Consider the following 143,254-nt stretch of genomic DNA (forward strand, 5'->3'; position numbering starts at 1 on the left):
GCTGCCGCCCACCGTTTGTGGGTCCCTAAGGACCGGATTCTGAAACAACCGGAGTCGTAGCCCTAAGCGACTCTGACCCCTTTAAAGATGTCCCAAAAAGAGTGTATCGAATGTACCAATAAATATTCTTTTTTTCTTCACCGCTTGCATTTGGAAAGAATAGCTATAAAAATACTTGAAAATATTTCCTGCAGAGCTGCTTATTAACCTGAGATTAAACTTAATTAAAATATGTACCCATTGGCCTCTTTGTTTTGTAACATATTAGCTACAAGATTAATAAGCAAGGTTGCATCACGCATTTTCAGCCCAGATGAATTGTTTCCGTTGTGAACAGAAGCGCCTGCTGCATGGGGTCCTCCACTACAGTACATAACCGGTTTGTTCTGTTACTCAAAGAGGATAATAACCCGGACTCTGTGTCGCCACAGCAAACCGCAGAAGAATAAATTACATAAAAGCAAAGATATTACACGGCTGTTTCCTACTTCTTTGGTTCCTCAGGGTTTTCTGATTTTTCTTAATAATGGGAGGTGCCTGCCCCTTGATAGTAAGCGTAGATTTATCTGTCTGTATTGATTGCATGGAATAGGCCTGTTCGAGCCAAGAAGTAATTAAGACGGGTATCAAACCACGACACACTCTTGGGACTGCAGTTTCTGGAAATGTGGTTCCGGAGAATCCTAGTGTGCGTTTATTGTGCAGACTAATCATGCAGGCTGTTTCATCCTCTCAGAATTGCAGGCTCCAAAAAGATCTGCCGGTGTGGCTCGCCCATCTAGTTGATAGTGCCTCATCAATTTTTATGTAAGGGTTATCATTTTATGGGATCAGTAGTGCCGTCTGGGCAAATATGTGCTTAATATGTGACAAAAGCGCAATTGGTTATAACACATTTGAGGTGCCTTTGTATGCAGAAGAGAAGCCAGTCAACTCGCCAGCTGAGAAGACCGTTAATAATAACAATAACATAACGATATTTTTATTAACAGAGGCTTTTGGAAAGTAATAAATTCTCCGCTGTTGCCTTTATACCAGCCCTGGCGGTGGATTTAAGAAGAAAAAAAAAATTCTAAAAAATGTTACGGAAACATTAATAGGGGTGTCTGCCGAAAGGAAGCGCATATTGGAGAGGTTTCGAGGTCCCCTAATGGGTGGGATCGACATTTCTGGGTTTAAGCTGAAGGGAATCAATACAACTGTAGAAGCGAGCTGAACCAGATGGGCAGTCGCAGCTACTCCTAGATGCGAAGTGTTTTAAAGTGGCATTTATACCCGTCTCCTGGATCGAGAGGCTTAGTCAGCCACTCAGATATACATTTTATCCAGGCAGGCAGCTGCAGTGTTTCTATAACACTCCCCAATTAGGTGGTAAGTCAAATACAGACCTCAGCCTGCGCGTCCATTACTGAGTCGGTGGCCTATTTGTTGACCAGCGGTGCAAACAGAGTTTTTCTTTTCTTGAAAAGGTCATGTGGCACCTTAAATTCACCCAGATGAAGCACATATGCTTCAACCCAGGTATTTCAGGAAAAGGGAAGACTTGTCTTTTTCTATTACGTTTTGGTTTAAAAATGTTTTCGTGCACTGTTCTGGCAGTATTTTCTCTTAGGAAATATTCAGTGCACATGTACTGCCTCCATAATCACAGCCATGCGTTGCCTTGTAGTGCGTCTGCGGTATGTGCCTGTTTTTGCCAGTTAGGTAATCAGTTGGCAAGAGCTCTGCTTGTGCCACGCAGATGATACAATGGAGAGGGGCAGCTTCAGTGGGCTCTGTAGCGCACAAATGCCCCAGAAAAGGCAAGGGGCAGAAACGAGCATACATCGACATTCAGAGGAGCACAAGACTATGTCATTGAAGGGCCGCTGTTCTTACGGCTGAGTAAACATTCTGGAATTGAGACTAACCTTGGCATTTTGGATGATGTTAGAGTCAGGGCAGCATGGTAAGGGGTCGGTTTGGCATTATTAGGTGTGGTCACACTAGCGTAAAAAAATCATGTTGTTTTAGCAACGTCGAGCGAAAGTGGACGTGGTACAGGATGCGATGCTATATTTCAGGACAGTATTGGTGCAATGATGTTAATAAGAAATGTTGTTAATAAGGAGTAAGTCACACATATTTCACCTTTAAAATTTATATTTGAAAACTACATATTTTTTTTCCTTGTATCTTGCCAGTCAGTTTTGGTGGCACATAGTGGGATAAATGCATATTGTAATATCAGCCTTCTAGTCGGTAATCTAGGTATGACGCGTATTAATTAGCAGTGTTAAATGCACTGTAATATGCCTTCTGCCTACGAGGCCTGTATGAATGCTCTCTGTCGCTAGTACAACTTTTATCCTGTTTACTCATTTATATTCTGACAGTTAGAATGAATTGGTTGCTCCACAGCAGGTGAAGCTGAAAGGTCAACCCCCGCCCACACCGTACCTGATTGGCTTAGCAACGTGAATTCACAGGTCAAAGTTCAATTAAGAAAATTACTGCTTTTTTTGTGCTAGTATGACCACACCTTTAGGGATAACCCTAAACTTAGCTCTAACCCTAATACCAATCCTAACTCTAACTTTATGATAAGTGCTACTAACCTAAACCATAACCCTAGACCTACACTTAAAGACAGCCCTAACCCTAATGCTGGCCCTAACTCTAACTCAGACACTAAGCCTAATTTTAATCATGGCCCTAATGCCATGCCATTTTATGGGCTAACCTAAGATTAGCATTAAGGTATGAGTTTAGGACGTTTGAATATAAATCGTGGGTTTTCTTTGGCAAAGCTTGTTTTTCTGTTTTTACCTGGCAGTTGGTGACCAGGATTCCTCACGTTCCTCATCACTCAGAGCCCCTGCTTCATTATCACACATTATATGATTTTAGATTGATGTTCAAAAATCCCATTTTAAATTCTTAGATGAGATTGTTCTGCATGAAACGTCTTGTCATGGTGGCTCGGTGGATAATTCCAGTGTAGTCGGTTCAGTCCTTGTCTTGGGTCTTGGTTGTATATTGAGGTTGTACATTCTCCTGGTCTTAAGATCTCCTTTCATGGCGCAGAGTAGCATCTCCAAGTTTTCTTGTGCTTGTGTGTGTGTGTGTGTGTGTTAGTGTGTGTGTGTGTGTGTGTGATGGAGTAGTGTCTAGTCCAAGGTGTACTCTATTATTTGAGACTGGTTCAAGTTTTGCTGTAACCCAGTGTTTGATACATTGCTTAGGACAAACAGATGGTGAATCACATATTGTGTTATTGTATCATCTAGTATACATATTTATTTTTTTGTTTGTTTGTTTGTTTGGTTGGTTGGAAAGAAACCAAAGGTAATTTTTTGGAGTCTGTCTAGAATGGTCTTGCTTTTGATTTATTTTTTTTTTTAATCGTTGCTGGAGTATTTAGGCAGTACAATGCTGCCACCTTCTGGAAATATAACATTTTGCATTTTTCTTCCAGATAGTGTATGTGCTCAATATTTTTGAACAAGGGAGTGGATTTGGGTACGCTTGTGAGAAGTGTGTTAGGGGGGGCACTGGGCTGATCTACTCCCCACCAGTCTTGAAACCAGACCTACCCCCTTGTTTGTATAAGCCACTCCGTACAGGTGCTTTAAAAACACATGAGGAATCTGTAGAAATTAGACACACTTTCTCTTTACCTTAATATTTATGTATCCATCTTCTAAGCAGCGATGGTGGAGCACACCCGTTGCCAGGATGCCAGTCCTTCTGAAGTCACATGTGCACACAGTCATGCACCACGGCCGGTCTGAAGAGGCCAGATATCTATATGGGAAACACCAGGAGAAGAAGCCACACACCATTAAACCATGGCAGTAAACAATAATGCCTACATTTTTAAGCATTTTGCTTGTTTTAAAAACATTTAGGAAATAATGAAAAGATAAACACAGAAAGGACTTACTATCACTATTCACCTTTTTTGCCTAAATGTATTTCTAGAATTATACCATTAGAATAAAGAAATTCAGTTAATTTTATAAGTACAAATATCATTTGTCAGCATCCTGCTGTGACAGTGACTTCAGCTGCACCATTAAAGTGGCCAAACTCAATGCATTTTGTCTAAAAAAGAAAAAGAAAATACTGGTTGCAATAATATTTATTTTATTTTTTTCCCCACATTCACTTGTCAACTAAGTCATTTTCAAATCCCAGAGAGCAGATTCGGTTTTTGTCTACCTATATCTTTTCACAACTTTTATTTCTTTAAATGACTTTTTATTCTCAGGAAAATGTCAGGAAATGTTTAGCGGAAGGGGTGGATTATTTTCTTTTATTAAAAAGAGCTTTTAGTTGTGGAAGTTCTACGGAAGCTGTACACCCTGATAACTTATTAACTCACCCTGAGGGCAGTGAAGTACAAGAAGGAAAGTATATTGAGGAAATGCATTTTTAAAAGTTTTCCAGGCCCAGGTGGGAGGAATTAGGACCTGAATATACATAATGTGTGTGTGTGTGTGTGTGTGTGTGGGGGGGGGGGGGGTTGCATAGATTAAATGTCTCCAAATGCGGTAAAACCTGAACCTTCCTTACTTTTTGGGACACTTCCTCAGCTCCCCATTTGGATAACCTCAGTTTTATAAAAATCTGTGAATGTAATCAAAAAAGTAAAAATACCAAAAGTCCTATATTTTGGTTGGTTACTTATGGTTAAGGTTAGGGCTGGGTGGGGGTTAAGGGTGTCGTGTTTGGGATCAGGGTTTTTCCCATAGAAATGAATGGACGGTCCCCATTCAGGTAGGAAGACCAACTTGTGTGTGTGTGTGTGTGTGTGTGTTTATTTATCTATTTTTTATTTGTCTGTTTATATATTGATGCTCTAGATGGTAAAAGGGCAATACATGCACATTGCGAAACTGCTGCTGTTGCTCATGCTGAATCAGCTCTCGTCTCTTTGATATTTCCATTCCTTGCCAGAGGTCTTCCACCAAGAACCAGGGAGCTGCTGAAATAACCCTCATTGCTTTCACATTAATATGCCCCCCACAATTAATCTTTTATCTTGTTTTTGCAGGGCTCCGCCGCTTTCATCAGCGTTATCAATCACAAAGCACTGATTTCCGTTCCGCTAAACAGTGTCGCTGCCTGGTGTGATGAACAGAGGCTCCACGTTGGCACATCCTACCTTGTGGCGAGGAGCTGCCTGCAGCACTAAACGCAACAGCGGCGAAACGCCGGTCCGCAAGGCATGCTGAGAGGATGCCGACGGCCCTCTGGCAGGCTGATGCTGCATTTGCTGAAGTAGTTCAACTTTGGGGAAGTTACACCGAATGGTTTAACCCAGCAAGAACCGAGAAAAGCACTCAGTGGAAAGCAGATTAATCCGAAGTGTGACTGACAGAGTTCACTAATCCCTATTGGTTATAATGCTTCGTTTCTCTTGGCATTATTTTATAAGACTACAGATGACCCTGGATGGAAAGAGTGGGGGTGTTATTACTGTTAATAGGGGCGGGGTTACTAGAGTTGGGGGTGGGGTTAATTGCTTTGGAGGTGGGGTCTGTTTGTCCACATGTGGGGCATATTGTGCTTACTAGACAAGACATACAGCAGTAAAGGTATAAAGAAATGTGGTGTAATTATGAAATTGTACGGTTCATTATGAGCCTTGGAGAAGGGAGGACATGCTGGCTGCAACACATAGCTGCTGCACATCCGGACTGAACCCCCAGCCTCCCACTCGAACAAACATCAATACCAGAGGCTCAGCTTGGTGGGGGAGATGTGCGACCTAAAAATGTCACGGAGAGACGGGGATCCTGGAAACAGGCTGTACTCCCAAGACCGACCAGAGTCTTTGTTCAGCCTCACATCTGCAGGTGGGATTCTCTTGTCGTGTTTTCATTCCCGCCGCAAAAAACTGTCACAACATTTAAATCCCAAAGCCCAGTCCTGTTCAAATTTGCATGTGCCTGAAACGCAGAACCTTCTGCTCTGGGTTTCCTGTTGAATATTTATTAGCTGATATCATATTTATTAGCAGTTTATTAGTCCCAACACAAAGACATTCCCTGGGGAACATAGAGGACTTACCAGGGAGGGGGTGGGGATTAAACCCCGGTCTCCAGAAATGTGCAGTGACCACACTAGCCATGTGCAGTGCAGTGCAGTGACCACACTAGCCATGTGCAGTGCAGTGCAGTGACCACACTAGCCATGTGCAGTGCAGTGCAGTGACCACTGTGCCCCCTGAATTGTCATTATACTGTTCAGGCAAGAGGACCAAGATAGGGCTGATAGATGCAAAAAAATATATATATTTTTGTAAATCACAGAAGACATCAAAGAGTAGGGCGATGGGGGACACAGAGGAAAGTGAACAACAAAGGAAGCTGTCAGGGTTTACAGGTAACTGGGCGACACTATTGGCAACGATGATGTCAGTGTTGGAGCAGACAGACACTGGGGTCTTCTCTGCCCCCCCCCCCCCCCCCATCTGACTGCATGCTTCACAACATCGCTGTAACACATGTCTCTTCTGGGGATTTCCCGCACAGTCATAAACCTGAAACACAGCACAGTAGGCACCGTTTTCCTCAATAAAATAGACAGTCAGCTCTAGAGAGTCACAGTACACAGTACAAATGATTTAATGAATTGTTAAATTATTCGATACAAGCAAATGAAAAACATTCTATGATTTTTAAGATCGGGGCATAAGAGGGGCCATAATCCATACAGGGGCCAACTTTTCAATAGCCAATGATATGTTTTGAATGGGTGAGTGACAGGGGAGGGGCCACTTCTGGAGCCAATAATCTTTTAGCTGTGGCCCCGCCCATGTATACACCCCTGGGAACAATTAAAAATTATCATGTTTTCGATTTCATTTCAAAGTGAAATATTGCTTGTTTCCGGTTTCCATTCCATAAAGCACACCGGTGCCTCACAGGTACGTAATTATGTCTTTCGAGGTGCAGACCGATCACTCCTGTGCCACAGGCTGTCTCACGTCCAGGCGCCAATTTCAGCATTTCAGGTGCACAGCAGTGTATGTGAATATCCATTTAATTACCAGCTATTTCAGCAGCTCGGAATTTTACACATTATTCGCAACGTTAATGTGCTGAAGCAGTTCGGGGGATGTACCTCTTCAGGGTACACATGCCACAAACATCCCATATTTTGGTGACAGATCTATGTCCTGCACTATAGTAGCCAAACTCCACATGTGTAGGATGGGGGAGGGGGAACCAAACCCCAGGTTTCCATTGTACCACCCCCTTCCATCTCTTATATTTTCCTGAATTATATTGACTTAATAATGATATTAAGTACCCTGTGATGGTTGGCCCCCCATCCTGGGCTGTTCCCTGCCCTGCGCCCGTAGCCTCTGGGATGGGCTCCGGACCCCCTGCAACCCTGAATAGGACAGGAGGTTTTACAAAATGGATGGATGGATGGATGGTGGTATTAAGGGCATATTAAAGTCACATGGAGGCTGTAGTCTTGCCAAGAAGGATGAGAGCCCCTCCATGTGATCCTTTTCGTTTTTGCAGCCATTTCTATGGCTGGGAGACCAACTGGGTTAATGATACAAGTGCTATAGAAAATTGAGATTCATTCTGTCATTTATGAGGATCTGGAGATGGCTCTGGAGTTCAAAGCAAAAAAATAAATGAGAATGAAAAGGTCATAGCGAAGATTGCAGTTTCTATGAGGGAATCTGCGGAAAGTCACACGCGTTTAAGGTGGCCGCCTTTGAGTTGCCGGGCTCATTTGAAGTAAAGCTTCGCTTTATGAAACGTTTGCCAGCCTTTTGAAGACCAAAAATAACTGTTTGGTACAAAGTGTACATATAAGCATGTATTTTTATAATTTTCTTTCTCTATCCTTGCATGAGGGAGTAACTTCTTACCTCTGTCATCTGCACATTAAACTCTTGGATGTTACACAGAGGGAGGGATTATTTGTTTGAAAGCTGGCGGACTTTGATGTAACAGATGTGTACAATTCATGACTGAGATTGCTAGCTACATGCTCACTTCTATGTGTGCGGTACTGCAAAGCACTCTGGGACATCACTTGGTGTAGAAGATTAATAATGGTGAGTTGTGCTCAGCAGCTGTATATACGTAAGAATCCTAGTGGCTACTGTTTATAATCCCAGCATAGGCCCTGTTGCTGCGCCTTCAGGCAGAGACAGAGAGTTCAATCACGGAATTATTTCGGTTAAAAGAAAAAACACAAATTTAATCGCATAAAATGATATCTGCCCTGAAACTGGTATCTGTCTATGGCAGCAAAAGAATAGTAAAAGACTTATAAATTAAAATTTGGGTGGTTTATTGCAATGGACTTGAAAACAAAGCTGAAAAACCTCCTCCTACACACCCTACTTATCTGAAACAATGAGTGTTGTGAACATCATCCATCCGCAGGGCACTGAAGTTTGTTTCCCACACATAAATGGCCAAGGTTTTAATCTTGTTGAAGGTAAGTTTGTTTAATACTCAGCCTGCCGTGACGCCCCTGCAGTGAAAATCCCTGAGCTCTTCCCTCCCAGCGATTCCTGTTTATTTCCTGGCAACCACAGCGTCTGGCGAAGGCTTTGAATCTCGATCACGCATCGCTCAAAGCTTCTTATCGCTCACTCGGGCCACTGCCTCTCACTAGCAAATTTTGTAAGGTGAGGACTTCCACTAGAAATTCTTGAACTTTCTTTTTCCCTGCTAATTCCCCCCCCACACACACACACACCAGAGGTAGTCATTTCAACCAACCAATTGAGTGACTTTGATTCTTTGTGCTGGACTGGTTGGTTCAAAGAAAATTTTGGTCTGGATTTTTACTTTCTGGACCCGAAATATCCATCCCTGCCCCCACCCACCCATAAAATCCAACAGCTAAGCCATGCACCCATTCTCAATCACAGGGCAGCCGTCTGTCCACCTGCAAGCTTTCGGCAACTGCTACTCGCTGATTTCCAGGTGTCTTGTGCACAAGCTGTGAACACAGTTTGGGAGTCTTTGGAAAATCATGCAGATGAGGGGACGTGACGGAGCTGAGGTAGGGTTGGGGTGCTGCTCTATGGTAATACTGACAAGGAAGTTTGATTAACTGATCACATCCAAACACGTTGAAACACATACCTGCAGACAAGCAATGCAGACACATTCTAACAAATACACCTTACCTGTTTATTAACATGTCATGTGTACTCCCTACCAGCAGAGGGAGCATTTGCCTTACACTGCTCCATTGTCAAGGCATTCACGGGGCAGTCTCGTGCCTTGCGTACAATGTGACACAGGATCACCAATAGCTGCCCTTCATTCTGAAAGTAAGCTAGTGCTTTCAGCCCCAGTTTCACAATGGTGGCAGGATCTAAAGTACCCAGCATGCCCTGGGGGCCCAACAGGGAACACCTGGCATGGGCTGTATGTCAGCACCACACTACCATCATCAGCAGACGACTGGTGGACGCCACACAAAATATAAGCTGGCTGGCCTGGTGATCCTCCAGCCTAAATCCATCTCGCTCCATATCTCAACACCCTCCCACAGACCACGCCATTCATATACACACTTAAAACACACATACTGCCAAGGAAACAGAAATGCTCATATATAAACACGCACACACTCTCATACATACCAATTCACATAAACATCTGCCCATGGAGGACGCTCACTAAAGGGAACGTAGATAAACATCTCATTCTCGTTCCGATTCAACTTGCAGAAGCCCGGGCGTATGCGGTGATGCTCTGCCATGCCATCATGGAGAATCCTTACATCTGGGCCTTCATATCGTTCATACCGTCCGTACGCTATTTGGAACCCGGATTCCTGGGGCCACGATGTCCCACGATGTCACCGGCCGCAGATCAGAGTCGTGCCGCGCGGACATTGTTTCCCAGTGAGGCAAGCGGAGAGTGTAACTGTATCAGAGGGTCTGCTGGGGCCGGCGTGGCCTGACGGCCGTCTAATCCCGGCTAAGGGCTCCCTAATACCACAATCATCACTTGACTCCTCTATTTGTGCCTATTTTTTCCTGCCAGTAAAAACAAAATGACAGCAACTGCTTTCCTGTGCCTAACTTTAAAAAGAAGACCTTAATTCTAACCTCTAAATATCTAAAAAAAACACACATCTCTGGGTCTGACAGCTGTTATTACATATTACATAAATAAAGGATGGTGTTAGGCAGCATTGGAATCTCTTCTGTTCATCGGTCTTCCACGTCAGCTAATCCGGTACCCTGGAGCGTATCCCAGGACAGGGACCCCAGGATGGGATGCCAGGTCACTGGAGATAGGAATTTTATATATATATATATATATATATATATATATAAGTGAAGGGCAGGGTGTTCTCATTAAAGTAAATGCAGGTCCAAGTTTGATCCCTGCTAGGGTAACATTACAAATCTATTACCAGAGGTATTATAAAATGATAACCTGTTTCATCATGATAGCAGGAAGCAGGATTTGCCTCCTGGTCATTAATATAAAGCAGTGATTCCCAATCCCGTCCTTGGAAACCCGCAAACAGTCCACATTGTTGCCAGACAGTCTTCATTTTTGCTCGAGCAAAAATGTGAGCTGTCTGGCAGGGAGCTGGGAGGGAGCAAAAATGTGAACTGTCTGGCAACAATAATGTGGACCGTCTGGAGGTCCCCAAGGAGTGGACTGGGAAGCATTGATATAGGTGTGGGACAGATACGCAGCAGAGGAGTTGTCAGCAGTGAGGGAGAGACCTGCAAGAATAGTGTAATCGGCCAATGAGGACTCTGGGAAAGATTCAAGGAGATTCACCTTCAGCTAATGAGACTCTGAGAAAATGAAGGGGATTCACTTCCAGCTAATGAGGACTCTGGGAAAATGAAGGGGATTCACCTTCAGCTAATGAGACTCTGAGAAAATGAAGGGGAGTCACTTCCAGCTAATGAGACTCTGAGAAAATGAAGGGGATTCACCTTCAGCTAATGAGACTCTGAGAAAATGAAGGGGATTCACCTTCAGCTAATGAGACTCTGAGAAAATGAAGGGGATTCACCTTCAGCTAATGAGACTCTGAGAAAATTAAGGGGATTCACCTTCAGCTAATGAGACTCTGAGAAAATTAAGGGGATTCACTTCCAGCTAATGAGACTCTGAGAAAATGAAGGGGATTCACCTTCAGCTAATGAGACTCTGAGAAAATGAAGGGGATTCACCTCCAGCACAGAAGGAGTCCAAGGCTGGACGTCGTCTGGAATCTCCTGCGATGAGCAGCCCTGGTCAGATCCCCTTGGGCTCTTCCTGGGCTGGAGAGACGTGCCCCTACCTGCAAAGTGCCTGCTTGTCCAGGCAGCCACCCCCTTCCTCAGTAAATCCAGACATGGACTTGGGACGTCCTCTCTTCCATCTGCCAGGTGTGTTTTTAAGTGTCTCGGGGGCTGACAGCTCCATTATATGGTAGAGAAGAAGCACGACAGGATCTGGACGTACTGCTCCGACAAGGGGGAGCCTTCCAGCGCCCTCAGGCATGTGCAGCACTCAGAGACAGATCCTCTGTCATTTTACCGATTTCTGTTCCTCTGGCTCTATCATGAGTACCATCATTTCATACTTTTCCAGTGTCTTTTCCTCAGCTTGCAGTATTTACTCAGAAGACTGGAGGTTCTTAGAGGGAGAAAGCTGGTCCACAAACCGAGCACACACAGACGTGCCCCCCCCCCCCCCCGACACGGTGCGGCGAGCCCCAGCGTGACCCATTGACTGACATTAATACAAAGAACACCTATTCACACGAGGGCCAGAGACCCCCAGGATGTAGATGAGCTCAGGGGTCAAGGGGTCGGGTGGGGGGTTGAAAGCCCTCCCATAGGGGGATGCATTCCACTCCACAATGCCCAGCATTCCAGAGTGTCAGACGGAACTCCGGCTGGCGGTGATGTCATCGTCATCAGACCCTCAGGAGCCTTATTTTTATGCTGTCTTGGGATGAGATTCCGGATCACCCCCCACGCAATCGCCACGGGACGTCATCAGTATCCTGCGGGGTCTGGCAGCGTTGGCGGGAGGGTTATCTGTGGGCCTGACGGCGTGCCACATTACCTGGCTAACGAGGAATCGCGCGGTGCAATGCTTAAATTGGACGCCGCGCGTCTTTGTTACGAAGGCAGGCACGGGACGCGAGCCGAGCACCGGGGACACATGCTGCTCGTCACAGTCGCGCTCCTGGCCGCGGTGCAGACACTCGCGCGTATCCTGGGCGGGTTTCCAGGACCCCATCCTCATACTTGCTTATTTGTTTGCCTTCTGGTAGTCAGCATGGGAAAACGTTGTCTGTGGGTTTTAATTCTTTTCCTCGCTTCACGTAGGCTCTCCAAATAACAGGCTGGGGGGAAAGTGGAATTGGCATGTTTCAGGGAAAATTTCAGGGGCAGAGTGTCAGACCAGTTGTGCCACAGTGGGAAAAAAGTAAAGCACTTTGTTGCTGGGAGGATGAACAGGTGAGGACAGCGCGAGCCCCTTCTGGCCTTCCTCCCGCATAATTACAGAGCCTTGCTGATGCCTCTGAATCAGCTGCTCTGATGGTTAAGGTTGGGGGTTGAGTCCTTGAACTGTAATACTGGGATCAGCAGATGAAACAGATGTTGGTCTGCAGGCTACAGCCCGTTTCATGGGTCCCAAGATAATAGAAACAAAAAGCAGAATCATTTTATATCTACTGGTACAACAGGTACAACTGTAAATTTAGTTCGGGGCCTGGTGCCCAGACAGCAGCAGGTTCCAGTCCCATGAAGGTACGGCTGTTGAACCCTTGACCAGTGGTACATAGGCTTCAGGCAATAACCACAAGCCAGCTGTGAAAGACACAGCAATGGGAAACACAGTGTCTAGTTCCGGGTACCAGTGGAAAAAATGTAAGTAAATACCTTCTAAAGCTGTAACCGGAACAGGAACATTCCACTGTACATTCATCCGGAATTATATTATAATAGCAATGGTATATTATTACCATTATTATTGTTATTATTACCAAAAGTCCATGTGGCCCCCGAGGCAACCTTCACTGACGGCACCCGCCCCCAGTAAAATTTGCCGACTTGGGGGGAGGGGGGTGGTGATGCTTAAAATTGTCAGTCGGGGGTGTGGAGGTGGTTTGGCGCCTGTGGTTTGTTAATGTTAAGTTGCCGTGTATTGCATTATTATTACTATTATTATTATTATTATTATTGGGGTGGCATGGTGGTGCAGTGGTTAGCACTGTTGCCTCACACCTCTGGGACCCAGGTTCGAGTCTCCGCCTGGATCACATGTGTGTGGAGTTTGCATGTTCTCCCCATGTCGTCGTGGGGTTTCCTCCGGGTGCTCCGGTTTCCCCCCACAGTCCAACAACATGCTGAGGCTAATTGGAGTTGCAAAATTGCCCATAGGTGTGTATGTGTGAGTGAATGGTGTGTGAGTGTGCCCTGCGATGGGCTGGCCCCCCATCCTGGGTTGTTCCCAGCCTCGTGCCCATTGCTTCCGGGATAGGCTCCGGACCCCCCGCGACCCAATAGGATAAGCGGTTTGGAAAATGGATGGATGGATGGATTATTATTATTATTATTATTATTAGTAGTAGTAGTAGTAGTAGTAGTATTCTAAATATCTGTGGGCTAAGATGAACCAGTACTGTATGGTAGGTAGTATCTGCCACTCTCTCAGTCCCCTTCTCTGCTTCCCATTCCTGTCTCTCTGCCTCTCTCTCAGTCCCCTTCTCTGCTTCCCATTCCTGTCTCTCTGCCTCTCTCTCAGTCCTCTTCTCTGCTTCCCATTCCTGTCTCTCTGCCTCTCTCTCAGTCCCCTTCTCTGCTTCCCATTCCTGTCTCTCTGCCTCTCTCTCAGTCCCCTTCTCTGCTTCCCATTCCTGTCTCTCTGCCTCTCTCTCAGTCCCCTTCTCTGCTTCCCATTCCTGTCTCCCTGCCACTCTCTCAGTCCCCTTCTCTGCTTCCCATTCCTGTCTCCCTGCCACTCTCTCAGTCCCCTTCTCTGCTTCCCATTCCTGTCTCTCTGCCTCTCTCTCAGTCCCCTTCTCTGCTTCCCATTCCTGTCTCTCTGCCTCTCTCTCAGTCCCCTTCTCTGCTTCCCATTCCTGTCTCTCTGCCTCTCTCTCAGTCCCCTTCTCTGCTTCCCATTCCTGTCTCTCTGCCTCTCTCTCAGTCCCCTTCTCTGCTTCCCATTCCTGTCTCTCTGCCACTCTCTCAGTCCCCTTCTCTGCTTCCCATTCCTGTCTCTCTGCCACTCTCTCAGTCCCCTTCTCTGCTTCCCATTCCTGTCTCTCTGCCTCTCTCTCAGTCCCCTTCTCTGCTTCCCATTCCTGTCTCTCTGCCTCTCTCTCAGTCCCCTTCTCTGCTTCCCATTCCTGTCTCTCTGCCTCTCTCTCAGTCCCCTTCTCTGCTTCCCATTCCTGTCTCTCTGCCACTCTCTCAGTCCCCTTCTCTGCTTCCCATTCCTGTCTCTCTGCCTCTCTCTCAGTCCCCTTCTCTGCTTCCCATTCCTGTCTCTCTGCCTCTCTCTCAGTCCCCTTCTCTGCTTCCCATTCCTGTCTCTCTGCCTCTCTCTCAGTCCCCTTCTCTGCTTCCCATTCCTGTCTCTCTGCCACTCTCTCAGTCCCCTTCTCTGCTTCCCATTCCTGTCTCTCTGCCTCTCTCTCCCTGCCACTCTCTCGGTCTCCTTCTCTGCTTCCCATTCCTGTCTCTCTGCCTCTCTCCTGTCTCTCACTACAAAGGCTTCTTTCACAAAAGGTATTCTTAAGACCTGAACGGCCTTTGGACTCTCATTGAGCCTCAGAATGTGGTTCCGTGGTTCATTTGACGTGGTTGCAAGCGGGATCAGTCGATATGCTGACTCGAGGAACGCTGGGGAAGGGAGAGTCAGCGGCACTGGTGGTGTTAGGCTGAGGATTCACCTGAGCTAAGATTACCGATGGATCATTCGCTAGTAGATTTTCACACGGCCCTCCGTAAAATTAAAAACAAAAGGGCAATTGGCCATGCCATTCCTGCTTAAGACTGCCTACAGACTCCTTGTCAGTTTGTATTCCAAATTCCCACACTAACCCTCAACAAGGGAGGGACGTGCAGAATGTAGGCTCCTCTGCCAGGAATGACCCTGACGGAGCAAACATGAGCAGGCCGGATTCACAGCCACAATCAGCTTCCAGGATTCCAGTCAATCCCACAGCAATACACCAGAGTCTGCTTCATGCATAACCACCTGTTTGTTCAGGTCAGGTCCTTTGTAGACAACCACTATCATTATCTGTGCTGTTCACAGGGGATTGTGTGTAACTCAGCAGGTTATAAATCTGTGCCACTGGCCAGGAGGTTGTGTGTTTAAATCCTGTAGCCGGTATAGTAATCATGTCACTTTTTATTCAACTACTTCAGAGTTCCGGATTGACCCTGCTCTTAAATCCCAAAACTTGCTCTCATGTGTATATCATCGCTGTCCAAAGAAACCCACGTATTTCTGTCTATTATTTCAGGAGTGTGAAATAATAAAATGCATTTCCTCAAAAACTGCTTTACAAAATAAAAGTAAAACGATGCAATAAGCAGCCTTTACACCACAGATAGAAACGTATCTTTACACAGACATCAGTCAACCAATATGTCAGTGTCAGTAAGATACAAACTAATCGCTCTTTCCATTCACAGTTAACAATGATGTTAATTAGCTAGCTATCTAACTACTGACGTTAAGTTGTTAAAGTTAGATATAAAGTAATACATAGACTGTGTATGGAAATGTTAACCACCACAAACATAGTACTAGTTAAAAAGATGATATTACTAAACATGTTTTCATTGGTCAATTAGACGTCAAACACTGTCAATAGACAGAGGAGAATGGGCGTGTCCCATCTATATTAAAAAGTCATAATTGTGATTTGCGTAAGTGATTTTCATTTGACGACATGTATGTGTCTGTGTCTCTCATGGGGAGCAAGATGGGATATAAGTCTCCGGTACTCTACTCTATTAGGAGGGCAGTCACCTTTCCATATTCACAGTACTGGAAAAGATACATTTCTTGTGGGTCAAGGCAATTAGTTTCAGTGCATTCATCCTCTGACGGCATTAAAAATCTCTTTATTTGAAAAAGCCAGGCGAGAACCTTGTGGACTCTTTCAATAATGAAGGGGTACAATCATTCCTTTGGTGAAATCTATTCCTATTTTCTCTCCCTTCTTTTCTCTCTTTCCGTCTCACCGCTGCTCCCACACACCGAGCAGAGCCCAGACATGTCCGTCAACACCCCTCACCCCCCCCGCCCACACTGTCTGTTTCCGCTTTTGTCCACAATAAACCAGCAACCTAGCCAGTCAAAAGGAAGAAGTCACATATATAAAAATCACAATGGTGACACATAGTGAGAACGCATGGCTGGCATTAAAATACATGTAAATTATTCTCACAAGTGTATGAATATTTAACAACGCCAATAACAGGGGCATGTAAATGTAAGTACCTCCATTTCCTCGGTCTAAGCACATCTGAACACAATGCCTCGCCCAATACTACATCCACAATACATTTTTTGAATGCACATACATTCATTTTATGAATTCACTAATCCATTAATGCTGCCTATTTACATTCCAGGATCAATTGCCCGATTTAAAATACGCCCAAATGCATTCGTCGCAGTATGAATTTCTTTGTAAGTACGCACAATGATTTTTTCCCTCAGGAGAAACCCCCCCCTTCTGACCCTCCAACCTCCTGATTGTTTTTTCCCCTGCCCTTCCATGTGCAGATGCCCCCCAGCTGTCAGACGACTGGTTTCAGGACCGGGCGTGCTGTTGGCATGAAAGGCCCCCGCTAGCTTTAGTGGACGGTCTGACAGCTGTATCTGCTGATGAAATAACAGGCATGAAACATCCCTGTAATAGGAGCAGTTAGCACCTCTGGAAGGGAACAGTAAAACACAGACATCGAGCCACGGGCTGTCAGCACACTTAAAGCAGATGAAAGGTTCTGTCGATACACGGAGGCATGCAATTTACATTTCGCCCGAATGCCATTCACCCGGCAGCATGAACCCAACATGCTCCTGCTATATTGTTTCCTTTGTGCCAAGGCTTCGCCACAGCCACAAGTCAACCTGACGGGTGGCAGACCAGACCAAAGGTGCCGCTCTGCCAGGCTCTGCACCCGATTCCCGCAGTACATCTGTCAGACACGCTGTTCTGTGGTACTTAGCACAGAGACCACGTGAGCTGCGCAGACAGCGAGAGGGACCACAGATCCCTGTACGTCCCCAAGATCTATACCCACCCCAAACTGACAGTGGGTAAAACCATAAGCTGCCTGGTCTAGAGTCATCTACTAAAGTAGATGTGCAACACTACCAGCCCCCTGTTGTACCTGTCTGCCAAAACCTTATTTTATTGGCTGCCATTACATTTTCGGCAGCAGAACCTCTCACATAAAACAAATTCCTTTCTGGCATCAATGTCCAAGACACCCAATAAATTCTAAACATAGTTTACTCTCCATCTACCCCACGTTACTCTCGACAGGCAGGATTAGGTAAAACCACATAGAGGACATGCCTCATACTTTCCGATAATGGACACCCATCCCTAAGGCTGTCACTGATTCTTTTGGTCTGCTTGCGTTCTTTTCAGAAGTGGTCATTTCAATGTTTCCGGCAAGCTGAGCTATTACTTAAAGACAGACTTCAAATATAGGGACCTAATTGATAGAGGTTAATCGTACGTTTTTGTTTAATATTGAGGATTTGATATAGTATCTCTGCCCAAATCTCCTTTATCGGCTTATTTTGCCCTTGCTTTTTATTCACATATTCCTTTTACGATGCCTCAGTGGATTTCTTTTGCTTGGCATGTTTTATTATTGACTTAGAGAGGGTTGAAATGGCAGAGATGTGCACTTTCACTGTGTGAGAGATGGTTTTCACTGCCCATTTATAAGCACTTGGGTTACTGCCAGCTTAAAACTAGTGCATTTATTTATAATCTCTTTGTAGTTTCCGGAAAAAAACATTGTGTGCAACTGCTCAAAACTCAATCAGCCACACCGAAGGCTGCAGACCACACTGCACTACAGACAGGTGGCATCATGGATTAGGGGGATTTATACCATGGAACATGTAGCTGTCATTTATACTTTTGTTAAAAGCTTTGCAAATGTAATTGTGCTTGAACCACAAAAAAACACATCACATGAGAAGATGGTGGTAGGATTTGTCTGATAGAATGTACCACTCTCTGCTATTTCTCGGTAAAAACTGATGGAAATTAAATTCCTTCCTTACTAACTTTGTGTCAGATAAACAATGGCAAGTATTATATAAGTATCATGTTCGGAATTTTTCTGGTACTAATTATGTGGCATATCAGGCAGACTATTTAAATCTACATGTGTATATTCAGCCTAATGTTCGCAGCAGGGCTGTAGCCGAGATCTTCAAATACAGAGGTCAAAGGTGTTAGCCCGTCCTAGTTATGCCCCATAATGGCCTGTAGTTATTGGAGTTACAGATAAAATACTGAGGACTTGACCTTGGTGTCCTCAATGATAGGTATACGGACATGGTTTTTGAGTATTATGCTGAATAAACCAAGCCAGAGGTCAGGCCTTGAGTGTTGAGGTATTTTTGCTCGAGGGCTCTGGAAACACAGGTATATTTGGTGCTGTTGCCCCCCCCGTGTTTCCTCTCTGCTGCAACGTTTGAGACGGACCTTTAAATTTTGCATTCTGCACCTCAAGTTCATTAACAATTTCACAGCACAATACGCATCGTCAACAATCCCTCGTTAGCGAGTTTTATGCAGTCGAGAGTAACAGGAACTAGAGAATCATCCATCGCGGGCCTTTTAATTGCACTTTGCGGCGTCGCTTCTGCCACATTCCTGCGGAGCGCGTTTCGGCGTCCCGGCAGGCCGCTAATGATTCGCTTCTCTTAATGCATATACTGTATTCGTAGAGAATGCGCCCGACAGTTATAAAGCATGTTGTCTGACACTGTGCATTTCATTTAACTAAACGAACAAACAAAACAAATTTGAATACTGCTGTAAAATCTGGATTCTTCCTTACCCACCACCGGAGTAGGCGCGTTTTTACTATGGTATATAAGTAAAAAAAAGTGAAATCTTATACCACTCTATGGCAAAACCCTGGTTAAATGTCACAGCTGATATATGTGTTAATTACATTTAAACGCTTGTGTAACACATGGTAATGTAATTGTTTAAGTATTGATAACATCTTAGCGGAACCTGTGTACGTCTTAATTAACTGCAGTGCAATGAAGAAAGCAAGAAGAGGCTGTAATAGATCTGATCGCTAGAGGGAGCCATATCTGTACAATCGTGTGAACTGCACTTGTTATCTATCATTTATTTGAGGCGGGTACCCAGATCAGAAACTAAACTTAATTTAAAATACTCATTCATGGATTGCTCAAGTAACGTCGGCCCCTGTGAATTATTCGGCATTTTATTACTGTCAATGCATATTAATGTTTAACCTCTACGAAACAAATTCAAAGCAAGTAACCTGAATATCTGTGATCTAAATTTATTTCGTGTTATTTCACTTGTATGCCGTTTTGTGTTTAGAAAGTTAAACACGGTCCAGTTCATTTTAAAAGATAAATGCAAATATATATAAGCTTACACCGATACTATAAATATACTATAGTTTAATGCTGAGTATAACAGAGCTGCTTTTTAAAATGAGTAGGACAGTCGTCTTTCATTATCACCCTCATCAAAAAGTTAAGCATTCCTAACTTGCCTGAAACGCACCGTCGACACTATTCCCGCCTCCGACATGAGATTGACATGCACAGCAGCCAATTACAACGGAATAAACGCGTTCCGTCGTAAACCCAGGCCAATCGGCAGTGGCAAAGGGCGTGGCCACCGCCACCACAGGTTCCCAAGTGCCTGGAGTTTATAACGCCGAAAGCACGGCCGAGCTGGGAGAATGCGGCGTGTTGGCGTGGAGGTGCGCGCGTCTCGCTTCAACTCCCAGGGCATATTCCTTTAACTTGTCCTCCTCCTCCTCCCTGTCCGGATTATTGTCAAGCGCGACGAAGTGGGAAACACGCAGTGACGCCTGGCTCCAGATGGCTAGAAACCCGGGTCTGAGTAGGGGCAGGGCTGCCCGCACGCCCCCGTCGCTCGTTTGCGGACTGCTCTTGCTCTCCGTGACCGTGACAGGTAGCGCGAGCGCACAGCGCGTCGGCGGTACCGGCCTGTCATATGCGCTCCGATCTGAACTTTCTGAGGATACCATACTGGTTGCCAACAACGGGATACGCGTGCCTTTCGGGAGATCCGCTTTCATTGACCCTATCAACGATTTAGTTACTCAAGTCCAGCCGGGAGACAAATGCAGCATAACTGTCCTGGATAACGACCCGCTGTCACAAAGACCCGGACACTTGTCTCCGAAAAAGTTTTCGTGCGAATTTGGTCCCAATGACGTGAAGTACACGCACTTCGGCTCCAGGAGCCCTTCGAAAGACAGAGTCCGGTTACAGCTCAGGTATGACACTCAGACCGATACCATTATTATACCATTCATGATGGAAGTAGAGGTTGTTTTCTCCCAGCTGGAAGTGTTAACCAGAAACATGCCGCTCACTGTAGAAAAACTGTTCGGTGTCAGTAACCCCATTGACCGAAAAATTTTGGAGTTTACTTTTGATAGAAACTCTCAGCAGTGCAAAGTGTCGTCTTTATCCAGTACCAGTGTATTACCCAGTTATGGGAAACTTGTTGATGGGGGCAAACTGGGGAAAATGATGGACTGTGATGAATTACTTAAGTCAGATGTACGCTATCGGCACACGTCACAGCAAAAATCCCCTAACAGAGATTATATTCCAATGATGGTGGAATTACAAGACAAGGAGGGAAATCTTATCAAACAGGAGTTTTTCCAAATCCTGGTGCGCGTACGTGAGGGAGAGGAAAACACTCCACCAAAGCCCAGCTTTGTGGCAATGATGATGATGGAGGTGGACCAGTTTGTAATGACAGCAATAACATTGGACATGTTGGCTGCAGAAGACACAGAATCTGATCCGGACAGCCTGATTTTCAACATCACCTCTCCGTTGTCCTTGGAGGAGGGCTGCATCGTCAGTACAGATGATCGGAATTTACCAATCACATCTTTCTATCAAGGGGACGTTAATGATCTAAAAATAGCATACAAGCCACCCTCTATAGATTCGGAGACCGAGAGAATATTCCAGATTGAATTTGAGGTGGTGGACTCAGAGGGAGCCGTTTCTGACCCATTTGCCTTCATGATTGTAGTTAAGCCCATGAACACTCTAGCTCCAGTGGTGACCAGGAACACTGGGCAGCTTTTGTATGAAGGCCAGTCTAGGCCATTGTTCAGTGCTGGCAACCTGGAAATCAGTGATGAGGACAACCTCGACGAAGTCAGAATCAATGTCATTGATGGGTTGCGGCACGGACAGCTGACTGTTTTGGGCTCCAGTGCGATGTTCTTCACACCAGCCGACCTCGACAACGGGGTTGTCGTTTACCAACACGATGGCAGTGATACGTACAGCGACAACATCATTTTCAGAATGACAGACGGCAAACACGAGGTGGAGTTTCTCTTTCCGATCACAGTCGTGCCAACTGACGATGAACCTCCAATTGTCAACGCTAACACAGGCCTGGTGCTGTTCAAGAACCAGATGATACCTATATCAGCACTGATGCTAAGTGGCACAGACATCGACTCCGAGGATTCAACTATAAAGTTCACCATTAAACCGCCCTTCTCTGCCGTCGGAGAAGTGTTACTGCGCCAGGCCGAGGCTCCGGAAGACCCGTCGTCGTGGAAGTTTAACGCAGCTGACGAAGTTTATGAAAAAGTGGTGACAGAATGGCTGCAGCGAGACCTTACCGATGGAAAGGTGTTTTACAGACACGTGGGGCCCCACAACACTGACATCGTGATGGATCAGTTCAAGTTCCATGTTCAGGATGACAACGACCCGCCCAACCAGTCTGAGGAGAGCGCATTTGTCATCAAGGTCCTTCCCATCGACGACGTCCCTCCTGAATTGTACCCTGGCACAGTTCTGCAAATGACGGTGCATGAGTACCAGCTGACTCATTTTACCAAAAAGGTTCTGCGTTACACCGACCTCGACTCAGAGGACCGGGATCTGAAATACACGATCATCCAGCCACCCACAGACACGGATGAGAATAACCGAGTTGTTCTAGGATCTATTGTTCTGATGGAGAATCCTGACACTGAAGTGACTGAATTCACGCAGGCACAAATTAATCATCACAAAATTGCCTACAAACCCCCCGACCTTGAGCTGGGGATCACTCCCCACATCTTGCAGTTCCATTATACTGTTGAAGACACTGCTGGTAACACTGTTTACGGGACATTCACTATATTTTTGCAGCCCGTTGACAACAAGCCCCCTCAGATTACCAACACTGGCTTCACTGTCTTTGAGCGGGGCATGCACATCCTCACACATGCTGAACTGGACACTAAAGACGCCGACACAGATGGCAGTCAGATAACATTTACGCTTATCCAACCTCCACTACACGGTGAGGTCAAATATATATTGATGGACTTGACCAAAGGTGACTCCTTTAAACTGGAGGACATTTCTAATGGAAGGATCTCCTATGTCCACAATGGGGATGAATTCACAAGGGATTTGTTCCAACTGGATGTCAGTGATGGCATCCACATTGTCACGATCACGGTCAAGGTGGCAGTGAAGCCTGTCGATGATGAGACGCCAATAATTAGCCTGCCCGCGGGCACCATCGGCTCCCACATGGACGTTCTGGAGGACGGTGCCACAGAGATTACAACTAATGTCATCCAAGGGAAAGATGAAGACACAGATGATCTCAGGCTGACATTTATTGTGGAAGATGCCCCTATTTTTGGGCAGATTTTTGTCAGTGGGGTTCCTTCTACGCAGTTTACCCAGGCTGACATAATCAATGGACATGTAGTGTACGCTCACACGAGTGGGGAGATTGGCCTGACCACAAAGAATGACTACTTCAACCTAACACTAACTGACATGTCAGATGAATGGACGGTAGGGGGCAATAGGGTGAATGGGGTCCGTGTTGAAGTCACCATCCTACCAGTGGACAACCGTTCCCCTGAGGTCACCGTGGGCCCTTTATTCAGTGTGGTGGAAGGAGAAAAGAATGTCATAGAAGGACATCAGATAAGTGCCGAAGATGTTGACACGCTCATCGGTGACGTTCTCTGCACAGTCATTGTCCAGCCCATCTCTGGATACTTGGAGAACATCTCACCTGCTCCTGGCTCAGAGAAGTCAAGAACTGGTACAGCCATCAGTGCTTTTACTATTAAGGACATCAGACAAGGCCACATTTATTATGTGCAGAGCATTCATAGGGGTATGGAGCCAGCTGAGGACAGATTCACATTCAGCTGTTCAGATGGCATTAACTTGTCAGAGCGCCATTTTTTCCCCATCGCCATCATTCCTGCCAACGATGAAATGCCTAAAATTTACACTAGAGAGTTTGTTGTGATGGAAGGTATGAATATTGTTATTGACACCCCCATCCTTAATGGCGCTGATGGTGATATTCCGCGCGATAAATTAACATTCGTCATCACCAGACCACCCAAGCACGGCTACATTCTCAACCAGTTAACCACCAGCTCAGTCCCAGTCACTAACTTTACCCTTGACCAAATCGCAGAGGGTTCAACTATTGTTTATGAACATGATGATTCGGAGACTACTGAGGACAGCTTTGATATCAGCCTCACAGATGGTAAGTTCACTGTAGAGAAAACGGTCATTGTCATGATAATCCCAGTGGATGATGAAACACCCAGGATGTCTGTCAACGATGGCCTGGAAGTAGAGATTGGGGAAACTAAAATAATCAACCAGAAAGTGTTGAAGGCCACAGATCTCGACTCTGATGACAGCAGTCTGACATACATCATTCGTCTTGGACCGGGACAGGGGTTCCTGCAAAGGAAAACTCCTTCTGGGTTACTGGAGAACATTACAGTTGGCATGAACTTCACACAGAGACAAGTGGACCTGGATCTCATGGTGTACATTCACAATGGACAGGAGGGCATCCGTGACCTCATCAAGTTTGACGTCACAGATGGCTTCAACAGTCTCATAGACAGATACTTTTACATAACCATTGGCAGTATTGACATGGTGTTTCCTGATGTGGTGAGTAAAGGCGTGTCTCTCAAAGAAGGTGGTAGGGTGACCCTCACCACAGACCTCCTGAGCACCAGTGACCTGAACAGTCCAGATGAAAACCTGGTTTTTACTATCACCCGGGCACCTGTCCGTGGACATCTGGAGTGCACAGACACGCCTGGCATGCCCATCGTGTCCTTCACACAGCTCCAGCTCGCAGGGAGCAAGATCTACTACATCCATACGTCAGACGATGAGGTCAAGATGGACAGCTTCGAGTTTGAGGTCACGGACGGCTACAATCCTGTGTTCCGCACGTTCCGCGTGTCCATCGTGGATGTAGACAACAAGAAACCTGTCCTCACAGTGCACAGCCTGACGGTAATGGAGGGCGAGAGCAAACTGATCACGCCCTTCGAGTTGACTGCGGAGGACCAGGACACGGCGGACCACCTGCTGAGGTTCACAGTCACGCAAGTGCCCGTACACGGCAGGCTGCTCTTCAATAACACCCACCCCGTTACCTCGTTCACCAAACATGACCTTGAGGAGAATATGATCAGCTACCGGCATGATGGCACCGAATCATCGACGGACAGCTTCTCATTCACCGTCACCGACGGGACGCACTCCGACTTCTACGTCTTCCCCGACACTGTGTTCGAGACCCGGAAGCCACAGATGATGAAGATCACCATTCTGTCCATTGACAACGGGGTGCCGCAGATCGTAGTGAATAAGGGCGCTTCCACGCTGAAGGTCCTGTCAATAGGACAGCTGGGGTTTATGATCACCAATAAAATCCTGAAAGCTGAAGACAAAGACAGTGTCCGACACTCCCTGATTTTCCACGTTACTGCTGGTCCTGAGCATGGCCACCTTCTGAACCTGGCAAAGGGCAACGCCTCCCTCACCACATTCACCCAAGGTAACATAAAACCCTCCATAAGTTGTTTTGACCCACAGATCACTTAGTATAAAATCATTACTTCGTTCCTTATTAGGAATACTCTTCTATACTCTTCTGTGTTTAATACACAGCCTCATAATTAGTATTATATTCTTTGGGGAGTTGCTCCACTTTATTCCTTGGAGCAAATTATTCTCTTATTTATTTGCTTGGTGAGTGAAAGAGGTTTCAATTAATTTTTATGGTTTGGAGTTTATTCATGTTAACAGCTTTGTTTACAGCCTTGTGAAGTTTCACATTTAATTAAGGCAAACCGGGATAAGTGGGTAGGTAGTTCAGTGGGTCAGCTACTTGTAACCTGCCGAGATTTTTCCCCTTTTGATTAACCAGTTTGGCTCCTTAGCTGCTCATCCGCCTACTTTCCTGGGTGACTAAACCGTGGATTAGAGAGTTAGGCTGCAACGCTTTAATCTTTCCCAGAGAAGCAGCTGCTAAATAAGTATCAGTGCCAAGCGGAGACACCAGAAGCTGCGGTCAAGGTTCACCTGTTTTTCTCAGTTAATAAGCACCTAGTCGTAGGCCAGCTTCAGGGAAGACCCAGAAGAGTGTTTGCAAAATATGCTGAAAGGTGACCGGTTATATTTTTCTGTTCCATCTGCTGTTCACAGCTATTAAGGAGGTTACAGGTTCATACCTCTGCCCTGACTACCTCTATCCAGTTTTAGCCATCAATTATAGCCACATAGTTTTTAAGAGACAGGATGACTCTCCGCTATAACTTTCTTTGTGCTTGTTCTAATAAGTGCGTTCTGAACTCAGCTTAAAACTGTGCTGTTTAATAATTGCTCTGCCTGGATAATTCCTAGGTGATTATGCCCCGGAAAGTCACCTAGAGTGCTGAAGGTTTAGAATGCAGAGGAGAAGGTTGGAGGGACCTGGGGTGTGAGGGATGGTGGAGAAGCGGAGGGCAGAAAGGTTTATGGAAACAAAGTCTGAGGTACAGGAAGGGAATGAGTTTTAATTGCCACTGCTCTGGTTGTGTGTCCTATACACGGTCTGTCCGATTCAACACCCTGAGGTGTTTGGGAAGTGTGAGTGAAGTTGACCGTAAATGCTGGTCCAGGGCTCCTGGAAATGAAGTAAGATTAAAGGAAAATGGTCTAGCTGGGGAAGGGGGGTGGGGTGGGGGGTGTCCGACACACATCAGCTGTGCTTTGACTGACAGTCTGGCTGAGAGTCAGCAGCTTGTTTTGGGGAGCAGAAAGAGGAGAGAGATTCTTGGCACACTGTGCTTTTCCACTGCGGCTGCCGACCAGCGGGGGAGACTGTTGACTCGTTATATTTACAGAATGCATTTGTTGCCTCGCTGCCTCCCGTCTCTAGCTGGGCGCCCGCTAGAGATTTCAGGGTGGAGGGGGTGGTACCTGGGTCAACAGAGAGAGTGGGAAGGTGGGGGAAATTTTACATTTGCAATAATGTTTCTGACTGTCCATATAAAGAGGTAGCTGGGGGGGGATTCGGACATTTCTGTGCTGGTTGAATTACCAAAATGTGGAAGAATGTGACATTTTTTTCTGTCAGTCCCTGAGCTGAGGGAGGTTGTCAAACCACAGGGTCCTGCTTATCAACATGGCGTCTCCTGCCGTGAGCTTTTAACTGGCATGGTTTTCCCACTCTGCTGGTATATTTATCACGTCCCACTGCTTCATACATCAGCTCAGCTCACCATCAGTCCGTGTGCTAGGCGATTCTGCAAAAAAGCACCCAGATGTCTTTAATCAGACAAAAAAGAAACACGTAAACACCTGAGGTAAACGTGACAGACGTGTCACTGTGATCTGGGGTGTTACTGCCCTCGTTTGGCTAAATATATCTATGAAAGGGAGTAAGGAAGCATGTGAAGGCACAGAACATGTGAAGGCACAGAACATGTGAAGACAGAGACCATGTGAATGCAGAGAATGTGTGAAGGCAGTGAGCATGTGGAGGCACAGAGAGTGTGAAGGCAGAGAACATGTGGAGACAAAGTGTGCCACAGTTTTCAGTAACTCGATTATTGATAATTTACAAATCAGCAAGGTTACAATTCCGCTCCTGTGTGAAGTCTCATCGGTGTCGATGTTTTTCCATCTCTCAGCTGACTTGGACGACCTGAAGATCTGCTACATTCTGAGTGACCACAAGAATGCCACCTCTGACATATTCCATTTCTCTGTCTCGGACAGCGGTAAGTCAGCTCCTGCTACAACCTTGTCCTTTGAGTTGTGGGCGTCCTCCCCTCCGTCCATTCCCTTAACCGAATGCTGGACCCATTTCCCCCCACTGGGGGGCAGGTGTCTTTGATGTATGCTGAGGTTATCATAGTCAACCAGTACAGAACAATAGCTCTGAGATCCCCATCAGCGCTAATGTAAGACGTTGTTTGACGAGAGCCCGCATGTATACGAGGAGAGATATGACTGAAAATGATTTGCTTTGTCTGGCGCTTCCTCCCGACGACGTTCTGTATTTATAGCAAGTGCAAGAGGCACAATAGATAGACCTAGAATAGATGACTGACACTGATAATCAAAGCAGCTTTAGCAAAACAAATTCCATGGGAATCCAGATGGGTTCTAAGCAGAGAGAGGAGAGCGTCTATCTTGGAAAGATCTTCACCGACGCTTGCTTGTTCCAGCCTGATACTTTCAAGACCACGTTACCTAGAGAATGGTTTTCCCCAGTACATAATGCTCACTTTGTTAAGTTTCAAAGGCAAATCAATACGTTTTCCCGCAGCTACTTTTGGGAGCATTTATTTCTCTGTGCCTAATCGTTTCTCTCGGCAGGTGACAGTGAGGCTGACAGTAATTTGCGCCCAGAGTTTGATTCGTTTGCATGTTTTTTGCTGCCATTACTAAACTTCCCTTTTTCAAGCTTCTATGCATGCATGCATGTCTGTGTTAGTAAACAATAATTCTGGTACCACTTTACCTGAGGGAGTACTCTTACGTAATGCATTAAATAACCTGAAACTAAGTGCTAGTTACATACTGATCTCCTGTTCGATCATCTTTAATGAGTCATACAGGTTCATATGCTTCATGCAGTTACTATGTTTGTTCCTGATTTGTACTTGAGTAATAACTGAGTTACTAAGTTGAATTAAGGTGTTAGCAAAAAATCTTGCAGCCAATAAATTGAAGTTCCTCCATGCATTTTTTTGCTCGGCAGAGCCAGGTAATTGTTCAACTGTCTTTCTTTAAGTTCTGTAAGTCAGAAAATTGGCTGAGTCTGAGAGAGGTTGGAGGACCTTCTCACTACAAAGAGATGTTTGATATTTAAGACCAGAGGCAAAAAAGCAAATAATTAGAGCCTCTGGCCCAGTCTAGTGGATTCCCCTCTAGGCTAGACTTGTAATTAAGTGGAATTTTAGAAGCTTCTTTTTAATGGACAGAAAAGAACAAAACTGGTAAAACAGCTGTCGTCGGCTTCACTCTAGTTAGTTTGTCCCCCAGTTGTTTCCTCTGTGTAATCTTTTGGGCGGCCATCATATCAGAGACGATGAATTGCATTATGGGAAACTGGCTGGCAGGCAGTGATTGATGTTTATATAGATTCATTCGGTTCCTGGTGCAGGAGCGAAATCTCGGTGGGCGACTGTGAAAAACTATCAGCGGTGTCATGAAGTGGATTGGGAGGGGGGTTCGGATTGAGGACGCTACTGAGGACAACGAGGCCTGGGGGGTATAAAAGACAGCTGTTTTGTTTTACGGTTAGCTGCTATGACTATCAGACATCAGAGCGCCGTGGGTCTATGACTCTCCTCTGCAGCGTCCTGCTAATTCTTCCTGCTGTCATTTTTTCCCCACTTTTTATTTTTTACATAGTTTTTATGCTTGTGCTAACGATACTGCTGGTATTTACCCCCTCCCTCACCGCCCCCCATCATCTGACCCGCTTTACTCGTTTTTCATGGAGGAAATCAAACACAAAAGCCCCCCCTCCCAACTCCCCTTTATCCTTCTACATCTAGAGGTACCACACAGTGCGCTCTTAAGAGTCCATCGTCACCCGCCCCCCCGCCGTGCCCCTGTGCTATTGTCCCCCATTTTAGCACCGGGGCATAAAGGTTACAAGTGACCGGTTGGCCTTTGAAGGCTGAATCGGTGGAGCTAATTATGGAGTTTGAGAAGGCCGCGACTCACCGCCGCCCCTCTGCGGCAGGAGGTACCGCTCACCCGAGCTGTACGGTGCTGCTGTTCAGGCGTCGGACGCGGTGCTGTGTGAAGGATAGGGCTGTTTGCTTTTGTAAGGTTTTAGAATGGGCCTTGTCATAGTGGGCGTGGCTGTTGTGGGTTGGGTGATAATAGTGAGATCATGGTGTGTGATCATATTGAGATTTTGGCAAACGTTTACATGCTCTTGATTTTGAAAGTCTTCAAGGCTGTGAAAGTTGGGTAGAAGATAGTGTTTATATAAAATTGTATAACTGTATTGCGGTGTAAAATGTCCCCACAGACAGCAGAGGGAGTCTGTTGTGTAAGCCACAGTGAACCTGGCACCCAGAAACTAGGGGTTTTGATGGCGGGTTGCACTGCTGCCTCACAACATCAGGATAATGCCGAGTTTGAAGTATCCCAGGGCCAGAAGGGAGGGGCTCACGTTTAATTTCTTTTGTCTTTATTGTATGACATCACTACATTACTCCATTTCTTTTTTCTCATTTTCAAACTCAAGGCTTTTTGCCATCCAGCCATCCGGTCTGGTGCAGTGTGCCGCTCAGTGGGCTAAACCTCTGGGCTTGTGACCAGAAGGTTGCTGGTTCAAATCTTATTATTGTCGTTGATGTTATTTCTATTTTCACCATGAAATAAAGATACATGCTTACATTTCTGCGTTCAGCCTTAGCAGGTAAGAATTTGCTGCTCTCTCCTGCTCTCTGTGCAAAAAGATATAACTTAACAAAAGACAAAAGACACAATAAAACAGGTACTTAAGAAACCTGTGCACATTATCGCTTAACAGAAAACACTGGTTTTAATTAATGCGATGATGACTGTGATTGATTAAAGAAGTGAAACACAAGCCCCTCCCTTGCTGACCCAGGGGCACATCGAACTCGGCAAGATCAGAATGCGTGGAGTTCTGCCCAGGGGCAGATGTAGTATTTGCCCGTTAAGAGGGGGCTCAGTGCAATTATGAAGAAATGGGGACCACCCCCCCCACAGGGTCCCAGATGATAAAAATTCGTAGACAAAAACTTGTGTGCAAAAGTACAGGACAAACTGCTAAATGGATTTCGAAAAATTATTTTTCCGGGGGGTAAGACAAAATATAGGGTTGGTGAAGCCCCTCCTCGGAAGGTTTTAGACTTGCCCCTGCTCTCTGTCTGTTCTCTCCATTCCATGTGGGTTTCCTCTGGGTCCTCCTCTGTCTTCCCACAGTTGAAAAACATCCAATCAGATGAAGAGCCCATAGTATGTGTACACCCTTTCATGCTTTCCGGAGCCTGTACTCACTGCGAGCCTGTACTCACTGCGAGCCTGTACTCACTGCGAGCCTGTACTCCATAAGCAGGTTAGAGGGCATGGCGCTCTGCAGACTGAGCTCACCCAGCCTTGACCGTCATGCGCCGAATCCCTCACCCAAAAACAGGACGGCCCAGTGCTAACTCTTGGCATCAAGCTTGCATCAGTTTCACTTCCGGACCTCCAGTGCAGAGCTCAAGTTTAATGATTCCTGGGAGCTGTTGGTTTCCAGGTCATGCGTGGGGAATCTCCGGAAATCAATAAATGAAACCAGCAGAGAAAGTCAGCACTTCTGAGCTTGACAACAGAAGTCCCAATTATCAGCTCAGGCTAGAGACTAATTTTGCTCAAAGCTGGTCTCTGACAGCTCAGTAAAAACCCGCTGAATAAGGGTATACCGTTCCTAACAAACACTACATATTTGGATCTCAATAAAGCAGGATGAAAACGTTGCATCATAAATGAGCTGAGATTTACATATCGGACGCTGTGTGTAATTTTCGGATTTCGCTGCATGACGCTTTTAGCTCTAATAATCATAACGACTCTGTTCCCACCTTCCGGCAGAGCTGTTTCTCTTGGGGGAGGGGGGCATTGTTTGCTGCCGTCAGTATCACACTCCTCACATTTAGAGCATCTAGGAATGGCGGATCTCCACCGGTGCCAGGGCAGTGTGGGATTGCTGTCAACCTCCCCAGGGAACAAAATGGAGGGGGTCAAAGGTCTGATCCACTGGGGTGGTGGGTCGACACGTGTGAGGGTTTGATTGACGGGCACGTCTAACTTGAAATCGGTGAATTAAGTGATAGTACTGTAGCTTAACAAGTTCAGTATTGTAATAACAATGCAAAGGTCATGAGTTCAAATCCCCGGGTGAGTTCAAATCCCCGGCAATGGGGGAAAAAAATGTAGCCTTTCCCTTTATTGTAAGTGTTTCTGGATAGACGTGGCAGGTAAATGAGAGAAATGTGAAAATCCAGTGAAGAAAAGGGGTAGGTGACCTTTTTCCTCAGGAACTTCATCCGACTCTCCCCCCATAACTAAACTGGTGTCTTCTCTCCTTGGCCACTCTGTCTTCACACCTGTGTCAGTTGCTGATTGCAATACCCCCCCCCCCCTCCATTGGCCGCCGGCCTGTATTTACCTTCCTGCCATCACTCTGTCGTTCTCTCTTGTCCTCCCTTCCTTTTCAAAGTTGGTCTCTCCCTCCATAATAGAGGCTGAAGGGTTTTTCTGCTCTCTGTTTTCCCTGTGATGAATCCTGGCATGTGTCTCGGGAAACTGACTGATGGGTGATAACACTCCTTAGGAGGTGGGGGCTAGTGGGCGGACTGGGTAGGGGGGGGTCCAGGTTTTTTTTTTTTTTACATGTTCTTTGTGTCTTTGTTGTGTGCCAGTGTTCCTGTGTTCTGTGATTTATTTTCTTTTGTTCATGTAGTGCAACAGGCAGAAAGTCTCGTATTTTGTTTGGTTGCTTATGGTTAAGGTTAGGGCTGGGTGGGGGTTAAGGTTGTCATTGGTGGGATTAGGTGGTTTGGTGGATGTTTCAGGGTTTAGGAAAATGTGGAAATAGACCACGTGAGCCATTTTTTTTAAGTGGGACAGTTGTTGAATATGCTAAACGGTCTACGTTTTTAAAATCAGCTTTCACGTGTTTGGTTGGCGATTGTTCACACGTTCTTCACACATTCACTTTGTCTTTGTGCATGAATTTGCGTGTCTGTGCGTCTGTATGTGCGGATGTGTTTGTGTTTATTCAGAGGCCAGTGATGAGGTTTGTGTGACTCCCCAGATATAGTGACCACTAGTGATCATGCATTTCTCGTGAGCCCGTACCCCTCGCGCCAGCCCTAGTGATCCAATCCATATTTCAAGGTGTGTGTGGGCGGGGTGTGTGTAAGAGAGGCCATAATTCCCACAGAGCGGCCAACTTTATCATTAGCCAATGATATGTTTTGAAGCGGTGAGTGACAGGGGAGGGGCACTCCGGGGGCCAATCAGCTTTTCGTATATATTCCTGTTGTAGTCCGTATTTCTTTAACTGGAGACATGGCGGTAATTCCGGACTCAATGTCCAGCCAACAGCTCTGGGTTGTTGTCTTTTCGGGAGGCAATGGCTCTCATTCACCTGCAAGGGCCGACCGCCATCATTTATCCCCCCCCCCCCATGACGCACATCACTCTCTGCTGCACTCGTTAACGTGGCACATGGCAGCTGTCCCCACAAACAGGCATTGCTGCTCAAAACCCACGTTGCGAACCAGGCAAACTTCACCACCGACGCCCCCTAGCTCACATCGTCCAAGGCAAAGTGGAATTGGCTTGCGAATTCAGCGCCCCCACAGAAGATGGCGCCGTAGCTACCTCTGGGTTAAGTGGCGTTGAGAGCAGGTTGTGCAGGGGGTTACAGGGAAATTCAGACACACACATAGGCATGTACACTCAGCCTTATGCACAAACACAGAGGTAAGGAATACACACATACACTCAGCCTCATGCACAAACACAGAGGTAAGGAATACACACATACACTCAGCCTCATGTACAAACACAGAGGTAAGGAATACACACATACACTCAGCCTCATGCACAAACACAGAGGTAAGGAATACACACATACACTCAGCCTCATGTACAAACACAGAGGTAAGGAATACACACATACACTCAGCCTCATGTACAAACACAGAGGTAAGGAATACACACATACACTCAGCCTCATGTACAAACACAGAGGTAAGGAATACACACATACACTCAGCCTCATGTACAAACACAGAGGTAAGGAATACACACATACACTCAGCCTCATGTACAAACACAGAGGTAAGGAATACACACATACACTCAGCCTCATGTACAAACACAGAGGTAAGGAATACACACATACACTCAGCCTCATGCACAAACACAGAGGTAAGGAATACACACATACACTTCAGCCGAATCTGAGCTGTTCTTCACTTATTGATTTTTTTTTGCCATCAAGCTGTAGGGATGCTTTTCTTTTGAGTTATTTACTTTTGAGTTCTTTTCTCCGGGGGCTGATGCTTTACTTTAAAATCCGTTTCCAACACGCGATAAATAAATAAACCCTGAGCCATGGATTTGTTGCTGTGCACATTTACTGGAAAGTCGGCGTTCACCTTAAACGGACTACAGGGGAGCTGGCGGACAAACTCACCTCTACCTGCCAAATAAATAAAAATCCAAATTGTGTATTGTGTGTGTGTGTGTGTGTGTGTGTGTGTGGTTTATGTTTGTATTACATTGTGGGGACCAAATGTACACCACAATGTCATAAAAACCATTTTCAGGTCCCTACAAAGATCTGAGAATGTAATCCGAAAACTAAAAATTCCAAAAGTCTTTTATTTCTTGTAAGTCTTGTATTTTGTTTGTTTGCTTATTGTTAAGGTCAGGGCTGGGGGGGGGGGTTAAGGTCGTCATAGTTGTGATTAGGGTTGTGCCCATAGAAATGAATGGATGGTCCCCACAAAGATATGAGTAAAAACTGGCAAAAATAATGAATGGATGAATGGATGGATGGATGGATGGATGGATGGATAAAAAACTTTTTGCATCATGAGCTGGGAAAACTCCAGAACTCTTAAAAGGCCGTGGGGGGTGCAGGGTTGAAAATATTGTCCCAGTGATCCGAGGACAGATTCGTGGGCATGATGACACCCCAACTGATGATCGTGTAAATTAGCTGTTTTACAGACGCTCTCATCCATCCATCCGTTTTCCAAACCGCTTATCCTACTGGGTCGCGGGGGGTCCGGAGCTTATCCTGGAAGCAATGGGCACGAGGCAGGGAACAACCCAGGAAGGGGGGCCAGCCCATCGCAGGGCACACTCACACACCATTCACTCACACATGCACACCTACGAGCAATTCAGCAACTCCAGTTAGACTCAGCATGTTTTTGGACTGTGGGGGGAACCCGGAGTACCCGGAGGAAACCCCACGACAACATGGGGAGAACATGCAAACTCCACACACATGTGACCCAGGCGGAGACTCGAACCCAGGTCCCTGAGGTGTGAGGCAACAGTGCTAACCACTGCACCAGAATGCTGCCCCAGACTCTCATTTCCAGCTGTTATACCTGTTTTACGCCAAATGCATTCAGACACCTGAAGACCCATTGTGTGGCCCCCTGTCTGTCATACAGGCCTTTATCGGGTGGTTTTATTGGCTGCTTTCTGCTCCTTGTTACCATCTCGCATGCCTGCCTTTCACGTGCTGGACTCCTCACGCCGGTCGGCCTTAACTATTGCTGGATGTGGCACCTCACTATAAAAACAAGACGGTCCCCTTTCCCTGCCCATCAGCCTCACATTCGTCAGCCACGTCTCAGTGACACAAACAGCTTCTGCAGAGCCGGCAATGGGCTGTGACTTATTTCCTGTCCCGCCTGATGTCGATATTATGAATCTTCTGCTCGGAACGTATCCGAATTTAATCCTCCATAAATGATTAATCCTCACCTAAATAGCCTGATTTGGATCTCCTGTGTATTCTGAGATAGCAGGTAAGGCCGTCGCCGAAAGATGATGAAGTGGCCCACGGAAGATTATTAAATTGCTGACCGCATAGTTTTTTTTCCATGGACTACCCCCCTCCCTCCCCCCAAGCATCTTGCCGTTATTTTTTAGCTGGGAGGGGTTTGTCTAAGGGAGGTAGTGGAGAGGGAAAAATGTGATGCTGGGGGCTGACAGTCATCAGCACCCCCCCCCCCCCCCAAAGAACAAAAAAATCAAGAAGCTAATTGAAGAAGTAGCTTCCCTAACAACTCAGCCGTGTGTTTCTGTGTGTGTTTGTGTTTTTATGTGTATCTTTATGTGTGTGTGTGTATTTCTGTATGCATGTGTATTTCTGAGTGTGTGTGTGTGTGCGCGTGTGTGTGTGTTTGTGTGTGTGTGTTTGTGTGAGTGTGTGGGGGGAACTTGGATTCAGAAGAAGGGCGTAGCAGATTAAAAGCTTTAGAGGTCTAAGGTCATCCAGAGAGTGCGTGAACGAGGAGGCACTCAGAAAGCTGTGCTTTCAGCTGAGGGGAAGAGAAGCAAATGCTGTGTTGTTCCGAGAGAGAGCAAACCGGACAGTCCATTAAAAAATTCACTAAGATGACGAGTGGGGCGGGGGGGGAGGCGGTGCTCAGAAGGTGCTTTGGGTACTGAATAATGACCTTTAGGGTGAAAGGGCAAATAGAGGTCATCACTGCCATGTGTACTCAGCAAGTCGTGGAGAGGAGGGCATCTCCCATAGCTAAGGATTAACAATGACTGTTTGTGTTTGATGCTTGAGAGGTTTGAGGGAAAAGGTTTAAGCTTGGGAGTCAACCAGGAACGTGGGCGGCCAGGTAATTTCCTTAATGCTTAACACAGACGAGGGCTGGTGGTGCCAGGAAGGCTGGGGAACTCTGTAGAATGTACCGGAAGCCTTTGTTTTCTGTCCAAGGAGTTCTTTTATTGTTGTTCTGTTATTATGTGGAAAATCTTATTTTTTGGACGTATTTGAAAGTGCTTCTCATGTTAGACTGTCTGTGGATGGTAGGCTGTCATGTCTGGAGAACTATGGAGAGTTGAAACAAAGAGACCATGTGACGATGGAGAGAGACAGACATGCCGAGTGCTTCAGAAGTGACTGTGTTGGCAGCACTCTGCATGGCTTCAGGATTCTTGTTCCTGATCATGTAGCAAGGGGTTTGAAGGACCTTGGTCAGTCCTAACAGGACACAAGAAAGTTCTCTCTCAGTCCATGATCAGAAAGGAGGTATTATTTCTAATGTCTCCACAATGAAAATAACAGAGGCGGAGATTTCAGGTGCAGTTGAGTATAAAGAGTCACAGTGACAGAGTACTCAACTGGTTGGTTGAAACAAAATATTGGTCTGGATTTGTACCTTTTGGGCCTGAAATCGCCACCTCTGGAAAATAGCTACGAGATGAGATCATCTTAGCTTGACAAGGCTACTATATGTTATTTTACATTAAAGAGGCGTTGAATTCAGTTCTCCGCAGTTTTTTTTCTGTTTTCTTGTTTAAGTGAATGATTAGGGACATTATGGATTAAGGTTCATGGCATCTTTCCCCAGAGAATGGAGGGATTATGGGAAGGGGCCCTAAATTAGGGGAGGGCTCATTTTCATCTGCAGCAGAGTGCTGCCTACCTGATTGACTAAGTGGAAGACTAAGTTGTGCTAAAAGCCACAGGGTTAAGCTGATCCTGCAAGCATCCTTTCAGAGGTAAATATGGGGGGAGGGGCTGGGACGGAGTTATTATTGCTATTACAAGCTGTTAAGTCCATGTCAACTCCTGGCAACCATATAGAGAACATTCCTAAGAGTTTTGTACCTTTTGTCCAGATGTTCAGGTCTCCCAGAGGCATATTCGTTGTTGTGATGATTGAGTCCATCCATTCTGCTGCTTGTTTCTCTCCTTCTTCTACCTTCTGTGCACTGGGTCGTAATTTATCTATCAGTCTATCTGCCTGTCTGTCTGTTTGACCGTTTATGTCCCTAAAGACCACTTGGGTCTGGCCATTTGTGCTTCAAGCCAAAGTTTGGGCCTCATAGAGAATCCGCTTGATTATTGGTCCATGGGTTTAAAGAATTCAGCAGTTAAAAGGCATTGATACTTTTCCCTGTTTTTCCTGCTTCACAACCAAGGGACTAACCTTTTTACCAAGGGACCAACTTTTTTAACAAGGGACCAACTTGGACGTGGGTCCAAGCAATTAGAGGAGATGGAACCAACCAATTTGATGTCTTAGTCTTTCATTCTCTAGTTGCTTGGACCCACCTTCTCTACAATCTGATTGGTTATCTCTCCGAACCATTTTCCATTCTACCCTCAGAACATTTTTGTGTAAGTAAAATTTCCACAAGCGTTTTGTGAGACAGAGCATAGCGATTTTAAGTGCCTTGTAACTCTACTGCTGGGAAAACCCCGGTATTAATTGCATCTGTTTTGTGTGTCTTTAGTTGAGATACTGTTTGTGTTGTAAATAAGCTTTCTGTAAACTGCTACTGGGGGCGGCATGGTGGTGCAGTGGTTAGCACTGTCACCTCGCACCTCTGGGACCCGGGTTCGAGTCTCCGCCTGGGTCACATATGTGCGGAGTTTGCATGTTCTCCCCATGTCGTCGTGGGGTTTCCTCCGGGTACTCCGGTTTCCCCCCACAGTCCAAAAAACATGCTGAGGCTAATTGGAGTTGCTGAATTGCCCATAGGTGTGCATGTGTGAGTGAATGGTGTGTGAGTGTGCCCTGCGATGGGCTGGCCCCCCATCCTGGGTTGTTCCCAGCCTCGTGCCCATTGCTTCCGGGATAGGCTCCGGACCACCCGCGACCCAGTAGGATAAGCGGTTTGGAAAATGGATGGATGGATAAACTGCTACTGTGCTGTTGTAAATGGTGAGACCTAAGAAGGGCCTCAAATGTAGCCAGTTGAGGCTCATCATTGGACACTAAGGTCACCCAGATGACGTCAAGGAGACACCTTATATTAGCAACAGCTAAGTTATTGTTTTAAAGGAAGTTTACCAAGTGAGAGGTATATGATAGTCCCAACTCTTTTTCCTTTGTGAAAAGTGCTTAAATTGAGCTGATTAGTATGATGTATATAACCCATTTTATAAACAAAGTGGGTCAGAGGACCAGCCCGGCACCATTTGTGAGAAGATTGATCTCGGGCACAATAGCTGCCTCACCTGTGACAGCTACCAAATGAGGACTGATACATTTTTGGAACTTCTGGCCGGGTCCACAGCTCAATCTGCTGGCTTAACTGTTGATGTTAGCTTCATCTCCTCCAAAGACCTTCAATGCCCGGACCAGAAAGAGATCCTGGTGAAGACAAGTTCGGTGGCGAGGGAGGAGATAGGGGGAAGTCCCAGAGCTGAAGACAGACAGCGGAATCTCGTCAGAGCCAATACTACTGGGAAAAGCTAAGAGGATTACAGCTGAAATTACGCAATTTATTTTCCCGGGGGAATTCGTTCTCATTTGGAAAACTAACCGCAGTACAGATCGTTCAACTAGAAATGGATTTTTAAAAATGATCTAAGAAATGACATATGAAGCATAGATTTGTGTTTTTTCAGCCTTTTGCTGATGCATTTAGGTGAAATGCTCAGAAGTAGCTGACTGAAACTCTGTAAAGATGGGGTTGTGGACCCCAGTGTGGTTAGAGAGATTTAAAAGTCCCTCTCACAAGACTTTCTCTCTTTTGATTCCTGTTAGCTTAGTCTGACAGTTTAAGGTATCCTCCCCCCTGTGGTTCTGCATGTACCTCTGGCTTGGACTGCTCCCATATGACAACATTGACTTATTTTGACACTAAGCCCTGCCCCCTGCAGGCCAGACCCTGCTACTGCGGGTCCCAACGCCTCACATCTGTGTTCCTCCGTCCACTTTGCCCACAGGATTCAGGCCACAGATAAACGGGGGCAGTGCTGGATTTCACGCTACCTCTCCCCTCCTGCTTTTGTGTCCCCACCCCCCCTGAAAATGGCGTCTTTTTTGACCCCTTCCACAACAACCTTATAATCGTGATCACCAATCAGAAGGCGAGGCTGAAAGGGAGAAAGCGGTAGTTTTGGGAGGCCCAAGGCTTGTGGGTACGTGGATACACCAGTGAGGTTAAACTCACATCCGTTATCAGAGACATATAGGACTATCGGGCCAGTTGTTTTTTTCCAGGAACAAATCTGGCACATAAGGATGGGATTATGTGAAAGAAGCCATGTCATGTCAGAACTTTCATGACACGGGCTTCAGAGAGACGATGACAGCTGGCATGGGTCTGGGTGGCAGCGTAGAAATTCCCGATTTGATCCTGTCATGAACACCAGCATGAAAACTTCCTGACTACCCCCCCCCCCCCACACACACACACACACACACAAAACAAAGGCCAATCTTCAAAGCTATGGGGTAGTTCATTCCCAGAGTCCTGTGTGTCACCTCTGCACAGAAAGGACCTTGGTGACCTTTGTTTACATCACGGCAGAGTTATAGATCATGACAGCAAACAGTTCCGAAAGCTTCCAGCACTCGCGTTGGGGTCTGACTCTTTGCTACTGTCTTTGGAAATCTGAAAACACAATGGTGAGCCGTAAGACAGTGCAAACACGGTGACGCTCACTCGTGCAAAACAGTGAGACATCAAGCTGCAGTCTCTAGAAATCTCAACAGCATTGATTGATTTTCATAAGTGCTTATCTGATTGAGGGTCAGTGCAAAACCAGAGGCTGTACTGGGAAGCCCAGAGCTGAGGCTGGCAATATCCTAACAGTACCAGTAAGGTACTGGGATGGGAACTGATCTTCACACAACCTGCTCACCCAGGTCTCTCAGACCCTCTACCCCTTACATTCTTGCCCACTTGGCAGCTAACATCTTTGACAACAGATAGGAACAAATAATGCACAAAAACTCCACACATTCTTAATATGCAAAATGATTTAAAAGGTTTTGTAATTGCCAGTATTCGCTTTGGGACAGGCATAAACGGCAATGTCATGCTTTCAGATGCTGATCTCTTAATTTCAGGGGAAACTCAGGTATATAAAAATCTGTGACTGCAATCAAAAAACTAAAAATGCCAAAAGTCTTGTATTTTGTTTGGCTGCTCATGGTGAAGCTCAGGGCTGGGTGGGGGTTAAGCTCGTCATTTTGGGATTAGAGTTTTTCACATAGAAATGAATGGACGGAAGCCACAAAAATATGAATACAAACGTCTGTCTGTCTGTCTGACTGACTGTCTGTCTGTTCATCTGTGTGGTTGTATGTCTGTCTGTCTGTCTGTCCATTCATCCGTCTTTGTGCCTGCATGTCTGTCTGTGTGTCTGACTGTCTGTCTGTCCATCTGTCCATCCGTGTTCCTGCTTGTCTGTCTGTCCATCCATCCATCTGTGTGCCTGCATGTCTGTCTGTCCATCCGTCCATCTGTGTGCTTGTATGTCTGTCTGTCCATCTGTGTGCCTGCATGTCTGTCTGTCTGTCCATCCATCCATCTGTGTGCTTGCATGTCTGTCTGTCCATCCGTCCATCTGTGTGCCTGCTTGTCTGTCTGTCCATCCGTCCATCTGTGTGCTTGTATGTCTGTCTGTCCATCTGTGTGCCTGCATGTCTGTCTGTCCATCCGTCCATCTGTGTGCCTGCATGTTTGAGCACCAGTGACTGCACACATGGCAGCTTTAATTCAGTATTCTGAAGAGCCCCCAAATAACGGCCTTTTTCTGCACAGAATAAGAGCCCCCTGCTGCACCATGCTCTGCCCCCCCCCCTCCCCAGAATACAGAAAAGAACAGAGTGATGGGATTCATTAAACAGTCCCCTCCCTGAGACAGCTGAAATACCCTCCTCTCTCTTGTTGTCTCTGTTCTCCTGGCCTGGTTTCAAAAGCCTGGTCAGTCAAAGTACAGAACAGAAGTATTTAAAGCACAGAGTCATAAGAAAAGAAATTCACTGTAACGGAAAGGGTTTCTCAGTATTGACTGTACAGACAAAAATGTTTTGAATGTTTAAAGGTTTTACGCAAATATCTTTATGCATACCGATGTTATATAATGAAGTAATTTGTTTTAATTTGGGTGGCGCAAGCTGAAATTAAGAGATCAACATTTGAAAGCATGATATTGCAGTTTTTGGCTGTCCCAAAGTGAATACTGGCAATTTTAAGTGGGGGCCTTTTAAATCATTTTGCATGTTAAAAATGTGTTGCGTATGTGTTTTTGCACATGCCTGTTGTCTTTCTGTGGTTTCTATGGCGATCAAACAGGCAAATTCATACTGTAGGTTCCTAGAAACGGGACAGCTGGTAAGGCAACGTAATTTCAAACAAAAGAACTGCTAATACGTCTTCTAATGCGTCTTCTAATGCCAAGCATCCCCCAAGGAAGGTGGATGCGTTTACATTTTATTTATTTTGCAGACGCTTAAAGCCAAAGTGATGTAAATGCAGGGTCAGACGGTCCCTACAGCGATTTAACATGTAGGTTCTTGCTCAAGAGCCGAACGGTGAAATCGCTCTGTTGGCCCTGGGATTTGAACCTGTGTCCTTCTGATCATAGACACCCTGGTTCATAGGCTAGCCAAGCTAGATGGTAGGAAGAGAGAAACTAGACCCTGCATCCACGCCTTCCTCTTTCTGTTCAGATCCGCATCCAAGGATGGGACGAGATATTCAGGTGTCACCTGCCTTTGTAAAACTACAAAGCCGCTTAAATTGCTAAATTGCAAGCGAGTGGCGAGGTATTTAAAATTGTGAACTAAGCAACTGTGTTATCTAAAAATACTCTGATGTGCAGCAAACTGTGGCCCTCCTGCAGGGACTGCGCGTCTGCTCGCGGCTCGCGTCCTACTGCTGCTTCAGAACGCTGTGGTCCTGGGCGTCCGTGAAGCGACGGCACTTAATAATTAACTCGCCTTTCTTTTCTTCCTCCCGCGTCTTTGAAGTGGCCTCTTATCTCGATTCGTTGAAATTCTCCGCATGCGGCAAGCGCCCGGTCCGCTTAGCGAGCCCGAGTAGGTCATGTAGTGGTTAAACGGGAGGTTCTGCTTCGGGTTTAAGTAGTTACCTGTTCAAAGCTTTGCAGTGGCGTTGTGAAAGAATGGTCACGCTAAATAAATTAGGTCAAGGGTTACTCGTCGTAGTTAATGTTAATTACTGTGATGAAGAGCAACAGCCTGTATAGCATGGCCTGAGGATGCAAACGATAAAGGAATACCTTTCAAAGGGGATGATGTGTGGCTCCCTGGGTTAGGCCTCTGTGAATGCGTCAGAAGGTTGCCAGTTCAATCCCCATCCTTGACCAAATAATTGCATGTGTTGAACCCTTGACCACAGCTATTAACTCCACCCCCAAAATTCCCCAGAGCCCCTCCATAAATGGGCTGACCTTGTACTCAGACCCCAAACTTGTTTGTGTATGTACAAAGGAGAGCATGATGGGATATTTGCAAAGAAGCATTCCCGTGTACCTTTAGCTGTAAAAATGGGAAATTCAGCATCATTTCATGTCTTATTTGAGAATATGAATCATGCTGATTTTAGGGTCGGGATTCCAGCCCAGAATTATTTGAAACCGCCCCCCAAATTCAGCCTTTTTCAGATTTTAACGGGAAAGGTCAGTCTGTGTCTATCATCCCGATCGGGGGAAGATGTTTCCCACCAAGTTGGATCGATGCAGCCGGACCTAAAAAAAAACATCCTCCTCTGCCCCTCCCTAGAGTGTATGTTCACGTCAGCAGGCGGTGTGCCGTTTGTGAACAGACCATTTGCACTAGTTAGACGTGGGGGAGTCGTCTGGGGGATGGGGGGGTGATGCTGTGAAGGATCTGGGTCCATGCGGCGGTGTGTGGATTTGGGCACTCTGTACCCATAGTCGGATGGTTGTTGGTTCGAATCCCATGGTAGACAGAGTGATGTCACTTTCGGGCCCTTAAGCAAGGCCCCTAACCCCAATGGCTCCATGGACTGGCTAATCTTGCTCTCTCAATTGTATGTTGCTTTGGACAAAAGCTTCTGCAAATAAGTACATTTTAAAATACCATAGCTCAGAGCCCGGCAGGGAGACTGCTGATGTCTGCCTTGCTAAATCTGCTCATCCAATCAAGGCGGACGATATCCAGAGCCCCAACGTCGATGTAAGGCTGGGTACCCTGAACATGAACCCCTGGTAGACATTTTTTAAACAGCAGTGATTCAGTTTAGTATCTTGCTGTGAAAAATTGCTTCTGAGCTGTGTGAGTTGCTTTGAACGAAAGGATCAACCAAGCAAATCGTTCGTACTTTCCTGTGGATTTCGACCGAGCGACTGCATTCATGGCGGGTGTGGCTAAATGATTACTTTTCATGCATGTGTTATTTTTGTCAACCTTTCCCATCAGGTACGTCCATTTTCTTCCTGCTAGAGCTAATGGTGTTACCCATTACTGCCCCCCTTCCCACCCATCTGGCATGAGTCAGCTTGTCACATGGGGAAGGCAGCTTTACCTTCCTAATGAGGCAGTCCATTTTACCTTAAGAAAACTGAGCAGGGCTGTATACAGGGGCTGGGCTGGAAACTGATCGGCCCCCGCCCTTGTCACTCAATGATTCAAAACATATCATTGGCTAATGATTAAGTTGACCCCTTTGCATGAATTATCCCCTACTGTAGGTCAGAGGAACACAGACCTCTTAGAACCCAACAGGGGAGATTGGGTACAGTCCTTAAATCAGATCTGCAAGATATTTACTCATCAATCTGTGTACTTTTATTATGATGTTTCATGGGCGTCAGCTGTTGCTAAGAGACTTAAGCTCGCAGAAGTAGACAGATATATTGCTGGTGTTAGTTGGTGAAGTGTGTTAAAATTCCATTCAACAACTGACCCTGTAAAAGGATTGTCCGTACTCTCCTCTTCTGCTCTATCAGACAAAAAAAAATAAAATATGTTTTGGACATAATTATAAATAAACAAAATCATATTGACCTCATAATTATTGCATCCAAAGCTAAAAAGCAATGCACCATTAAAGCACACAGGTTCCCATAAAGGCAAGTTATTCTGCAGTACTTAATCTTAATCAATGAATGTTCCCGAAGTGCTGTATAAATTATCGTCCCCCTTGCAAGTGTCTCGCCGATAAATAATGCTGTAAACACAGCAGCGCGGAGGAGCGACCGGCGCTAACAATGGGGATTAATAAACGACCAGCAAAATCTGGCTTCACACGTGAATATTACGTCGGTGTAATGGTGCCTTTGCTGTGAGAGCTCTTCCGTCTCTGTCGCTGGTATTCTTGTATTCTGCCAGTAGGGGGCGAGTGACTCGCTCCCGAGTCCGTCACTGCGTCCGTGTTCAGCCGCTTCTGCTGCATTATCAGATTTGACGTGAGAGGCACAAGGCCAGGGGAAGGTGGGGGTGTGTTTCTGTCTTTCTTGCGTAAGAACCCGGTTCCCAGTCTCGAACCCATGTACCAGAGGACCAGGTCTCTTGTGAGATGCCTGGCAGGTTAAAGGCATATACCGGGGTCACAGGAGCACTGGCCCCAGCTGAAAGCTGATTGGCCCCCGGAAGGCCTCTCCCCTGTCACTCACTTATTCAGAACATATCATTGGTTCATAGTCCAGCACTGTATGGATAAATACATGGGTGTTGACTTTTATTCCCAAGCAGTGTTTGGGCCTCAGTCGGTCTTTGTTCACGTATGCAGGTCCTGGAGGCCTCCTCTGCTGCTCTGGTATTCCCTTTAATCACCAGGACATGGACGCAAGCTTTTCTTTCCCATTCCTGGTTGCATCCAGCATGGTCTTGAGAAAAGAAGAAGCTGATATCATTATAATGTCCTACGTCCCCTGTAGCTTGAAACAGGTCGGTTAAATGAGCACGTCGTGTGAAAGACAGGAAAGGCGGTAAAGCAGAAACAACTAACGTGACAAAAGGAGGACTCAGCCCGTCATTTGGATCACAACAAATCTGGGGGAGGGGTTCTGCTGGTTGGGGGGGGGGCAGGTTGGAATATGGCCCAGCATCCTTAGCCTGCATCTGCTTCCCTGCTTTTGGTTATTTACCCTCATTGGTCTGGGCAAGTTTGCTTTGTACTTTTTTGGGTCATTAATTTATTCACGGTCACAGTGGTCTCTGCACTTTAACCCTGTTTCGCTGTCCGTTGTGATCTGAGGTGCTGAAAAGCTTTTAAATATGCATTTTTTTTTTTAGTTTTGCCAGGGGTGAAATTAGGAATCATTCATTGCATTAAAGTCGAAGTCGACAGGAATTGCCTATAAAGAGAAAAGAACCCGTGTGTTTTGCTTTTGGTACGGTGACACAGTTCAGGCCGCTTTCAGTAAATTATAACAGGAGAAAGTCGCACAGATCAGAGGGAAAAAATGTAATCTCTGCCCTGGATGAGAAGGCCGTTGGTCAGACCGCAGCCCGGTAACATTCCACAGCGCTCCACTTTGAGTGTAATCTTTCACCGTGAAAAGTGGATGGACTTAAGCACCCGTCCCTCCCCCATCCTTCCCCACAATGTGAAGTTACTGACACATGCTTTTGTCAGATGCACTAGGCTTTCTCTAAACCAATATCTCACGGTGTTTAAAATGTGAAAGCTGCCCCCTGTTTTATCGCAGGACAGCTCCGAATGATTCAGTTCGGCTTTGTTGGGCACGCTGAGTGGACCCTAGTCATCTTGTACAGGCTGTCAGGCGGGAAATAAACATTTATCTTTGCGCTTCTTTGAAAATGCGTGTGTAAGGCATACGTGCACTGATTGTTAAATGCGTGATGCGGCATGGGGGGGTTTGGGGGGAGTGGGTTTGCATTATGGCCTCAGGCCTTCAGAGTGCTGGGTTTGGGTTTGATTCCTGTCTCTGAGCGGAACATGTTTTCTGCATGTTTGTGTCGGTCTCCACTGGCTACTCTTGGTCTCTCTAAATTACGGTTAATATGTGATCGTAGAAGCACATCTCTGCATAATGGCGTCCCAATGCAGATCTGCAAGCCCGATGGGGTCCAAGCTAAGTGGCAGATTCGGGTTGCACTCTGGGCCAATTTTTCCTTGAAACGGTTGGGTTCAGGTCGGGCTTGTGCTCATTGTAGCGTCACAACTTTATTTTGGGTTTTGTTATGCTAAGATGTAAGTGTGTCCATAACGTCAGAGATAGACTTCAGTCCCCTGTGACCTTGCATAGGACAAGAGTTTATGTAAAGGATGGACGGATGGATATATGGATGGACGGATGGGTGGATGGGTGGATGGATGGATGGACGGATGTGCTAAGATACCTAAGTCGCCTAGTAATACATTCACCTGTAAGACCATGTTTCCACAATGTAATAAAAACCTGTTATTTTTGACATTTTGGGACCATATGGATTTAATAAAAATCTGCGACTGCGATCAAAAAACTAAAAATGCCAATGTCATTGTTGGGATTTTCCCATAGGAAGGAATGGAGAGTGTGCGTGTGTGTGTGTGTGTGTGTGTGTGTGTGTGTGTTTGAGTTTAAGCCATTGCAACATCACCTCATAAAGGTGATAATATTCTGGCCTGGGCTGGGCTCCGGCTGCCATTTCAGGGCAATTCAAGGCTCTGCACCCCAAGTCTCCATCTTCATCCTGGATAAGTGGTTACAGGCGCACTGATGTAACACTGAACATCAAACACTGAAGCCCAAGCCACAAACCCTGTGCTCTGTACAATAAACGTCACTCATAACAAGACATCTACCTGACTGTGTGTAAACCTGTGTGTCCGTGCAGGTGGCAACCAGCTGAGAAACCAGCAGTTTCTCCTGAACTGGGCGTGGATCTCCCTGGAGAAGCAGCACTACGTGGTAGACGAGGACGCCAAGGTCCTGGAGGTGGTGCTGAAGCGCAGGGGCTACCTGGGGGAGACGTCATTCGTCAGTGAGTGGATCTGTACAGTTCACACACACAGGCTCTCCTACAATACCGGTCTGCACCTGTGCCTCTCCTGAGGTTTGTACCGGGAGCCGCTCTTTAATCTCCCTGATGCGCCACCCAATTAATTTGTTCCTGCGATTCAGAAACGGGGGGAATTGTGCAATCCTTGGAAGAGCGAGTATCTCGTTCTACCCCGACTTGGGTCACGTTGACCCAATCCTGCAGGTCCTTCGTTTGATCTTCCTTCGCTCCAGCTCAGCGCGTGGGGGGAGGGTGAGGGCAAGGGCGCTTCCCCCCCGGCTGTGACCTCAGTCCTGACCCACAGTTTATTTGCAGTTATCAGCTCTGCTATCTTCTGAATATTGTGAAATAAAACTAAAACCTCTCACATCTTTGTCAAGGAGTAAGACTCGGCTGCTTTTTTTGGGGGAAGCGTTCGAAGGTGGGGGGAGATTTCCGCGTGATGTCCGGGACCCATCTCTGTATCCTCTTTTCGAGCCGTGAATGACCCCACGAGTGATGCGGTAGCTTTAGCAGCCGTCCATGTGGAGCAGGCCAGAAACCTCATACAACCATTTTTTTGATCAGTATGGCCATCATAACTAGGAAAGGACCCTTTGGGACCATGTGCAGCCTCAGAAAAGCAGACATCACCTTGGACTTCTTTCTAATCAGCAGTGCTGGATTTTTGCATGGTTCCTGTCGCTTTTTCAAAATAAATACCTGTGTTTTATGTATCTCTTCATTCATATTGTCCTCTTTCGATGCCTCAGTTGTCTGTGACTGGCTTTAGCGTCAAGGGCAGCCTGTCACAATGCTCTGAAATACGCCAACGCACAGACATCACTGCAGTTACCCGGGCTCTGGTGCTATGGCTGCCCGGTGGCTGTATTGCGGGACATAAGCTATACCCTCGTTATATGCTCAAGTTTAGCTGGCGTAGAGCGAAAGGAACATGGTCCAGATGGTGGAATGTTGTCTTTGAAGTGATTGCTGCACAGGTAAGCAGCTTTCTCCACTTTGCGCTCTCTGTCTTCGGCTTTTTATCTCCCCTTTTCTCTTTTGCGCTCCTTCCACTCGGCCCCTCTTTCCGAGAAGTCCCGTTCGGTCCCGATTTCTGCGCCGCACACACTAATGAGAGCCCGTCTGTCAGGAGTCACAGCCGCGACTTAAGTTCTTAAACCCCCCCCAGACCGAAGGCCCCGATTGGCTGAGCGCCGCCTGCCCACAGCGGGGAGCGAAACAAAAAGCAAGAGTCGCTTCCTTCGGTCTCATGGGTTTGCTTTGAAGATCCGCACATTACTTTCTATCGATTTTATTCCCTGTGTTCATTTGTTTGGTTTCTGCAGGCGTGGAGACTGCGGATGGGGGGTTGGTATGGGGGCACAGAATGTACACACCATAAAATATTAATCATGTTAAAAACAGAATAATATGTTATTCGTTGTTCTCTCCAGTTTATGAAGGTGCCACTGGAAGATAAGAACATATGGCTGTTTTTTTCTGATATTCGAAAAATTACGCTTATGATCTTATTACCTATTTGTTTGTTTGTTTTGTTGCAACAAACTGAAAGCTGTTGAAGACTGGTTAGAATTAAGGCTTAGACGTTTGTACCAGAACCTTGTCCTATTTTATGTTGTAGATATATCAATAATGGCTTCTGAGTGAATATGGAGATAGTGTTTTGTGTGACTTTTATGTAGGACAAACAAAGCAAAGTGAGCCTACAAACACATTAGTTCTAATTCAGTTTAAAATGTGTTTTCTTCTTCTTTGCACATCCCTGTAAAATTGAATGTTGTGTTAAGAGGCATTAGTGAAGCTCTTTGCGTCCCTCGGGAAAATGCAGCTGTCTCACTCTGCTCCCACAAGGCATCAGCACCAGGGACGGAACGGCTGAGCGGGACAAGGACTTCCGGGGCAAGTCGCAGAAGCAGGTCCAGTTCAACCCCGGCCAGACGGCAGCTACGTGGCGTGTGCGCATCCTGGCGGACGACCAGTTCGAGCAGTCAGAGAACTTCCAGATCACCCTGTCGGAGCCAGTCATGGGGGTGCTGGAGGTCCCATCCACGGCCAACGTGGACATTGTTGACCCCGGGGATGGTCAGTAACCCTTCCGATCCTTGCTGTCTCCTCCTTTGCCTTTAAAGTTTTAAACCAAGGGCCTCAAACTTCAATAATCTGGGGGTCATTCGCTATAATGACATGTGGACAATCCATTAAACAGCTGGCATTAATAGCAGATACTTCAATGATCCCCATGAGGAAATTGTCTTCACACCTCCCTCAACTTGCTCTTTGTAGAGTAAGCTGTCCGCGCCAGGCAGTCACCCGTAGCAGCACCCAGGGAGTTACAGGCCTTGCTCAAGGACCTGTAGACGTGCTGAGGTTGGGTTTGAACCGGCAACCTTCTGATTATATGCAAACAGGCTTAGCCCACTGAGCCACACGCTGCCCTAAGCTGACTCATTGCAGGAAGGTGGTGTCAGTGGTAACATTTGTTGAGATTCAACCGGGTTCTTTGAGGCCCCTGACTAAGACCATTTTATGTCATCTTGCACCCTAATCTGACCAGAACCATAATCGCCAGTGTATGTTTAATCACTAAGTATTATGTCCGGGTTAATGTACCACCAACCATGCATTATACATTTTAAAATGCACAGCTGGGGAGGCGGAGAAACACCTGGACATGCAGCAGTTGCCTCACTGGAGTGTGTTTATACACGTATAATGCACAGTTTGCAGTGCATTAACCCGTCTATACCGCAGTGTACTACTTATTTGGCTTACATGTTTGTACCTAAAGATATTAAAATCCACTTAATTTTGCCAATGATTAAACATTTAAATTTAAGTAAGTTCTGTTCATTATATATTGTGTGGTACATCTGGAATTTTAAGTAGCAATAACAGAATTGAAGATTGACATGTCTTTCTCACGACTGAGTATTAGAGGCATGAGTCTTTCTCACGACTGGGTATTAGAGGCATGAGTCTTTCTCACGACTGAGTATTAGAGGCATGAGTCTTTCTCACGACTGGGTATTAGAGGCATGAGTCTTTCTCACGACTGAGTATTAGAGGCATGAGTCTTTCTCACGACTGAGTATTAGAGGCATGAGTCTTTCTCACCACTGAGTATTAGAGGCATGAGGCTTTCTCACCACTGAGTATTAGAGGCATGAGTCTTTCTCACCACTGAGTATTAGAGGCATGAGTCTTTCTCACCACTGAGTATTAGAGGCATGAGTCTTTCTCACGACTGAGTATTAGAGGCATGAGTATCACGTTGGAGAACCCTCTAGCTTCTACATGCAGATGTTTTTATATATGTGTTATTTGTCATGGTTCTGCATAGAAACTTTGAACAACTTCTGTGAGGTGCACAGGGTATCTTGGACCAGCACTCCAGCTGATTAAAAACTTCTTAAAGGGAGAGTTTGTTTAAACCAGCTGGTGGGACGCTCCGTGCTGGGGAATCGCTCCCCGACTGCTAAGAGCCGCGAGGCTGTGTGTGTGTGTGGGGGGGGCTGCGTTCTGGCCAGCATCGCGAGTCACAGCTGCACCTTTTGAAGTTGTGGATTAATTACCACAAGCGTGTTTTTTCCGTCCCCCCACTGTGTGGAACAGACAGCCGTGCCACGCCATGCGACGTTCCCCCTCGCAGGAAGCCACAGCAGTGTCGGCACGTTATTTATTTTTAGTTATTTTCCCGCATTAATATTTCAGCCATAGCCAAGAGTTTGTTTATTTAATCCTGGCCTGTGGAGATTAATATGACCCAGTTACCTCAGGGTATCTGTCGACAGCGAAAGCGCAGCTCTGGCGTGATGTTGGTGAACGGGCATGCTCCCCGCTTGCGAGAATATTGCCATGAGCGATAGCGAGTGTCAGGCCCCCTCGTTTGCAGGAACACTGTCCACATCACCCCGTGGATTTGAACTGCGAACCCAAACATCCAAACTTTTAGGATGACCGACCGTGATTGAGAACCACCCATGAAAACAAAACCAGGTCGTCTCTTACAATCGCCAGTCGGTGTTGGCGATTGTTGGCGCGCCAACTCTCAGCATATTCTCATGCTGGCACCGAGTTTACTCCGGCCTTTGCTTTGTAGCGCGAGAGACCCACGGGGTGGTGGGGCGGTGGGTTTCAACAGAGTAGAGTGTGGAGGGCTGCAGCACTGAAGAATCTTTTGAAATGTACGACCTCCCAACATTCCCGATGCTGTCACCTCATCCGTTCGGCTTGACCCGCCTATCCGAGTGAAGCACTGACAGATCTAGACGTTTTCAGCAAACGTTTCTACAACTGACTCACCATTTTCCCAATTCCCAGAAGTCAATAAATAGGCGAATAAAGTGTCTCATACAGAGAGAAAGAACTAAAAAGATTTTTATCACGGTACTCTAATGTTATACAAATACAATTCTTCAATATTTTTATTGTGTGCTTTGTTTTACATTCTCAATGAATAAGAATAATTATAGGAATACAAATAAAGAATACAGTCTGAATTCAGTGTAAATATGTAATATGAAAATGTATCAGTATGTAAAGAATGATGTCTATTGTTTTTTCCAGCCCGGAAATTAGACCAACGGCCACAATAGGATCTGCAAATGATTCATATATTTCGTGTCACCCTCCAATAAGTTTTCATCAAGAGCTGGACCTCCCTATTCTATCTGTCTTATTTACATCTTGAGGAAGCTGTCGCAGCTTGCAGGGAGTGTCTCTCAGTGGCTGAGGGCTGAGTTCTGTGCGCGTGTGAGTCGGCGACGCCACGAAGGAGATTAGACAAATCTGAACTCCCAGAGAACAAAGGAAGTGGAACGAGAAAGCAGGATGAGACCCGTCATTGTCTTATTGGTCCCAGTGTGCCATCGTAAATGGCGTCCCCTTCCTATGCTGTCGTTCTTAAGACACTGGTAGGTCCCCGTGAGTTTGGCTGTGATGGATTGTCCTCTCACCCACTGAAACGTTCTCCTTTAATCATCTCCAGGTCCTACAAAACTTGTGTTTGTGGTACCTCATGGTTCCAGATATTTTCAAGTATTAGTGTCGACAACCTGCAGGTGGAAATATATATATGAGGTGATGTAGAATGTGCTAAAACAGATTTTCCGAATGATTTATTAAGTATGGAGGTCCACGGGTGACCTGAAGGTTGAGGAAGTTGAACCCGTAAGTTCATGACCTGTGGTTGCAAACCATAGGTCCACATTTCTTCAGTAGACGTCTGTTTATAACAATGCTTAATGATGATTCTCTCCTTTGGACACGTTTCCACTAAGACAATTAATAATGCAAAATTGTTTATTACTCAGCAGCCAATTCTATCCAATTCTCCCTTGACAGAGTCCACGGTCTTCATCCCCCAGTCCAGCTACGCCGTTGAGGAGGATGTTGGCGAGCTGTTTATACCCATGAAGCGGAGTGGAGACATCAGCCAAGAACTCATGGTGATCTGCTACACTCAGCAAGGTGAGTTAATGTCAGTCAATGCACCAAACAGCACCACTCTCTACGTGGGGAAATCCCACAGGGCACAGTGATCAAGAAATACACCCACGCCTCTGCCATTCAGGATCCCTGCTGCCTTTCTTCAGGTCCTAGTGAGCAGCGCATGTAAGATCCGCCTCAAAATGTCTTACGTGTGCTTTGGGAAAAGGCCAAAGACATCCCAGACTACCTCTGCAAGCTGTAATTCCTGAATCCGGTTCCTTGTGGGTGAAGTCTGGTTCATGTGCACCACCTTCCCAGGAGGGCGTTGTCAGGGCTGGGTGTGATTTTAACCCTAATACAGTTGGCTGGTCAAACTCTATGGGAACACTATGGATGCATCATGCCTTGGAGACCAAACTTGAAAATTTTACCCCAAGACCATGAAGTCTCTTACCCGGCCTTGTCCTTGGGCTACCCCGACACCCCCCATTCCTGCTCTACCCCCCGTGCTGATTTGCAGTCTGTTCCCTTCATGTTCCCAGGTACTGCCACGGGCACCGTCCCTACCACAGTCCTCTCCTACTCCGACTACATTTCGCGTCCTGAGGAACACGCCAGTGTGCTGCGATTCGACAAAGGTGAGGCGGAGAAGCCCTGCCGCGTTGTCATCATCGACGATTCGTTGTATGAAGAGGAAGAGAGCTTCAACGTCACCCTCAGCATGCCCTTGGGAGGGCGACTGGGCTCGGAGCACCCTAGTGCCCGCGTCACCATCCTACCCGACCAGGATGACGGTAAGGACCTGGGCTTTAGTCTGTTATTGTGCTTCTGCAATATTTCCCACTCCTGTATCCTAAACAGGATGGCTTCTTGAAAGTTGGCTCTTTGTTCTTTTATGTTTGTCTGAAATATATATTTTATTCCATGGAGACCGGTTGGGGCATCAAGATTCTTCTGTGGGACCCCAATGGACAGAAGCGGAGTCGTCTGACTCAGACAGCCTCTCAAAAGCTTTGCTCCGAAATTGATTTATGAGGTGTGAAAGAGAGCAAGAGAATGCGTTTGAAAGAAAAGAGGGGAAAACGAAAGTAATTCCCAAAGACTCAAAGGGTGTCTCCAGGGAAAGAGTGATTTTCTTTTTTGGTCGGGACGACTTCACTGCCAAATGGAGACGTTGGCTGAACCGCCCATATATGAACTTGTTTACCTTCTGTTTTTTTTCAGCCCATTAGCTGAAGGTGAGCGTTACAGCTCAATAAGAGCTACGAAGGAGAGGTGCAGGAATCAGTGGGATCAGCAGCAGGACCTTGGTGCTGTATGGCTGTTATCAGCCCGTGAAGTGCCTGGAGCTTACCCTCCAGCCTCCCTTTTTGTTCAGAAGCAGCCTGGGGTGGTGTCTCTTGGGGGGGGGGTGTTCTTGGGCTGTTTTGGCTCAAACGTAGCTGCCGTTGGCCATGAAACCACAAGAGCTCAGAGAAGGGTGCATTGTTACCAAGCCCTTGTCAGCTGAACGTCTTACGTAGCCTAGCAGTGACTCACAAGCTAGGGTTGGTCGTGGGCTGGATGTGGACGACTCTCCCTTCCAAGGGTCTTTTCACACTGAAATGTGTCCGGCATCCATACTTCTTGCCAGGGTTCTGTTCCAGCTTATTGTCTGCTACACATCTCAAGAGGTCATTAGCAGGGTTTACAAAATGAGCCGGTGGCTTTTGCTGTCACACCCTGGAAATCATCCAGGATGTATCTGCATTCATCAGCAGAAAAGTTTGAATTTTTTGGCTTCACAAGCTCTGCCCCTTTTATCTCACCGTGTGCTTTTGCTGAGCTTCTACAACCCAAACACATAATATGTAGGAATGATCACCAGCTCACCAAATAAACCAGCGTGTTTACTGCAGAATTTGTGGTGTGCAGCTCAGCAGGTTCGGTTCTTGTGCGTATGATCCAAAGGTGGTTGATTCAGGACCCAGAGTTGGCAGAGTGATGTTACCTTTGAGCACCTGAGCAAAGCCCCTAATCCCCAGTTACTCCACGGACTTTCTGTCGCTGCGTCCTCAATTTCGTCATTTAACATAAATTCATTTGTTAACTGAGTACATAAGTAACAAACAAACATCCATCTTCAGTAATCGCTTGTCCTATACACTCCATTCACATGCTCACCTATGGGCAATTTGGTAACTCCAATTAACCTCAGCATGTTTTTGAATTGTGTGGGAAAACCACAGCACTTGGTGGGAACATGCAAACTCCACACACATGGAGCCATGGTGGAGACTCGAACCCGAGTCCCAGAGGTGTGAGGCAGCAGTGCTGACCATGGCACCATCATGTCTGCTGAAACCCAATCAAAATTTCATGAACTGACATGGCTACTGAGAGGGCGAGCCAACCCTGGTATGTCAACACTAATAGTCCAGGAAAACAACAGGCTGCCTGCTGTCAAGTCAGTAAAACCTGCGCATCATGGACAGATGCTTCCTAAGCTAATGACTGACCTGTCACATCCAAAACCCATCCCACATCCACACACCGCACATCCGCCTCCACCCAGCAGCAGGCTAGGCACACCCCCCCTCTCCACATCTACTTGCACCAAAATGCATTTGACCGCCCTCCACCCCCCCCAAAAATCTTTCTCTTCCCATTCCAAAATTATATTGTGCATGAATAAAATATAACTTGTTATAAGTAGGCAAAGGCCCAGCATGGCGTCACGGTCGACATCCCCCACCTAAGTGGTTTCCTGTCACCTTTGACCTCTAGTACGTTTACTCATGCGGTTTGTTTGGAGACGTGAGTCCGATGCCTGTGTGCAGGCGCTGTGCTCCAGGCGTGAGATTATCATGTGTAATCTGAGCCGTGCGTGGAGTTCAAACGCAGGGACACGTCTGACTCCTGTGAGGTGGGGGGGGATGCAAAATGCAGGGCTTATCTGCAGCCACAGCCTCGGGGCGAGTCTCACCTTCAGTGAACGATGGGGGGGGGGATCGCACAGACAATCAGGCGGCTTTTGCTTGCACGTAGCACGGGGGTCACCGAATGAGGCGCGGATCGGAACAAACACGCTTTTGTGAAGAGGTGTGTTTCTGTTCCATTGTTATCCTGCCCGGGAGGGAATTCGATTCCGCTTGGGGTCCGGGATGCTGGGTTGACAGAGGGAAAGCGAGCAGGGGGGCGAAAAAATTACCCAAAACCACCGGCAAACAGGGCAGCTTTATACCCGCCGAGAAACTCACCTCACGCGTGGAGCATCTGTAACCCGATCGGCTATTTGAAAACAAATGACATGCTGCAGGATGCTCGTCTGGTTCCGTGCTGATAAGAACACACTGGCATCACTGAGCTGGGCTTGCGGTCCGGTAACTTGGGCAGAACCCTCCCTCGTTAAACGGAAAACGGTCTCGGTACTCACAGGGACTGCCTGGAGTAGTCTGGTCGTTGTGGAGAGGGGACAGAACTGAGCTGGTCAGCACACAGAGATCTGCAAACACTTCCAAGGGTCTCTGTCCTCTCCTGAGTTGTGATCTTTTGGGAGCGGTGGAGAGGGTACATGTAACTCTGATCTCCGTACACACGTCTGTGTGTATTCCGGCGTGAATATGGAGAAGAGTCCGCTTTTTTTTAGAGATTCTGTTACAGCCAGGTGAGGTTCTTTTGTGGGGGCAGGGTGAGGGGCTGGGGGTCGTTGAGCATGAGAAGGAATGGTGTTTGCTGCCTGTCAGTGCCATTTTTTCTTCTTTATGTTGTGCTACACACACACACACGCACACACACACACGCTGATGCACAAAGAGAACTCCACACACACGCAATACAGTGCATAGGTCTTAGTCAGTCAAAGAAAATGTTTCAGTAATACAGTAAAAAAAATTACTGAAATTTCTTCTGTTCTCCAAAATGTCACTGATATCTTGCTGGACGGCTAGATGAACATCGCTTCGGTTCCCAAGCATCTTCTCAGGGGCACCTAAGCCATTCCACGTTATCGTTAAAATTCACCACCGGTTCAGTTAGTCAACTTAGTAGGTTAAATCACTCAGTGAGGTATTTCTGTGCTAAATTCAAAAATTACAGTTGCTGCAAATACTGGCTGATTATAGGAGAGGCACTGAAATAGCGAAGCTGACGCTTTGGCAGATATAATATCAAAGTTATACACCGATATGACGATCATTTAAACATCATTTTCTATGACGCCATAAGACTTTTGCACAGTAATTAAACTCAAAATATGCAAAAGAAAATTCTCTGCTGGATCTCAGGTACGGCATCGAGAGCCTCAAAAGAGTCATCACTGGTTGTCCCGTTGAATCCTGGCACAGCATTGGCAGAGCCCTGGAGGCGTGCCTCGCTTGTGGGGAGTGACATCCTGTAGGAATACCCACACGCACGCTCAAACACAGGCAGCGTACGGGGAAGAGTCGCCGATTAAAGCCAGTATTTCCTATAGTGATTATTTTTTTTGACGGTATAATTGTTGTTTTAACTCGGCTGCCTCTCAAAGCAGGAAGCATGTAAAAAGGGCCCCCGCTCTGATATCGCTCACGCAGGAATATATGCGACCATCCTGAACCTGTCATTACAGCTACAGTGGGGTGGGGGGGGGGGGGGTTATCTGGAAGCAGAATAGGGTAGAAGGTACCGTGTTGAGCTTCCCTGTCATTATGCTGCCCCCCCCTCGTCCCCCCCTGCACTCCCCACCCCTTCCCCCAGGCTGATGAATGATGAATAGTCTGGGCTGTCGCCTTCCACAAACAGGCTGCACATACCTGACTAGGTGTGTCCGAAGGCTTTGTCCAGCACGTGTGTTTTCTGTCTAACATGTACGGTAGTATGTCTACATGTGAGCCTACCTGTTTACTTTAGCCCGTTAACACCTTCATGGATACCATCCAGAATTTATTCATTCTGTTTTCGCTTCTCTCTCCCCGTTTAAGATTGTCTGTTTGCTGCTGCTTAATCAGAGCCCTTGATGAACAGCCTGGGAACTAATGCAGGTCTCTGGGTAACCGAAGCACATCTCTAAGCAACTGCCTTGGGATGTTCCTTCATAGTTTAGGTTAAGTACCATGCTCAGTGGCACAGTGGGGGCCCCTTTCAGGGTTTAATCGCAAAACCTTCCCAGTTCTTAATCACAGCGCGGCCTGCTGCTCTGTCAACAACATCAACAAAGCGATTGTTTAATTCTTTAATTAACACAGGTGCAAAGTACACATCCCCACCCGTGGAGCGGTAATTCATTTGTACATTAGTATAATTCAGGTTCCAATTTGAGCGAACGTCTTGAGGTACTTATTTGAGAATTAGCACTTGTGAGGTTGCTTGGATTATAATTATGAATAATTTTCACATTCGAAAGTGGGATGAGCTTTTGTTCAGGCAGCCCAAACCGTTGGCACGAGGCCGGAATCTCCGCCGGCCATCTGCTTCGGCACGACCAACCACAGCATCCACAGATGTGTCGCCAGGCAGCCTAGGAGATGATTGGGGATAGGCGGTCGATGACGTTCCCATATCTGTCTCTGACTAATCTAATGCTCCATCACGTCGTTCCGGTTAAACTTTGTGACAGTTTGCTTTCAAGAACCTATGCCCGCGTGTAATGCATGGGTTTACCCTTGCTGAAACACAGGGACCTCTGCCAAAAAGAGCCAGCCACTTCATCGTTTTTGTTTGCTTGCTTTCCAAACGAGTTTTGAGCCGACACCAGATGTGCATTGGTTCTGATCCATTCCAGTAGTAGTGGTAGGGGAAGCTTGCACTGTGTTACGGGGACACCCCTGGTGGTGACATCAGCATAATGAAACAACATGCCCTTAAACCTGAGAGCCCCGCACTCATGGACCCCCCCCCCCCCCGTGCACCCCACACCTCCCCAAATGATTATAGATAACAAGAAACACAATTGGAGAATCACGTTTAAATGTCAGAATCACATTTAATTAAAAATTAAATTACAGCCTGTGGCCATTATGGTACCAGTCTAATAGACAATAATCTATTATTCTCTCGTCTCTGGAACGGATATTGCAAATTGCTGAATTTATTATTGTACAGTTTTAAAATGTGTACATAATTTCTGGGCTCTTCGCTGTCCCATGGATTGAACATCGATTGTATCCACAGTCTGCTGGTAACCTTTCTTGTCACACGGATGGAGTTGATGCATGACTAGACAGTTTGGAATCTTTAGTTTTATTTGGTTCATGAAAGGGGAAATAAAGGTTATAAAAGATTTTCCCGTACTTTAAAGCCGGTCAGACCACATTGCTTTTTTTCTATCGTTACAAAGTTGTGCTGGGCTTGTTTATTGATTTCTATGAAAAAACTGGTTGAACATCTTACGTTTTTTTCCAAGGAATCGATTTTTAGATATTAGCTTTTTTTTTTAACATTCAGAAAGATATATTGAAGTGGAGATGATCTTATGGAAGCAAACTAAAAATAATTCCTGCCCCATAGTTCTCTAACAAGATGTTATATGGAAAACTGTTGGAAAAAAAACTGACTTAATGGACCACCTCCTTGAACAGGCGCACGGGTTAAAACAAGTCTTCTTCTGAAGAGAAGGAGGGAAAAACAGCAATTTTCCCTTCCTTCAAGCTGTCATCATCTTCGGCATCTCGTCAGTGGAGGAGGAGGGGAAAATGGGGGTCGCTCTGTCACAGATATGGCTGTGAACTTTCGGTCGTCTCCCAAGGTTGCTGACAAGAGATTCGCAGCAGAAAACGGGAAAGCCGGAAACTTTGCCAAGATCCCAAACGGAACGTCGCACCGCAGCCAAGCTAGTTTGGCAGTGCTATGAATCTCATATACAGGGCAGTCTCATAGACATGGTTGCCATGTTATTAATCATAATTATGGGGAGCAGGAGACAGCTGCCGAGATTGGTCACATGGTGCCTGCAGTGGCAGGTGGCCACACCCCCTCCGGGAAAGTAAATATACCTGCAATGGTTGCCACCCCTCCCCCCCCACCCCACAGATTGCTATCTAATCACGTAATCAGGTAATGAACTTTTTTTTTTTTTTTTATTAACCCTATTTGCTCGTAGTACATTTGCTTCTCTCTACTCATTCCCCCTGCCACATGTTTTACAAACGCCAATTGGATAGGTTTTGGGTACGTTATATTGTTGCCGAGATACAGCTGGTGATGCTGTAGTTAAGGAGCAACTTAACAACTTACAGAGGACTCCATACTTTATCTAGGAACACAGATTTACACAAAAATCCCACCTTTAAATATGTTTTACGCTGAGGCACTTCTCTTGCAGATAAACAAAGAACATTATTCCCGGTAAGCTATTAAAAAGGATAGGGCTAGGTGCCGTGTCATTTGTTATGAAGATGGAGTGTGGTGATCTTGTTGACACATGTTACATGAATACTCATGCTCTTGTGGCTGTTCCTCCTCACCCCAAAGTGTGTCAGCTACGCGCTGTATCAGGTATCAGCAGAAAGTGTCAGCTGTGGCTGGCCTCCTTGTGTATCCCGTTATTTATTTCAATTTTTCTTTATAGGTATCTTATGTACATTAGGCATGAGGAGCGTGGACATCAGCACAGTCGCCTACGCTTGGTTTAGGCGGACAACCTTTCTGTTTTTCTAACTGCCCGGCGCTCATGTTTCCAGCGCGGTCTCGGGACTGACAGCAGGACGCGGGAGGACGCCCGGCGTCACGCTTCCGTGTAAAAAGATCCGGTTCAAGACCTTCCATGAAGAGCGCTGCATTCCACAGCGGAGGACAGATAGACCTGCAGATATGATCTAACACATCACTGCGAAGTGGTGCTTTTGTCTGTAATATGTCCCTTGTGGGGTCATTTTTCTAAGCTGGTAGCAGTCGGCCTTTGCTGAAACCTGAGTAAGGATTCCTACAATCTGCTGCTTCATGATTACAAATTTAAACTTGGTCGATCATGAATCATCTGAGGTTTAAACAGCAGACTGATTCCCGTAATGGTGTGTCCTAGACAGAAGCCTCCTGGCTTTTCTTTCCCGCACTTAGACAAGATATTAGTTTTGGTTGTTTTTCTGGGTGTTACTACGAGAAGGAGAATCCATTTCTGTGACTTTCAGTCCCCGCGAAAGTGGCGATTTTGAAAGCATGTAGTTGTTAAGAGTGTGAAAAGCACAAAGCACTTCAATTTCTTGTTCATAGAAAGTCTTTCGGCCAAACACTACCTGTGGTAATGACACGGGCTTGTCTGCTCATTTTCTCTTCCCTCAGCACCTGCGTTCTACTTTGGAGAGCTGGAGTACCAAGTGGATGAGAGTGAGGGTCACGTGGAGGTACGCGTGTGGAGAACTGGGACTGATCTGTCCAAGGTGGCCTCCGTTACGGTGCGCTCCCGAAAGACCGACCCTGTTTCCGCCGAAGGTGGGCCTCGCTCTCGCAGTCTGAAGTTCAGCAGTGACCACGTTGGTTTCTTGCAAGTTTTCAGTGTTATCTGCCATCACTGGATTTGAGTCTCGGCTCATTCCAGCTATATCTAGACGTCACCCTGCATTTCATTACTTTTCGGATAAATCCAATTTCCCAAACTCAATCAGTCCACAGAATCCGTTTTCAGGAAGATCTCTGTGGACTTTTGGAGTTCTGGGAATGTAATGAATGTTGTTCACTGGATTTCATGAGGAGTGACTTTTGGTTCCCAGCACTGTCACATGTGATGAGGAAGCATGACTTTCGGTCATCGATGGCTTCTTCTCAAAAACAGTGCAAATGGACTAAATGAGTTTCGTAAATTTGCTCTTCAATTAGAGAAGTTATTGAAGATACTGTTGGTACCGCATGTGAAATAGTGACGTTCAGTGATGCTCTGTGTTTTGAAGAAAACCAGACCCTGGTTTTGCTTTTTCAAGTAAGATTTCTGTGGTCCTTTGGGGGGGGGGGGGTTGTTGTTCCCTAAGCAGAGAGATAGATTAGGTATAGGAATGCAGTTACAGATTGGAGGGGATTCAGGGAAGGGTCAGTGCAGAATGCTGTGGCCTCAGGCCAGTATAGATGTGTGAGATTTGGTGGGAGTGGAGTGGCCCATTACCAGGTGGTTATGAATGAGCAGTGCATCTGAGGAATGTACAGGACTGAGGCTTACACACTCACACACACACACACACACACTCACACACACACACTCACACACACACACACACACACACACTCACACACACACACTCTCACACACACACAGTCACACACACACTCACACAGTCACACACACACTCACACACACACCTAGACATCTACGCATGCGGGGGCTGCATCCTTAAGCCCCCCCTTACCTTTTAGTCGCCTTCTTCATTTCTCATACTTTCACCCCTTTTCTGTCGCCTTTACTCACACTCTCTTGTAGGTTGACTCCTTGGTCTTGTTTCATCTAAAACTTTCAGCGGAAGCTTAGCTAAGGTTCCGACAAGCATTTCTGGGTCATTTGCCCATGGGAAATGCTGGGAGTCTAACGAGGCACCTTCGATGCTCAAACTTTTTGTAAACAAGCAGCCAGATCACCTCCTGGGCCTTCGCTTATACCAGACGGATGTGTACTAATGCCGTAATCCGCCTTCTGCGATTCCAACTATTCACTCCTCTCGGGCTGATCATGCATGATTCTTCCTTTATTTTGCTAGTTTTGCATCCTCTGTTAGTTACTATTAGTCCTTAAAGGATGATTTTAAAAGGCTTTCTTGATTGCATTCCCACAATCCTCTTCAAGTTCTGTTAACTGAGGTCAGTGACGTCTCTCTATCATTCGCAGCTGGCACAGACTATGTGGGGATCAGCCGCAATCTAGATTTTGCCCCAGGGGTGAACATGCAAACCTTACGTGTAACCATCCTGGATGACCTGGGCCGCCCCGCCCTCGAGGGAGTGGAGCGGTTCGAGCTGGTACTGCGAATGCCTATGAACGGCGTTCTTGGAGAGCCAAGCAAGACCACCATCTACATCAATGACTCTGTATCAGACTGTGAGTGTTTCTGTGACCCATGGCATCATAAGAATATAGTAGAAAGCTTTTTTGAGCGTTTTGATGAATTCAGCGAATTCGAGAACACTGCACATCTTACAGCACGTTCGGCGATTCCTCTAACCTCCGATTTGTCTGACTGTTGAACTCTTTGTCCTATCAGTACCAAAAGTACAGTTCCGGAATGCCATGTACACAGCCAATGAAAATGAGGGTCAGGTCTCGGTCGTGGTGCACCGTAGTGGTGACGTCAGCTACCGGTCCGCTGTCCGTTGCTACACCCGGCAAGGCTCCGCCCAAGTGATGATGGACTTCGAAGAGCGGCCGAACACCGATGCCTCGCTCATCACCTTTCTCCCAGGTAGGACACTGATCATGGTCAGAACAAAGACAAAGGAAAGACAAAGGAAAGACAAAGGAAAGACAAAGGCCAAATATGCATCTGATTTCGTTATCCATGTTTCCCAGATAAATCGTCATTCCCGTTACACAATGAATAGCTCGAAATATTAATAAACTTATTTACATAGGTGGCCAATTACATAATACATAGATAAATAACACATATTTAAAATGCGATTACTACAACCAGACGAGGATTCAGTCGAACGGTCTGTGCATCAGGCGTAAACATTAACAAATGAATTTCATAAACCCTTTTCGGGACTTCTCAGGTCGATGCGTTGAAGTTTATTGGTCAGCCAATCAAATTAAAATAAAATTTAGTTTCATAACTCCTGAGAAATTCAATACCGGTGAATGGGGGCCAGGTGTAAAAAAATACAATTTAGCTTTTGCCCTCTCAGGGGAGACGGAGAAGCGGTGCATACTGAGGCTGGTGGACGACTCGCTTCATGAGGAGGACGAGGATCTCCGGCTGGTGCTGGGTAGTCCCAGGAGTGACTCGCCGTTTGGGGCGTCTGTTGGGGCTCAAAATGAGACACTCGTCAGGATAAACGACCATGCAGACAGTACGTAAGCAGCAGACGTCCAGTTCGTAAAGAGTTCATCCATAGTCCAACTCTGCTTAACATTTAAAGTCTAACCCAAGTGAATGCTTGGGAGTTATTGAGGCGACGGTTTCTTCCTGAAATACTGGAAGCAGCAGATAGGTCAAACGGTCAAAGTTATTCTGGTGGGATGTTTCATCTTCTGCATCCCCTTGCTTCTTTAACCACAGAGCCCATCATCAAGTTCGCCGAGACCAAGTTCAGCGTGCACGAGCCGCGAGAGGTTGGCCAGGTGGTAGTGGTGCACATCCCCGTGCTGCGGCTGGGAGATACCTCCAAGGTATCGGTGGTTCGTGTTCATACCAAGGACGGCTCTGCCACCTCAGGAGAGGACTACCACCCCATATCCAAAGGTAGGGCCCTGTCTTCATCAAGCACAATCTCATGTGACAGAATGCTGCTTACTAGCAGGGCCGAAAGCGTGACCTACCATGCTACCTCCATCTGATCGGTCAAGATCTATGGAGGTATCAGTGTTCTGCAGAAGACTTATCTGACGGGAAGAAGAGCATATACTATACATCATTCATTTTTAGTCATATCCCACATCACAATGTATAGATGCGTTCGCAATGACTTGTAACTTGAAAATTCCCATCCACCTACTTAAAAAAAAAGTACAGTACTAAAGAACAGCTGAACATAACGGTTTTATGACACAGATTTACACAAAAAAATGCTAACTACCAGGTCCTGTTGTGTGGTGTGAAAGCGACACACTAAAGAGGCCAGGAACTAAAAAGTTCCTGGCCTGGACAGCGCAGGGACTTGTAAAATGGGACCATGTTACAGAACTTCAGTATGAAAGTGCTTGCCACTTTGCGGTTCGGGGTCGGATCAGTCCCCGTGTGCTGGTGGAAAAGCGCCCTTTCACTATTCATTTACAAAGAGACTTTCAGTAGTTTTTTTCTGAATACATTGATCAAATGAATGATCAAAGCATTTTTCTTATAACTGTGGACTTCGTGGGATGGCTTTCTTTGTGAGGCAGTTAGTCCCCCTTCCTGTGAGTCACAGCTACACACCCGTGTTTCAGAGAGCTGATGGGGCAAAAATTTGTCAACAGATGTGGAGTTTAAGGAAGGGGAGACGCGACGTGTGGTGGAGGTAGAGATTCTGTACGACGGCGTGCGGGAGATGAGGGAGGCCTTCACTCTCCACCTGAAGCCTGACGAGAACATGATCGCTGAGATCCAGGTGTGGGAGATGCGCATGAATATACCGTGGAAATTTTACTCTTTGTGTGGAACCTCCACCCGAAATTCCCATTCTCTGGGTCTATACTTATTAATGTGCAGTCTGTGTGACCTATACAGTATTTTAAGGTACTCTACAGGATAACAGGCACTTATACTATTATTTAAATTTTAAATAAACACTCCCAATTAATATAAATTTTTAAAGGGAAGCATGAAATAGTAATTTTCGATTGATTCAAGTTTTAATGGATTTCATCAGTTATTTGTGCTGAATTTATTTTCCAGGAGTTCTGGAAATGTAGAAGTCTAAGTCTGTTAATTTCAGGTTTTAGTGTATGACGTTTCACTGGGGTCTTGATTTTAGCAAGTGTATTCATTATTGCTGTCCCTATAAGCCCATGTGGTCCTATTTGCCGTGTGACAGATGAGCAAAGCCATCGTGTACATCGAAGAAGTCAGTATGGCCGATGTCACCTTCCCCTCTTCACCAGAGGTGGTATCCCTGCTGGAGTATGACAACACCGGTCGGACCACGGACCGCCTCCACCCCACAGCTGGTTACCCTGTCATCTGCGTTACGGTGGGTCCATGTTTCCTCTTAGGGGAGGTGAGATGCATGATGGGATGCCCTCAGGCATCTCTGATCGATGGTGATGCCCAGGTTTTGTATTGCCATATTCACAAAACCAAATTATCCTTACAGCAGTGTTTCTTGACCCAGTCCTCAGTCAATGCCTGGTATTTGGTGTTATTGAATGTTTGGATCAGGTGTGCTGGAAGCAAAAATGTGTACCGGGGTCTCCGCGAACTGGGTGGAGAAACACTGCATTACAGGGTCAGCTTCATTGTCATTGAGAACATCAGTTGGCGGTCTCCAGTAATTGCAGAGACAGCGTGAAGATCTTGTGCTTGATTTCTATCTGCTGCTGTACCTAGAACTCTGTTAGCAGGCCCAGACCAGCTGCTCCGCTGTGCTGTCTAGTTTTCAGCCCTGGTTGCTTATTAATACAGACATCAAAGTATTATCTATGAAGAAAGAAATCGAAATAGTCAGCCGTTACTAAAGGGAGCTGCTTAAATGACGACCTGATCAGGGGGTGACAGCTGTCTTGTTATATTAACAAGTAGGTGGGTCCCAGATGGCTAATAAGCCATGAAAACTGCAGCTAAGTAGGCTTGCGGTTACCGTTTTGCGTAACGATGGAGGATTATTCCCTGAGGCTTCGTAGGAAGAGAGGAATTACTGCTTCCTGAAGTGACCCGTGGGGACATTTTCCTGGCGTGTCTGTTTATGTATTCGTGTATGTGTGTTTTTTTGAGTTGGGTCAAAATTACTAGGATTTCTAGCAACTGGTCATGGCCATCGCCATCTTACTGGTCCCCTTCTCACAGGCCTGCAATCCAAAATACTCCGACTACCACAAGACAGGCTCCATCTGTTTCAGCGAGCACATCAACCACACCCTGACCCGGTACCGCTGGCTGGTCAGCGCTCCCGCTGGGTCCGATGGCGTCACTAGCCCCATGAGGGAGGTGGACTTTGATACCTTCTTCACGTCCTCCAAGCTCATCACTCTGGACTCCATTTACTTCCAAGCCGGCTCACGGGTTCAGTGCGTCGCCCGGGCCGTCAACTCCAATGGTGACGAGGGCCTGGAGATAAGCAGCCCAGCTGTCACCATCAGCGTGGAGGAGGGTGAGCAGCAGAATTTACTGGCAGCCCCTGGGTATTCCAGACACTTAGGGTGTTTCTCAAAACCAAAAACGCAAAGATCGTACTTGTGTTCTTGCCAAGAGCGGTTTCGCTAACTTGCCTCCCGAGAACGAACTTGGGACACAGTGAATCATGGAAGCAATCTGGGCTGGTGAGGATGCAACCGATCCATCTTTGATATTTGGGACGGGATAAGAACGACATTCAGGGATTTTTCCGTCCACTGTACTTCTGTTCTTGAGTATTGAAACCGGTCTATGGCAATTGAAGATGACATACAATGGGTAGATGAGAACACAAATATGGTGAAGTATGCATACTGAGAAACACCCTTAATGACCCTATAAGTATGTAAAGTAAATGATGATGTCATAATGAGTGCCATGTGACCTGATATGTGACCCCAGGCTTGTGCCAACCCCGTAACCTGGGCACGGTGGGTGCTGAGCCCTTCTCCGCCAAGCTGCGCTATACGGGAGCTGACGACCCCGACCACGCCAACCTCATCAAGCTGACAGTCACCATGCCACACATCGACGGTGAGCCGGTACACCCGTTCCTCCTCCTGCCCCCCCCCACCCCTAACATGCTGCTTGTTCCTCCCATGCACAGAAACCGACAGGCAAATTGATTCTAGTCACACTTTTCCAATGTTTTCCTTCACACCGAGACCCCAGCATGACTTCACACTGAGAGCCACCCCTCTCGAAACCTCGTAGTACTACCCACACCCCCCCCTCCCCCACGTATTTCCATGCCATCTCGCACTCTGTACCCACCAATTACGTTAAGTGCCACCCTAATGCTTGACTCTCCCCAGGCATGCTGCCAGTGATCTCCACTCGGCAGCTGTCCAACTTCGAACTAACGCTCAGCCCAGACGGCACACGGGTGGGCAACCACCGCTGCTCCAACCTGCTGGACCAGCACGAGGTCACCACCCGTCACGGCTTCCTTACTGACGCTGCCCACGGCGCCAATGTCATCGGGGATGCCATGCCGTACCAGTACAGTGGCGCCCTACGGGGTGCGGGGGCGCTGCGCTTCTACAGGAACCTGAACCTGGACGCCTGCCTGTGGGAGTTCACCAGCTACTACGACATGTCCGAGCTGCTCACGGACTGCGGGGGGACAATCGGAACCGATGGGCAGGTGAGTCTAGTCGTTTTAGCCAAAACACAGTGTGCTGGGAGGGGGAGTGATGTGTGGCTCAGCGGTTTAGAATGCTATGCCTGTGATCGAATGTTGTAGGGTCAAATCCCACACTCGGTAGAGTGGTTTCAACTCTGAGTCTCTGAACAAGGCCCTTAACCCCCCAGTTGCTCCTGGGACTATTGGACCCTCCTCCCTCAAAAATTACTTTGGGTAAAAGCATCTGTGTATCACTTTGAATAAAAGCATCTGCTAAATAAGTAAAATGAAAAAAACGAGAGACAATGATTTTGACTGACATATCAACACGCCCCCCTAATAACTTTTTCAACCATTAGAAAAGGGAAATGTCCCATCAAAACCAGCTCCCGACTCCTAACATTTTAATAGCAGCCAACATCTAAACTCAGCATTTTCGAGAATGTTTGTGGGTAACGTTTTCAGCCCACTTTGGTATAAAAAGAAAGTGGAAGTCGCAAGTTTACTGGGCTCTGAGTTGGTTAAGTTTCCTTCTCAGTTGTTTTTCAGCCAGCCTTTCTGTCTAGCGCACCTTGTCGCTTCTGCAGTTGGCATTCTTGTCAGAAATTAAACCTATTTGTCGACATCTGCTTCATTACAGGAGGTTTTCATGAGAAATGTTAACATGTTGATTTATTTTAGTTTCTTCCCCACTATCAACTACTCCAGCAGGGAAAACTCTCCCATTTTTGCTTGTGTGCTGCACATTTGATGAAGTACAGTGGAAACCGTTTATAGTGATCATGGTTATAGTGATCAGCCGCTTATATGGATCAAAAAGCTTTGGACAGAATCATTCCTGTACAAATATAGTTTAAATAATCCATGTATAGTATTCAAGTAGTCCGCTTACAGTGTTCATTTTGGGTGTTTTTATGATAACTAATGGAAAAAATTTTAACTACGCTAAGTCACTTTCATCCATCCATTTGCCAAACCGTTTATCCTACTGGGTCGCGGGGGGTCCGGAGCCTATCCCGGAAGCAATGGGCACGAGGCAGAGAACAACCCAGAATAGGGGGCCAGCCCATCTCAGGGCACACTCACACACCATTCACGCACACATGCACTCCTACGGGCAATTTAGCAACTCCAATTAGCCTCAGCATGTTTTTGGACTGTGGGGAGAAACCGGAGTACCCGGAGGAAACCCCACGACGACACGGGGAGAACATGCAAACTCCACACACATGTGACCCAGGCAGAGACTCGCTAACCAGTGCACCAGCATGCCGCCCCAAGTCACTTTCAGATTTTCTATTATCTATTTTTTTCCTTCTGTGGATTTTATTTATGGAATGTGAATTTCTATTTACTGTCACTTTGGTAAATTATTGAAGAAGAAAATTTATCAAATTTGAATTAAGATAGTCTTTTAATAAGATTTGTCTTCTCTGGTTAACTTCAGCCTGTCTTTTTCTTTCTTGATTTAACTTTTATGTTGACAAACAGTCATTGCCAAGAGCTAACATGCATTGGTGGTGGGCCAATACTGCCCCCTACAGAACAACTACCTGTAATGCCATGTGAGAAGATCCAACTAATATTTACACACAACCAACAAGACAAAGTCCTACCAAATGTTTACAAGGAGAAACATAAAATGAAAAAAGACAGCTGTGGGCTACATGGCACACGCTGGCATCCAGGATTAAGTTTTTCTATTCAATTTCTAAGCATCTGTGCAACTAGTGTATTTAATATTTTAATGCAGGTATCTATCAACTTATACGTATCTCATTCATTATAGGGGAGAGGTAAAATAAACTGTACAACATAACATACAATATCACACACATTTAACCAAAACTATAATGGCAGCACAATTAATTTGTTTTGGTTTTTACCATATGCTGCACATGTGGTAAAATATGTCCACCTCAGACGTCTCTCGATACATTTGAAGGCTCTTATGCCTGTAAATCGGCTGCTTCAATGGGAGAGGAGTTAAGAGGAACCTTTATGCCTACCACTGCTGCACTGACCCACTATTCCTGCCCTTGTGGCCTCTTGTGATGTTCGTAATCTCTAGGTACTGTAGTGTGTGAAAACATCAGGAAGGTGATTGTTTCTGAAACCACCAGCAATCCCGCCACGTTCAGAATCAGAGTAGGAAAGTTCAGGTCCAGAAAGTACAAATCCAGGCCAAGATTTTGCTTCAACCAACCAGCTGAGTATAAAGAGTCACAGTCACAGAGTATTTAACTGGTTGGTTGGAACAAAATCTTGCCCTGGATTTATATTCTCTGGACCTGAACTTTCCATCTCTGTCCAAAATCATTTTAGTTACACGTCGTAAACATTCTGATGTTTAGCTGTGCAGAGCCTGAACCTCTTGCCTCTGTAAGATTCAGTTGCAGCCCCATGATTCAATTTTTGGAGGAGCAGGTGGAATAATTACTATACCAGACATGGATCAGAGGCTGATTCTGAGTGCTGCATTGCCTTAAAATTAACACTTGGGAGCCTGGACTCTGGTGGTCGGTCGAAATGGCTCAGCAGCCTGGCCAAGATTCACACTGCAGAGTGATTGTCTTTAAATGTTTACACTGCGCAAACTGAAAAAGATCTTTGTTTCAGACCTTTGAAGTACTAAATGTTCTCCTGTGGCATTGTGTCAGAAAAAAATGTAGCCAGGAAACATTCAAGTAATAGGCTCTTAATGACCCCGTGGCAGGTGGAACAATGACGGCTTAGTGTTGTTGTTTCCATGGTTATTGGCAAGGTTTATATGTGAATCGGCTTGAGGTTTTCCCTGCGTTTCTCCCCCCCCCCCAACTCTCTGCTTGTCTCTCACCAGGATGCAAGCAGCTTTGATTGATATGTAGATTGGTCAGAACACCGTGTTTTGCTGGAAGTATTGGCGTGGGTTGGTAGGATGAAGCTGGCTTTTATACGCATTTAGTATTTCAAAGGTTTTCAAATTGCTTGTGTGAACGTGTTCGGGGATAATCAAGTCAGCTCTGTGGTCGTCAGTATTACTTCTCTGCAGTGTGCACAGTGTGGAGGGATCAGCCAACTCCACTGCTCTTCCCAGCATATACATTACTTAAAACTGCAGAATTTGGAATAATTTGTTTTGATATCTATAGTGTCTCCAGCTTTTTTGGCCTCAGCTCATTTAGCTTCATCTTATTTGTTCCCAGCTCGTTTGGCCCTAACTTATTTAGCTTCAGCTTGTTTGTTCAGCTCCAACTTGTTTGGCTTCAGCTCATTTGTAGACAAATTGTTTGTTTCTTGTTTGTTTAGCTTCAGCTCATTTCACACCCAGCTTGTTTGCCCCAATTAGATTTCCTTCAGCTCGCTTGATCAGCTGTCTATTGTTTGTTCCCAGCTCGTTTGTGGGCAGCTTTTTTATCCATATTTTGTTTAACTCCAGCCTGTTTGGATACAGATTGTTTGTTCGGTTATGGTTTGTTTGTTCCCAGCTCGTTTGTGGGCAGCTTTTTTATCCATATTTTGTTTAACTCCAGCCTGTTTGAATTCAGATTGTTTGTTCGGTTAGGGTTTGTTTGTTCCCAGCTCGTTTGTGGGCAGCTTTTTTATCCATATTTTGTTTAACTCCAGCCTGTTTGGATTCAGATTGTTTGTTCGGTTATGGTTTGTGTGTTCCCAGCTCGCTTGTGGGCAGCTTGTTCCCCTCTAACAGTTTTTCATTTTAGGATTGTTTACCGAACATTACGATTAAGGTATGGAAATATTCAAAGTGTCCAGTCTTCTTGATGTTCCCAGAATGTTATCCCAATACTAAAATTGCTACTGCTAGAACTATGACTAATAATATACAAACGAAGAAAGTGTATAGTAGAGCAGCGGGTAACGCTGGTCATGAGTTCTAGGCTGCACGGCACATTTGCAGTACACACATATCGAACATTTTAAAAATATTTTATATTTGATATAAAATATAATATTTTAATGTAAACATGGAAATAACATGCCATTAACGTTACAGTAAGAATGTTCTCTGGCAACTTTGAGAAGACCTTCACGTAAAAATAGCTAAAGTTCTGGCGACATTCCCTATTAGCTGAGTTTATCTATAGTCTGTTTTCCTCCAGCTTGTTTAATTCCGGCTTTTTTGCAGGCAGTTTCTTTTGCTTAGCGTGTAGTAATAGGGTCTGTAGGTCACACCTCATTATCTTTACCTGTTGACAGGGTCTGTTTGTTTATTCGCACAGATATTGAATGGCTCTTTGGAGTGATTATGACATGGTGACAAGTGCAGAAATGTCTTAGAATTTGTAACCAGTAATGGTTCTGTCAGTGTCACCCCCCCCCCCCCCCCCAAATCTCCCAACGCAACCAGCTTCCGGAAGATTCACTAAAATGACACATCACTGTCACACTCTGTGGCTCCTGAATGTGAGATAGTGGAGTGGCCTCCACAGGTATAACATATTTCCACGCTTCTTAAATAGAAATAATCACAGAGAAAAAACCAGTCTGATGTTTAAAAGAAATGACAAAAATCTTTTATATAGCGGATGGACGGATGGATGGATGGATGGACGGGATGGTTCCTTAAAACGATTGTATTGTCTTAAATATTTCTACAATCTCTTCTTACATTTGACCTATTAGTGCCCTCCGTTACAATTGACTAATGAATGTCATTAAAAGGAAAACTCGTGTAATGCAGTGATGAGCACACCCCAGTCCCAGCCTTTCTGGAACATGTTGCAGGCATCACATTTCGAAATTCAGAATATTTACAAAAATAAATAAAGTCTGACGTTTTCAATTACATATGAGTAAAATAAAACTGATCAATAAGATATTTTTGTTTTCATATGCACCTCCCACATCGTCCAAACTTTTCTGGACATGCGGTTGTGTAACATTCAGAAACTTTACCATAGTGAATGTGTTGTATTTTTGATCGACAGGTGCTGAACCTCGTCCAGTCGTACGTGACTCTGCGTGTCCCGCTCCACGTTTCGTACGTCTTCCACTCTCCCGTGGGCTTGGGCAGTTGGCAGCACTTCGACCTGCAGTCCGAGCTGCGTCTCACCTTTGTGTACGACACTGCCATCTTGTGGAGGGACGGTATCGGGAGCCCTCCTCAGGCAGAACTGCAAGGCAAGTCAGTGGTTGAGAAATCAGGCTGATAAGCTGGAGACAGCCAATAGATCGTATCTTTAAATTTCCCTGTCCAGTGGACTTATCCCTGCCTTCTCTTGTTGCAGGTTCTCTGTATCCAACCAGCATGCGGATCAATGAACAGGGCCGCCTCGTAGTGAACTTCCGTACGGAGGCTCGCTTCAGAGGCCTTTTCGTAACGTCGCATTCTGGTACAGTTTGCTGGTTGCTTTGGTCTACTTTTGGGCTGTGTTGTTAGAAGATAAGAAAGGACTACAACCAGGGAGATGTATTCTTCATAAGACACGGGTTTAACTTACCGGCATCTGAGGACACACAAGGACAAATGCGATCCAAGATGGCTGCCAGCACAGCCTCCTACCAGTCATTGTTCCCCTATGGGTGTCATTGACACTGTTAATTGCTGGCAGAAAAACCTAAAAAGACATGCCTTTATTTACGAATAAGCCTTCCGGCTCCTCGCTGCAGCTGAATTTTCCGTGCTTATCCTCCGGCTCCAGGCTCCTCCATGTCCTCCATGGTCATGTGCACAGACCACCCGGGGCTCACCTTCAACCTGAGCCTGGTGAGGAGTGAGCCGACGTACAACCAGCCAATGCAGCAGTGGACTTTCACCTCCGACTTCGCCGTAAGGAAAACCCGACCTCCCATCTGCACACTGCCATAAAGCTAATATTTTGTGTTAAATGTGGGGAGTCCAAACGAATAATTATGAAATGTGAGGGGGACACGTCCCCTCAAATTTAATGGCGGCATTGCCCATGCATCAAGGAGAAAGCTAGAATATTCTAGAATTCTGTAATAGCTGTTTTTTAGGAATCTGTCAGTGTCTGACAACACAACGCCCATATTTTTGCCTTCATAACACCCCCTCATTTTTGCTCTTCTGCTTGGCCAGGCCTGGCGTTTCTGTATTTATCGCAATTTTCTGTGTATAACCATGTCATTTCCCGCTTTTTCTGTGTCTGCCTCTGTGACTGCTGTCCAAAACTCCGAATAGTCTTTCAAAAGTGAGCCCTCATCTGCTTTCCTTCCTTGACCACCCTCTTCTCCCAAGATACGAGATTACTCGGGCACCTACACTGTGAAGCTGGTCCCTTGCACGTCTGCCCCCACCCTCGAGTACAGTTTCCCCCCTGTCTGCAGCCCCCGGGAGCCTGTGACCTTTGATCTTGACATTCGCTTCCAGCAGGTATGCATAGTGTAGAATGCAATCATAAATATCCTTTTAAGGGCCCGTCCAGTCCATCGTCTTTGACTCCCAAGGGACTCTTTGTGGGGAAAAGCAGCAAATGTTGTATTTTTTTTAACAACCCCCTTAAAAATTCCATTGTGCCCACACATAGGTGAGCGACCCTGTACCTGTGGAATTCAGCCTGAACACACAAATGTTCCTGTTATCCAAGAAGTTACTCTGGCTGTCTGATGGCTCCATGGGTTTTGGACAAGAGAGCGACACCGTTTTTGCAGAGGGTATGATAGCAAAGTCACAATTATGTCCAGTATGACAATACCACCACCTTTGGGCCAGAAGACATCATCGATAGCCCATTTTAAATGAAGCAACGTGTCTTTCTTTCACAAAAGACATTCAGTATGTGACGCCATTACTTGCACCAGTACTGTCAGGAAAAAGGTCACAGCACCGGTACATTTTTGTTTCTCAAGGTACAAACAACATTAATGTACCCCCAATGGTACAAAAATGTTCCTCCATTTCTGTACCTTAAAAGGTACAGTTATCTACAGCTAAGTGTACAATTAACATACCCGTGAGGGCATATTCCCAGTGACAAGTAATTAAATCCTCAAAGGTACAAATTGGTATTTTTTTCTGACGATGTGGCAGAAGAGGCACCTCACACCTGTGGAGAGTCTCCTTGCTCTGTATGTATGTATGTCTGTGTGTAGGTGGCCCATCCCTAGGTAATGCTTTTTTTCTAAATTATCCTTAGTGTGTACTTCTGTGTGGGGGATTAGTATCCCATGAAGGGTGTCCCCAGCCTAGGGCCCTCTGACAATGCATTATGTAATAACTCGACAGAATGTAACAAATTGAATGATGATAATAATAATAATAATAGGGTAATGTTGGTATATAATGCACTGTTACACGGTATGTCACAACGTCTTATGTAATAACATCAAATGTGATGAAAAGTTATTATATTTTATCCAGTTATTACATAATGTGGCATTATTACATAAAGCGTTGTTACATGCCCTAAGCTTCCTGGATAGGTTCAGGGTCTCCCCAACCCCTCATTGGGTTAGCTGACAGATCATCACCTGATAATTTGATCAAAGTCATTCAATATTTTTTTTTTAATGGTTCAAAATTCCAAACAAATTCTTCTCTTGTTTGGGACCCTGATGCAGGTGACACTATCTATGGCCGTGTGATGGTGGACCCGGTGCAAAACTTAGGCGACTCCTTCATCTGTAACATCGAGAAGGTCTTCCTGTGCACTGGCGCCGATGGCTACGTCCCCAAATACAACCCCAGCAAGTCTGAGTTTGGCTGCCTTGCCGATTCCCCCTCACTCCTTCATCGGTTCAAAATCATCGTAAGTAAGGCGTAGCGTGGTTATGCAGAGAGAACTTTTTGGTTAACTTACCTTTTATACTGGCACATGTACTCTAACATATCTACTTTATACAGTCTGCACCTTGCCAGCATGTATATACTTTATGCAGTCTGCACCTTGCCAACATGTATATTCTTTATGCAGTCTGCACCTTGCCAACATGTATATTCTTTATGCAGTCTGCACCTTGCCTGCGTGTATATACTTTATGCAGTCTGCACCTTGCCAGCATGTATATTCTTTATGCAGTCTGCACCTTGCCTGCATGTATATTCTTTATGCAGTCTGCACCTTGCCTGCATGTATATACTTTATGCAGTCTGCACCTTGCCAGCATGTATATACTTTATGCAGTCTGCACCTTGCCAGCATGTATATACTTTATGCAGTCTGCACCTTGCCAGCATGTATATACTTTATGCAGTCTGCACCTTGCCTGCATGTATATACTTTATGCAGTCTGCACCTTGCCTGCATGTATATTCTTTATACAGTCTGCACCTTGCCTGCATGTATATACTTTATGCAGTCTGCACCTTGCCAGCATGTATATACTTTATGCAGTCTGCACCTTGCCTGCATGTATATACTTTATGCATTCTGCACCTTGCCTGCATGTATATACTTTATGCAGTCTGCACCTTGCCAGCATGTATATACTTTATGCAGTCTGCACCTTGCCTGCATGTATATTCTTTATGCAGTCTGCACCTTGCCTGCATGTATATTCTTTATGCAGTCTGCACCTTGCCTGCATGTATATACTTTATGCAGTCTGCACCTTGCCAGCATGTATATACTTTATGCAGTCTGCACCTTGCCAGCATGTATATACTTTATGCAGTCTGCACCTTGCCAGCATGTATATACTTTATGCAGTCTGCACCTTGCCTGCATGTATATACTTTATGCAGTCTGCACCTTGCCTGCATGTATATACTTTATGCAGTCTGCACCTTGCCTGCATGTATATACTTTATGCAGTCTGTATCCTCATATGTGCTTTGCATGACTCCCTATCTCATAGGCGTCTTCCTGTTGTTGTCCGATAGACGCTCAAAGTTCTAGTGATATTGTCACACTGAGGTTAACGCTTCATAATCTTTAGCTTACAACCTTGGGTGTTAACTGTTTAAACCTCTAGTCAATTTTTCTTTCAAAGCCGACATTGACTGAGCCTTTGTTGAAATCTTATCTTGAATAGAACTGAAGCAGCTCCAGAAAGAATGTTTTGAAAAGAACTCAGACTGTGCTTCTCCACATTTTTACCCCCGCCCTCAGGACAAGGCTCAGCCCGAAACGCAGGACAGGAGCTTTGGGAGTGTCGGCTTCAATGCGCTTCTGGCCTTGGACGACCCACAGGCGCAGGCCCTTGTCAGGCAGCCGGGCTCCGACGGCTTTAGAGTGGACTCCACCCCCCTGTTCCAGGTCTGTCTCACCTTTTGCCTGCACATGGCTCCATGTGTGTGGAGTTTGCATGTTCTCCCCCTGTCATCATGGGGTTTCCTTAGGGTTCCCTAGTATCCCCTCACAGTCCAAAAACATGCTGAGGTTAACTGGAGTTACCTAATTGCCTGTAGGTGTGAATGGTGTGTGAGGGTGCCCTGTCGTGGATTGTTCCCTGCCTTGGATGGATGGACAAAAAGAGGCTATCCAGGCAAAGACTTTATCTGCTGCTGTCCAGAATGAATCTCAGGACAATGATTCCCCTAAACTACTAGCAAGCTTATTTCAAACCCCCACCTCTCTCTATTTGTTTTTTACCTGAAATTTCCATCAGTTAATTCCCATTTAAGGTCTTGTGTTCACAAATAATATTCTACTACATTAACCAGACATTTTAATCCAACACAATTTACAGAACAGTGAAGGGCTACAATTTATGTGTGTACCGTGGGATTTGAACCTATGACCTTGCATTACTAGAACAGTTCTCTATCTGGAGAGCACATGAGTTATTCACTAGCCACATGGCCTAGCTATACACTAGTCACATTATCTTTTTTTCTCCTCTGTTGGTTCCATGCCTCAGACAAAACAAAATGACTGATAATGGGTCATTGTATTCCTAAATAAATCAATCAGTCCTAGGTGTTCCCCCATCCCAGAGTCACCCCGTTCCAGTATATTTGGAAATTTTTGGTTATCAGCAGAAAGGACCTTGCCCTGCTTCAGAGCTGCATTTCTCCTTTATCTCTGTAGGTGGCGACAGGGAGGGCATGGTACCTGCACACTATTTACACAGTGCGTTCCAGGGACAATGCCAACCGTGGTATTGGGAAGCGTAGCCTGGAATACCATTCCCTGGCACAGGCTGCCAGTTCCTCGTCCAGGGCATCTCGGTCCATGAGGTCAGCTGGTGGGGTGCAGGATATCGCAGACAAAATTGGTGCGGAGAACAACAGAGGTACCAACATCATGCATATCGCGCTGGACTACAGCCGCCAGAGGACGAGTGCAGGTGGGGAAATTTTCGCAGATGGCGTCGTCCCACAAGAGCTCGCCAGGCATGGCAAGGAAGCAGGCCTCGTAACGACAGTGGGTGTCCTGGTGGGACTGCTGCTCTTCGTCCTTGTAGTCATCCTCCTCATTTTGTTTGTGTACTCCAAGAAGAAGGAGAAGAAGGCGGCGCCGAAAGCGTCTGGGAGTAAGGAGCCCATCATCACAGAGGGCTTTAGCGCTGCTGACAGTTCGGAGGTTTGACCGACATCCAGCAGCCTGCCAGCCCTCGGCTTCATTATTTAGTCCATTATATTTGTTTTGAAAGCCCTACAAAGCAATTCACCAACATTCTAGGAGGACTTTTGTCACACGGCATTGTGCGAAAAAGGCTTGGGGTTCAGACTGAGGGCTTGTCATTTTTTTTTTTCCTGTAAAACATACTTGAATGAACTACCATTAGCTGGCCAATGTAAACTGGCCAATGAGACACAAGCTCCGTCCAGCAATGGACAGCAAGGACCCCCACTGAAAATCAGCACTGGATATCAGGAACTCTTTCATTTATGGTCTTTGCCATCCTGAATGCATATATACACACACACACACACACACACATTTTGTAAAGTATGTTGTTCATAATATCCTTAGCTGTTAGCTGTAAAAATGCTGTTTGAAGTTCTGGCTTTCGGTCCATGTACTTTACCAGTCCTTAGTCCACCCTGTAATCTGTATGTAATGTATTGCTGTTCTAAACATTGCCATCAGAGATATTACTGTTTGTAAACAAATGCCTGCTTTTAACGAACACTGGATTTTTGTAGATTCGTTTTTTTAATGAAAGTTAATTTGCTTTTAAAAGAAAGTACTCTTCGTTTTCTTTATGAAAACATGGACGCAGGTCATGCATTAAGTACGTTTTGTAACTTGCCTTATTCCAACTGCATTTTTGCTTTCTTTTTGTGGGGGTGTTGCTGCCCTTCTTTCGGTCATTCTCTGTAACGGCAGCTGTTGTTTCACGTTCACATTTACAAAGAAAAAATTATGTCCTTTATATTATTGGATTGTCATTTTTAATGAACCCTTTATTGTTTTTTATATTTATCGCCACTGTTTTTCATACTTACTGTCCAAGATATCGGATCTCACGCCTATATATTACGTGCCATTTGTACCGTAAACAGTTGTGTACGTGTGCGACTGGGAACATTTAGTGTAACCTGGATGGTAACGGAACCACTTTTTAAAGTATTGTTATTATGGTTGATCGTCTGGGAATAATCGATTGCCATTTTTAAAAGACAGGGCTGAGCACAATTATTTGTTTAAATGAATAATATAAATGTTAGTAACACTGCTGCATTTGGACATGCGTTTATTAGCTTAGCATTAAGGTCGTTTGGTTATTTATACAATGCAGGCAGCGATACGGAGGTTTTCACCGAGACTTACCAACAATACGTCGGTCCTAAGGGATTCATGGGACTTTTTGGTGCAAATATGTTAAAGGGTGTTACGATTCAAAACTCATTTCATGTTTAGTATTTTATGAACGCTATGCAATGTTTGGTAACGCTTTCACTGTCACGAGTTTTTTGTTTAATATTTTGCTTTTTTTATTTTATTGATTCTTTGTCACATTTTTAAAATAATTATTTGATTACCCCCGAAGTTTAGTTATAGACGATAAATTCAGAATGAGCCTGAATTTAGTGTACTGTGTATGGTTGTATGTATTGATGTGTATACATACTTTAAAATATACTAAACTATATAGTGTTTTGGGGAACGGTCAGTGTTAAATATTTCCAAGGTACTGTAAGTATTTGTAACATAGACCTCTGAAGCACAAAGTTATTGTCTTTTACAAAATAATTAAAAGTCACCAATAAAGAGAATGTGTTTTTCTTTTCTCAACGAGCTTTACGTGTGCACGAAATATATGACATCATCATAATGATAACTTCTCTTCGGCTATTATCTTGTTTTAATGTATGATGCGACGTCTTCAGTTTTGGGTGGGTTAAAGTAGATTGAGTTCGTCAAGACAGTAAATCACACTAGTTACCACTGATACATTTCAACGTACTACTGAAGCGGTCAATCTAAAGACTTTTATTTTGATAAGCGCTCCAGGAGCGTGGGTAGAAACCGGAGTTCTAATCCCAGAATCCCTTTCGTCTCAGTACTTCCGCCTTCTTTGCCGAGCCAAGTTGTTGTTCTTGATAAACATGGCCATGGCTGGAGCTGCCGGTGCTGATGAGTTGCAGAAGGAGCTGGTCTGTGCAATTTGCCTGGACTTCTTTGACGACCCGGTCATTTTGAAATGCGGTCACAATTTCTGTAGATTTTGCATACTGATGCATTGGGAAGAGAACGGCGGCGAGGACGTCGGATATCAGTGTCCGGAGTGCCGACAGGTTTGTGTTTCTTGTGGCTGGGCTGTTGTGCTCATATGCAGTTAGTAAACGAGAGATGATCAGTTTCTGAGTTTGCTGCCCAGGCGAAAACAACATTGGATCTTTGCAGGAGATACGTTGATAATTGCGTGCAAATTTGACTAATAGAGCTGTTTTCATTTGAATAGCAAGATGTTTTTCTTTGATAGTTGCCTAGATATGCAACGATGGCTGATGTGTAGGTTTCAATCTTAAATGTGTAATTTCAGATGCAATCCTTTTTTTCACAGATATTTGGAAAAATAAGTTTCACGAAGAACTACCTGGTTAAGAACTTGGTAGATAAATTAAGTGAACTGGATTGCTTGCGACAATGCAAGCCTCAAAAGCCAGCTCAACAGATCAAACCAGAGACCAGATGTGAGCGACATCACGAAGAGCTCAAATTGTTCTGTCACACTGACAGGAAGCCCATCTGTGTCGTGTGCCGGGAGTCAAGAGCCCACAGGTAAGTAAAGCATCCAAACCTTTATTTGCGCACGTATTAAATTATTTAGGATTCTTTTCCTTATATAAGCGATGGATCTAGGATTGTTATTTGTCGTGGTTATATCGCCCCAAGAGCAATCCGCCGTATCACAGCGGAGATTACGTTGCAGTGTAACTGATAGAGATCAAAAGTACGATCTCGGTGACTTATTTATGCGATATGCATAGCAAGAAAAAAGGGCATTCGGAGTAATGAAAAATCAGCTCGTATTGGAGGAGGAAGGGGTCTCTCTCAAAACCGATCCCGAAACGTCTGTCTTTAGGTTCATTTAACTGATATTAATACTTGTTTCACTGTAAAAAAAAAAAAAAAAAAGCTACTTTCACGTAGCAGGTTTGAAAGGCACTTAGTGCTGTTTTGGTTGCTCAATATTAAAATACATTTATTCCTATTAGTGAAACTATTATCTCTGTTTCACGTGTACAATTCATGTACAAACGACCACCGTTGTGTTCCTTCATGGTACTAAAGATATCCTTCCCCATGCAATATGTAAATACTATGCGGACATTTTGACATTTTTGTTTGTGCCTGCTGTAGGCACCATGACGTGTCTCCCATTCCTGAGGTGATCGAAGACATGAAGGTAAGAACAGTCAGGATCTGAAGGCCATAACTTTGAGTGAAGCAGTTCTTTGCCTTGCCTTTTTGGAGTTGAGGTTTTTGTCATCAGACAGTACAGAACATGTAAAAACATGCCTCCCCTGCCTCGGTATTTTAATGCATCTTAATTGCATTTCCTAGGCAGACCTGAGGATGAGACTCATCAAGCTGAATTTTCACAGAACGCTGTGTGCCCAGGTGATCGCTGCAGATGAGCGATCCAAGACCAATGTCAAGGTGGGTGGCGAATTGCTGGGCTTGTTCGCCCCCTACTGGCCAGTTTGGTCAGTGACTAAAAGTTACCTGACATTAAGGAGACGGTATTGTGAAGCCTAACCTGTGGTTGGGCATTTGAATCTAAGTACTGTGGTAAATCGGACAATATGAGGCAGGGGGTGTTCTGCAAAGTGCGACTTCTCCATTTATTTGGGTTAACTTAAGCTAGAAGTCATGATTGTGCAATAAGAGTAGGTAAGGAGCATTCCTATTGGACAATCATGACTTCTATCTTAAGTTAACCCAGCTTACTGAGAAATCCTGCTTTATGAAACACCCCCCAGATCTGCTTAAAAAATCTTTGTTTTCCTGTTTTCTGAATATGAAGCAGCTTTTAATAAATGTGCAATATTCATTTGGTAATATACTGGCCAATATGGTTTTGGAAATCCATCCAGTCTAACATATGTTTGTGGAAACCAGCTTAGGAAACAGGAGCTGAAGGAGAAGATTGAGAACGAGGTGGGGGAGCTTGTTCAGTTCCTGTTGGATGAGAAGGATGAGCTTCTGGCCAGCCTGGATACAGAGGAGTACACATATGTCTCTGTGATCGACGAGAACCTGAAAGAGGTGGAGCGCGAGATGGCGGCTGTGGATGTGGCCATCTCAGACGTCCAGCGCAGCCTCTCAGACAGCAGTAGCTTTGAGGTTTGCTTTTCAGGATTACATTTGGACGTATCTCTAATTTCTCCATGTCGTCTGCTTACATCTTGGAAATTTCAGAATGCTGATTGTCATGACTTCTTTTCTGTAGGGCATTTCCCAGACTGCTTCAAGGTATTTTTTTCTCATTTGATCTATCCTTTTATTGGTGTCATTTCTTAATAATGGGAATTATCAGTGTATGTTTGTGGTAAATATACCTCTTGTAATTCCCTTAAGGACTCATCAGGCGATCGCGGTACAATCTACCGACTTCTTGCCGAACTGGGAGGAGTTCAAAGGTCCCCTTCAGCTCATCCTTTGGAAGAAGATGGTACACGTGCTAAAAACAGGTTAGCACGGCTTCCGTGTTTATTTGTGTTTGGGTTCCAACGCCAGCCTCTGGTATTAGGCCTGTAATGTTGGTACAAGAAAAATATCAGGAGGTTTTTCACGTAAGGGTCTCCTAACTGCCGTGGGTATATATTTTGAAATAATTCTGTAGACACAACATTGTAGAACCTCTGAGAGCACAATGGTGTTGCCAAGACATGATCATGAAAACAATTGCAGAAAGAGCACGACGGAACACTCCGGAGTGTTCTATCTGCCACCTCGTTTCTCTGCTTCCCACAGGCCCTTCCAACCTCACCCTGGACACGGACACTGCCCACCCCAACCTCGTGATCAGCGGCCACGATACCGCCGTGGAAGAGTCCCGGGGCCGGTCCCAGGAGCCAGACCTTCCACAGAAGTTCACCCGCTTCTTCGGTGTTCTGTCCACGGCCGAGTTCTCTTCCGGGCAGCACTACTGGGAGGTGGACGTCCGTGACAAGGGTGTGTGGTACCTGGGGGTCACCACCAAGTACAGCAATCGCAAGGGTTTCGTGAACCTGTCCCCGTCGGCCGGCTACTGGAGCCTGTGCTTGCAGGATCGGCTGTACGCCAATGAGGAAGATGCCCGTTTACCCATCGCCGAGTACTGGAACACTCCACGAGTGGGCGTCTACCTGGACTACGATGGTGGCCGGGTGTCCTTCTATGACGCGGTCACCATGAAGCGCGTATACACCTTTGATGCATACTTTGATGACCCTGTCTGTCCGTTCTTCAGCCCCGGGAAGAACAACCCTGGAAGCAGGATGCACATCTGCCATTATTACTGAAACCTGCAGATGACAGACTTGAAAAGGAACTACGGTATCAAAACTGTAAAAAGGGAAGCAACATTTTTTTTTAGCTACCCTGCCCTTGCATTTAAAAGTCAACCCTTCTAGTGCAAACTCTTCCTGTGACAGTGACCTGTGTTCGTTTTCTTTGCAAGTAGACTAATTCTTAGTAGCTGATGTGCAGTAAAATGACGGTAAATGAAATCTGATTAAACCAGATTAAATGCAGTGTAGCATCTATATGTGTATTTAAGCTTCACTTTTATAATTTTTTTTGTCTAATCATGAAATTCATTAATGATGTATGACTGAAGGTAGTTTATTCATTTCTGAGAGCAGCTGCGGTTGAACTTGCTACTTTTAACCAATTTCTGGAAAAGTGTCTTTCTGTTTGCATTCGTGTGTCATTTTTGGTTAGTTAACATTGTGTTTTATTATTTTAAATCACGGATTCCAACCTTTTTTCTAAATCCTCTGGATAAGCTTTCTCAACAAACGAGCACAGGCATTGCAGCTGAACTTGGGGCCTGGAGGTGCCTTCTGGTCACACTCTACCATAGTTATTGGGCGTGATGTTCCTGTTCTTTAAAAAAGGAAACCGGCCGCAGCCCTGTCTGGCTGTCGTCTTTCTGAACAGTGCACATGCTTTATATATGTCCCTGTAGATTTAAGGCCTCCAAGGGGAAAGTAATGCTAGTTGTCGTCATTGTTATTCTTGCTATTGTTGCTAGTGCAATCGATATTAGGTCATTTCAGTCAAGTGTAGCAGATCTACGAGTTTTTATGAGATTTAAATTTTAAACAAAGCTCGTTTTCAAGAGCGGGTTATATTTTTATGCGCTGTGCGTAGCCCTCTTTGGATTATTATTTTTTAACATGTCAAAGTCCAATGTTTCTGTCCACATGATAATTTATCACCTGAGTGCCGGTTAGCCGCCCTAACCTCCCTCAAAGGTAGAAGTGTTGGTCTTATTCTTTTCCTTCCTTTTTTTAACCCATGAATTTGCTGTTTTTTTAAGTTTTGTAGTCATTAGCTATATCTGACATTTCGGATTGTCTGTAATGAACTGTCAAAATCTTGAAAATAAAATGTACCTGTGACATGTTTGTCTTTAAACCAGTCGGATTCTGTTGGAGATGAGCGACTGGAGATGGCCGAGTTCCATTGTGATTAATTTTAATGTGCAGTTGATAAATCAATAGGATTATAAAATAACATAATGAAAAGAAAACTCATGGATCCATGAAGAGGGTTTAGGTTTGTTTCAGTGTTTCAACCCCTGTATGCCCCCCTCCCCCCAAGATAAGGTGTTATTAGCTTCTAAAGCCAAGGACATCTCTGGTTTTCCATAAGACTTTTGTTGAGTCTAAGCAACCTGATGGCGTCATACAGAAAGCAAGCAGTCAGTCCATGGTGAAGGTCACAAAGTGTGAAGGACCTTGAACATGAGTAAGGGAGAAAGGCAAAGTGTGTAATCTGCAAAAGGAGTGCAACAAGGTTTTAGTAGGAACGTCTGAGTAAAAATGCAGAATGTCCCACAAGCCTTTGCAGTACCTTCAAGGTGAAGTGACCGGTTGTGGAAGAACTGAACTGAGTAACCAAACTGCCTGAGGTTAACAGGTTAAACAGCTGAAACCTCTCTCCTTAGTGGTGATATTCACTGTCAATGTGGGCAAACAGTGTGGGGAGGTGTGTGTGAGAGTATCCCACAGGGAGTAATCGGAGGTAGACGATATTTGCATAAAAAACAAACTAATTTTCCTTCAAGGCTTCATTAATCAAAGGTGACAAAGGCACTTTTTCTCTGCCTGTGTGATTGGGGGGGGTGTTTTATTATCTTGAATTATTACAAATTACTACAGCAGATGGCGCTATACTACCAGTGATCAGTGGCACCCCTGCACACAGGTGTTAATATACATAATGTACGTATTTTCAAATAAATGTATCGTGATTTTGTCCAACTTCTTCACGACTATAGATTATTCCTCAAAAATTAATCTGAGACTGTAGCACTTAGAAGAATTTCACATTCTGTAGCACATTCATTCTGATGTCCCTCTTCCATGTAAAAAAGGCTTCTGTTCTTTTGGGATAAACGCTTTATCTGACGGGGCACAAATAATGTAGTTTTATGCTATTATTTATGTATGAATTAATCACCAACTTGGTTACATGGTGAACTTGTGTTCTTTCATCATTAATGAGCCGTGATGCCTTGTATCTCAGTTACTATATTTCTTAGAATTTCTCAGTTCTGCAAACTTTTGTGAACTAATGAAGGAACAAGTCATGAATAACACAAGTGAAATACTGATGTCATGTTACTGTATTTGTTGCTATATCTGTGAATTTGATATATCATTGTTTACTACTAAGGAAGAGATCATGAATAACACAAGTGAAATACGGATTTCATCATTAGTGAATCATGATAAATCTTTTATCACTAGTAGCAACTATATTTGTTCATGGTGGTGCAGTGGTTAGTACTGTAGCCTCACACCTCTGGCATCAGGCTTGGCATCTCTGCCATGGCCCACTGTGTCGTCAAAGGGTTTCCTATGGCTGTTTCGTTTTCCCCCTATAATCCAAAAACATTCAGAGGTTAATTGCCTTGTGCCCTGCATAGGGTTGGCGCCCCATCCTGGGTTGTTCCCTGCCTTGTGCCCTGCATTGGGTTGGCGCCCCATCCTGGGTCGTTGCCTGCCTTGTGCCCTGCTTTGGGTTGGCGCCCCATCCTGGGTCGTTCCCTGCGTTGTGCCCTGCTTTGGGTTGGCGCCCCATCCTGGGTTGTTCCCTGCCTTGTGCCCTGCATTGGGTTGGCGCCCCATCCTGGGTCGTTCCCTGCCTTGTGCCCTGCATTGGGTTGGCGCCCCATCCTGGGTCGTTCCCTGCCTTGTGCCCTGCATTGGGTTGGCGCCCCATCCTGGGTCGTTCCCTGCCTTGTGCCCTGCATTGGGTTGGCGCCCCATCCTGGGTCGTTCCCTGCCTTGTGCCCTGCATTGGGTTGGCGCCCCATCCTGGGTCGTTCCCTGCCTTGTGCCCTGCATTGGGTTGGCGCCCCATCCTGGGTCGTTCCCTGCCTTGTGCCCTGCATTGGGTTGGCGCCCCATCCTGGGTCGTTCCCTGCCTTGTGCCCTGCATTGGGTTGGCGCCCCATCCTGGGTCGTTCCCTGCCTTGTGCCCTGCATTGGGTTGGCGCCCCATCCTGGGTCGTTCCCTGCCTTGTGCCCTGCATTGGGTTGGCGCCCCATCCTGGGTCGTTCCCTGCCTTGTGCCCTGCATTGGGTTGGCGCCCCATCCTGGGTCGTTCCCTGCCTTGTGCTCCTAGGCTTTGAACCCCCGCAACCCTGAAGAGGACCAAGTAGTTACAGAAAATGGATGAACAGTAAGTGATTTGCTCCTAAGTATTTATGCTCCTGGTGAACTTCACAATAAGGCTCCCTTTTGCCACTTGTAAATGGCAGTAACTCATTAATAAAACAAGAAAAGTGTGTGTTTAACTTGTTTAAAATTGTCTATTAATAATTTACAAAGTGTTACAAGTTAATTAATAAGCAGATTATAAAGCTTCATATGGGGAGCCTTATTGTCATGTAACGTGTCCCATTTCTCTTCTTCTCTCTCTCCTTTAGCAGCTTTCGCTGGTAGCTTCAGCTACATCAAAGGCACCGTTTGTCTCGCCGTCATAACCCCACCGACACGTGGCTGGCTTTGTCAAGCCCACAGGGAGGAACTTTGAAAAGCACGTAAACATGATTCATCTTTGCTCTTAAGAATGGAATTTGCCGAAGCTTCTGCCCCAGGAATATATATGTTTTAAAAAGTATCCATTCCATAGGAAAGGACTGGCAGTTAAAGGGCCTCTTGTGCCGTATCATTTACTGTGCAAAGTGCAAAGCCCTAGTAAGATTTTTTTCAAGGAAATACGAATTTTTTTTTTTTACAGTGAGGCTATATCATTCAGGGAAATGAAATGTGATGAAATCTGCCTTAATAAAAACAGTGAAGCAATTAAGACGTAAAAAGTAACCAGATAATAAATATGTAATAAATAAGGAACAGTAAGTTATACTGGAAAAAGACCAGGGATTTGCAAGTACAAATAAAGTGCATAATTAAGGTACTTTTAAGGTAACTGTTAAATTAAAACTTAAATTAAACTGCCTACAAAGTAAAAATGAGCCTGAACTGGATCTGGGCCAAATGTTGTTCAGAAATTGCTGCAGATCCATAAACCGGATCTGGCCCAGTGTCCTTTTGCACAGCAGACCAATTCTGGTCCGAATCCACTTTGTGGATCTGAAACAGATAAGGATCCTATATGGGACAGATTTACATTGAATGTTAACAAATCTGGTCCATATTTGCACCAGAGTCAAAAGTTAAATTCAGACCCAACTCCAACGGAGCCATGAATGGCCACAGTGAGCTAAGTCTCTGTGCGTGTGTTCGGGAGGTTGCTGGTTCAAGCCCTGGCTTTGGCAGAGGGCACTGCACATTAGCTGACCCTGCAGTGTGACTCAGGCTATGAAGAGTAAGATGGGGTCAGTGAAGACAAGTATTCCCATGTTCCTCTTCCTGTATCATATTTGTTTCTTAAATGTGGTTCAGACTCTTTTTTCCAGACTGACTTTCCAGTTCTGCCCCAGGATCCTACCTTGATGTATGTCAGTGGCGAGTGGCTCAGTGGGCTAAGTCTCCATGCTTATGCGCAGAAGGTCACTGGTTTGAGCCCCATCCCTGGTGGAATGGTCACATGTTTGTGGGCCTTTAACCCCCAGCTCTGGTAGTGCTGCATGTTGTCTGACCTCAAAGAAAAACAGTGGAGCTGTGCAAATATGCAGCTTACATTCTGCTCCAGGACCCCACCTTAGGCTCTTGGAGCACACCTTAATAAACACGTTTACTTACACATGGACAGCTACTTTGGAACACATCAACCCCGTAGTTCAGAGCACAGGATCAGCCAACAGGTAGCACCCCCAGAGCTGGGAGGTAAAGGCCTTGCTCGAGGGCCCACAGATATATGGGAATTCCACTGGGGCTGGGGTTCAAACCAGTGCCCTACTGAGCCATTCACCACCCACATATGTCAAGGTAGGATTCTGGAGCAGAACTAGTCAGCAATGAGGGAATCACAGCAGAGTACGTAGTGCCTGTGGCACCGGGGGGGTTAAGGGCCTCAAAGGCTCACAGACATGCGGCTATTCTGCCGACACCAGGCTTGAATCACACACTGCTAAGATGATGACAAGTTAATTAAAGCAAAGCCCAGATGACATATAGACATCTGTGTTGCTTACTTCTCCCTCCGTTCCTGACCGTTGTTTTTTCCTCATGTATTTAAGATAACGCTGTAGGATATCTGTAGGGGGCGGCATGGTGGTGCAGTGGTTAGCACTGTTGCCTCACACCTCTGGGACCTGGGTGCGAGTCTCCGCCTGGGTCACTTGTGTGTGGAGTTTGCATGTTCTCCCCATGTCGTCGTGGGGTTTCCTCCGGGTACTCCGGTTTCCCCCACAGTCCAAAAACATGCTGAGGCTAATTGGACTTGCTAAATTGGCCGTAGGTGTGCATGTGTGAGTGAATGGTGTGTGAGTGTGCCCTGCGATGGGCTGCCCCCCCATCCTGGGTTGTGCCCATTGCTTCCGGGATAGGCTCCGGGCCCCCCATGACCCAGTAGGATAAGCGGTTTGGAAAATGGATGGATGGATGGATATCTGTAGGGAATGACTGTGTAACAAGAGGACTATTTTTTTCTTGCAGATTTTAGCTTTGTGGAGTGTAGGACTGTGATGTTGGGTATGACTGCGAGTCATTAAAAAAAATAATTTGCTTGATTTTTACTAAATATCGTCATAAAGCTAGAGCCACTGGATTATGCAAAAATTATAATTGCAATTATTTTGGTTGATACTTAGTTGATGATTTAACACAATTGCTATCATGCATTTATTGAACTTTGAAAAAACGTGTCTTTTTAACAGCTGATTTTCTTCAACTCTAAATATAATTTAACTGACGACCAAACAAAAAAAGGCCTGGAAATTTATAACAAAACAAAACGGTAGCATCGCTGCGAAACGAAATGCGGCACAAGAATCGTTTTCTCTCGATTATTTTGTTTTGATAATCGTTGGAAGCCAAAATCATAACTGAAATTAATTTTTTTTTCATTAATTTAAAATTAATCGCTCAGCCCTACATAAAGCAGGATAGATAAATGGTACAGACATCCTCCCATCGTCTCGCTGTTTAGCTTTTCAGGATCACAGGGAAGCCTGAAGTCCGTCACACTGGACTGGAGATTCCCTAGATGTGATCCCAGTGCATTGCAGGGCAAACACATGCACAAACACTCACACAGAGATGCCGACTAGCCTAACGTGCCTTTGGACTGCATGAGGAAAAAGAATAGGGATCCCACATATGAACGATACTTTCAGTTAAATATTTACTTTTGAAACACAATCATGCATAAGAAAAATTCTTCCATAATCTTAGCAAGATGTAAAATGGACAGCACTTCAAGGTTGGATCATTTCATTACTTGTTGTTAAACTGGAATCAAAGTTATGGAGCAACTCCAGATAAAAACACACAGAGCAGACCCTCACCCCCAGGACGGATCTATATTTATTGCGTGCATGAGGCAAACTGTGTAAGTCACACTGTAAATCTGTTCACTGCATGTCCATGATGTCAGCCGAAGGGAGCACCAAGCTCTTACATGGCTGAATTAGAAAGAACTTTAAAAGATAGTGGCAGTCGCTAAGGATATGAAATCACCAATTTCTATGGTATCCAGTATTTCCTCTATAAATTTGAGAATGTATCCCATAATTCCACAAAACACATGGCTTCATAACATATCATTCGGAATATTACCCTTATATTATTAATGTCAGAACTACACTGAGTGTGTTGGGTCCTCATATACCAGCCTTAAAACAACAAGCATAATTCAGGACATTTAGCTGTTTCTGCAAAGCATGTTTAGCATAATTCCCACAGCAAAGCTGGCGTACTGGGTTACCAAGTGGGATGCGACCCCCAGTTATCTTCCCGTCCATGTCTTCTCTCCGGGTCAAACCCGACTTGACTTGCAGCTGCCGGTTTGTCTCCGTTTCCTGCAAAAAGCCGCTTTTCTCACCGACAGAAATAAAGCAGCACAGACCCCCCGCAGGCTTTTAGCAGTTTAATATTTACAGGTTTACAGCACACACACCGCAGTAATGAAATCCAGCATTTCACACAGAGGTGCGGTGACGGTTTTAACGTTTTCTACAGAAGCCACTGGGGCCTCCGACCACAACTTGTAATATAAGCGCGCCGTCATGCATTAGGAATCATTACTTCATGGTAAGACGCAGATGGAACAAACTGTTGAACAGACTTATCTATAAAAAGGCAATATCCATAATGTGAACAAATGAATTAAGGAAGCATATAACGACAGCAAGGAATAACGGGCAACACTAAGCTGGAATTGCAGACCATTATAAATGAAATCATAGCCACCATGCAAAAAAGGGACCGTTCTCAATTAACAGAGAAGAAAACGGCGACGCAGTCCGATCGATGTTTCGCTCTCTGGGCCCTTAGAGAAAATCCATACGGCCGAATGACATTCATATCTTTATATATTTATTTTATTTTATTTGCCATGGTAGTTTGTGCAAACACAACAGGACGTCGGACTAACACATTTCTGACAGTGTCACTTGAACGGAAGAGATTATGCGAGCTATCCATGAGAAAGGAGGTGCCTTTTGTATAAAACGCTTGTGAACCTCGGACAAAGTGTGTCACGGACACTAAACAAATAGAAAAATAAATACAAATACTGTTAAATTGATGGCAACAATATTCCAGCTGCCAGGTCCTTATACATATAATTTACTTTATATGATAATATTTACAGTCAAATAGGCATATTGATATTACATTTTTGAAAGTAATTATTTTCATATTAAGTGCCACCGCATCAACAAACCAAGTTTGGCAAATTAATGGGGATGAGGTTCCGCCTGTTGCCATGGAAACAGGCGAGACGAGAGCGAGGGTCCTGTTGGCGGCTTTGAGACCCCGACTCCGGATCGTGTCTAGGCTTACACTAGATATTTGGCAGATAAGATCCAACACATCAATTTAGAAAAATATTTTTTAAAGGTGAAATCATGTAGAAAATAAAGTAATAAATTAAAAGGATTTGTCTTTTTATTATTTATAAAGCAAAGCAAACAGAAGGCAGGTGACCGGTTGTGCTGTTGCTGTTTTGAATAAATACAGCAGGACAGACTCCTGTTCTGAATGCTGTATGCCGGCTGTGCAGTGGCTGCCTGTCCCCTTGTCTCCAGCGCCCCTTGGGTATATGTGCTTTGATAACACTGTATTCGTGGACAAAGAGCAGCACTGCTGGTCAGATACATACAGAGGACTGAGAAGCATTTCACCTGTATGCATACATAAGCGTGAGTGTACAGCCACATATATGTGTATGCAAATATATAATATAACAGAATAAAATGCACAGGAGATTGAAGCCATTTTTGAGAGTGATTTTGTCCAATAGCTGCACTGACGGTCCGGGGAGGCGGGTGGTTTGATTAGAAAACTTGGAAAACAAAAAAGCCAACCAACAAAAAAAGAGTCACATTCCCTCAGAAGGCCTGTTTCAGAAAAACTACAACTTCATGCAATGGGGAAAGGATTGTTGCTCTGTTGAAGTCCAGCTGCTAGTTCCTGGCAGATAGAGGTGGTCAAAAACTTTAGCTATACAAACACCACTCTTTTAAAAGCTCTTCCATGTTCAATGGAATATTCCATTTGTATACATTCTTTTTTTTGAGTCCTTCAGCAGTTTCGCAATAGGGTTTCACCTTAGGGTTTCACCTTAGGGTTTCACCTTGTCGTACCCCCATCAGTAGAGATCAAACAGTGTGCAAAAGGATTCTTGATGTAATGCGTATTTGTCCTTTTCTCCTCATTCAGAGAGAGCTTAGCAGATTTCGGTAGGTCTGCGTTGCTGATGTGCAAAGTGAGGATGAAGACAGAATGAAAACAACGGATAATTGCACCCAGTCTATGTCCTACGACTGGGGCCTCCTTCAAGGGGTTACCTACTGCAGGTAGCGGTACACCTTGAAACAGTGATTCCCCGAGTCCGCCACCACTACATGGCCATCGGAGGTCAGAGCCAGGCCCTGTGGGCCGTACAGGGGGTCAGCACTGGTGTTTATGTAGGAGAGGAAGGATCCGGAGCTGTCAAACACCTGAGGAAGAACAGACATACTGTTAGGGTACAGGATCACCTACAAAGTAAGCCATTCCGGATTTGCCACCCTTCTGAGCATACAGTATGCGCTGTGATTAGTTGCTGCACTCTAGTAAACTCACTAGCACTTTCCTGATAATTCCCAATATGACTGTTGGCCACTCTCCCCTTTCCCAGAATATCCGCGACCTCCCTTCCAAATCTAAACCCAGAAGTTAGCGATACGAGTTAGAACTTCACATACTTGGATACGGCTGTTGCCCCAGTCGGCGACAATGATGTTCCCATTGGCATCGACGGCCACACCTGTGGGGGCATTAAACTGGCCGTTGCCCTCCCCGTGGGACCCGAACTTGAAGAGGAACTCCCCGTCAGCACTATACACCTGTAACAAAAGCGAGAAGGGGGGCTTCAGTCACCGGAAACACGCTAAAGGAGTGCGAGGCGCTCACTGCTGCCATAGCAACAGTTCGACTGAAATTTCAGAGTGTGAGGAATAGTTACTGCGATGAGCAGTGAGGGTTATGGGTAACTGGAGATTACCATTCTTTGCTGGTCATATTTTCATATCCCATATGGTATTGCTCTCTCTGAAGACAATTAACTTGTCTTTCAATACAGAAGTACCCAAGTACAGTGGACCTCCCATGTCTGAGGGTGATACGCTCCAAGACCAACCACAGACAGCTGAAACCGTGGACAAAAGTGAACCATCTGCGGACCCCATATATAATGTGATTTTCACATACAAGCATATGGTGAAGTTTAATTGATGTTACTTACAGTAAGACATTGCCAATATTACATGCAGTAGTAATAAAGTATGTTGTATCTTATTATAAAGTATCTTATTGTAAAGTACTGTACTGTCTCAAAATGAAAGGGATTCTGACGTTTCAGCGTAATTCTCAAGAGAATTAATAAATCATGTATCAAAGGATGACGACGCAATGAAAATCACGCTTTTCACCCCTCAAAGGATGAAGGAACAACGAAAAAACAGAGTATACTCTTGCACATTTTACAACACAAAATACTGTAAGATACACAACCTGTAATGAGCAAAATGTATTTGTTTAAAAATATCTTAGCCTTTGTTGGGGACTCACCGACTTATAGCCTGTACTTGTTTGCCGCATGGTGGGAAAGTTAGGAACCGTTTGTGAAATTTTTAAACAGTTTTTTTAAAATGCAGGCGGTAAATGGGGTCCCACTGTATATAAATACTGAAATGTGCTTGGTCCATTTGTTGCCATGGACTTAAGAAAATAAGACATTAATATGGTCTAAAGTAGGATCGTCGTGTCTGATTTTACTATATGACTATATTCCTACCTTAACAGAGTGATTGTGGAAGTCAGTCACCACTATTTCGTTCTTGTTATTCACTGCAACGAAGTGTGGACCTTAAGGCAAAAGGACAGAGGTGAGGAGAGATACACGCTTTGGTTAATGATGTCACACGGCATCAGAGAGAGCGGGTCCATGGCTGGGAGGACATTCCTTGATCAGGGGTGACGTTTAAGCATGTCAGGCTAAGCGTGATCATTTTTTTTCTCTACTTTTTAAAATATAAAAGTGGGTGGGGAAAAAAAAATCAAACAATGTTAGCTGTTTAAAATCATCCATCCATCCATCCATTTTCCAAACCACTTATCCTACTGGGTTGCAGGGGGTCCGGAGCCTATCCCGGAAGCAATGGGCACGAGGCAGGGAACAACCCAGGATGGGGGGCCAGCCCATCGCAGGGCACACTCACACACCATTCACTCACACATGCACACAGGCACACCTAAGGGGAATTTAACAACTCCAATCAGCCTCAGCATGTCTTTGGACTGTGGGGGGAAACCGGAGTACCCGGAGGAAACCCCACAACGACATGGGGAGAACATGCAAACTCCGCACACATGTGACCCAGGCGGAGACTCGAACCCGGGTCCCAGAGGTGTGAGGCGACAGTGCTAACCACTGCACCACCATGCCGCCCCCTGTTTAAAATCAAAGACATTGATTAGCTTTATTTGTTTAATTTCCAGGAAATCTCTGCTGAAGTAAACAAAATGTCATCTGGGTGAGGACGGCATAAGCATGGAGAGGAGAAGCCTTTGAAGACACTATCACAGTTAACAAAGATCAAATCTGATTGGAGCCACAGTGTCTCTTCAGGGTTTCTCTCAGGGCTCGGCCCAGGAGCGATCTGCCGGCCGGTGTTTCGATCGTCCTGGACGCAGGCGTGGATCAGATCGGGGTCAGCAGGTCACACGATACTTACTGAACGTGGGGCCAGATTTACTAAGCTTGTGATCCAGTGCATTGTTTGTACCACTTTTTTCTAAAAGGAAGTAAACACAACAAAGGTAAGGTTAGAAATGAAAGGCCGATGACAGAGGATAGCATAGGGGGCTCCTACAGGTGGGAGGACTCCTCCTTTAGTGTTAGAAGCATCCCTATTGGTCAGCCTCTTAGCCAATAGTGTTCACAGCAATAGTAGCAGAGCTCTTGGTAATCTTCACATCCTTTGCAGCCACTGCCTGCTCCATGCAGCACACCAGCAATCCAGGACACTGGAGAGGGGCCCTGGAACAGAAGCTGCTGAAGGAAGCGCTGCCTTTATGGCGTGAGGCTTTGCGGTGTGCTAGTAAAAACGGGGCCAGGACATAATGGGGCGCTTCAGCCGAAGCTGACGGTCTGCATTTACGTACATGCATTCCGCAGCAGTAGTCAGATGGCAAGAGTGTGGGCAGTCAGCCAGATTAGAGATGACGGGGAGGGGTTTGTGTTTGTGGAGGAGATTTGGCTCGGGGCTAATTGAAATATTTTGGCCCATGGGGTAATGTTAACATAGCACGAGGCCACCAGCCTTGTAGCCATAGAAAGGGGTGAAGAGAAGTTAGTGTCTTCACATCGCAGGTTTAAGTGTCTACGCTGGTTTTGCGAAATGTGTCAGAGAAACAGGGTTAAGCTTCAACTTTGGACTGGGCGTGGGAGGGAGGCCAAGGATTGCAGATAAACATACCAGGGGAAACCAAAAAAACACACACAGGTCCAGACACAAGCACATGAGGGCAAAGCTATGAGTGGGAAAATGAAAAACTACAAAAAAATTAATAAAAGCAGATGACAGCTGGACAGATTTGACCTTTCAAACACTGGAGCTCAAGGTGGGGTAAATCTGGCCGACCACTTTATTCACCATGTCTGGGGAGGGAACCTTATTCCCAGCACTTTTTAAAGAACGAGCATAATTGTAACAGACATTGAGGTCTGGAGATACCTTCTACCAGTTGTCTGTACCTCTTAGCCAAACAGGAACATTCTTACGTGTCTTAAATTCTCCTGGTGCTGTTAGTGAACTTGCAAAATACCCACAAAAATATTGTCAGAGGAAATAACAGGGGCAGCATCATTTACTGGGTCAGCTGGAGAACGAGGACGGCAATCGCAGTCATAGAACAGGGTCATAGAAGCAAGTAAGAGGCGTGTGGAGCAGCTGCCTCAGAAGCTCAAGCCCTTAGCTGCAGTAACAGGGTTCCAATAGGAACTCAAAGCCCAGCCAAAGACGAGTGAAGCTCCTTTGACCTTTTGGAGGAAATTCCTGGGTGCGCAGTTACCAGCATGCAGTGCTTGGCCTAACAATGTAAGGTGTCAGTCTGTAAACTGTCGGTGGTGCCGGGATACAGCCCTCCATACCTGACCCGTCTGCTTGAGGTCCCACAGTCAACAACCATGTACCTGCAAACTGCCTGTCAGACGTTCCCCTAGCCCCGAACTTGGTGACCAGCTTCCCGTTGGACTGGAAGATGAAGACGCAGCAGGCCTTGTTGTCAACAGCAATGATGTGACCATTCCGGTCGACAGCCACACCTTTAGGGCCCAGGAGACGACCGGCTCCGATTTTGTTCTGCAAAGGATGACATTTGGCAGAAAGGTATCAAGGCCAAGGGTCACAGGATGGCCTTAGTTATTGGGATAGTCAAGTAGTCAAGTCAAGTAGGTCTTCAATGTCACTTTTAACCATACACAGCTGAGTGCAGTACACAGTTAAAAATGAAACAGTGTTTCTCTCAGACTAAGGTGCTACATAAATCAACACAAAACGCACAACAACCTAGCAAAGTAGAGTGCAGTGTGCAAGAACTGTGGAAACATTGCAGGACAGTGCAAAAAGACACGACAACTGATGTCAACTCGTACAAACAAGACAGTACTCAAGACTTTAGAAGTTTAAGGGAGTGTTTGATTTCATTGTACCGTAACAATGAATTATTCACTTCCATTATTTGAATGTTATCTCAGGTGTAAGTGATTTGCTAACTAAGACTTTATGGGGTAAGGACGGCTCAGTTGGTACGGGAACTTCAAGACAAGGTCCTACCTTGAACTTCCCATCAGGGGAGAAGATGCTGACCCATCGGTTGTCATAGTCGGCCACTATGATGTCACCATTTGTGTCCACAGTGACACCAGTAGGACGTTGGAGCTGCCCAGGAGAACGACCTCTGACCCCGAACCTCAGTTTAAACTGTCCATCATTGGAGAACACCTTCAAAGTTAGAATAAATTTTTATAAGACTCAATCGAAGGGATGAAGTGACATATATACTGACAGAAAAGATTCCAGGTAGTGGGGCTTCAGCAGGAATTATCATGGAAGGAAGGTACAGGATTTACAAGGAGTTTCCAGAGTCTACTCATGGTATCGTAATGAAGTTCACCTGGATGCACTGGTTGTTACTGTCTGCCACCACAACTCTCCCGTTACTCGAGGCTGAGATGCCTTGCAGGTTGGTGAACTCCCCCTTCTCCCTGCCTCGAGTGCCTGCAAGGAGATCAGGCAAGGTTGATGGGAACTGAATATCTTCCCAAACAATGGACAGTCAACTCAAAGAACTAAAACTCAAAGATGGAGAACTTGGTAGAATGCATGCACTTACTAAAACCCCAAAAAACTCATCATCCACCTACAGATCTGGTTATCTTGCTCAGGCTCAGGCCCTTTTATATGTTTATTTTTATACGTTTTGTAGTTCATACGTAAAACTCAACAATCAGCTGAGGTTAAAGAAGCTCCAAAGAACTTCTAAAGAACTTCTAGAGGAACCCCAGGATGTTCCAGAGAATTTCTAAAGGAACACCAGGAAGCTTCAGAGAAGATCTAGAGGAACCATAGAAAGTTTCAGAGAAGTTCCAGAGGAACCCCAGGAAGTTCCAAAGGACAGGCTGAAGGACGCACCCACTCTGTAGATCAGCTCATCCTCAATGGGGTTTTCCTTCTTCTTGCTGGTGCTGTACATGCTGGAGGGCCGTCGCACAGCCTTCTGACGCACATGGCCCCCACCCCCACTGGGCGACTTCACGCGACGCTTGACATCGTCGGGTGACTGCGGCATATCGGAGGGCTTGACGGCACGCAGCCGGAAGGGACTGCCACGCACAGGCTGATCGTAGAGCAGCAGCGAGAAGGTGAACTCGCCCTCAGTGCGTAGTGTGTAGGACGCCTCATAAGTGCCGTTCTTGTTGTCCACCACCTCAGGCTCCACACGTGTGCCGTCCGCCGCCGTGATCTCGGCCCTTAGCACCGCGTTCCCTGTCCGCACCAACTCGCTGTCCTTGTCCTTGGTGGTGATGGTGACGGTGGCCTGCTGGCCCACCAATGCGTGCCTTAGCCCCTCCCCTGTAGCAACGCTGGTGTGGCCCACGGCGCTCGTGGTCAGCAGCACGCCCAGGTTCTGGATGGAGCGACGCAGGCCTTCCGTCTCCACCTGAGAGAAACGTACGTTATGTTCTGTCGCCATGGAGATGGAACTCTGGCCCACCTCTCCCCGTAACCATAGTTGAATCATTTGACAATAAAGCGTTAAACCTTAATAGAGCAGCATTTTTCAGCCCAATCCTCGGGGGGCCCCCACAGAGCTCACATTTGTGTTCCCTCCCAGCATGCCTGTACCAGGTCTTGATTGTTTGGTTCAGGTGTGTTGAGAGCAGGGAGGGAGCAAAAATGTGACTATCTTGGGGTCCCTGAGGGCTGGGCTGAGAAGCACTGTAACAGAGAATTATTTCACTATTCACTAGGTTTGCACTTTCACCGAAGCTTGCATTATTGTTATTTGTTACCAACTGTATTCCTGGACTGGCATGTGACATAACAAATGAATGCAGCCATTAGTGGCACCATAAACTCAGTAGAATTGGTACCAATTCATGTCATTCAGGTAACTACGAATGGATGCTGGGTAACATGTAAGTAACTAGAGACTATTACAGTGACCCGCGTATAAAATCACAGATCAGTGTACCATGAACAGCACAGAATGCACCCCCCCTGCCCTGTCCCACCTCCCCCTGCCCTGTCCCACCTCCCCCTGCCATCTCACCAGGCAGTCCAGGTGGGCGTTCTCATGCGGCTGTTCCGGGAAGTCGTGCCGGGCCAGGGCGCTGACCCGCTCGCTCATCTGCTTCTGCACCAGCAGCACCTCAGTGGCACTGCCGTGACTCAGCGCCTGCTCCGTGAAGCTGCAGCTGCTCTGGATGTGCTCCTTCCCTTGCAGCAGCGAGGCCAGCTGAGCCTGCAGCACCTGAGGTGAGATGGGCGGCGCCCACAGCAAGGTCAAAATGAGGGAGGAGAGGCGTGGCCTGGTCACATGATCAGGGCGGGGCGGCGCCCACAGCAAGGTCAAAATGAGGGAGGAGAGGCGTGGCCTGGTCACATGATCACGGCTGGGCGGCGCCCACAGCAAGGGCAAAATGAGGGAGGAGAGGCGTGGCCTGGTCACATGATCACGGCTGGGCGGCGCCCACAGCAAGGGCAAAATGAGGGAGGAGAAGCGTGGCCTGGTCACATGATCACGGCTGGGCGGCGCCCACAGCAAGGTCAAAATGAGGGAGGAGAGGCGTGGCCTGGTCACATGATCACGGCTGGGCGGCGCCCACAGCAAGGGCAAAATGAGGGAGGAGAGGCGTGGCCTGGTCACATGATCACGGCTGGGCGGCGCCCACAGCAAGGTCAAAATGAGGGAGGAGAGGCGTGGCCTGGTCACATGATCACGGCTGGGCGGCGCCCACAGCAAGGGCAAAATGAGGGAGGAGAGGCGTGGCCTGGTCACATGATCACGGCTGGGCGGCGCCCACAGCAAGGTCAAAATGAGGGAGGAGAGGCGTGGCCTGGTCACATGATCACGGCTGGGCGGTGCCCACAGCAAGGTCAAAATGAGGGAGGAGAGGCGTGGCCTGGTCACATGATCACGGCTGGGCGGCGCCCACAGCAAGGGCAAAATAAGGGAGGAGAGGCGTGGCCAGGTCACATGATCACGGCTGGGCGGCGCCCACAGCAAGGGCAAAATGAGGGAGGAGAGGCGTGGCCTGGTCACATGATCACGGCTGGGCGGCGCCCACAGCAAGGTCAAAATGAGGGAGGAGAGGCGTGGCCTGGTCACATGATCACGGCTGGGCGGCGCCCACAGCAAGGTCAAAATGAGGGAGGAGAGGCGTGGCCTGGTCACATGATCACGGCTGGGCGGCGCCCACAGCAAGGTCAAAATGAGGGAGGAGAGGCGTGGCCTGGTCACATGATCACGGCTGGGCGGCGCCCACAGCAAGGGCAAAATGAGGGAGGAGAGGCGTGGCCTGGTCACATGATCACGGCTGGGCGGCGCCCACAGCAAGGGCAAAATGAGGGAGGAGAGGCGTGGTCTGGTCACATGATCAATGTATAATCTAAAGGGGGCTGATGAATCTTACATCACCTACACTGTCAGTATCTTTGAGTGTGCAATTACTGGTCACTGGGGCTGTACTCTCAAAGGTCTGCCAGTTGTACCCTGTAGCTGCAGGTAAATGTACCTTTTAAGGTATATAAATGGACTGAAAATAACATTTTTGTACTATTGGGGGGACATTAACGTTGTTTGTACCTTGGGGAAGAAAACTATACCAGGATTGTACCCTTTTTTCTGACAGAGGGCCAACATCAGAGGTGGTGCCGATTTTACTTATTTAAATGTTTTGATGCACATCTGCATTTCACCGTAAGCCACAGCAAAATAACTGTGCAAATCAAATCTGGAATCTTGGATATTATGCGTTTATATTGCTTGTGTAATATTTGCTCGACCAAAACTCCATTGTGTTTAATCTCTTTGGATACATGTTGACTTTATTGGTCATAAAGTGCAGAACCTAATGGCAAGGAGGAACTGTGGGTGTCCTGGCCAGACCTTCTGCTTGGTGCTGCAGATGTTCTCCAGATCGGCGATGAGGGTGGACTTGCGCTGGTGCAGTGCTCGTTCCAGTTCCTCAAAGGTACCGCCGATCTCGGTCACTGCTTCATTCTTCCGCTCTGTCAGCTGCTTGGAGATCTCGTTCACCAGCTCGATGGCCACTGTCAGCTGCGGGAGCCTGGGGGGGCAGTGGAGAAACTGCTGAAGGCCATCGTCAACCGAGGCAAGTGTGACGTGGCAAGGCTACTAATCAGAACCTACCACAGGCATCACGAATGAGTCTACAAATGAGTGTTCGAATTGGGGGGGATCCGAGTGAAGGGTAGATTGAGGGGGTGGTTCCCCCCAGTCATCACCCCACATCAAAATACTAATAATAACTAAATAGAGATTTTGTCTTTCTAAGGGGAACTGTAGAAGCGACCCTGTATGGTGATTACGGGACAAACTTTAGTATTTTTTTCCCAGGTTAAGTGCTGTACTTCTTTTGCAGAACTCTCCCCCCCCATAAGAGTTTAAGGACCCCCCCATAAGAGACAAAATATATGTCTTGGGGGAGGGTCCCCATTAAAATGCCCCCCCCCCCAGTTCAACAACTTTTATCATCACCCCACCCCCCAAACCCCCAAAGTCCTTAGATTTTACTGTCGCCACCCACAGTCAGACTATTTAACTGGAGACGTCATCATACCCCCCCCCCCCCCCCCCAGACCTCTGACACAAATAAAACACTGTATTCCGGGATTATATCTAGTAATCTAGTGAATAATTGTACAGGAGAAACGGCCCCATGCACATTTATTCAGTCTTCCGTCGTAGATCTTGTAGATCCTGTTACTCTGCATCGAGCCATGTAAGCTGGTGTCTGTCACGGCACGTGTGGAGCTCGGGGGCTGCAGCCCCCCCCGGCCCTCCCGCACCTGCTGCGGATGGCATCCAGCTGGTTCTTCAGCGCGGCCTTGTGCTGCTCCAGCACGTCCCGCAGCGGCACGGTGACGTGCTCCCGGTGCTCCCCCTCCGTGCAATCCAAGCACATCGCTGTCTCGCAGGACTCGCAGTAAAACTCCATCACCTGCAGGGGGTGCCACAGCGACCCTTTCTGTTAGCTGGCACATCATTGGTAAACAGCAAATGACAAGAAATGCCTTTTCCAATATAAAAGGAACATAATCTGGGGGATTTATGGGGGGAAACTGAACTCGGTATTGTGGTTCCAAGCAAAGTAGAACATGTCTTCATGACTGACTTGAATAACATGCGGTTTCTCATGTGTGGTTCCCCGATTGTGGAATCGGCCGCCAAGCCATGTGAGCTCATCAGACTCCCCCTCCACCTCAGGACCCACCTCTTCCCGGAATTCCCTAACTAGTATGATGTCTCTCTATGTTCTTAATGCTGCAGTTTTGGGTATTGAATAGTCTTGTTAGGTTATGGCATTAATCTCTATGGCATTAATCTCTATGGCATTAATTAAGCTCAGCCCAGCAACAGGTGTATGTTTGTAATGTGCTATCTGCCTTACTTGTATGTCATTTGGGACAAAAGCTCTGCTAAATAAAATAAATGCAAATGAATAGAGGGGGGTTTCCTTTCCCCACAGATAGCATAAACACACCCTGGCCTCATGGCTCAGCTCTTGTCCCCATGTGTTTGGTTCACTACAGCAGTATTTCCCAATCCGGTCTTTGGAGATCAAAAGCCAGTCCACATTTTTGCTCTCTCCCAGCTCCCTGCCAGACAGTCCACATTTTTGCTCTATCCCAGCTCCCTGCCAGACAGTCCACATTTTTGTTCTCTCCCAGCTCCCTGCCAGACAGTCCACATTTTTGCTCTATCCCAGCTCCCTGCCAGACAGTCCACATTTTAGATCTCTCCCAACTCCCTGCCAGACAGTCCACATTTTTGTTCTCTCCCAGCTCCCTGCCAGACAGTCCACATTTTTGTTCTCTCCCAGCTCCCTGCCAGACAGTCCACATTTTTGCTCTCTCCCAGCTCCCTGCCAGACAGTCCACATTTTTGATCTCTCCCAGCTCCCTGCCAGACAGTCCACATTTTTGATCTCTCCCAGCTCCCTCACAGACAGTCCACATTTTTGCTCTCTCCCAGCTCCCTGCCAGACAGTCCACATTTTTGATCTCTCCCAGCTCCCTGCCAGCCAGTCCACATTTTTGATCTCTCCCAGCTCCCTGCCAGACAGCCCACATTTTTGCTCTCTCCCAGCTCCCTGCCAGACAGTCCATATTTTTGATCTCTCCCAGCTCCCTGCCAGACAGTCCACATTTTTGTTCTCTCCCAGCTCCCTGCCAGACAGTACATATTTTTGATCTCTCCCAGCTCCCTGCCAGACAGTCCACATTTTTGCTCTCTCCCAGCTCCCTGCCAGACAGTCCACATTTTTGCTCTCTCCCAGCTCCCTGCCAGACAGTCCACATTTTTGATCTCTCCCAGCTCCCTGCCAGACAGTCCACATTTTTGCTCTCTCCCAGCTCCCTGCCAGACAGTCCACATTTTTGCTCTCTCCCAGACAGTCCACATTTTTGCTCTCTTCCAGCTCTCTGCCAGACAGTGCACATTTTTGCTCTCTCCCAGCTCCCAGTCTTACAGTCCACATTTTTGCTCCCTCCCAGACAGTCCACATTTTTGCTCTCTCCCAGCTCCCAGTTGAGAGGGAGCAAAAACATGGATTATCTGTGAGACCATGAGGACCGGATTGAGAAGCACTGTACTATAAGGATTCCTTTGCCCCATGGCCGACTCAGCATAGGCCTTACCTTGCCCTCATGGTTGGGGCAGGAGAGTGGCTTGCCGGCAGCGGCAGCGCTAACCGATTCCAGAACGCTGCAGGCCTCGGGCCGAGTGCACTCCGGGTCGCGCTGGAGCACCTCCATCAGGTTGGTGATGAAGAAGTTGTTCTGCAGGGCTGCCACGCCCTTCTCGGGCAGGATGGAGGTCTGGCGGCAGACGGGGCAGGATAGTGTCAGGGACTGTGGGGGGATGTAGTTCTGTAAGCACCTGTGAGGAGAAGCAGAGAGACACGGACAGTTCTTCTAAGGACAGTAACCAGGGTGGAGCTCCTGTCAGATTCAGACATGCAGCATAGTTGTGCTTCCATGCTTGTGCGCTCATTCTGCAATAACAATGTGGGTGAATGTATATATCACTTAAATACAGTTACATTTCCAAAAAAAGTTGGGACTTTGTGTAAAATGCAAATAAAAACAGAACTTAGGATATACATTCACACAAGATTTTAACTAACATATTTTTGGCTTGTGCAGTTTTTGCTGCAAGTTGTCTTGTATGATACGGGCAGAGGTGGAAATCTCAGGCCCAGAAAGTAAAAATCCAGTCCAAGATTTTGCTTCAACCAAGCATCTGAGTACTCTGTGTCCGTGACTCTTTATACGCAAATGGTTGGTTGAAACAAAATCTTGGACTGGATTTGTACTTTCTGGACCTCAGATTTCCAGCTCTGGATAGGGGAAGTTAAATCTGAATTATGTATCATTTCACTCACATGAGGGTTTGTGGGTCAGCAGGCCAATGAAGAACTGCCAGTACGTGACTTTCATCGATTTATTTTCTTCGTCCTAATTCTCAGACATTTTTTTCCCTTGTATAATTATTTCCTGTCATTGGATATTTGCATATTCATCTTTATAATACTGTTTTACGCGATGTGGGAGTCCCATAAATAACTAAGCTTACTACCACCCAGAGGCAGACGCTGTACGTTTACGCCCTTTACTGATCCTGTGTTGTCCTCGTATTTGTCCTGACCTGTGGCTCATTTTGAAGAAAAGGACCTGTCCGATTAATAATTGTAACTAATGTCACTCATAGGTTCGGCGATGTCATTTCAATATTCTTTTAAGCATGAATGTTTTAATATTCCAGCCATGTTTATTTTCTGTCAGACAAATAAAGAGCAATGTCGAGCATCCTTAGCAAAAGGTCTTGAGCTATGAGAAAACGTCCAGTTTGCAGAAGGCATTGTCGGCAGAGAGCCTTACTCTGGCGAATACACCATGAAGCGAAAGCGGAAATCGGAAATATGTCCGCTGCGTGTAAGGTGTGTGTGGCAGAATGTTCTCTGGGTGACGTATACGCCAAATCCAGCGGTAAAATGACCGTGTTGCGCAAGTCGCAAAAAGTGTCCGGTGTTCCAGTCACATGAGCGAATAGGAGCTCTGGAAATAGCTGCAGGGCCACCAGCAGAGATACCCACACCCTGGGTGACTGTCACTGCAGCCAGGGGACGTCAGCCAAGTGCCGTGCCGGCTGGTCCGGGCGAGGACATCGCTGGCACCCGGCCTGTCCCCAGGCAGCGAGCTATATTTATGCTGAAAATCAGTCCCCCTCGCCACTGCCCCCTTCTGGGGCTCATGAGCTCTGAATGCTGAGGGTTTGTTTTTAGGCCATTATGCTAAACCTGTAATTTAAAGGGGTAATGGGTTGAGGGAAAGATTCTATTCAGTCGAAGAGTCCAGACTTAGGAGCCTAAAAACTTACAAAACGTCCCAATAAAAAAAAAAAGGTTGTAAAAGAAAAAATACACTAATTTTAATTTGTAATGCACAGTGTGGCTCTGTGCATTAGAGCCTAAAATTGTTTCAAAGCCCAGTTAGGTGCATCGCCTTTGGGCCCTTGAGCTTGCTTCAGGGCTGCTGAATAACTGTCTGATCTTGCACTCAGACCCCCCGCATTATTTACACCTGCATGTATGTGTGGATATGTCTCGAAGGACAGTAAGATGGGAAATGCAAACAGGAAGAATTCCTACGTACCTCTACTTGTACAAATGGCAAAGAAGCATCGTTTCAAGGTAATGTAATCATGTATTTGCCAGGTAATATAAGATGGAATGTTATGTATGCGGAAATTTATGCATTTAAAACTTTCGGAATATTTTCTCACAATAATGCACTGTTTGCAACAATTGGTAGGTTTGTATACGTTTCCCCACAGCACTGAAGTCATCTTTATATACCCACTTATTCATTACAATCTCCATATCTTATAGCTATTCATTTTTAGTTAGAAATTGCTGTATGTGGTGCAGTGTTTTATTCTATTCTTGTCTTCTTATGTAGTTTTGTACTGTGCAGTATGTAATTACAGGCAGTTTTCTCTGGGATAATAAAAGTATTCTGATTCCGAATTATTGGAATCACAGAAAACTAAAGAATGGGTCAAACCCTGGTTACAATTTAGAGAACTGAAAACAATAGTTATCAGCTGTCTGGTACTACAAAGTCCCAGAAATTCCTGGGTGCCACACAGTACAAATCGCTCATGGGAATTCTACTTACACAAAAATGTTCTGAGGGCAGAATGAAAAATGATGACCAACCAGATTATAGAGGAGGTGGGTCCAAGCAACTAGAGAAGGAGGGACCAACCAATCAGATATCTTGGTCCCGCCTCCACTAGTTGCTTGGACCCACCTCCTCTACAATATGATTGGTCATCTCTCTTAACCAATCATTTTTCATTCTACCTTCAGAACATTTTCGTATAACTCCGAAACAGTACAAATTCCTTTAGTCCTAGCTGCAACCTGTACAACCAACTCATCCATTCAGCATCACTCATGCTTCCAGCAACAGCCTGAAATTCACTTTGAGAGTGTTAACCAAGAGAAGTGGCTCTTCTAGCTCAACTGTGATGTCACAGCGGATCCACATTAGCACGCTGACAGCTCTCTCTGCCCTCAGGTCAAGCACTGAGCTGCACACGCTAAGGTCTTGCACTTAGGCCCCAGGCAAGCAGCCAGATGGTACTGGAACATAAACTGTCAGAGGGATGGGGACCCACCTCTCGCAGAAGGTGTGCAGACAGGGCAGCACCTTGGGGTTGTGGTAGTGGTCCAGGCAGATGCTGCAGACCAGGAACTGCTTGTCTATCTGCCGCACGACAGGACTGGCGCTGCCGGACTCACGCTTCGCCATGGCGACAGACATTCACAGAGGGGGCCGGGGGTGTGGGAGCCAGATGACCTGCAGAAGGAAGAGTGACCAGACAGTTGCATCACGAAGAGGCAGCAGAGGCCTGATCAGCCAGGCACTTCTGCACAATGTCACCAGTACGGGGAATTGCTTAGCTGGCTCACTGATGCATTGCTAGGCAACAAATTCAAAAGATAAATCATCTACATTCCCTACAGTGCAATCACCGATATCCTGCTCAGCAACAGCAATACTGTAATCCCTGGGGACAGAGCTTGTGTCGCCTCTGCTATACTGCCTGGGGACAGAGCTGATGTCCCTCCACCACACTGCCTGGGGACAGAGCTGATGTCCCTCCACCACACTGCCTGGGGACAGAGCTGATATCCCTCCACCACACTTCCTGGGGATAGAGCTGATGTCCCTCCACCACACTTCCTGGGGATAGAGCTGATGTCCCTCCACCACACTGCCTGGGGACAGAGCTGATGTCCCTCCACCACACTGCCTGGGGACAGAGCTGATGTCCCTCCACCACACTGCCTGGGGACAGAGCTGATGTCCCTCCACCACACTTCCTGGGGATAGAGCTGATGTCCCTCCACCACACTTCCTGGGGATAGAGCTGATGTCCCTCCACAACACTGCCTGGGGACAGAGCTGATGTCCCTCCACCACACTGCCTGGGGACAGAGCTGATGTCCCTCCACCACATTGCCTGGGGACAGAGCTGATGTCCCTCCATCACACTGCCTGGGGACAGAGCTGATGTCCCTCCACCACACTTCCTGGGGATAGAGCTGATGTCCCTCCACCACACTGCCTGGGGACAGAGCTGATGTCCCTCCACCACATTGCCTGGAGACAGAGCTGATGTCCCTCCACCACACTGCCTGGGGACAGAGCTGATGTCCCTCCACTACTTCCTGGGGACAGAGCTGATGCTACAGAATGCTTAATATAAATAAAAAACATATAACGTAACGGAAGAAATAAGGCTTCAAAAGGATTAGCCTAAAGCAGTCAGTAAGAAGGTTGTTTAACCCAAAGGGAAACAAAAAAATAATAGTGAGAGAGTCTGGGCGCCTCTTCTTACATAATGGTCTTTTTCTTATATATGTTTTCTTGACAGCACGTTTAAATAATGCTGATTCACGCATCCCCTCCCCTCAGCATTGTTTCAGACACTCCACTATTACCACCACTGTCCCCATAAAGATAAGAAAGGGGGGAAGCAGCCTGTACCTAGATTCCGTTGCCTTTTTTCTCTCGCCATAAAGTTCCACATAAACGTTACACAATACCTCAGTCTACTCCAAGACGGCTCACCACCCAGCCTCCCCACTACCTTCCAGTCCTTCCTCCTCTAATTGAAGAGCCAATTTCCGAAATTCACTCAGTCCATCACCATTTCTGAGATGAGACCTCCAGTGACCTAAAGTGAGGCTCCCTCATTATGTTATGATATTTTACGATCCAAAACTAACTCAGTCCTCATGGAATGCAACAGAGAACTTTCATGGAATCTCCCGATCTCACCAAGTCCACAGACATTTTCTTGAAAACATGCGAGTATTAGAAATCTGCTCTTCAAATTTGTCTATGTCCTGAAAAACACGTCGGGCAACGGCAGCAGCCCCTCGCATCTGCAGGTGATACGTTCCAAGACCTAGCTCAGATAGCCAAAACCGCGGATAGCAGCGAGCCATCGGCCGACCCCATATATAACGTGCTGTTCCAGCGCTTACACATGGTAACTGATGAATCACACACAGTAAGACATCACCTTAAATACATAACATTAAAGAGAGAAATAATACATTGTATATTATCATACAGATCTGTATTACCTTTTCAATGAGATTCTGATGTTTTAGCCTAATTTTCAAGAAACGATAGAGCGATGAAAAAATATCATGTACCAAGGGATGACAGAACAGTGAAAAACCACATTGTTAGACATTTTACTATTTTTTTTTTCGGATTGTGGTAAACCACGGAAAACTTAAACCGCGGTCACTGGAATCCGGATTCGGATGGACTGCTGAACTCCAGTTTGCATTGAAATCCTACAAACCAGGTTTTTGCTGGCAGAGCTTGAGAGAAAGAAGGAGATGCTGTCTGTGAGGTGCTGGATGAGGTCACTCTCACGTCGGAGTCTGGCCAAACGACAAAGCGTTTCCCACAAACCAGGACAGCTTGCCCTCATATGCATACTGCAAATCCTATAAAGTCCGTCTCAGGATTAATAAAGCTTCGGGAATTTGCCGAGAGACTGGGGTGCAGAAGTAAGGGAGGGCCGTGGGGTTTGGTTCCACTTGATAAGAAACATCTGCTCACCCCCTCGCCCCACCCCCACCGAAAGTTCATAGCTGCCCACCAGATCACAAGCATCACGTCTCCTAGGAGAAGCTCTGGAAGACCTTGACACCCGAGATGAGGAGGTGGGGGCAGGCAGGCGGAGCAGAGCTGGTGCGATGCTGCTTCTACACGGTCATGTAAAGGAAAGCATGAAGTTCCATGAATTTTGAACTTACAAGGAGCAGCAAGAAAGTAAAGTAGTGTGATAAAATGGGAGTCTTGCGAGGAGAACTGGAGTCACGGCAGTTACAGAGGTAACGCAGGTAAACTTTAAATATTTACGGCAGGATATAGTGCCCTGAACTGCTGCAGTTTTCTACGATCCATAAATAGCTAGTTAACATTAAACACTGCATTCAACTGAGCAACAACAACGGATATTGCACTTTATGAAACAGTTTATTCTCCCTGCCCTTCTAATCCAAATTATTTTGCATTTAGCGGGTACATTAAACATGGAGGTGATGAGAGTTCACGGCTTCATGGGGGAGATGGAACTTTAACACCCAGAGCAATACTCATATAATACTCATATAATACTCGTAAACACGAGTTACAAATAAAATCTGTCATTAGGGTCACCACAACACGACTGCTCGGCAGACACCTGGAAAAACACAGCGAGCATGTGACCACATCTAACTTGCTAATCTAGGCCTGTGCTGCATTTCTGGGTAAGCACCTGCACCGGCGATGTCGTCTACATCCTATTGTGAGCAGTGGGCTGCAGGACATCCAATCGGCGCCCCCAATTTGAGCGTGACTGCCCACGTCGATCAACGCGCTGAGAGTTCTGCCCAAAATATCCTGGCCAGGTGCCTATGCTAGCAAGAGTCCATAATGTCAAAACAGCTCTGAGACTGGGCCCCTCTGGACTCCCTGGGGTTGGCCCTCAGCCAGTGCGTGTAACAGAATCTCCTGCCACGTGCACGATTATTCTGCGGGGGAGTAAAACAACGGCAGTGGAACGACGGGCCATGGACAGGATGCTGATGAGTTTTAATCCTAAAATGATATGATGCTTTATTTGCCATTTGCACAAATACTAGTGGGGGGGGAGCATAATGGTGCAGTGGTTAGCACTGTCGCCTCATATTTCTGGGAGCAGGGTTCCGTGTGTGTACAGTTTGCACGTTCTCCCTGCGTTGCCGTGCGGTTCTCCCTGGGTACCCTGGTTTCCCCACCCAGTCCAAAAGCAGGCTGAAGCTAACTGGATTTACCAAACTGCTTGTGTGTGTGAGAGTCAGCCCTGTGATTGGTTGACATCACCACCTGGGCCGTTCCCATAGGCTCCAAGTCCCCCACATCCCTGAAAAGAACGAGCGATTTCAGAAAACGGATGGACAAGTACAGGTAGATCAGAATGTTTCTTTTCACACATCCCATCTGACACTCCCTGGAGACAGACACACATATACACACATATCCCATCTGATAGTGACGCTTAGGGTATGAGCGCAGGGTCAAGCCATTTATCCAGAGTCCCTGGAGCATTTCAGGGACCAAAAAAGGAAACTGCAAGTCAAAAGCTGCATTTCTTTGCTGGGATTCTTCTTAGGATTCTACCCAGAATGCTTTGTTCTTGGAATTGTCTCAATGTTGAGGTTTTTATTTACTCTTAAGCTGCCGGGATGACAGTTATGTCCAGTGGGGACCATCAGGATTTACCTGCGCATGCTGCTAGATAAGGTACAGGTATGGGCCGAATTCAAGGGCCTACGGTGGGCCCCCCTTGGAGACGTGAACCTTCAGCTGTCTGATGTTTTTTCTGGTTGGCGTCAGAGCGTGTAAATCTGCTGGCAGCCCTGACCCTGTAGCCCTGGAACAAACCGGTATGAATGTGTTTCATAGCAAAATGAGACTTTGCTGAGCTCAGGGGGCCTTGAGTGTTGTGTTTCCCTGGGGGGGGGGGGGGGGGATGCAGAAGTAACTCATAGGGGCATCTGCACAAATTACTGCTTCCTTCAAATATCAGACCTTCCTGTCACAAAGTTTGCCATCTTTTCGCCCATTAACATTAACCTGACTTGTTAGCCTAGATCTATAACATTCTTCTCCCCATTGCATTATGGGAAACCTCATCCATTGTTATACTTGTCAAACTCAAAAAAACTTTTTTTTTTTGTGAAAAATCACATCAATTTATCAACACTGGTGAACAATAAAAAATCAAAAAAAAAAAAAAATTGTCACCAAGCAGCGAAAAACATAACGCTATAGCAAAGTACTGGGTGGTGGGTCACCAAGGAGAGTGGATTCCTTAAAGGCTTGACTGGTGAAGTCAGCTGGAATTGGGTCCCTGAGAGCCGTGATTTACTGCAGAGGCTCCCTGTCAGCTTCTCAGCTGAGGGATGGCCCAGGCTGGCCGAGAGCGCATTCCTCGACAAAGTGAGAGGGCCCAAAGTAGCGCTAACGCTACACAGCGCTAACGCAATGAAGCTAATGTGCAATCCAAACCGGGGGTTGTATATAGCGTTGGCAGGCCAAGGTCTGGAGCACAACTAAGGCAGCTAAACTTCTGTGCAAGTCGGAAACAAGGGCACTGATCCCAGGACAGTTCAGGTACAAGCAGAGGCATCAGAGAAAGAGGAGGTACAGCACTTTATGTGGGCCCCAATATATAAGGTCTGGGGACCAGTTTGGCAAAATGTACCGAAGGGGCTGATGCTACATGCCAATTCCAAGCTGCGCCCCAGGGCACAAGGACAGGTAACAAGTATCCCTGGTAAAGCTGCACTGCATGGTCTCAGGAATACTCTGATCACCAGTGATACCATAAATACCGATTTTAACACAGCAAGCCCACAACTGGGAAGTTGCTGGGGACTGACTCCAGATCAGAACAAACGCACTGTGTCTTTACAGAATCGTAAATGGGCTTTGGGGATAAGCTGCTCGGTTCCGTAGAGCTAATCCACCGATTAATTCCAGTCAGCACCGTAAATCTGACTGCCATTCCAGTGTTATATTTCCAATTGTGCAGTGCAGGGTGGGATGAGGGGCTCCTCAGGCCTGTTTACTGTATCTCTTAGGATCCTGTGTTCCTGGAACTGGTTTCCAGTCGTAGGCCTTGGTGAGCACAATCAAAGGCATTTAAACCATGAATGCAACAGTGTCAGTGTATCGACTAATATACATGGAAGTAGCTTCTGTTACGTTTATCAGGCTGAACAAAATTATGAATAGGTCACCTGATTCTTTCATTCATAAATTTAGCATGGAATAACCCTCCTGTTGCTTTCAAATAACAATCAAAAGCCAACAAAACAGTTTAAACTGACACCTCGGACTCTGTAGTAAAGCAGGAGGAGGCACAGTGAAAATTGACAGTTTTATACATTGTGAGTCAAAAGTATGGACACACCTGCTTTTAATGCTTTTGTCTCTGTTTTAGCTGTTATTCACCGTATAGTAAAAGACCTCAAGGCAGTGCAGCACTACACAGCAAACAGTGCAATGACTAAGAGAAGAGTTCAACATCTCAACATTTTCTCAAATTTTAGACACCTCAAAATACCCCCTTTGTCTTTGACGACAGCTTTGCAGACTCTTGGGATTCTTTCAACCAGCTTCCAGGTGTAGCCACCTGTAAAGTTCCTCCACCAGTCCTGGAGGAGATTCCACAAGGTCTGGTCACAAGTTGGCCTCCTGGCCCTTTACTCTTCAATCCGACTCATCCAAAAAAAAAGTTCTATTGGGTTTAGTTTGGGGGATTGTGGGGGTCAGGTCATCTGTCACAGCACTCCATCCCTTTCCTACTTTACAAGATAACACAGCACTTACGTAACCTCAAGGTGTGCTCAGGCTTGGTACCTTGTTGAAAAGCTAATGATTTTCAGCAAGTGTGTCCAGACATTCGATTGATTCTGTACATTGTAGTTTTAAAGCTTATGAATCTTGAGGCCATTTGGAAAAAGGTCATGAGGTGAATCAGACCAGAAGCAGCCTCACGCCCACCCCCTACCCCTGAAGCTGACACCTGTGAACACAGCAGGACTGCTAATGGGAAGGTCTTGCTAAGACAACCTGTTTCACTCTTCCGTCTGGAATCGTTCAAAATCACAGCAGCACAGATACTGCCACGGTGCCCATTCTGCCTGGGAATGACTGGCCGCACTGCCACGGTGCCCATTCTGCCTGGGAATGACTGGCCGCACTGCCACAGTGCCCATTCTGCCTGGGAATGACTGGCCGCACTGCCACGGTGCCCATTCTGCCTGGGAATGACTGGCCGCACTGCCACAGTGCCCATTCTGCCTGGGAATGACTGGCCACACTGCCACGGTGCCCATTCTGCCTGGGAATGACTGGCCGCACTGCCACGGTGCCCATTCTGCCTGGGAATGACTGGCCTCACTGCCACGGTGCCCATTCTGCCTGAGAATGACTGGCCGCACTGCCACGGTGCCCATTCTGCCTGGGAATGACTGGCCGCACTGCCACGGTGCCCATTCTACCTGAGAATGACTGGCCTCACTGCCACGGTGCCCATTCTGCCTGGGAATGACTGGCCGCACTGCCACGGTGCCCATTCTGCCTGAGAATGACTGGCCGCACTGCCACGGTGCCCATTCTGCCTGGGAATGACTGGCCGCACTGCCACAGTGCCCATTCTGCCTGAGAGTGACTGGTCGCACTGCCACGGTGCCCATTCTGCCTGAGAATGACTGGCCGCACTGCCACGGTGCCCATTCTGCCTGGGAATGACTGGCCGCACTGCCACGGTGCCCATTCTGCCTGGGAATGACTGCCCGCACTGCCACGTGAGTCACACGGGTTGAGAATCCCTGATAAACAGCCCCAGCACTGGTCCGGTGTCACACATTCTGTGCCAGGTAGATTACCTTGAAATGACAAAAAAAATGCAATGTGTTTGCCAAAGGTACACAAACGTCAGACCGGAAGACAGGATGTATGTAAGGAAGACAAAGGGCTCTTATGGAGGGTTAAGGTATGCTGCAGCAAACTGGCATGACTGGATACCACTGCATGTGGGACTGGTGTGGAGACAATGCGGGCACTGTCTGCCGAGAGACAGGGCAAGAAGGCGTGATGAGAGATGCGTACACGGAGCCTGCCGTTTCTCCGGTGTTGGATGGGATCCACTTCCCACTGACCCACCGGCCCCTGATGGGTGCGAGGAAAGACTTCAGTGCCCCCAGACAGATGTACAGACACACAAAGCTAAGGCTTTATCACCTTAAAAACAAAGATAATGATTCATTGTCAAAGCAAAACCATGTGATCATACGCCTACCACAGCCCAACTCCATCGTCAAAAAGTTACTGGTATATATGCATGAATCGCCCTTGTTGGCAGCAGGTGACCAGGGCCGTCAGTTGGGGTGAATTGGAGGGGGTCCACATTCTACTGATTTACTGAGGGGACCCCCCCCCCCCTTAACATACCCTGTCAATTTATATCAGGGGGTCAGAGTTTCTTGCTACCCTCCCTGCAGGTGATATTAGCTAAACCCTTCTGTTTCCCTTTCACTGCAAACTGACGGTATCCCTCCCCGTACCTCCATCTCTCCTTTCCTCTCTGCGTGTCACTTTCTCTTCACCGCAATTTATCTTTCTCACCTTTCTTCCTCTCTCTCCTTCTGTACCTCTCCCTCCCTCACCATTTCTCTCTCTCTCTCTCTCTCTCTCTCTCTCGCTCTCTCTCTCTCTCTCTCTCCCCCCCCCAGCAGAAGAGCTGTCTGACGCGCTCGGCGAGAGAACGGCCTCGGAGTGCAGATGGGAAAAATAACGAAAAAAAAGAGAAGCAGCGGCCTGAAAGCGGCACTCCTTAAAATCCTCCCCCAGTTCCTCCCCCCTCACGCTCTCGCCTAGCCTAGCACACACCCACAGGAGGAACCGCGGCTCTGCAGACTAATGGAGACGGGAAAGGAACTGAGGCGAGAAGCAGGAGACCAGCACGACTGTGCGCCGCTGTCGCCTGTCAGGACGCCTGCCCCGTGGGCCGAGATGAGCTGGAACAAAGCCACCCTCCCCCCATCCCTCCCGTTTCTCTCACAGCCCGGCACCCTTGCGGCTCGGACGCTAACGCACGCACACACGGCCATGCACACACATCCAGGCACGCAGCCACGCAGTAACTCAGACCGCAGCTTCAGGAAAGTCGGAGACGGCGAACAGCAGACTTACAGTGCAGCTCGGTCAGGAGACCCACATTGTTTTTTCCTGCTTGGAGCTCACACAGCCCTGTGACTAAGGAGCACTGCAGATCCCTTTCACAGTTCACGCCCCCTCGGGCTTATATCCCTGCTTCCCCCCCCCTTTCCCTCATCCGTTGCTCCTTCACACACGCATACACAAACAGACACGCTGAATGGGAACAGCTGAGCAGTGATGTCATTAACCGGGGGCCAGGCCTGTGTCGGCAGGCCACACCCCTTTCTGCCACCTGCGGCACTCTATGGTCCTTTTGTAGAGGCCACTCCCGTGGCTCCTCCCACAAGCTCTGCTGCAATTGGCTCCTTTGAATCACAGATTGCCTCATATGAGAACAATTCATGCTGACAAACAAGGTGGAGTGAGGAGAGAGAGAGAGGAAGAGGAGAGGAGGAAAGAGAGACATAGACATAAACGACATATATATAATACCACATTCTGAGAAATTGGCCAGTACTTTGTGCTGTTTACACCCGTAATTTTATTGGACTAAATCAATTCCTATATCTGGCTGCAAGCTCAGGAAAACAAATCTGTCTTGAAGTGTCTGCCACTGCCGCCAGATTAGGGCAGTAAGAAAACCAAGTACCACTAGGAGTGAAGGCATGGCTGTCGATCATTGTGCATCACCACCAAAGATTTGCTGACCCAGAAGAGAACTATGTCTCTGTCACATCATGGTGGGGGGGAAGGTGGGGGGGAAGGTGGGGGGGAAGGGGAGGATTGACTCTGAAAAACACAAATTCCATTGGCTGGCTGAATAGGCACATGCGTGCATTTACTGGACTGTCTCCAGTGGCGACCGTCTGGCTCGCTCAGCAAGGTAAAGCAACGACTAGGTACGCTCACCTAACGGCCAGGCGGGGCCCCGCCCCTAAGGAAAAGAGGAAGTGACACGTAAAGGGCAAACAAAGAGACTGCTGCTTCCTGTTGTGCCCAGAAAAAAGGACCAGACACAAGCGTGCATGCAACCTGAATACCAGCCACCCACGGGAAGCTCTAAATGTCAACACATGAAATGTGAACAGAATACTGATAGGAATACAGCTTATTCTTTTTGCATTTACATACAATTGCTTTGTTACAGCTTAGAGGAATGAGCCTTATAAATGTGTATCTAAAAAATAGACTTTCCTTATCAAATATTTACCTGCATTTAATTTCATGGGCCTATGATGAGTCTGCCCGAGTTTATGAGGGTCCACCTGCTTGCTAATGCAAACATTCTGCTCCTCTAAACAGTGAATCATGAGGCTGTAACTGAATACTGTACATACAGAGCAGGGGTGGCCAATCCTATCCACAAAGGGCTGTTGTATGTGCAGGTTTTTGCTGCAACTCCCCAATGAGGTCACTAATTAGAGGACTGATTGGCTGCAGAGTCCTCACACCTGGGTGTGAACAGCTGACCTACAGGTTACCCCAAAAGCCTGCATGCACATCGGCCCTTTGCGGGTAAGATTGGCCACCGCTGTTCAGGAGATTCCGTCACCGTGCAGTGGACAGTTAGGGCGGCCGAGACGAGCGATCCAAGGGTGTTTCATTTGCGGATTTTAACCGCGGTGTGGTTGCCTGTGACGAAACCTCAGCGACAGCCGCTTTCCTGGGGCCTTCACACAATGCTGTGCCTAGAGTTTCAGAGATTGCTGCAATAAACAGAAAGAATAGGCAGCCAGCAACACTTCCGTGGGCAGAAACACTTTGTTAATGAGAGAGGTCAGAGGAAAAGGTCTCATTAAACCAGACACGAGGGACTCAAGGGCAGGAATGACAGCTTGGTACTAGTTTGCAAACTCTGAACACTCAACTTATCTACCCTTGAAGTGGTTCTGGAGGCAAAAATGGGTCCCACCCATAGATACCCCTGGGCGATTTCAGCTGCCACAAGCCCCCCAACTATTTTCTACGATGGTGTAGCAAAGGAGGTAGAAATCACTGCAGACACACTTTCTAATATTCCATCGACTTCGGAATGTTGGAGCGACCGGCAAAGGTGAAAGTCGACGTGAGTGGGCGGACGCGGTATAGGTTGTCAACCAATCAACAGCAAAAACATTGTGATTGAGTCACTCACTGGCAAGAAACAACTCTCATTTTATGTTTTATTAAAGGTTAGTTGACGCCCCTTATTATCAGGGCCCCTGGGCTTCAGCCCGAACAAGCCCGTGCATCTGGTCCTGGTGCTAGCTAGGTGTACCTAGCGATGTTAATACTGCCTGTGTACTCTGTGTACTGTAAACTTTGCCTACAGCTTTGGTTGCCATATGGACAGAGTAATACAAAGGTCATTTCATGACTGGTGAGGAGCAGGATAGCAGGGGAAACCTACCTCGGCTGGTTACGTTAAACACTGAGACACGGGGGACGCAAAGCGCCACACCTGGGGCCATCACTGCAATGCCAGTTGCAGCTTTAACTGTAAGGCACTGCTTCAGTTTTCACAGCATGGCCAGTTGTGTTTGCATGTCCTTCTATTTCTCGTAACAGAAAACCCCGGACTTTCTCACGCCCCAGATCGCTGCCCATCTCTGCCAGAGACTGCAAAGGTCAGCAAACGATACTGGATGCGCACAGCAGCTACTAAGGTCAGACTGTGCTGATGTCATTCCTCCTTAATCTATGTTTCCCATCACAGAAGGTACCGGAAGCGTGGCATTCCTATGGACTAATCATTAAAAAAATGACATTACATAATGTCATCTGTAGGCGTCGTGGGACAGAGAAATATAAGACGCACAGCTGGAAACAGCCCTTGAGATTAAAATAAGCGTCGGAAACGGCCTGCCAGATTTTTGACCCCCCCCCCCCAAACAGAAACCCTCCCTTGGCAGAATTTAATCTTCTTAGATTACGAAAGAACGGTAATCCAGCGTTAACCCAGAGGGCTCTCTGCTCGTGCCATAGAGGGGAGTCGTCATCCATCCATCTTCCACCGCTGACCCAGTACAGGGTCCCGAGGACCTTCTGCCCCAAGATGCCCAGGGCAGAAGGCAGAGGACACCCTGGATGGGACATGAGTCCATTGCAGGGCAAACACACACACACACACACACACACACAGTCCCTAGAGCAGTGTTTCCCAACCCCGGGGACCCGACTCAGCCACATACTGCTCCCCCTAAGGGCCCTTACCCAGGTACTTGGCAGGAGGTCTTCACTAAAATGGGGCTCAAGGAACCTTGCTTAATAAAATTTTAAACAGCCCGGTCAACAACTTCTACCACTGACATAACCCCCCCCCACCCCCGCATGTCAACAAAATTTACCATCACAACCCCCCTCACGACAACTACATGATCATAGAAAATAGTAGTGAGAGATCTAACATCTTGTCAGCGCAAATAGTCTGGGGGCCTCTGACCATGTTATGCGCCTCTACCACCACCCGCCCCCCGCCCCCACCACCCCCCGCCCTTCCACCTCCCACTCAGTAATCTGACAACAACTCATGTGCTTCAGTAACTTTATACATCTATGGGCCTCAGACAGTACTTGGATTCCCATCTCAGTCCAACCACTGCCTGTTCTGTCTTATTGTCCTTTGGCGCTGCCTTACACTGCGCTGTCTTATTATCCTTTAGCACTGCCTTACACTGCGCTGTCTTATTGTCCTTTGGCGCTGCCTTACACTGCGCTGTCTTATTGTCCTTTGGTGCTGCCTTACACTGCGCTGTCTTATTATCCTTTGGCACTGCCTTACACTGCGCTGTCTTATTGTCCTTTGGTGCTGCCTTACACTGCGCTGTCTTATTGTCCTTTAGCACTGCCTTACACTGCGCTGTCTTATTGTCCTTTGGCGCTGCCTTACACTGCGCGGTCTTATTGTCCTTTGGCGCTGCCTTACACTGCGCTGTCTTATTATCCTTTGGCGCTGCCTTACACTGCGCTGTCTTATTATCCTTTGGCACTGCCTTGCTAATGGTATACTGCCTCAAAGCCCACTGCTGTGCACAGAATGTTATATCACACTGCCCTCCGTCTCACCCTGTGCAATGCTCTACCCCTGTCTTGCACAGTAAATGTTATCATATTGTCACATTTGCTGATTATAGTAGCATGACCTACATATAAAACACTGTTTTACATAGGCTTGTGTACGGTAAATGCCAAAATAATTGAAAGACTGAACAAAAAAGAAAAATGGAAACACATACACGCCCAGCAGACTTGAGGAGAACAGCAAACTCCACATACATACACTGCAGGGGTGAGATTCAAACCTATCACCCTAGGAGTCTGAGCCACTGCACCACCCACGGGGCAGGCAATAAATCCCAAAGTTTCCCAAAACTGCTGAGCCATTCCCTCCTAAAGCCGCCAGGGGTAAAGCCATTATTTTTTTGATTAGTGGAACTGCCGGGTATGGTTATGTAATGTCACTCTGTGTACAGCTCCTCAGTTTCTCTCATGCTCTTAATCAAACTCAGCACCGGTTATGGTTGGCCGCCTGCAGGGACGGCACACTTGTTCACGTTGCATAATTCAGCCTGCAGCAGGTTTGCTGACTTAGGCGGCGACGTCGTCCTTCTCCATCCCGTGGTGCCTTCGGCAAACGGGGCCAAGGGGCAGGATGACTGCCGCTTTCCCACGATGGGGGTGGACCGCCCTCCACACCCCCACCCACCAGGGCTACCAGCATGAGGAGGAGGAGTCAAAAATCTATCGTGGGCGGCAGGGCTGTGTGCCCAGGAGCATGCTGGGATGCAAGTAGCAGAGCATCAGCTCTGTTGCCTTAAGTACCTGCTTGTTCCCTGTGGTTGTGGATTCAGGTCGTTAATTTTTTGGCTAATTTTTTGGGCTAGAAGTGTTTATCTTACCTATTGCTGATCTATTGAACATTGCTGTTACCTATTTCAGTCATCATTATAATTATTCTAATTCACCCATTGTACTCATTTATTCATTTTATTTATATTCTGACCAAATGGTGCCTTTTTGATAATTATTCTTGCCAATACTGCTGCTTTCCTACATGACGGTTGCCACATGGAATTTCATTGCATGTTTTTTACAATGACGATAAAAGTGTATTTATGTGCTGAGCTATTTCTTAACTTCAGAGGTGCATAATTCAGTGTAAAAATTCAGACCAAGATTTCATTTCAACCAACCAGCGGTGGCTGTGAGGCTAAGGGACCTGGGCTGGCAATCGGAAGGTTTGTGGTTCAAATCCCATGAAAGGTAGGAGCAATTCTATTCTGTTGGGTCCTTGAGTAAGGCTCTTAATTTGCAATTGCTTTATCCTGGGTAAGACATTAACCAACATCTGGCCCTGCGAGCAGGTCCTTCAACTTGCAAGGAAAATTTGGGGGTTGGTAGCAGGTCTGGCATTCCAGCCAGTGGAAAACAATCACACTGTTCCATTTGGACTAGTGTGATACAGAGGGATCATGTCACATGGTGGTACTCAGGTTGTCATCCCTGAAATGGTTTGCCATGAGTTGAGTGTAGCAACAAGCTGTAATCGGTGTGTGCTCCTTACCTCTTCTCTCTCTACCAGCGGTGTACTCTAAAACTGTTATGCTTTATACTCAACTGGTCTGTCGAAACTAAATCATGGTCTGGATTTTCACTTTCTGGACCTGAACTTTCCACCTCTGCTTGACTCTCACTGCCGGCCCCTCATTGGCTCACATGACATGGACGACTAACACTAAACCGGTACTGTGGCCTTCCCCTGTCATGTTATCTGGGGCCAGCAGGCAGACGGTACGGTGACTGCAGCACCGCTGAAGGTCATTTGTTCTAGTCCTGGGAGAAACGCTACTGTTGATAACTCTGGCCAAAAATACCTGCTGTATAAACGAACAGCAATGCAAACTGCTAAGAGAATTGCAGCGTAACAATACAGCCCAAAACCAATGGGATTTCAAACTGCTGTGGATTTCAGCATCTGCCATCTGAACACACAGAAAGGCATTATTGTCTGGACGTATCCAGTGGGATGGCATGAAGCCAGAATCATTTTCATTTCATGCACCATGGACCCAGAAACCTCTGGAATTCAGGGACCAAACGCATTGATCCCGGCGAGATGCTCACCCTTATTTTCCAGCCCCATCAAGGGGGGGGGGGGGGGTACTTTGACCAAAAGTGCTAATCAGTTCTGCTAAGACATGTTTGCGCGGTACAAACTGGTGATGCTGATAAACATTGGCCCGTTTTGATGACGTCTCATTCCCCTCTGGGCTGTATCACATTACAGGGGGCACCAGGAGCCACGTGAGGCTAGACGTGGGCTGCGGCCCAAAAGAGGGGGATCGGGAGAGAGGGAAAAGGGGCAAAAAGAGGGGGAGAGAGAAGGAGGAACATAAGAGATGGATCTCAGTGAGATGCAGTCCACTTCCCCACATTGACCGGCCTGTCTGTGTGGAGGCTGTTGTTCATTAGCCGGTCCTTAAGGAGTCGGGACACACAGAGACCAGCACAAAGCATCAGGGCAGGGAAGGGCTGGACAAATCTGATCCCGGATCAGGTTAACGAGAACTTTAATTAATTACTTTAATTACCAATGAATATCATGCCTCCTTTTCATATCAAGTCCAACAACCAGCATGTCTAATGGCAAATTTTACAGTAATACTAGGCATGCAAGAAGTAAAAAAAAAAAACTAAGCCAATGTTTTTTTCCGATTGGGGAGGCCATGCCTTCGGACCCATGGGGGTGGGTAACACCTGTAGCACGGTGGCTTGCTTGTGCACGCCGGTTGGCCCCGTGTCCCATTGTGCAGGACGTGTGTGTACGTGCATGTACATCTGGGTCCAGGGACGGGCTGTTTTAATCCGCCGGAGCGTTGGCGTTCTAACGTGGCCTGAGGCCCAAAGCGGGACGTAAAACTAATCCTGGTTTCAATAAACATTTACATGTTTAGAAGACTGTAAACGTCAAAGTATCTCACTGTCTGCTCATTCCTGGAGAAGCATGTACCACAGGATACCCAAGTGTGTGTACATCCCTGGAAACACCTCTACATGGGCGAGAAACCACCAATCCTTATTCAGCACTATTTACTGGTGCTTCAGGAACATCTCATTTTCTCCTTCTCACTGTTGGTGTCTAGTTCTCCTGCTCTCCAAACTCCAGGACACAATCTCCTGGAACTGAACATTAAGCAGGTTTTGCCCGAAAACCCTCATTAGCGCCTCGTTAGCTTGCTGGGATGTGCTGGCCGACGATGACGAGTGAGGGGTCGGTAGGCAGACGGTTCCCGCGGATGCAGGGCCTGGGAGCTCGCGTGCAGGCACAGCCGTGCTTTCAGAAGAACTTAAATCCTCCATGGCGATTCGACAAATTGTACAAAAAAGAAAACATGAAAACAAACAAACAAAAAATGTACCATAATTCATAAAAAGCAAAGCAAACCAGTCAAAGTAACATCAAAGGCATATAATTATCATGTGACTAAACTTCACGTGATTATGTAATTAGAATTACAAGTGCTTGTGTAATGCATGTTGCTGTTGAGGCACGAAACTGGTTTATACCAGAAGGCAATGATTTACATGTTATATGTAGGATGCTATATACATATAAAAATATTATGTCTGTTTGTTAGCATCAAACTTCAGCATGAAATCACATAACAAGAGTCTCCAACTGCTAATATCTTCGACGTCATAAACAGCCGAAATGCACAGGATTCGGGGCCCTGAGCAGCCTGGTGTCACAAATGTGGCGGTCAGCTGATAGTCAGCTGGATTCATTTGTTTAATGACTTCCATCATCTTCCCTCGCCTGGGTGTTGATGCCTCGGTAATGCAGCAAGCTAGCGGGCGTCCAGTCAATGTTGGGGGGCGACAGCCTCAGCCCCTCCCCTGCCAGCCTCATTAAATTCTTTTCACTACCCGTCAGCAGAAACCAAGGCTCGATCCCGATCGATGAAGGTTGCGTTGACGGTCACACGCAGGATGCTTCAGACTGGCAAGATCTCGAACTGGGCGACCATGGTAACGGAAAAAATAATAATAGGGAGATGGGGAGGGTGTGGTTACTGCAAATGAATAACTGATGTTTGCGATATGGTTGGAGAGAGGTAAATGTGTGCAATCCAGCACACACACACACACACACACACACACACACAAACACACACATAGATACACACACACACACACATAATGGCTTTGTCCTGGTCTCGTCTCTGCTGGCCAGTCTGATTGCAGAAAGGAGGGAGCAGTCTGGGTCGCTTTTCAGAGGATGCTAAGAGGATGTCCTCCATGGTGATGTATTGCAAAGGCATTAAGCAGCATCGCATCAGCTGAAATGATGAGCCCATGTGGTGACCCCATGCAGCACGCAGCCTATTACGCCAGCCCTGAAATGCTGTTAGTCAAAGTGAACACACACACACACACACACACACACACACACACACACACACACAGACTCACAGACACTGCCGGTCTCACTTGCCATGTCTGATTGGATGAACAGGCCAGAAACTTCATATTGTTGTCTGTCTCCAGATTAATTACTGAAGGTCTCCAAGAATCCCCAATAATGAGACAGAGAAGGGAAGGGAATGTGTTGCCAGACAATTCTGCCCCCCCCCATCCCATCTGCAAAATTCACCCTAAACCCCCCGCCCGCCCCGCCTTCAGCACATGCCCCTTCAAAAATCTGTGCACTGCCAGAATATCACTGAAACAAACTGACGTGCAGTATGTGTGCGTCTCTCTGAATGTCTGCATTATTTATTCACACTGAGTGAGTGAGAGAGACAGCTGCTCATGGGAAATAAGAATTTTGGTGTAACCAAGGGCGTCTGACATACATGGAGAGAAGAGTCCTGGCCATTCATCAGCAAAACCTCCCTCTGTGGGTGTGGCCAGATCCACCAATACCTTCCTATGTGGGCGTGGCCAGATCCACCAATACCTTCCTATGTGGGCGTGGCCAGATCCACTAATACCTCCCTCCGTGGGTGTGGCCAGACCCACCAATATGAAATCTTCCCCGACCCCCCCCCCACGCCACACATCTACACATGCAACAAAAGAAGCCATCCCTTGTCACCAAGGTCTACCACCCCACCCCCGTAAATTTAGTGGCATATGGGCCGATGGTAGGGGGGGTGGTGCTGCAAAATTGCTCCAATCACTGGCTCAGATGAGCGTCTCTCAACTGCCCCAGACGCTGATGACTCAATCGCTACTCAGCATGCCACTGTTGGGTAAAACACGCAGTTGCGACCTCTTTCCAAGAAGGATCACTAAATAAAACGAGGGTGGTCTATGCTGTCCCTACCTTTCTCATTTCTATCTCCCAGTTCGTGCTTTTTGGCGAGGGAGGGAATTCCAAAGGGATTAAACTGTCTGAGGCCCCAGCAGGCTCAATGAATTCGTGACTAAGGTGACCCACGTACTGCTGTTCATGTTTGTATATCTTTATACCAGGGGTGGAAAGTTCAGGTCCAGAAAGTACAAATCCAGACCAAGGCTTTGTTTCAACCAACCATTTGGGTATAAAGAGTCACAGTCACTGGTCCTCAGCTGGTTGGTTGAAACAAAACCTTGGCCTGGATTAGTACTTTCTGGACCAGAACTCTCTACCTCTGCTTTATATAGTAAGATGCTCATTACTGCCTCTACTTAGCCTGATGCAACAATGGCCAGCTCAAGGACATAGAGAAAACCATCTTATGTTGATTTTGGTTTCAAAAACTATGTGGAAGGTTAAGCTTGTCCCTCATGAAGCCTTGAAGAAATCACGGGTGGGTTGGAGGGGGGGTTTATGAGGACGATAAGCCATATTTCCCCCCTTCCTGAAATTGCAGCCCTGAAAAATTGTGTCAGGTGAGTGATGACTGAGTATAAACCTCCAGGTCACTTCCGATGAAGGGGTGACCCACCACCACGTCTACAGACACTGGAGGCCCAAGACTTTACAGCAAATTCAAAGGATAAGAAGCACAAATGACACACCTCCACCCGTAAAACCTGCACAGTGCCGTTAGCATACCTCAGCCCTGTAAAATGCTCCATCACCTACTCCAATCCAGGATACTGGAAAACCAATTTCAATTCAGGAGATGTCAAGAGCGAGCGGCCAAGTTTTAGGACTTAATCCTAACTTTTGCTTAACCAAATAGAGCTAGAGTGAGCTATGCTATCCCATTTCCTGTTGCTTTCGCTACTTAAGATGTGGTATGAGGCTTTAGCCAAGAATATCACTGCATAATGGCATTTAACCCGCTAAAGGGACGGACCAATGCTATTCATCTCTGGTCCTGGAGAGTAGCTGCTCAGCAGAATCAGCCCGGACACTGAGACACCTGATTTGCCTCCTTTCTGCTGTAATGAGAGCTATAAAACCTTCTAGACTAACGCGCCTTCTCCCAAGCCAACATTTAATACCGCCACAGTGGAGGAGGAGCATCGGTAAGAGGAAGAAAACGAGGAGGAAATCCAAGACAACTTCACCAGGAGCTGGGTGTAAATGCGGGAGACTCACCCTGTCTGCTGAAGAGCAAATCCATAACAAACCATCTAAGACATAATGGCTTCATGCATCTAACTGAAATGAAGTCAAATATCGCTGCAGCAAATTACCCTCCTCCGTAACCTTCACCCCCATAAGCCATCAGAAGATTGGTGTATGGCTGGGTAGATGATCCAGATTTTTTTTTTCCTTTTCCTGTCAAAATTAACCTTCTCCTTCCAAGCTTCCAAGGGTATTGATCCACGATTCAAATCCGTACTGGATTCAACCAAAATCTGGCTGCTCTCCCCCCACAGTAACCATTGTCAAATAAACACCCTCACACTGAAAATCCTTTCACACATCTTATTGAAAGAGAAAGTGGTGAATCGCTGGTACAGAATGCAGGTCTAAAGAAAGCCTAACCTCACACAATACTTCTCTCCATCTTAGATACTAGCTAACAATAGCGGTCACTAAATAGTGTGACCATGTAAGTGGACATCTCTGTAGGGATTCATTAAGGTCCAGGCTTGCTGTCGGCTAGTCCTTAATGCAGTAGGCTTGGTGTTGTTGGCTTTGGCCGCCTTGGGAGTAGCTGTATGCAGAGGACTGCCGGCTGTAGCATTAAATATCGAGCTCTCAGGACACTGCTGACATTTACATTCCTCTCTCCTACTAATATGCTGCATGAAACCATCCACAACCTGAACTGCCCTCTTTAAATTTATCTCGCTAAATAATTCTGAACTAAAGTCTCCTACAGAAATATCTAATAGAACAGAGATTTATCCTGTATAGGACAGAGTGACCCAGTTTAGACCCCAAACCAAGCTGTTCCCACCAATGGGTAACACGGTAAATTATGACATCATCAGAATCTAGTCTTTGTCACTGTCGGGGTCCAAAAGGATCAAGAGTTGGAACCACCAAGATGTATCCAGAACCTCACACCTGTTCAGGGCTAATACTGCAAAGACAATATGGGATCAGTCCTGTTCATTTTATTTCTAAAAGTCTCCCATGGGCCAAAGTGATTGAACAGGATTGGACAGCAGCTTCTTCACAAGATCAACAGCAAGCTCATTAGTCTGAGAAATGCAATCCCCTTAACAGCCTGTTTGCTCAGGCTTGTCGCATAACAGGTCTTATTGCAGCTTGCAACCATCCATCACAACAAATCATTCTCAAAGTCCTCTGCTCCCTTCAACACAAAGCTACAGCACCAAGGCAGCAAGTGTTGAAGCTTCTGAATGTGGGACCTGAGGTTCTATTCCCTCAGCATCAAAAATGCCTCATTTACAAGCAACGACAAAGCGGAGTGTCAAGAAGAAACTCCCACCACTTCCGCAGATGACCACAGAAGCATTCCGGAAGCCAGGTGGAATACCACTGCACTTGTCACTACCCCAAAAAAACACCAACAGGTGGCCTGTTTACACATCCTAGTGTTTTCTCCCAAAAATGCCCCCCACCCTCTCTTTCGGACCCTGTAGTGCCTTTCTCTTAACCTACCCTAGAACTGGCACGTTTTTTTGGTCACGTATCAACCCCTACATTTTCTTACAGCCATGAATGGAAGACTCAAGTCCTCCGCCAATCTCCAGCCCCCCTTCACCTTCCTAGTGTTGTCCTTCTCCCGTCATATCATCACTGACACGATGCTTATGGACTGCAAATAACAATAAACCCAGTGTGACATGGGAAATACAGGACGACAATAAGCAGATTCAGGAGAACACCTGACAATATCACACATCAATAAAATGACCAACCTGTCCCAGGTGCCGATGGTGGCAGTGTCCCGCAAACACACCATGAAGCCTGTATGGATAGTATTATAGCAGAAGCTAATCTATCTGTGACATGCTAATGATTTTTTTTAAGGAAGAAAATCTAAAGACCAAGTCGTTACATTCCTGGAACGCGAAGCTCGGTAACTCTAGTGCGCTGAGGTTGCAGTCACTTGGAAAAAATGTGTTGTGTAAACTTGAAGCGGTGTGGCTGCAGGTCAGTTTGGGGACATCACATCCCGGCACAGCTGTCTCTGTAAGTGAAGTGTGATGCGGCGAGCAGAGGCTGCAGGACAGGCCGGCCGCACTGCCAGCTCCTTTTCAATCACGGAACGTCTCGCGCCATGAAATCTACGGGCTCGTCTCTCTTATCCGCCCAGCGCCTGACGTTCGGCATTAGACCTGGTCGGCAGCAGTTTCATTGCCAGGTAAACACTTGACAGATCTGAATGTCCGATACACTGACAAGCCTGGTGAGATGGGGACTCTAACCAGAGTGAGCCTCCCACCCCAAAAACATCCACCCATATGAAGTATCTCCACCCAAATGTGGAACAAGTACCGAGACACTCGCCTACACACCTTTGGAAACGCACCTCTGCAGCTGAGCCAAGTCAGAGAGAGAGGGAACGAATAAGCCAGCAAGAGAGAGAGGAGATAAAAAAAGAGAGGATGCGCCCAACCTTGACTACAGGTGCTGAAAACGACTGGCACACTGCAGAAACAAAGCACACAAGCACATGCACACCATGCATGCACAAGAACATGTATTATTACATTTTTTGTCGCAACAACTAAGCAGGCCAGAGAGCCTCTAAGAAGCAGCGATCTGATTTCCTGAAGGATGACCGCCGCCGTACATCATTCATCACAGCCGTCGGCCGCATTTACAGAGAGAACCACCGCAAGGCAAGGCACTAAGGACCAGGACTGGGGGGCTTGGTGCAGGAGGAGAGGGTAGGTGCCCATACTCACGTGAGATTCCACAAAAAGAGGAGGGGGGAGCAGGATAGAAGGGGGGAGCCCAAGGGGTTTTATCGTGGCCTCGGGATCCCACAGCGCATCATGAGAATTCCATTGTCAGACGGCGGCATCCCGGAGCGCGTATATCCAGGCAGGGAGGAGCGGAGGGAGTGAGAAGCAGGGGGTAGCGGCAGGCGACGTCCAGGGTGTGTGACCGCATGGAAGTGTGTGTGCAAGAAGAGGGGGGAAAGAGACAGGCACAAAGAGAGAGAGAGAGAGAGAGAGAGAGAGAGAGACGCCGGAGGCCTGGCAGCCCATTGGCTAGGCAGGGAAGTGGGAGGAGCCTGGCTATTCAAAGCTATAAGCAATGCACAGAGCAGAAGCAAAATGGCAGCTCTGCATTTGTCCTCCCAGAGAGGCTCAATTTTGACTGGGGTGATGACTGGCTTCTGCGGTGCAGTTTGGGCCAGTTTGTCTCCAGATTCCCAGGAATATAATGAAGGAATACACCACCATGAGAATCATCTGTCTTGCTTATGCATGATATTCACAAGACTATTGTCAAATCAAAGACCAAATAAAGCCAAATGCAGAAACGATTACGATGGATTGCCAATCAAGTTATGACTTTCTTGTATCACAGAGGAAGGGTATTAAAATCCGCATCGCGACCTGCTATGAAGGGACACATGCCTGTTGTTCTTGGCCACAGACAGACAAAAATGTGAAGCGTTGTGTCAGGAGAAAGAGAGCATTGGAGATTTGCATGGGGGGGGCGGGAGTCCAGCTGGGCTATGAGCAGATCTGAACAGGCAGGAGACGGAGCGTGTGAGCAGAGTATGTAGTACAGGAGCGGTCCAGCGGAGATTAGGCTTTAAGGAAGGCTAAAAATAGCCTGCCACAAAAAGGGGAAAGAGAAGAGGGCAGTCAGCCGCTGCCAGTGCGTCTGCAGCTTATCCTGCCCTCTCTGCCCACTGCCTTTTTGTTTGATTCATTATTAATTCAGCCAATGGCGGAGACATGCAGGGAAAAAGTGAGCGATACATGGGAGTGGACAAGGGGGTGGTGTTATGGTGGGGGTGGGTCACGCAGATGAACGGCGATGGGGGCGCGGCTGAGACGTCATCTCTAGATTTTGCCGGAGGATGAGGTTGTCATGGAGACCGCATCCGGAGCCGCAGAGCCCGTCTGACCGTCTGATCTGTGCCGCCCACCTGGTCAATGTCAACGGCTCTTCTTCTCTCTCAAGGACACGGTGCTGCACGACCTCCAGGTAACTTGGACCCCACGACACAGCAGCTGACCATTCATTACCCAGCATGCCCCTTCAAAGTGAATTATGTTCTTCGGGTTCCTTGACCAGGCTGAAGGTCCAACGCTGACTGATCATGACAGCATTTAGTATTTGATATCAGCCTTTAGCACAGACCTTGGTTGCCATCGCCACGTACTTTTTCAGAAGCTGGAATTTACTAGACTTTGAGAAAAGAAAGGATCCCCCCCCCGCACCCCCCCACCCTCTCCTTTATTCACAGCGCTGGCATTAAAAGCTCGGCATCTATCGCAGCTACAGGACAGCTTCTCTTTCGCTTCTAATTCAGTAAAACTGACCAACTGGTTCATCCCCCCCCCCAATGGTTTAAGCCTTAAAAACAGCCAGTGAAAAGCAACTGCCCCACTGGCCTCCACGATCTGTGAAGACCCATCTGTTATGTAACACTGCACAGTGCTCCATCTCACAGGCAAGTAAATCCCTCCTTTTGGTAATACACAGATCTGGTTGAGACCACAGGAAAATTTTCAGTTTCACATATTTCTCCATTTATGGGCATGTATCTGTATAAAATATATATTTTTTTGCAAAGTCCACCCTGGCTCTTGCCTACTTCTCGTTAATAAAGGGCTTCTACCTTGTTTTATAGGACTTCAGTCCTGCTTCTAGGAGCCTGATACACTGTCCTAGCGGTGCACCTCACACCTGCACTTAATGTTTCCCATTCCTTCTGAAGCTCACTTGATGTCATCCTCTGATTCATGAGAAACTCTTAGATAAGCCATCGGTCATCTCTGCCATTAGAAGGTCGTTTCCGCCCCCTACCTGGCTGGTTTTTGGTCGTTCCCAGTGTCTCCTGCTTCACGCTATTTCTTACAAACATTGAGCCTGGAAGCAGCCCGCCTCACAGTGTAGCCTTCTGCCAGCAGAGGATTAAACCAGGATTTAAAAATGCAGATTTTTTTTTTTATAAATGATATTCATTTTTTCCAGAGCTGTAGATAGTGAGGACATCCAAGGCCTCTGCTAAATGTTAGCATGAAATACTACATATTGTCATGATCAGTGAGCGACGCCGCATTGGCCTGGGTAAGGAACTTGAAAAGCACACTTAAGACACACTCTGAAGAGGTATGATTCCTCCTGCGCTTAAGATGGAGCCGGTGCATAAACTCAGCACTGACACAGTGACCCTTATAAATCCATTTCAATGGTACTACTGTGGTGTGAGGATCCCGACAAACCGATTCAATAAACACTCTGGATTTGGGTTTTCTCCCTTCTCGTTGTTCAAGAAACTAATCTTTATTTTTCAATTTTTAATTTCTATCACAGCACTTCAGCTTGTTGAGCATTGAAGAATATTTGCCTCTTTAAGGGAAAAAAATACTGTCACTGCGGCTTACGAGTTCTTCTGCTGGCTTATAAAAAGGTGTGTTTTTAAAACAAGTCAGTCATCCATTCATCCATTCTCTGAAACCACTTCTGCTATTCAGGGTGACAGGGGGTCTGGAGTGTATCCTGGAGGTTACAGGCGCAAGGCAGGGAACAACGCAGGACAGGGCACCAAGCCATCGCAGGGCACACAAGTCAGTAATACTTTTAGTCATCTGTAAAATGATTCACAGTATAAGCATGTGACCTAAGCAGCATTGCTCTCAGCCTGCTTTTGCAGCTCTTGCATGTATATGGTTGTTTAACTACTAGTTCAGTGTATATGCACTCAGGGGCGCTGTAAAGGGGGGGTAAACGATGACGATTCTCGGGGCCCATGACTGAGAGGGGGCCCAGAAAAGCCCCCAATAAACTGTGTTGGGGGCCCTGTCAAGATTCTTTTCATGGGGCCCAAAATCCTTAGCAGCGCACCTGTATGCACTGCTGCATCGTGCAGGATCTCCATCACTCCTCGGATCTGTTCATTAACCACCAAAATATTTGATGCCCAGACTGTTTACTGTTAATTCAGGGAGGTAAAACAAAACGAAACATTTTAAATTAAAGATTAATAGGTTACAAACAAACAACATCTTAAAGCCCCATCTATTACAAGCTGATGGGAACCCTACAGGCCATCCCAGGAACTGCAAGGAACTGGCACTTACCAAATCATTTTGACTGTTTTTAGAGTTCGCTCAAAGGCAGGAATCCTTTGCTTGAAGTTGGGTATCACCTAAACAAAACAACGGATTTTTAAACAATGGTTTAAATTGTTCAGCATTTAGACGTGTGTGTGTGTATATATATTTTTATAAACATCTGAATATTTCTGTCCAAATTAAGGTGACTAAATTTTATTTCTAGCTGATTATGGAGAATATAATATTCCATTCTAAATGAAAGGAATGTATTTCAGATAAGCAGTATTCAAAAGCATAAAAGGTTATTTGACATTCGTGCAATTCTTTTTTCCTTTTACACAATCACAGAAGGCTGGAAGCCTATAAAAGTGCATGCTAACATATTAATAATAATAATAATAATAATAATAATAATAATAATAATAATAATAATGTTGTGTTGCTTACTATCCATCCATCCATTTTCTATACCTGCATGCAGAGTAAGGAGGGGTCTGGATAATCACCGCTTCACGTAAATTATAACACTTCATGTGAATTTCAGTTCAGATGAGCAATGCAAACAAACCAGTTTCTCTATCCCTGCGGCCTGTATCACACAGCGAGATCTGCTGATTACCCAGATAACCTGTCAGATTTAAGGGACCGCAGCGTAAACGGGCTTCATCTCTGTTCATTTACATTTACCCCAGACGACCTTAATTAATCTTGTTGACCCAAAAATCCAGCTTTGTGACATGGGCCCTGGTAGTGTCCTTTTTTTTAGTTACACACACACACACACACACACACACACACACACACACACACACACACACACACACACACACACACACACACACACACACACACACTTAAAAAATACAACCAACCATACTGCACTTGAACAGAATTCTGTTGTAAACGGCAGGTAACGATATTCGTCTTTGTGTTTTTACGCACAGCTTGGCAGGTCAAATCCACGCCCAAATAGATTACAACGCCGTACTCCAACCAGCCATCTTTTCAAGAGTTAATATTATCAGAGGTGTGCACAATTTTCCCATCAATGGCCTTTATCGATCACTGTATTGATCATGTGTGTTGTATTTACCGGACTCCGATATCGGGTATCAGAGCATGTGAGTAGTATGAATTCCTGAAAACTTCAGTAGTGAAATGCAAAGATGCCAGAAGAACACACATCACATATTAGGGGCGTAATTTCGGTTTATTTCTAGTGCAAAGAATTTAATTAACATTAATTATAAAGATGGTTCCATGAAACTGCAACGAGTGGAGTGAACGACGGGCTCTTTCCTGGTAACGGCGCGCCATCTAGCGAAAAGATTTGGTAGTGTTTATCATCAGTGAGCTCAAGCTACCTTACATATTTAACTCATCCTTTCTTTTTGTTTTTTAAATTCATTTTAACCCTGTTATACTTGTCAGTTGGTCCCAAACTATTTTAATGGTTTGTAAATAGAAGCTGCACTGCAGGGTTACGTACATGTTAAAGTATGTAACTTGATTATAAAGTATAAAGTCTGTCTGGTGTTGATTATATCTACACCATTTAAATAAAATAAGAAAGCTTCGGATTGCTGGAACGGATTAAACTGCGTCACGTGAGACCCCCTTCGCAGTGAGAAATCGAATAATTAAAAACGACGAAACCGTGTAATGCAGGTATTGCTCCCCCGGGGAATTTGCTGCATTCAGACTGGCTTTTGGCAACCAGATCGCTCTGCGAGTCTGGGTTACAAATGGCAGCTACAGGGTTGCCAAGTAGTTTTCAGATTCGCGCAAGAAATCTTACGGCAAATCTAATTTATTCCATTATGAACCTAAAATTAGCTACGTCAAAAGTGTTGGGGTAGTTTGCAAAACCTACAGACTATTTACAACATAACATACATGCATGTAATTGCGTGCACAAAGAAAATCACTCCAGCCAGCTGACCAAGTTGGCAACCCTGATACTATCAGAGGTGAAATAACTTAACTTAACTTAACCTAACCTAACCAAACCTAACCTGTAAAGTCAGTACAGCGTGTGGTTTGACTGTGGTTTGGTCTTTCCTGAAAGTAAGTTTGCAAATAACTCATACTGTGGTAGAAAAAGAAAAAATATATACATTGCATAGACTAGTAGGATATTCAACCGTAACGTGTAGAGTTACCCATGATGTTACAGTTATAAATCATATAATCTGGCCCGTTTGAAGGAACGCATGATGGCGTTTTTCGCAGGTATCTTGCTGTCTCTCCAACACACCTTATGCAGAGATCATACTGGCTTCGATGGCGGAATTTTACACCCTGACTGTCATGACAAACCCCTGAACTCACCAGGCTGAACAAAGTAAGGAACAAGGTAAGCAGCTCCCACGCATCTGGCGTAACACTCAAGCTAACGCAGTAAACCTTACGGCAAATCAGTGTTATTCCATTATAAATCTAAAATGAGTTACATGAAAAGCGTTGCGGTAGTTTGCAAACCCTGTAGGCTATTTACAAGGTAATAAAACAGTTACATGCATGTTAACGCCTATGCATGTGTGTGCAGACTCGTCTCATATTGAAAGCCAGCCAGTGACCAAAGTTGCCAACCCTGGTAATAAAAGTGACCTCGTGCATTAAACTCTCTTATTCGTTTCTATTATCACACGTTAATGGTAAAACGTACGTAAACCACCGCAAAGACATTATGCCTTATTTTATATCCCACGGATAATAATTGCTTTTTTTAAGTCCTCCTACATCTGCGCATTTTGTCATCTGTCATTTACCATTCACCGCGATTAGGCTATTTACATAATAACCCTTTGCTTTCCCTTCCATTTAAGCTCTCCACGTTGCCAGTTTACCTTAGAAGTATTCCAGGGAGACCTCTGTGTTTCTGAATGATGGAGATCCTACTCCCACCACTGGAACCCAGTCGTCCTTTAAACCCAGCAGTCACTCAAGTTGCCTTTGCAAGCTCATCCCTCCCTCTCTCCCTCCCGCTCTCTCCCCAACACGTATTTTTGGTTCCCTCCGTCCATCAGATACTGTTCCTCCTCTTTTTGCCCTTCTCTCATTCCCTCTCTAACAAGGTCTTTCCTCCTGAGCATGTAACTGTAACCAGAGGTCCGACGTGTTAACCCCCAAGGTGCTGGACCAAACTACGACCTGGCAGTTCCCCGTTCATTAACTAGCACCGATGAACAAAAGAAGCAGAATCAGACTGCTGAAGCGGTGCTTCCTTGTAAAGAGGGACACCCCCGAATAGAAGCGTTCAATCTGCCTTCAGATCTGATTCCTCAGCCTGGCCGTGTACCTACCTATGGGTTTGTAGCATGCGATGGGGATTCGGAGAGCAGCACCTGAACTATACCGATGTTACTCCAGATTGGTGAGGGAGTCCTTCTGGGGGTGGGACTTTCCCTTTGCGAGGAACACCACCACAGCCTTTAGAGTTACTGGTGGGGGGTTGGGTTACGTTCTACCGTTTGTTCCAGGGGGTATTATTTCACCGCCACACTGGCCGAATGAGATCAGGGCTGTAAATAAACACTGTTTCCATGGCGACCGGGTGAAAAGCTCCATCTTTTCTCCGCTCTCGACGGCAGCCCTGGAGACAGAGACAGGCTTTGATAGCCCTCGCATCGCAAATAATGGATGAGGCAGGGAGAGAGGATGAAACGGGGACTGTGAGGACCCTCACATTGGCCAGGAGGTGGTTTACTCCTTATCACCCAGCAGGTGGAGTACCTGCGCACCGGGCAATCAGACCGCGGAATGCCTCAGAGCAAGGCGGGACCATAAGGGAGAGACCATAAGGGGAGGGAGGGGGGAATAAGGCAACATCTGCTTGTTTTCTTTCAAAAACTCATACTTAATACTGTATCTTTTTTTTAAGCATACAATTCAGGCTTTAAGAAAGTTGTATCACTTCACTTTAAGTTACGTGTAGATTATTTTTGCATTCTTCAAGATGTTCCAAAAGTTACACCCCCGCCTGTCAGCAAAATTGGGATGGCGAGTCTCCAGCACTCATTTCGGGTGATGTGGGCAGTAAAATTCGTAATATGACAGTGTTTCTCAGCCCAGTCTTCAGGGACCCTCAAACAGCTGAGATTTTTCAGCCCCCAGCTAATCAGGAACACAGGCAGGGTTGAGGAAACCCCCCAAAACAACAACAAAATCATCTTTATCTGTTAATTATTGCCATGATCAGCTAGCAGAAACTTAAATGTTTTTGAGATGTTTTTCCCAACCCACTGCTCTGGGAGCCTGAGCCCTTGCACAATTTTCCTCCCTCCCTGCTCCCAGCATATTTGTGTTGGAGCAAAAATGTGGACTGTCTGGGGACCTCCAAGGATTCAGCTGAGAAACACTGTTTTAGAGAAGCAAGTTATTGAAAAAGAGTTTAGAAGAGTCATAATGCACACATTTCATTTGGGTCCTCATTTGTGGGAGAAATGAGGATCAGGACAGAAGACGGTGGAAACTCCACACTTTATTTTTATGTATATATAAAAATACATCATACCTCTTTAAATATAACTATGTTCACAAACAGAATGGTTCCGGTGAGCACTTGAGCTGGGCAGTTCCAGGAATCCAGGAACACCTCTGTGTGCACGGTAAGATCAGTAAAAAAAAAAACAAAAATAAAAGGTATGATGCAGAGATATGAAACCATAAAGTCAGCACACAGGAGCACATGTGCCAGGCGGTCTGCAGGCGATGTGCAGGCGGACAAAACGACGGTTGTCTCTGGGCACGACTCTGCCCTCAGCTTTTATCAAAACTGGTCCAGGTCATAAGAAGCAATTCTTTGCATTTTAGGGAAAAAGACTTAAAACTGTAATCTTTAAGAATAAATAAAAATTATCCTAAAGCCCCCCCCGAAGTAACCAGTTTCCTCAGGAGTCCCTGATGATTACCTCCAGATCGTCATCACCATGGCGACCACCTCGTTCTCCGAGGCGTTTGAAGAAGGACACAAAAGCAGAGCCGTCCTGCCTCTCCGACCTGGGTGCCGTGGACTTCTGCCGCCGTAGGAACAGGTGACCCAGACGGAAACTGGGGACAGACTCAGTGACCCCTCCATCCTCTTGGGGACTGGAGGCAATCCCCAGGCCCTGCACAGGCCCCCCCGGCTCATGGTCACTGGACAACAAGAGCACCGTGGGTTTAGAGGCCTCACCTGCGATAGGGGAGGACAGAAAGCTGTCTGCAGGCTTCATTTTTGCCCCCAGGTCCAGGGGAGGGGGTGTGGATCGCGTCAGGGGCATGGTTTCGGTTGGAGGGGGCGTGGCCTGGATGGGAGTTGAGGGTGCCGAGTGCAGCTCACACCAAGATGCCGACAGGGGCATGGAGATGGTGTGACGGCGAGTGGACTTGGGCGTCGTCATGGGCGACAGGCTCAGGATGGTCCGGGGGCTGCCTTCGTCCTGAGGAATGCGATTGGCTGACGGAGTGGCTGCTCCGCCAGGTGACCATGACGCTTGGAGGGGGGACTCCCCAGGAAACAGGCTGCCCCAACGCACCCGGCACGCTAGCTCCGGCGTCCTCGGCTCCTCCTCTGCCACTTCTGCGTCCGCCTCATCTTCCTCCTCCAATGAGAGCTGGCCTGGCTTCTCCAGCCGAGAGCCGTTCCACTTGGGGAGCAAAGCCTGACCCCTCGACCTGCAGGCTTTAGGGGTCGGCGTGTCGTTGATGGAGGGCAGCCCATCCCGGGGCACGCTGGATCTCAGATCCTGCATGGAAGACCAGCTGCTCAGCTGTGGTTCCCCTCGTTCTGGGCTACCCGCGTTCCCGGGCTCGGCAGCCCGGCCCGCCTTCCGGCGAGCGCAGCGGCTGCTCAGGTAGGTGTGCAGGATGCTCTCCAGAGCCACACTTTCCATGTCGCGTTCCATCCTGGAGCAAGTGGCAGTGGAGCGCCGCTTGGTAACATTGCGCTGTCTTTCCTGCTGCCTCCTCCGTTCCTCTGCCTCCTCACGCTCGTGGTTCTCCTGCGTGGCAGGAAGGGAATCAGATAGTCAGCTTCCTTCACTTAGCCACCATGTTCATAACCAAAGGACCTCCATTAAATTAGATAAACTACAACATGCAAATTTAGTTCGGTGGAGCGCGACCATGGTCTTCCAGGACCAGCGACGCCTTGCAGAACAGTGCCCTCTGCTGGCCAAACGGGGCACAGCCTTACCTGCAGAGCCCGCGTGAACTTCTCACAAAAGGAGTGGAAGATGAAGCAGCACTCGTCCAGCTTGAAGAGGCTGGGGTCCTCACAGAAGTACTCTGCCACCACATGACTGACTGAGCTCAGGGCCTGGAAGGACGACTCCACCTCAGCCACCTGGGACTCTGCTTCCTGGAGGCAAACGGGGGGAGGGGGTGATCAAGACGACTGCATGACGACATTTTCATGGACTGTTGTATATTTGCTTGACTTGCAGGCGAAATGTTGAATAATTATTCAATTGCAAAAAATTCTTTAGAGTAAATGTCTCAATGAATGTTAACTCAAAAAGGTAATTAGGATCCTCAAAAAAGCTAATTACGCACTTAAATTGCATCTAAATTCTACACACAGAACATTCTATTCCCAAATTCTACCTGTTATATATATGCAGCGATTAACACAGTGGTGTGAAATAGTCGTGTATTTATTGGCACTAGTCTGAAGAATGTACATGACTAAAAATAAATTTATTTTTAAATAAATTAAATAGTTTAAAAATCAGAAACTGGAAAATAAAAAAGGCACAAAGTGAGTGAGTTACCTAACAGTACAGCCAAGCTAATACCCCATTTAAAAAAAAAAATATTGCCCAGTAAGGTTTAAAAAAACCACACTCAACACACTTTCGGGTGTCTCTCTCGAGGGAGTTTTGCCATCTGACATGCAAACCTTATCTTTGCAAATTTTGCAAAAGACTGTTTGCTCTGTGTCGGTTTTGGAAAATCCAAAAAAAGTTACATATTACCGATGTCAAATTCTTTGTAGGGATCATGTGGTTTATGCTGCTACGTTGCCAAATCGGAAACGTGCTGCATGTTGGGGGGGGGGGGGGGGGGGGGGCGAAAGGGAGAGAGGGGAAGAACTCCAAAGCAGCACCTGGAGACGGATTTGGCTACAGCTTAAGATGCGTGTATGAGCCATACAACTGCAAACTGTAGCCCGATACCAACACAGTCTCCGCGAAAGGCAGACTGAACACAACTTAATCGTTCACAATGTAATACTGTCAAATCACACATCCCTAGCTTGAATTCTCAGTCTCACAATGGAGAAAGGTGCCCCCCTCCCCCCATTATAAACATGCCTATTTGCATAACACCATAAAAACCAAAAGTTGACTAAGTCGTGACAGAAGTCCACATGGTGCATGTCCCTCACCATGAAAAAGCCATCCATCTGCATTTGCAGTTCCTGGTGCTTGGTGGCGTTCACCCTCGCTTCCAGAACTTTCTCCACCTCCCTCCGAAAGTCCATCTCCACTTCCTGCTTAATGATTCTGTACAGGGGAGTCACATGCAGCATCCACTTTAGTCCATTAACACAAGTCCCGCCCAGAGACATACCCAAGCCCTTCAGAAGGTCAGGATGCCTCGCACCTGGCCGCAGCTCTGATGTGTGGAAGCTGCTCTGGGAACTTCAGCAAAGCAGTATCTATCTCCTGTGCTTGCTGAGGATGAGGGAAAATGAGATAGAGAGGACGAGAGGGTCAAGCTCACAAAGCATCACGGTTACATAATGACTTCAATGAGCTTGGAGAATCAAATTATATGTCATCGGTTAAAAAAAATTATTGTGGGTTATATGCAATAAAGGTGAAATATTTAAAAGCATTTTATCTAGTTTTGTCTTGTTAACCTTAAATATGTCATGGGAAATGGTTTAATTTTTATTTATTTTTAAATAAATAAATAAATAAAAACCATGAACTAGAGCCAATCATTTTAAAAGGTGACTTCAACTACGCTACACCAATTAAAGAGAGAGAGGCGTGTTCCCATGAGGCACGAGAAGGTGGCATGGAGACCACGCATAGCCCTGTGACTGACTGCGAGAGAGCAGGTCCTGGTCCTCACCATGGCCACGTAGTGCATGAGGTTCATGCCTGGCTTGTTGGCCTTTGTGTCTACCAGCTTCAGCAGGGAGGACATCCGGAAGCCAATAGCGCTGCCAGCATAGCCGCCCTGGGAGGGGGGGCAGCACTGAATCATCACAATCATTAAAAGGCTTCTGACAAATCAATACACAAGGGCTGGACTGCTGGAGTTTCACACTTGTTGCATCATAGACCCTGACGAAAGAACGTAGATCAAGGCAGCTGTCAAGTCCCACTGGAGTACAGTCTGCTACGCCATGCACCTGACTGGTCACGATGGAAACTTCACCTCACCGGCGTATAAACTTACAGCGTTCATGTAGTTGCCGGCTTTCAGTACCAACCGGATGACTGAGTGCAGGTCGTCACAGTTCAGCAGCTCTGGAGAGAAGACGCAGCGATCAACAACGCAGTGCACCCCCCCCCCCAACCGCCGGCAAGAAGGCAACCTTGTGTAAAAACGGGCCAGGAATGGGTACGGACATGGGAGGCACGCGGGCGGCCGACGTCACCGTGGGGTATGAGCGTGATCGCTCCTCATCGCGCCTTACCATTGGCAGCCGTTGTCATGACTGTGACAGCCTCCTTTATCTCCTCCATCAGCGGAAAGAACTCCTCCCTGAGGACCATGCTGTGGAGCCGCTCCTCGTAGCTGAAAGGAATCATGGGATAGGGAAGGATCCTTTTAGGAGGTTCCTACAGCACGTCACAGAGCCACACATTTCAGACATAGCTTAGAGCTACACCGCTAATGCTTATGATGAAGGCAAAGGCGGGGGTGGGGGGTGGGGGCCTAACCATGGACAGAACAGGTACTTACTTAGGGCTCCTTAGTAGGGGGGGGCTCATCCTTGGATGACCAAACGGTAACAAGGTAACAAGTACTTACCCAGGCACCTTAACCAGCTTAACCATGAAGTGATCCGCCTCTGTCAGCTGGGAGCAATCGCCGTTAAACGCACTCAGCAACTTCACCTGAAAGCGCACAGCAGACACGTGCCAGACGCACTGTTCATATAACCGGAGCACAGCTGCCACGTCTGTGCGTAACGGTGAAGTCGGTATCTATTTCAAGGTCACGCAGAGGCAGACGGGACTCCTTCAGTGATAAAAGCAGCGCTTGCCATCCCATGTTTAAAGACAAGAGCGCGTGCTCACCTCCTCCACCTCAGGCAGAAGCTTGCACAACTCTCTCAACTTGCCCGTTCCAAAAGTCATCCAGTTGCCTTGTCGGATGTCCCTGATCAATTCCATTACCGGCCTACAAAGGTCACAAAAAGCAAATAGATTTCTGTTAACAGTGCCCTGGGGTTCAGCTGCAGAAGGCAAGGAGATATCTCAATACAATTCCTCAGAAGCTGGCCAGCACAGACCAAGTTTATAAAGATCCCTAAAAACACACAAGTATTACAGTTTTAATTTAAAGTTTAAAATTCAGAGTCTATACCTCCGTAAAATGAACAAACTGTACACTGACAATCGCAGTGAAAACACGAAAACAAAAGCACTCTGGGCAGGGGCAAAGCTAGGATATTTTAAGGTGGGGAGGGTACAAGAGGGGGCATAATTCATACAGAGAGGCCAACCTTATCAGCCAATGAAATGTTTTGAGTTGGCCACTGTCAGGTAGGGGCACGCCGGTAGCCAATCAGCTTTCAGCTGAGGCCAGTGGCCCAGTGCCTATATACATCACTGACTGATACTCAGTGATCTTATCTCAGTGCATAAACAGTGTCAGGATCGGGTCCCTTTCCAGTCACTGCCGCAGGATTTACTCATAGATGCTCACCGTTTGAACTGTTTCAGAAAGATGCCAATGTTCATGCACTTCTTGGAATTTAGGATGGAAATCTGCAAGAAGAAAGGTGGCTATTAAATTCAACTACTTCAGCAGAAGTACATTAAAGCAGATTAACAGTGAATAAGGAGGAAAGCCACATTATCCAGGCATGAAAACTGACATAACACGGTTATTCATGCAATAAGAAGCACACTCCCTTCTAAACTTACAACGATAATTTCAGGGCTCCAGAAACCAAGTGGTTCCTTCTACAAACAGCCCCCAAGCAAAATTTACCCTCCTGTAACTCAGGGAAACAGGACAGAGAATTCCAGCCAAATCAGAAGTAGTTTTCATTAAAAAGCGAACTCGCTGAACAGTTTTCGGAACAGACTTAATGGTGACATGATCAAAGAGCATCACATTTTGAACGAGGGCAGACTAGGAGCAACGGAAGAGAGGAGGCAGAGAGACCCGTGTCAGCTTGGTACTGCTGCACTCAATGTTTCCCTGGTTCAACTAATAAGCGACTGACAGTTTATTGCAGGGCTATTCAAATGGCGGCCCTCAGAGGCCGAGCCCTGCTAATCTCCCAGCCTCCCTTTACCGGTGAGCCAGGTGTGCAGCCTCTGTGGCCAATCAGAATCAGTAACTATTAAACTAGCTACCTGGGAGAACCGAAAACAAGGCCTGGATTTGGAATGGAGGGGCAGATTCGGAGAGCCCTGCCATATTGTAACATCACAGGTTATGCGTCATACAGTTTCTTTTCTTTCCCCTGTCCTCATGTCCACCTTCTCAGGTGGGGGGGTGGGGGGGGGGGGTTGCGGGATGTACAGTATCAGGACCCCATCAACCTGCCCTTTTCAGAAATACATCCATCTGTCATTATGTACATTACTACGCCCCAAATGAGACAAGTTCAGCTGCCAAAGTCACATTTGAGGTTCTGGATGTTGGCTGCCTAAAATTCCACAGGGCAAGGAAATGGACGCAGAGATGACCGTGTACATACATCAGCATTAACAGCCATTAAGGCGCCAAATGATCCTGGAAACTGGTATTTTCTGCCAGTTTTGCATAGGGCATATTTACATCTGATATCCTCTCCTATATATAGACACACAGACACAAAGTTATGTGCTAAGTAGGGTTGCAAAATTCTGGGAATTTTCCATTAATCATCATACATTTCCTATAATTTCCAAGGAAAGTTTCCAACTTGGAATAGTTCCAAAATTCCCCGGGGGGAGGGGGGGGGGGTACTGTTTATGTAATTACAGTACCGTTTCCACGATTCTAAGTATTCACACACCATGTCATGCCGCTCTTCAACACTGCTGATGCTGAACTTTGCCATAAAGTTCATTTAAAGTGAAAATAGTATCTTATTATCTCTACCACTCAAGAACCCTCCAGAACCCGCCAGAACCCACCAGAACCCGCCACACACAAAGCAAGAAACTACACAAAGCAAACTGCGTTCCAATTTTGTGTCAAGAAATATTAACTAGACAATATGTAGGGTGTCAATGATT

General features: G+C 46.5%; 4 protein-coding genes and 1 long non-coding RNA gene across 14 annotated transcripts in view; 3 read left to right on the forward strand and 2 right to left on the reverse strand.

Annotated features, from left to right (window-relative positions):
• The first annotated feature begins 19,720 nt into the window (after nt 1–19,720).
• Nucleotides 19,721–79,592, forward strand: LOC125713247 (FRAS1-related extracellular matrix protein 2-like). Its single transcript, XM_048984229.1, has 24 exons — nt 19,721–25,140; nt 27,260–27,349; nt 46,901–47,047; nt 48,920–49,150; nt 52,412–52,537; nt 53,041–53,292; nt 60,734–60,883; nt 62,262–62,471; nt 62,635–62,832; nt 63,278–63,442; nt 63,652–63,834; nt 64,548–64,678; nt 65,105–65,260; nt 66,073–66,376; nt 66,802–66,933; nt 67,215–67,546; nt 72,454–72,646; nt 72,754–72,858; nt 73,168–73,295; nt 73,725–73,859; nt 74,014–74,140; nt 75,047–75,234; nt 76,537–76,683; nt 77,458–79,592. The coding sequence occupies exons 1-24, from the start codon at nt 20,109–20,111 to the stop codon at nt 77,956–77,958; spliced, it is 9,363 nt and encodes a 3,120-aa protein (XP_048840186.1). The 5' UTR covers nt 19,721–20,108; the 3' UTR covers nt 77,959–79,592.
• Nucleotides 79,593–79,876: 284 nt separating this feature from the next.
• trim47 (tripartite motif containing 47) lies at nt 79,877–84,434 on the forward strand. The gene is made up of 8 exons (XM_048984310.1): nt 79,877–80,114; nt 80,384–80,601; nt 81,184–81,229; nt 81,388–81,483; nt 81,946–82,170; nt 82,277–82,299; nt 82,405–82,517; nt 82,801–84,434. The coding sequence occupies exons 1-8, from the start codon at nt 79,926–79,928 to the stop codon at nt 83,328–83,330; spliced, it is 1,440 nt and encodes a 479-aa protein (XP_048840267.1). The 5' UTR covers nt 79,877–79,925; the 3' UTR covers nt 83,331–84,434.
• Nucleotides 84,435–90,523: 6,089 nt separating this feature from the next.
• Nucleotides 90,524–135,284, reverse strand: trim3b (tripartite motif containing 3b). 5 transcript variants are annotated; one of them, XM_048984478.1, is made up of 15 exons: nt 135,155–135,284; nt 131,874–131,941; nt 106,654–106,835; nt 103,608–103,848; nt 101,757–101,908; nt 100,834–101,014; nt 98,995–99,195; nt 97,854–98,382; nt 97,336–97,439; nt 96,996–97,163; nt 96,353–96,521; nt 94,893–94,952; nt 93,953–94,023; nt 92,862–93,002; nt 90,524–92,615 (listed from the first exon to the last, which is right to left on the reverse strand). In XM_048984478.1, exons 3-15 carry the CDS (start codon nt 106,797–106,799, stop codon nt 92,463–92,465), a joined length of 2,316 nt encoding a protein of 771 aa, XP_048840435.1. In that variant the 5' UTR covers nt 106,800–106,835; nt 131,874–131,941; nt 135,155–135,284; the 3' UTR covers nt 90,524–92,462. The 5 variants fall into 5 exon arrangements, with proteins under 5 accessions (XP_048840435.1, XP_048840433.1, XP_048840434.1 ...); XM_048984476.1 differs by lacking the exon at nt 135,155–135,284 and adding an exon at nt 134,699–134,841; XM_048984477.1 differs by lacking the exons at nt 131,874–131,941; nt 135,155–135,284 and adding an exon at nt 128,511–128,769.
• LOC125713430 (uncharacterized) lies at nt 99,631–100,308 on the forward strand. Of its 3 annotated transcripts, none has more exons than XR_007383588.1 (3): nt 99,631–99,784; nt 99,917–100,150; nt 100,283–100,308. It is a non-coding gene; the product is annotated as an uncharacterized LOC125713430 (long non-coding RNA). The 3 variants fall into 3 exon arrangements; XR_007383589.1 differs by having other exon boundaries at nt 99,917–100,084; XR_007383590.1 differs by lacking the exon at nt 100,283–100,308 and adding an exon at nt 100,217–100,243 and having other exon boundaries at nt 99,917–100,018.
• Nucleotides 135,285–136,257: 973 nt separating the features above from the next.
• The window catches only part of fhdc3 (FH2 domain containing 3), an 8,893-nt gene continuing 1,896 nt past the window's right edge, over nt 136,258–143,254 (reverse strand). For all 4 annotated transcript variants that reach the window (XM_048984469.1, XM_048984467.1, XM_048984466.1 and 1 more), the window contains 10 exons: nt 141,726–141,787; nt 141,095–141,197; nt 140,826–140,911; nt 140,488–140,588; nt 140,247–140,317; nt 139,917–140,024; nt 139,440–139,510; nt 139,222–139,339; nt 138,028–138,192; nt 136,258–137,833 (listed from right to left, as the gene is read on the reverse strand). In XM_048984469.1, the coding sequence (XP_048840426.1) occupies nt 136,742–137,833; nt 138,028–138,192; nt 139,222–139,339; nt 139,440–139,510; nt 139,917–140,024; nt 140,247–140,317; nt 140,488–140,588; nt 140,826–140,911; nt 141,095–141,197; nt 141,726–141,787 (1,977 nt within the window). In that variant the 3' untranslated portion in view covers nt 136,258–136,741. The remainder of the gene's footprint in view (nt 137,834–138,027; nt 138,193–139,221; nt 139,340–139,439; nt 139,511–139,916; nt 140,025–140,246; nt 140,318–140,487; nt 140,589–140,825; nt 140,912–141,094; nt 141,198–141,725; nt 141,788–143,254) is intronic.

This window comes from Brienomyrus brachyistius, chromosome 18 (assembly GCF_023856365.1).
Source record: "Brienomyrus brachyistius isolate T26 chromosome 18, BBRACH_0.4, whole genome shotgun sequence".
Lineage (NCBI taxonomy): Eukaryota > Metazoa > Chordata > Actinopteri > Osteoglossiformes > Mormyridae > Brienomyrus > Brienomyrus brachyistius.

Excerpts from the sequence above, each read along its gene's own strand:
- LOC125713247 (XM_048984229.1), top strand. The coding sequence starts at position 20,109 with ATGGCTAGAAACCCGGGTCTGAGTAGGGGCAGGGCTGCCCGCACGCCC. Across the intron at positions 62,833-63,277 it reads GCTCATCACCTTTCTCCCAG|GGGAGACGGAGAAGCGGTGC; the intron begins GTAGGACACTGA and ends TTGCCCTCTCAG. Across the intron at positions 73,860-74,013 it reads TTGACATTCGCTTCCAGCAG|GTGAGCGACCCTGTACCTGT; the intron begins GTATGCATAGTG and ends GCCCACACATAG.
- trim47 (XM_048984310.1), top strand. The coding sequence starts at position 79,926 with ATGGCCATGGCTGGAGCTGCCGGTGCTGATGAGTTGCAGAAGGAGCTG. Across the intron at positions 81,484-81,945 it reads GATCCAAGACCAATGTCAAG|CTTAGGAAACAGGAGCTGAA; the intron begins GTGGGTGGCGAA and ends TGTGGAAACCAG. Across the intron at positions 82,300-82,404 it reads ATTTCCCAGACTGCTTCAAG|GACTCATCAGGCGATCGCGG; the intron begins GTATTTTTTTCT and ends AATTCCCTTAAG.
- trim3b (XM_048984478.1), bottom strand. The coding sequence starts at position 106,799 with ATGTCTGTCGCCATGGCGAAGCGTGAGTCCGGCAGCGCCAGTCCTGTC. Across the intron at positions 97,164-97,335 it reads GTAACAACCAGTGCATCCAG|GTGTTCTCCAATGATGGACA; the intron begins GTGAACTTCATT and ends CTAACTTTGAAG. Across the intron at positions 93,003-93,952 it reads TCCACAATCACTCTGTTAAG|GTGTATAGTGCTGACGGGGA; the intron begins GTAGGAATATAG and ends CTTTTGTTACAG.